This window comes from Salarias fasciatus, unplaced genomic scaffold (genome assembly GCF_902148845.1).
Source record: "Salarias fasciatus unplaced genomic scaffold, fSalaFa1.1, whole genome shotgun sequence".
In the NCBI taxonomy this organism is placed as follows: Eukaryota; Metazoa; Chordata; class Actinopteri; order Blenniiformes; family Blenniidae; genus Salarias; species Salarias fasciatus.
Genome location: NW_021941269.1, coordinates 1 through 109767, shown reverse-complemented (window position 1 = coordinate 109767; position 109767 = coordinate 1). Strand labels below are relative to the sequence as shown.

The window sequence follows — 109767 nt, the reverse complement described above, 5'->3', positions numbered from 1 at the left end:
GCAGACCCCGAGGGGTCGCACAGGGGCGTTCTCCTGTAGGAGCAACGGCTGAAACGCTGGAAACAGGCAGTGCCAGGGGAGTGGGAGGACGAGGGCGAAGGCGAGGGCGAGGGCGAGGGCGAGGGAGGGGGCGAGGGCGAGGGCGAGGGTGAGGGCGGGGGCGGGGCCGGGGGCGAGGGCGGGGCCGGGGGCGAGGGCGAGGGCGAGGGCGGGGGCGAGGGAGGGGGCGAGGGCGAGGGCGAGGGCGGGGGCGAGGGCGAGGGCGAGGGCGAGGACGAGGGCGGGGGCGAGGGCGAGGACGAGGGCGGGGGCGAGGGCGGGGGCGAGGGCGAGGGCGAGGGTGAGGGCGAAGGCGGGGGCGAGGGCGGGGGCGGGGGCGAGGGCGGGGGCGAGGGCGGGGGCGAGGGCGAGGACGAGGGCGGGGGCGAGGGCGGGGGCGAGGGCGAGGGCGAGGGCGAGGGCGAAGGCGGGGGCGAGGGCGGGGGCGGGGGCGAGGGCGGGGGCGAGGGCGAGGGGGAGGGCGAGGGCGGGGGCGGGGGCGAGGGCGAGGGCGAGGGAGGGGGCGGGGCCGGGGGCGAGGGCGAGGGTGAGGGCGGGGGCGGGGGCGAGGGCGGGGGCGAGGGAGGGGGCGAGGGCGGGGGCGGGGCCGGGGGCGAGGGCGAGGGCGGGGGCGAGGGCGAGGGCGAGGGCGGGGGCGAGGGCGAGGGCGGGGGCGAGGGCGAGGGCGAGGGCGGGGCCGGGGGCGGGGGCGAGGGCGAGGGCGGGGGCGAGGGAGGGGGCGAGGGCGAGGGCGGGGCCGAGGGAGGGGGCGAGGGCGAGGGTGAGGGCGAGGGCGAGGGCGAGGGCGAGGGCGAGGGTGAGGGAGGGGGCGAGGGCGAGGGCGAGGGCGAGGGTGAGGGCGAGGGCGAGGGCGAGGGCGAGGGTGAGGGCGAGGGCGAGGGCGAGGGTGAGGGAGGGGGCGAGGGCGAGGGCGAGGGTGAGGGAGGGGGCGAGGGTGAGGGCGGGGGCGGGGCGGGGGCGAGGGCGAAGGCGGGGGCGAGGGAGGGGGCGAGGGCGAGGGCGAGGGTGAGGGTGAGGGCGAGGGCGGGGGCGAGGGTGAGGGAGGGGGCGAGGGCGAGGGCGAGGGCGGGGGCGAGGGTGAGGGAGGGGGCGAGGGCGAGGGCGAGGGCGAGGGCGGGGGCGAGGTGAGGGAGGGGGCGAGGGCGAGGGCGAGGGTGAGGGCGAGGGTGAGGAGGGGGCGAGGGAGGGGGCGAGGGCGAGGGCGAGGGCGGGGCCGGGGGCGAGGGCGAGGGCGAGGGTGAGGGCGAGGGCGAGGGCGGGGGCGAGGGCGAGGGCGAGGGCGGGGGCGAGGGAGGGGGCGAGGGCGAGGGCGAGGGCGGGGGCGAGGGAGGGGGCGAGGGCGAGGGCGAGGGTGAGGGCGAGGGCGAGGGCGAGGGCGGGGGCGAGGGCGAGGGCGGGGGCGAGGGCGAGGGCGAGGGCGGGGGCGAGGGCGAGGGCGAGGGCGGGGGCGAGGGCGAGGGCGGGGGCGAGGGCGAGGGCGAGGGCGAGGGCGGGGGCGAGGGCGAGGGCGAGGGCGGGGGCGGGGGCGAAGGCGGGGGCGAGGACGAGGGCGAGGGCGGGGGGGAGGGCGGGGGCGGGGGCACACCCACTGTGTGTGTGTGTTATTCTGGATTTGTGTGTGGCGTTCTGAGACTAGGAGGCATACATACAACATGTGTGTAAACCATCGGAAGACACTGCAATAATTTAAAAGACTTTACATTAGAATACTGATTTATGTAAAAAGCTGCAGGAGCAGAATGTTTTTGGCGCTCTGCTCTGTTCCTGTATCGTGCAGCGCAGTGTTCTCGGTGACGGTGTGAGTGCTGTGGATGAGCGAGTGTCTGCTGGTGAGAGAGGAGCGGCTGCAGGGATGAGACTATCTGATCAGCTGAGCTGTGTTCAGCTCCGGTGTGGTTAAACTCCCCGTGACAACATGAACGCTGGAGTGAGAGATGATGACATGATGGGGAAGATGCAGCCTGGCTGCAGTGTGTGTGTGTGTGTGTGTGTGTGTGTGTGTGTGTGTGTAAGACGGCCGTCCTCACGGGGCTGCATTAGAACATCTCATTGTTCCAGGTAATCTTGTGGAAAGGTCAGTGTGTGAGCAGAGCCAGCAGCTACACCCGGCTACACCCGGCTACACCCAGCATTATGTGGACGTCTCTGTGGCGTCTTCTCAGGTTTTCACGTGTCTGACATTTACCGTGACATACAGTAAGTCCTCCTTCCTGGTCCCCAGGTCCTGGCAGGGTCCAGATGTCTGACCTGGCGTCTCCATGTCCAGAGGACCCGGATCTGACCCGTCCTGGAGACTGGACTGTGAGGTGTAGTGTGTTTGTGTGTGACCATGTGAGATGGTCTGTAAGAAACTCTAAGCTGTGAAAAACAGGAGAGAGACTCCAGAAACACTCCAAAGAACCTGTCCTCATGAAGTCCACAGCTGAGGACTTCCTGTCAGTGTCTCTGAGTGACCTCAGCTTCACACTCCCTTTGAAAACAGAGACGTCCACAATCAAGACAGACTCTTTCAACCATACTGCTGAACTCTCATAACTCATCATGAACTCACCCCGCTTGTTGAAAGACCCGGAGACGAGGTGGATTTTCCATCCTGATGGAGGGCTGCCATGAATCATGTGTGTCTTCACTCAGCCTGGACTCCACAGCACCTCTTCTGGTGGTCCTGAGCAGTCTGGACTGGTCCTGAGCAGTCTGGACTGGTCCTGAGCAGTCTGGACTGGTCCTGAGCAGTCTGGACTGGTCCTGAACAGTCTGGGCTGGTCCTGGTTGGTTTGTGGAAAGTGTTTTTCCAGAGGGAGTATTTTTCCCAGCTCAACCTGTGGCTCGCTCCCCCTCAGCCTGCCGGCAGCCCAGCCGGGACTCCTCCACCTCCATCCTCCACCTTGCAAAATGGTGTCCTTCAAAGAGTTGGAGATGCCGGATCAGCTTGAACATCTAATAAAACCTCCTTAAAGATCACACTGCTGCCTGATGGTGCGTCCAACACCTGGTCCTCCACCCTGTCGGTGGCTCCTCAGCAGCTCTGCTCAGCCCAGAGTGAAGCGTGAGCCTCGGTTCTCTGTGATCCAGCCTGGAGAACGTTCTCCTCCTGAACACGCCATCCAAACGACTCCTCTGCTGCAGAGCAGCGTCTGAACGCCGCCAGCAGACCGGCGGTAAAACTACCAGTGACTGAAACCAACCAGAGTGTGCAGAGCGGCACATGCAGCTTCTCCTCTGATGAACTGTTGAAACTCGGCGGTTTGTCCAGAGTGACGGGTGTTTCTACCAATCAGCAGACGGCGGAGGTGAGAGCTCCTCCCTGTGGAACCCTACCGGAGCGCATGGAACCTCAACGGAGGAGAACCCAGAAGTGGTCCAGGCTGAGTACGGGTCTTTGGTACTATCCATCACTTTATCCATAACCCGACCTGCACCGTGAAGAACCACCAGAGGAGGCGCTGTGGAAACCAGGCTTTAGGCTCAGTCCTCATCTGTCCTGTTAGCAGCTTGGCTTCCATAAGTATGAATATCGAGCTCACACCCATTCCATACCCAGAGCCCAAAGTTTAGTAGGTCAGGCTGTGTTTTGATGAAATTACTTTTTTTTTTTTCCCAGGAAATTGCTCACACACTTAAGTGCTTTCTCACATGAGTGTCTTTGTGGAACTGCACCACAGGGTCAGCATGAGGAGGACATCTGTCAGGCAGTGACTCCGACCTGACAAAGGCCATCAGAGTATGGTTTACTGTCTGCAGGGATGTTACACTGCAGTAAGTGTTGGGATAAAAGTGAATCCATCTTTCAAAGACAGAGAGCGGCGGCCATTGTCTGTCTCCCTATAGAGACCGCCGTGTGTAGAGTTTCACTAATGATGGTGAGGGGTGGTCCATGGAACTGTTAGTACAGAACAATTGTTACCATACACTGGTGTTCAGGTGGGGATGCCAAACACACTGACCTGGTTTCTGTCCAATCCTCAGAGAGACTCAAGCTATATAAGGACCTCCTGCAGCTAGAGCCATCATTCAAGACCAGCAGACCAGCAGAGACTGACAGGTGTGGCAGGCTGAAGGTGGGCATCAGGCAGCGCCACCTCTCTAGCTGCTCCACAGTCTGATCCATGCCTACTCTTTGTTTTCCGTTCCAGGTATGTCCAAACCAAGGATGTCGGGAGTGCAGCTTGTTCGGATCGTCTTGTTGATGTGCATGATGGCTACAAGCAGTCCGCTGGTATGCCAAAATGACCTTCGACGTCCAGGTAAACTCCGTCTCTCACGTTACTCCTCAGCCTTCATGCTGCGGTCCAGCGGGATGCGATGTTCTGACTGAGGAAATGAACCTGCAGTTCCAGCTGACTGCTCTGTTTTTCCTGCAGAATACACAGACATCTCAGTGGAATGTGGCACCTCCTCCATTAGCCTGGCCATCCTGATTTGCCCTGTGGTGTACACCGGCTACAACGAGTCCCTCCTCATCCTCAATCACATGTCGGAGCATCCGGGGTGCCAGGGAGCGCTGGACGAGTCAGTAGCACCTCCCGTGGTGCGGTTCACCTTTCCCATCAACATGACCAGCGGCTGTGGAAGCAGCTTTGTGGTGAGCTGACGTTCCAGCAGGTCATGGAGCAGACCCCCTGATGCAGTCCCGGTGAGTTCTCTGTGCTTGACCGTGGCATGAATGTTCCCTGCAGACCACCAGTGCGCCGGGCACCGGGATCTTTGCTGACTTCTCCAACATCCAGACGGTCAATATCAGTGGGATGGTGCACTCCCATGATCCCACCACTGGAGTGGTCACCTACAACACGGAGCTGAAGTATTACTACTCCTGTGCTTATCCTCTGGAGTACCTCATCAACAACACCAGGGTGGATGTGTAAGATGTCTCCGTGTTTCCCTGGTGTCCACTTTGGACAGTCCCGGGCCTCTGGAGGGTCAGGGTTGTCTTCTGAAGGGGTATTTTGGTCTGATACTGGACTGAGTTTTAGAGTGAAGAAACATCTGGGCACCACTTCTGTTTGAATGTGATCTGAGAATGAGGTCCATTGTTTGAGGAACCACTTCTTTCAGCGTATTGCTGAATATTTGGTAACTTCAGTTTGTCTTTGAGTTTGAATTGATGGTAAAATTAAGGACATAATAGTTTACAAGAACCATTAAAACAACTGTCTCCCCTTTAATTGTTTTTGTATACATGTTAAAAATGTGTGTGTGTGTGTGTGTGTGTGTGTGTGTGTGTGTGTGTGTGTGTGTGTGTGTGTGTGTGTGTGTGTGTGTGTGTGTGTGTTTCGGGGGGGGTTAATCTGTGGACGACAGAAATCTACTGAAGCTGACAGTGTTCATTTTAAAATAACTCAGTGGGTCTACTGAGATCCATATACTGTTTTATTTAACCGGTGTTTTTGGTATAAAAGTCACACTGTACTGTAGAATATAGTCCTAAATGATGTGATGCAACAACGGTGCTTCTTGAAAGTACTAATCTTTAGTTTCCAGAATTTCCCAGTTTGGGAATAATAAAGTAACACTACTCTACTCTTAGTTACTTGATGGTCTCTTGCTGATCTTTTGACAGGCACCTTGACAGTCTCCCCCTCTTGACAGTACCTTGACGATACAATGACGATTTGTCGATGCTACCTTGACAGAATCTTGATGGTACCTTGATGGTCTGTTGATGGTGCATTGATGGTACCTTGACAATATATTTGTGGTTTGTTGATGGTACCTTGACAGTGTCTTGACGGTACCTTGACGATACATTGATGGTTTGTTGATGGTACATTGCTGATCCCTTTCAGTTTGTTTAATGAGCTCTCTTGATCTCTGGGCTGGTCTCCTGATCTCTGAAGTCTCCTGTCCATCGTCTACTGCTCAGTAAAATGAGGCAGGATGACTCTTTCATGAGGCCTCCATCTTTCCCATCCAGGTCAGCTTCGTCCATCGCAGTGAGGGACAACAATGGGAGCTTCATCAGTACTCTGAGCATGGAGCTCTTCAGTGTAAGGACAACATGATGCAGAGTTGATCTACTTTCTTCTGTGTGTTGTACTCCAGTGGCTTTAATCCCCTCTTATCCAGACAGATAAATTCAATAAGTAAACTTCTGAACTCATACCCGCAAACAGCCGGACTTTCTCCTGACAAACCAAAGCGGATGAGCACCTGTGTTTCTCCTGTAACAGGATGTGAACTACACCACGCCCCTGGTGATCCCCCCGCTGGGCCTGGAGCTGAGGACCAACGTGTATGTGCAGGTTCAGGCAGCCAACCTCACTGACCAGTAAGAGCATTCCCAGCTCACTGCGAGCTGGAGGTGAACTGATTCTCAGATTAACTCCAGCCAATTCTCATTGTTCCTCATTTGCTGGCCTTGCTGCCAGGTACCACGTCCTCATGGACCGATGCTACGCCTCCATCTCTGCTCATCCCACCAACTCCACCTTCTTCAACCTGTTTGTGCCGTGAGTCTTTGGATGGGATCCTGAGGGGCAGGGGAGCTTCTTCTCCTGCTGATGCTCTTTTTTTCGCTTGGTTGAACCAGGTGCTCAAAGGACCAGATGACCACAATGCATGAGAACGGCGAGAGCCACCACGCTCGCTTCTCCTTCCCAGCGTTCAGGTTTGTGGAGCAGCAGAACCAGACGGTGTCCACGTACTACCTGCACTGCATCACCAGACTGTGCGAGGTCAGCACCTGCAGCAACTTCAAGGTAATTGAAGCTCCGCCCACTTCCAGCGGCTCTCTACCAGGAACTCGGCAGTTATTACAGACATTCAGCCATTTTCACAGCAATGCAGCAGCAGAAGAAGAAGAGACGTCGGCTCTACTGGGATTTCTGAATCTGCCACTCTGTCCTCATCGCTCCCGATCGTCACCAGGAATGAGAACTGTGAGTGTGACTGGGATGTAAAGACCTTGGATAAAAGCAGTGTGTGTTGGGGAAGTGAGGCTAGGTTGAAACTCATGCTGAAGCGAGAGAGCCTGTCTGGGCTCCATCAGAGACTGTCCTGCTCCAGCACCGTGACCACCGGGGCCTGACCAGAGGGAGGTCTGCTGCAGGACAGGGTCCTCCAGGACCAGCACTCAGCTGCACTGCCCTCCAATCAGAGCAGGGTTGACGGCGCTGTGCTGGTCTGGAGGCTGGAGAAGTGACGATATGCTGGGAAGCTGTCACTGCTGAGCTCCTGCTGCCTCCACAATTCATTCTGACCATTCTCACAGTGTTGATGTAATCCAGTTATCGTACCGGCAACTTCTGGCCAACAAACATTCACATTTTTTTTTCCGTTTTAGTGCACAAAGTTCCATAATCCCTGACTTTGCCTTTTCTGCTCTTTTTCAGCGATTTCATCGAAGGAGGAAGGTAAGCTGGAGCCGCCTTCTGAAAGACTGAGAGTAGAGGAACACTCTGAACTGCAGACTGAGTTTAGGAGGAAGTCACAGCTCTGCAGTCCAAACAGAACGCTTTTCCCACGCTGCACCGCAGAAGCTTCACCTGGAGTCTGAGCATGTTGAAGAGACTCGGCTCATGCAGTCATTTACATCGTTTGTTTAGGATGATGAACTTTCATTTCACTGGATTGTGGTTTTAGTTATATTTCTTTTTTCAACTGTTGACTGTTTTTCCATCGTCTCCTGCACTTTAAATGATGTTATCTGAAATCTGAGCTGCTGCTTTTCTATGCTTGTTCAGTGAAAGTGAAACTGGACTTACTCTTAAATTTCTTGTCCAGTGGAGACTTTGGAAACTCAGCATTTATCGGTTGAAGTGAAAAGAGACTCAGCCTCTCCTTGACCAACGGTTCAGCCTTTCTTTACTTTTTAAAATGGTTTACTTCTTTTGCTCTACTAACTGAAGCCACTGCGGAGGGTTCTGGAGCCCCAGACTCTTCGGGCCTCTGGTGGAGGCACTTCAACACTTACAACATCCAAACAAGTATTCAGGACCAGAGTGGGAGTGTGGGAGACTCCGGGAGGACATGTGTCCTCCTGGCGGAGACGTAGTGATGCTGCTGGAGGTCCTGAGCCTGTGTCTGTGTCTCTGGTTGCAGTGCTGCCCGGTCCAGACTCCGACTCCCAGTCCAGGATGGGTCTGGGGATCACGGTGGGCGTCCTCACCCTGGCGGTGGTCCTGGTCTCTGGAGCAGCGCTCATCCTCTACAGGAGACTCCCACCTTTTTAAACACGAGCAGACACCTGAAACACCCTGCAGCACCCTGTAACACCCTGCTATGCCCTGTAACACCCTGTAACACACTGTAACACCCTGTTATACCCTGTATTACCCTGTAACACCCTGGAGCACCCTGTTATGACCTGCTATACCCTGTAACACCCTGCTATACCCTGTAACACCTTGTAACACCCTGTTATATCCTGCTATACTCTGTAACACCCCGTAACTCCCTGTAACACCCTGCTACACCCTGTTATACCCTGTAATACCCGTTAACACCTTGCAACACCCAGTAACACCCTGTAACACACCGTAACACCCTGTTATACCCTGTAACACCCTGCTATACCCTGTAACACCCTGTAAAACCCTGTTATACCCTGCTATACCCTCTGCCAGCCTGTAACGCCCTGGAACACCCTGCTATACCCTGTAACACCCTGTACAACCCTTTATACCCTGTACCAGCCTGTAACACCATTATACCCTGTTATACCCTACCATATGAGCCACACAATGCATTTTAATACAACCTGTGAGTGTTGGATCGTTAGAACATGAGCTCTACTCTGCAGAACACGTCTCAACAGAACACGACTCTGCAGAACTCGTCTCAGCGGAACGTGGGTCATCAGTGAGCTCCCTCCTGCTGCAGCAGCAGCTGTTTTAGAACTGAAGAGAAAGAAGAAAACTTTTTTGCACGTTAGAAAACTTTGTGTTTTTGAGTTAAAGTGTTCTGAACCGCTGTGCTTTAGCTTTGGCTGAGGCTGTGTATTTGTAGAGAATATGTCTGAAATCTTCCAGTAGCATCATGTTAGCTTAGTGTTAGCCGCTAATCATCACCCAGAGTTGAATCTCATGGTCTTGAATGTTTTTGAGCCGTCTTTCCACAGCTGCTGTAGATGTAGTAGATGTACACAAACCACAATAAAAGCTCATGTCAACGGCTTCTCGTCTCTCGTCTTCTTCACGTGTTCATTTCGTTTGCTTTATGATGTCTTCTCATATCTTCACCAGCCAGTCCTCATGTCTTTAAAGGTTGTATAGAATATCTTTATTACTAACAAAAATGAATTAAAGCTAAACAATGGCGCTACTAAGCTGTAGCAGCCTTGTTTTTATCGTTTATTTTTTATCAAAAAAAGAAAATAAAAATTAATGAACTCTGGACGTTGTAAAACCAACATTACTTTAGCCAATCAATAACAAGGTAGGCTCATTATCTATTGGTTTTCTAACATGTCAATCAACCTCTCTACATTTTAGATTTGTCATGCTCCTACACCGTTTTCGTCCCCCCTCCCCCCTGCAGCCACACAGATCAGCTGTGAGCTCCAGCATCGGCTCCAGTCCTGCAGCTCCACACAAACCTCCCCGTCCTCCTCTGATCCACCGAGACCAGGGACGGCTCAGGGACAGGGTTTTATTGCATTGGTTTTTTTTTTATACAGCGCTTTTCAGGACACTCAAAGACGCTTTACATTGCATTCTTCATTCTCTCCATACTGGGTGGTGGTAAGCTGCTGCTGTAGCCACAGCTGCCCTGGGGCAGACTGACGATCTGTGCCATCAGCCCCTCCGACCACCAACCATTCACTCTCACAACTTTCATACTAGGCAATGTGGGTGAAGTGTCTTGCCCAAGGACACAACGACAGTTTTACGCCTGCGGGAGCGGGGATCGAACCGCCAACGTTCCGGTTATAAGACGACCTGCTCTCCCAACTGAGCTACTGTCGCCGTGTTTTGTGTTGCTCAAAAGGACACGTTGGTAGCTATGTGTTAGCGCTATGATGCTAAGTTGCTACATGCTACTTTCTGCGTAAGGAGGAGGCGTTCCTCCGGAGAGAGCAGGGGAGGAGGGGTGTGGGTCACGCATGCGCAGCATTTCAAAAAGGACTAACAGTCACTGGATTTCTCTCTCCGTGGAAAATCCTCGATACAACCTTTAACGTGAAGGCCCGGCAGTCTGGACTCCGTTCTGAATACCTTCAGTCTTCACTAAGTGGAGGTTCAGACATGGCTGAAACTGAAGCGTGTGAACAGGGCTGGACTGAGTGCCGGTGGTCTCTCCAGAGCTGGACCCACAGTTAGGACACCTCCGTCCATCCAGAGACAGCAGACTGGAGCAGGAAGGACAGACCCTGCTGAGAAGAACCGTGCCTCACATGGAAAAGAGTCTCAGCAGTTTATGTAGCACCCAGGATGTTCAGAGTGATGACAGGTCAACCTGTCCTCACCTGTCCTCACCAGGTGAACCTGTCCTCACCTGTCCACACCAATTGAACTTGTCCTCACCAGGTGAACCTGTCCATACCAGGTGAACCTGGACAGGTGGGGCAGGATTGGGTTTCCAGGCTGGAGCTCTGTGCTGAGTCCAGGCTAATGAAGACATGGTGAAAATGTCTCCTGGTCCCTCCTTAAAGTCCAGTCATGCCAGGTGTCTTTAACGTCTCTGCTGATGTTGAGTCCAGAATCTGCTCCGTCTGTCCTGGTCCTGGCTGAGCTCTGCTCTGACTGTGGACGAGGACAGGCTGCTGAAGTGTCTTCGCTTTAATGAGGACAAATACAGCCAGGATGGAAAGACACTTTAAAGAGAGAGAGAGAGAGAGAGAGAGAGAGAGAGAGAGAGATGGAGAGTGAGTGAATCTCACCCTGAGCTCCATGAAAGACGAGAAAAGAGAGGTGTCCTTCATTGTGAAGCTCGTCCTGCAGGCATCTTCAGAGTCTGTCATCTGAATCGTTCCAGTGTTCACGGTCAGATGCCTCTGTGGAACACCAACAAATAATACTGTAGCGTTACGACACTGAAGCAAATACTGGGAACTACTTTTTCTTGTGAAATCACTACGCCCAGACGCCATGTTTAGTAAGTAGTTCCGTCTTAGCAATCTTCACATAAACAACTCAATCTGGTAATTTTGCATTAATATTTCACAGCGTAGTGAATGTGTGAATTATAACGTGTCCACCAAAGTGTTTTGGGGTTGTTGGATTGTGTATTTGATGAGTTTGACGAGGGGGAACAAAAATATCATCCACTTCCATTGTGTCCGTCCCGAAAACCTTCCCTGACTCGCCTCTGGATAAACAACAGCTCGCCCTCACAGAAACAGTAAGTATGCTGTTTGAAATGACTAAGGAATTGCGGTAAATGGGCCAATTTGCCAAAATGTTGAAGTATCCCTTTAAGACTCTTCCTCTCCTTTAGACTCTTCTTCTCCTTTAAAGGGGCTGTGTCATGCTTTTTTAGCTAGTCCAAACCCTAGAAATGGCATTAACATGGTAATAGTTTATTTCTGCCGCTAAGGAAAAGTCATTTTGTGTGAAATAAAAGATTTTCTGGGGCTAATTCTGAAACCCAGAAGAGAAAACGCTCTGTTTCACTGAAAGTCCCGCCTCTCCCCCTGTGGACTTTGACTGACAGCTACTTCAACCAATCAGTCCTTCAAAACAAATACGCTGGCTAGCTTTAGCTCTTTAGCTCTAGCTTCTCTACACACAAAGACACGCCAAAACGTCTTTTCCTGTTAGAAACTCACCAAGCGCAGACCCTTCAGACCCTCCAGACCCTCCAGACCCTTCAGACTCTTGCTCTTGCTTGACTGTTGCTTTCAGATGATGGTCAAAGTTTATTTCTGTAATTGGAGTTACAAAAAGTGGCAACGCTGATTGCCGAGGGCCTGCAGGAGGGGGGCTCAGGGGAGCCATCTTCTCCGTGTGACGTCAACATGGGAAACAGAGCGTTTTCACGGTGGGAGGGGCTGCCTCTCTGAGCAGCACAAACACCAGGAAAGCTCAAACACACAGGCACGGAGGAAAAAACGCTTTGGGGTGTTTGAACTATATAACAAGGTTAAAACATACAAAAAGTGAATTTTGCATGATACAGCCCCTTCAAGACTCCCTCTCCTTCAAGACTCTCCCTCTCCTTCAAGACTCTACCTCTGTTTTCAGAACAGAAACAAGCCATGTCACAGGATACACTCCTGAAGCTCCCCGTGTGCCTGAGGCTCCTGGATCCATGTTCCTTTATGAATGAATGAAGCTACCTCTGATGCTGACATGAATCCTGACGCAGACGTTCCTCATCGCTCCGGACAGAACATTCCCTTTGAAGACCCTTCATCAGGGAGGCCTTTGAACGGAAACCGCCCCCTGGCAGTTGAAGCTCAGCAGGAGGTCGGGAGGCTGTGGTGCGGGGACCCAGTCTGGGCCCCAGGCTGGCAGAGGGAGGACCCAGTCTGGGCCCCGGGCCGGCAGAGGGAGGACCCAGTCTGGGCCCCGGGCCGGCAGAGGGAGGACCCAGTCTGGGCCCCGGGCCGGCAGAGGGAGGACCCAGTCTGGGCCCCGGGCCGGCAGAGGGAGGACCCAGTCTGGGCCCCGGGCCGGCAGAGGGAGGAACCACCCAGGTGTGATCAGCCAGTGGGGGCCTTCCTCCGCTCAGGGCCGAGACACTGAGTGGAGGTGAGGTCGGGGGTCGGGGGTCGGGGGTCGGGGGTCGGCCTGGCTCCGTGACCTGCATGGAGGCAGCCTCTGCCAGGAAGTGAGCTGAGCCTGAGCCTTCAGGGGAGGGAGTGAGGTCCAGTCTGGTTCTCCAGTGGGAGCAGAGCTCTTCCTCCAGCTCTCTGCAGGACTGCAGTCTGCTGACCCTCCTCCAGCCCGCTGGAGGTGCTCAGGGCCCACGTGGAGCTCTGGAGGTGCTGTGGGGATCCTGGTTTCCATGATCCTGCCATATCCACCCTTCATCTCTGGTTGTGGGTCAGAACTCCGGGTCAGAGGTCCTGTCTGGATGGTGTGAAGGAGGAAGAGAGTCAGAAGAGATCAGCTTCTCTGAAAACCTGAAACGCTCACTTCAAGAACCTCTTCATGGAACAGAGGAGGAACAGTCACTGCAGCCTGAGCCTCCTCCTCAGGGAAGCCCCCCTCCCCATGACCCCCCTCTGACCCCCCTCTGACCCCCCCAGTCCTTCCAGGTGGAGGTCAGGTCTTGGGTCTCTCTCCTGCATGCTGTCTCGTGCTCGCGCCTCCTGCGGGTTGAAGCGTTCTGTTCCGGTGGATGAGTGCAGGTCTCCCTGCAGCCCGCAGGGGGCGCCGTGGCCCAGGGGCCCTGCTGTTGGAGCAGTGAGGCTGCAGAGGAAGGAAGGAATGTCCGCGTCATCAGTGACTGCTATTTATTTATCTCAGACTTTTTAGACACCAACGGGCGCACGCGTCTTTGCGTGTGTGCACGTGCTTTGGTTTTGTGCGTGCGTGCGTGCGTGCGTGCGTGTGTGTGTGTGTGTGTGTGTGTGTGTGTGTGCCATGACTAAGTAGTTTTTATTGTCAGACTGTTGAACAGAGCAGGTTTCACTCTGCTCCTCCTCTCCCTCACGGCTCACCTGCGCTCCTCCTCTCTCTCTTTCCCTGCCCCTCCTCCCTCCCTCCCTCCCTCCCTCTCTCTCTCTCCCTCCCTCTCTCTCTCTCCCTCCCTCTCTCTCTCTGTCGCTCTCTCTCTGTCTCAGTCGGACTCGGAGCAGCTGAGCGTCAGGACCCCCTCTCTCCTCCTCCTCCTCGCCCTGCTGTCTCAGAGCTGGTATCCGGGGTTGTCGGTCAGATTCCTGTGGCTCGGCAGCTTCTCCTCCTCAGGATGGGTCCAGCTGGAGTTCTGCTGGCGGCTCTGAGCGCAGCGGAGCTTCTCCTCCACGGTGAGTCCGGCCGCGCGCCGCGCCGCGCCGCTCCCCCTGTCCCCTCCTCTCCTCCTCTCTTCCTCTCCTCTCCTCCTCTCCTCCTCTCCTCCTCTCCTCTCCTCCTCTCCTCTCCTCCTGTTGGGGTCCTGGTGAAGGAGTTGAGCAGTCTCTTCTTCCCGTGTTTGTAGTTTTTCCCGTGTTGCTCATGGGTCGTGGTCTGGACGGGGGTTGATCGCGTGACCTGTACCTGGTCGTGGGGGGGTTTCCTCCAGCTGCGTGTTTCCCGGACTGATGAAGGTCAGGTGACTCCTGCAGGAAGCTGAGTTGGCAGGTGCTTTCTGAGTCAGCTGAACTGCCCCCCCCCGCCGGGCTTTCCCCCTGGTGGTGTGTGTGTCTGTTGTTTGGTTGTTTGTTGGATGTTGTGGGAAGAACACACTCTGACACTGGTCCTGCTGGCTCAGACTGCTGGGTCTCTAGAGGTCTCTGGAGTCTGGACTCACCGGAGGTCCTGGGGGGTCCGGGCTCACACACCTCTATTCTGGGAGGGGGTCTGGAGGGGGTCTGGGTGTGTGTTATCTCCCAGCTGATAGGTCTGACTCTCCTCTTATCTATGACGCGATCCTGAGTGTGTGTGTGTGTGTGTGTGTGTGTGTGTGTGTGTGTGTGTGTGTGTGTGTGTGTGTGTGTGTGTGTTCTTGTATTTCTATCCTTGTCGGGGCCAAATGTCCCCACAAGGATAGCAAAACGTGGAACGACGTGCCTTGTGGGACCTTTTTCCGGTCCTAAGTAGGAGAAACAGTGTTTTCTTGACCATGTTGTTGTTACTGAAAAAAGTAAAAGTGCAAAAACATTTCTTTAGGGTTAGGCTTTGTTGTGGTGTGGGTTAGGGTTAGGGTAAGGGTCAGGGTTAGGGGCTAGACATGAATGGGAGTCAATGGAAGGTCCCCACAAGGATAGAAATACAAGACTGTGTGTGTGTGTGTGTGTGTGTGTGTGTGTGTGTGTGTGTGTGTGTCCCTCTCCCCTGCTGTCCTCTGCTGTCCTCTGCTGTCCTCTGTCCGGGGTGTCCAGGCTGAGGCTGGAGCTGCAGACATGTCCCGGTCCGTCCGTCTGCCGGTTATTCATTAACGAGCGGTTAATGAAACACTGAGCTCCTCCAGTCAGCCTCACAGGAAGACAGACGTTCTCCAAACGTCCCGCTGTCTTGTCTTCTTCTTCCCCTGTGACGGAGCTCCGCCCTCTTCCCACGATCTGCTGGCTCTCCAGCTTCAGCCCCGTCTCCTTTATGGTCCTCACTGCTGAAGACAGCTGGACACACCGTCCTCTGAGACTGAGACGGGACTCCACGCCGTCCTCTGAGACTGAGACGGGACTCCACGCCGTCCTCTGAGACTGAGACGGGACTCCACGCCGTCCTCTGAGACTGAGACGGGCGTCCACACGGTGTCAGGGTGGAGCAGCTCTGTTCCTGTAGCTCCAGGCTCTGGTTCTGCCCCGACATGTAAACACTGCAGGGGAAATACCTGTGTGTGTGTGTGTGTGTGTGTGTGTGTGTGTGTGTGTGTGTGTGTGTGTGTGAGGGGCCAACCTGACATCTGCAGTTGCATCTTTGAAGAGAGAGACAGCTCTGACCCCCCACCCCCAACAGTGTGGTCCAGGTCCAGGTCCAGGTCCAGGTCCAGGTCCAGGCATTGTGACTCACGGGGCTGTGAAAGTGAAAGTACATGCGCTGAGCCCGTTCTCCGGAGAGCCAGGTTCTTTCCACCCACTCAGATGAGGTCATAGGTCAAAGGTCAGACCGTGACACACACTGACAAGAGAACAGAAAGCATGGTTCCACTGCTCTCAGGAGAATTACCCGCCATACATCCATCTGCTACACCTCTCTATCTGTCTGAGAGCCTCACACACACACACACACACACACACACACACACACACACACACACACACACACAACACACACACACACACACACACACACACACACACACACACACACAGGTTGGTTTCCCATTCTTGTGGGGACCTTCCATTAACTCCCATTCATGTCCAACTCCTAACCCAGACCCAAACACAGCCTAACCCTAACCCCCCCCCCCCCCCCACACACACACACACACACACACACACACACAGGCTCCACACAGGTCAGACTGGGCTCAAACCATGTTGGAGTGAGGTGGACCACTGCTCCACTGTCAGTAAACAGGGATGGGGGGGGGTATTGGATTACCTCTGTCTGTCCCTCTCTCTCTCTCTCTCTCTCTCTCTCTCTCTCTCTCTCTCTCTCTCTCCCTCTTTCTCTCTCTCTCTGTCTGTCTCTCTCTCTGTCTCTCTCTGTCTCTCGGTCTCTCTCTGTCTCTCCCTCGCCCTCTCTCTGTCTCTCTCTCTCTCTCTCTCCCTCTCTCTGTCTGTCTCTCTCTCTGTCTCTCTCTCTCTCTCTCCCTCGCCCTCTCTCTCTCTCTCTCTGAATGAGGCCCTTGTGGTTCTCAGCAGAAGGTCTTTAGCTTTAAAAGCTATTTTTCGAGCGGTGGTTTTCATTTCGGTCTGAAACGTCAGTGAGCTGCAGCTCGATATATCCAGAGAAGAAGACAAGACTTCAGCAGCTGTGTCCTCTCGAGGTCCTCCTCGTCCAACGGCTGGACGGCTCCTCTCAGTGAGTCCTGGAGGAGCTGCAGAACTGGTCCTCCTCCGGATAGACCCCCTGCTGTGAGACAGAGGACTTCAGAGTCTGCAGGGTGAAAGCAGAGCAGGCCATGAGACAGACTCCTCTGGACCATGAAGACACCGTCCTCCTGTCTCTGCCGGTGGGACGCTCCGCCTCAGACTCCATATCTGAAAGAACAGAGGCCTGATATCTGAGCTGCTTGTTTGACCTGCATTCCTGAGAAGTTCAGGTCGGCCCGACTCTGCTGGGCTAAAAATGAAGTCCTGACAGCCCCGTCCCCGTCCCCGTCCCGTCCCGTCCCCGTATCGTCCCCATCCCCGTCCTGTCCCCGTCCTGTCCCCGTCCCTGACTGATGAACCCTTATCTCTGAGAGTCCAGCTTTTCCAGTGATCCGCAGCATGAACAGCACGGGCGGCCAGCCAGGATCTGATCCCTTTGGCCTTTTAACCAGAGGCTCCAGGACGGGTTCTCTTCAGGACCAGCAGGACTCAGCTGGAGGCCTGCTCTGGGAATTCTCCTCCATGAATCACCAGGCTGTCGGTGATGGTCTGCCTGAAAGCAGCCGGATCTACCCGGAAGCAGCCGGATCTGCCTGGAGCCGGATCTGGGTGGAGCCGGATCTGCCCGGAAGCAGCCGGATCTACCTGGAAGCAGCTGGATCTACCTGGAGCCGGATCTGCCCGGAAGAAGCCAGATCTGCCTGGAGCTGGATCTGGGTGCAGCCAGATCTGCCCGGAAGCACCCCAATCTGCCTGGAACCGGATCTGCCCGGAAGCAGCTGATCTGTCAGGGGGGCTTCGGGCTGCATGCCAGAGCTTGTGGGTTACACTGTGTGCATGTAGGACAGGAACCTGCCTGGGTGAGGTGTGGTGTGGTGAGGTGAGGTGTGGTGCATTGCTGTGAGGTGCGGTGTGGTGAGGTGTGGTGCGTTACGGTGAGGTGCGGTGTGGTGAGGTGTGGTGCGTTACGGTGAGGTGTGGTGCGTTGCTGTGAGGTGTGGTGCGGTGAGGTGCGGTGTGGTGAGGTGTGGTGTGGTGAGGTGTGGTGCGTTACGGTGAGGTGTGGTGTGGTGCGGCGAGGTGCGTTACGGTGAGGTGTGGTGCGTTGCTGTGAGGTGAGGTGTGGTGCGTTACGGTGAGGTGTGGTGCGTTACGGTGAGGTGTGGTGCGTTACGGTGAGGTGAGGCGCGGTGCGGTGAGGTGCTGTGAGGTGAGGTGTGGTGCGTTACGGTGAGGTGTGGTGCGTTACGGTGAGGTGTGGTGTGGTGCGGCGAGGTGCGGTGTGGTGAGGTGTGGTGCGGTGCGGTGAGGTGCTGTGAGGTGAGGTGTGGTGCGGTGCGGTGAGGTGCTGTGAGGTGAGGTGTGGTGCGTTACGGTGAGGTGTGGTGCGGTGCGGTGAGGTGCTGTGAGGTGAGGTGTGGTGCGGTGCGGTGAGGTGTGGTGTGGTGCGGTGAGGTGCTGTGAGGTGAGGTGTGGTGCGGTGCGGTGAGGTGTGGTGCGGTGCGGTGAGGTGCTGTGAGGTGAGGCGCGGTGCGGTGCGGTGAGGTGCTGTGAGGTGAGGTGTGGTGCGGTGCCCACATGCAGCGCGAGGGGGCGTGTGCAGTGCTCACATGTAGCTTCAGAGTGGAGACTGCAGCCGCTGCCTCGCATGCGCCCCCTCCTATCCGCTGCGATCCAGGCGGCTGCCTGGTTCGCCCTGCTTTCCCATTTGTGCTGCCAATGCGGCGGCGCTGGCGCCCCCTAATGGCCGGCGCCCTTAGCATCTGCGTATACTGCCTATGCCACGGGCCGGCTCTGTTCAGGGCAATCGGTCGGGGACAGATGGATTTGGATCAGAAGCCTGGATCACAGGATCCAGGTTAGAGGGTCTGGTTCAGAAGGGTCTAAGATAGACCAGTCAGGGTCAGAGGATCAGGATCAGAGGGTCTGGGACAGGGGATGGGGCTGGCCTTGGCGGTGGACGCCACGGAGACGGCTGCTCAGTGTTTGTGGTCCCTGTCTTGCTGACAGAGCAGAGACAGGAAAGTGGTCCATGTGGACGTTGTTTGCTCCTTTAATTGGTGCGTCTCAGTGTCCTCACAAAGCCCACATTCATCCTGTCCCTGCAGCGTCCTCAGGCGTCCTCAGTCCAACACTCCCGCCTCTGGAGTCTTTGTAAAGAGAAGTCTCTGTCCGTCCCTGGGAGAGGGATCCCTCCATACTGTGGTTCTCCCCAAGATTTCTTCTTTTCCCACTGGGTTTTTGGAGTTTTTTCTTGCCGGATGTGAGGGTCGAAGGCGGTGGTTGCTTCGTTCTGTCTCGTTACTGTAAATATTGACATATTACCATTATGCTTATTCACTGTTTTTACTTTTACCGACCAATGTAACATCTTGAAGCCCTCTGAGGCAACTGTTGTTGTGATACTGGGCTATACAAAAATAAATTGATTGATTGATTGATTGAAGGTTAGAGAGGCAACGTCTGGCCTCAGCGGAGAGGACCTGAACCAGGTCCCCCTCCAGACCCATCCTGGTCAGTACCTGGAGCACTGAGCAGGCCAGACGGACACAGAGAGGACCTTCCGTCTCCAGAGCATCTGTTCAGGACTCTACCGCTGAGCTGCAGGGTCTGCTGGGGCCCGGGACCTGGTCCACTGTGGTCCCACAGACATCTACAGCTGCACTGACCTCCTGAAGGACTGAGCAGATCCATGAGTCCCATCAGATGGTGGTGTCCATCGTGGACATGACTGCTGCTGGTCTTCACTGGACGTGGTGTCAAATCAGCGTCCACTTTCAGCTGCTGTGTCCTTCCTCGCTGGAGGGACCGTCCCGTCCAGGTCCAGAGGTTCCTGGCTGGAAGCCAGCAGGTGTTGAGAGACTCCTGGAGTCTTCCTGAGGATGTTTCCTCGCTACTGAACCAGCTGCTCTCTGGTGGACTCATGTTGAGGACGGAGCCCCTCTGTCCCGCTCTGTAGTGCAGAGACGTCCTCAGAGGCTGGGGCTGAGGACAGGGCCAGCCGGGCTGCTCTGGCTTCCAGACAGCTCGTCTTTTGTATGGCTGCCGCTCTGACCCGCTGTCCGTCCTGCTGAACACCAGGACCAGCTGCAGGCCCACTCCTCACAGGAACTGGTCTGAGGATCGGCCCAGTCACAACCCTGAAGAATAGTCAGTTTATCAACGTCTTCCTCAATTTCATGGCATTCAAAAACATTTTCCAACCAAACTCTCCCAGTGTGAGAGACACCGGGAAGCAGAGAGCAACTCTGATGTTGGCATGGAGACAGAAAAAAACCCTGGAATGTTTGGACGTTCCAAAAGAACCGAATAGGGTTCAAACTCCAAATGATGTCTGGAAAAAAATCTAGGCAGCTCTATACAGCACTATACAGCTCTATGTAGCTCTATACAGCTTTATACAGCTCTATACAGCTCTCTGCAGCTCTATGTAACTCTGTACAGCTTTATACAGCTCTATACCGCTCTATGCCACTCTATATAGCTTTATACAGCTCTATGTAGCTCTATACAGCTCTATACAGCTCTATGTAGTTCTATACAGCTTTTTACAGCTCTCTGTAGCTCTATGTAACTCTGTACAGCTTTATACAGCTCTATACCGCTCTATGCCACTCTATACAGCTCTATACAGCTCTATGTAGCTCTATACAGCTCTATACAGCTCTATGTAGTTCTATACAGCTTTTTACAGCTCTCTGTAGCTCTATACAGCTCTGTGCCGCTCTATACAGCTCTATACAGCTCTATGTAGCTCTATACAGCTCTATATAGCTCTATACAGCTCTATACAGCTCTATGTAGCTCTATACAGCTCTATACCGCTCTATGCCGCTCTATACAGCTCTATACAGCTCTATGTAGCTCTATACAGCTCTATACAGCTCTATGTAGCTCTATACAGCTCTATACCGCTCTATGCCGCTCTATACAGCTCTATATAGCTCTATGTAGCTCTATACCGCTCTATACAGCTCTATAGCTCTATGTAGCTCTATACCGCTCTATACAGCTCTATATAGCTCTATGTAGCTCTATACAGCTCTATGTAGCTCTATACCGCTCTATACAGCTCTATGGACTCTATGCACAATCTCACCACTTCCTGAACTTCAGGAGGCTCCTTGTTTCCTGTCTTTCATGATAGGATGAGCTGGTTAATGCAGGTGTGTCTGTTGTGGTTACAGAGGTCAGACACACCTGCATTAATCGGCTCATCCTATCATGAAAGACAGGAAACAAGGAGCCTCCTCAATTTCAGGAAGTGGTTGAGTTGTGCATAGAGCCCATACAGCTCTATGTAGTTCTATACAGCTCTCTGCAGATCTGTATAGTCTTTAATGTGAGTCCAGTGAAAGGGTGACCCTCACCTCACCCTGTCACAGAGCAGGGTCCAGTGCAGGAGGGCTGAGAGGAAGAGGAGCTGTCGGTGTGGGTTGAACCTTCATCAGTTCATCGCTGGCAGATGTTTGACAGACGAGAAGTTTTGCTGTGACGTGTTGCTGTTCTGGGATCAGAAAGAGAGTTTCTGACAACAAACGAGGAATGTCGCACTCTGAACTCTCACTGAAACCGCCGCATGCCTGGACCTGGACCTGGACCTGGACATTGACCTGGACATGGACCTGGACCTGGACCTGGACCTGGACCTGGACATTGACCTGGACATGGACCTGGACCTGGACCTGGACTGGGACCGGGACCTGGACCTGCTGCAGGGGGCATTAAGACTAATGGTACCCTGGGTGGACAGACCACTGCAGTCTGTCTTCTGGCCTTATTGAGGAAATACCAGGGGGATCTGGACCAGCAGGAGGCCTTCAGTCCGCTCAGAGCAGACAGTCCTCTCTCTCCACCGCACGGAACACAGTGAGGACTGTCTCCGTCCACCGCACATGAACACTGTCCACTGCATGGCCAGAGAGCAGTGACTCTGGCTGCTGGTAGTGTGTGTGGGAGGAGAAGGGGAGTCCGGACTCGGCCTCAGAAGCTCAGAAAGCTGACCTGAGGCTCCTTCACTGACCCTGACCCTGACCCTGACCCTGGACCTGGACCTGGACTTGGACTTGGACCCGGATCTGGGCCTGGTCAAACAACCAGATAGCTAAAATACCATTTCAGGTTTAAACCTCTTGAAGTTTTAGAAGGAAAATAAAAACAGCGAGAGCAGCTGAAAATGGCCAAAGCTGCTGTGTTTCAGTGCCACGGCTCAAGCTGCTGCAGCGTCGGTTTGGAACCAGCGGTGTGGATCAGTTTGCTCGTGGGTTCCTCTCCGCCGCTCCACCCTTCAGGACTCCGAGCTTCTTTCCCGTTCTGGTCTGTTCGCAGCGTTCCTGCCTCAGAACCGCCGGCAGCGCTGCGCTGAGCCGGGGTGACGCCTGCTGGGATCCAGGAGATCCTCTCTGGGGACTCCAGCAGCGACTCAGGTGTCCTGGTAGTCTGTCCCGTCTGGCTGGAGCAGGTCTGTGTGGACGGAACAGCATGTTCTCCCCGCTGGAGGAGTCCTGATAGATGTGTTTTGGTCAAGTTAAAACCTGCAGAGTCCTCCAGGAGGCGGTGATTCAAAAACACAAAGAGGCGCTTCAGGGCAGCATTCCAGCTTTCTGCAGCACACACACACACACACACACACACACACACAGGGCAGACAGAGCGTTAGCAGCAGGACCTGAGCCTGACGCTGCACAGACAGCAGTCTGGCTGTCGGACAGGAAGGAGGGATCCGGTATCAAGTCCAGCTGGTGGTCAGATCACCTACAGTGGATCTGGGTGATCCAGTGATGGGATTGTGTCTAGAGAATCTGGATGATCTGGTCATCAAATCTTTTTCAGGTGATCTGGGTGATCCGGTGATCAGATCCTGTCCGGGGAATCTGGGTGACCCTGTGATGGGATCTTGTCCAGATGATCTGCTTGATCCTTTGATGGGATCTTGTCCATATGATCTGCTTGATCCTTTGATGGGATCTTGTCCAGAGGATCTGCTTGATCCTGAAGACCTGAAGACCTGACGGTGATGGAGACAGCTGGGTGTGTGGAGCGGTGGACCCACTGGAGCTCAGTGGACTCTGACGTCTGCCTGAAGCCAGCTGTGTCTTCACTGAGCTGTGAGACGAGCCGTCCCACAGAGACAGAGTGTCTCAGAGCTTCCCCTCCAGGACGCTCCTGTTTGCAGAGCGGTCACTGCTTTACTCTCGACTCCAGACGAACCGGAACAACCTGCCCTGCAGCATGTCTGCACCAGACCGGCGCCGCGGGCGGGGCCCCAGAAGTCTGTCTGCAGCTGAACGCCATGGACCAGAGCGCTGCAGGACAGACCAGCTGCACTCCCCTCTGCAGGCCAGCTTCACTCCACTACACAGGCCAGCTTCACCCCACTGGACAGACCAGCTGCACTCCCCTCTGCAGGCCAGCTTCGCTGGGCTGGCCTGTGTTGGTGGTTGTGTTTGGCGGCCGTCTCGTCAGCTGATGGGTCATTAGCAGGTAGCGCTGGACAGGAAGCTGCTGAGGGGAAATGTTGTCGTCTGGGCTGCTGGTCCTGGTCCTGGTCCTGGTCCTGGTGTGGTCCTGGTCCTGGTCCTGGTCCTTGCTGAGAGGAGCAGTGTGTGTTGTTAGCTTGGTGTTTGTCAGCTGTTTGGTGACAGAGCCTCCGGTTGTTTGACGGGAGGAAGTAATGTGGCTGTGCAGACAGACCGGTGCCTCCACGCTGTTTACCACGGTCCTCCTCATCTGCACACACACACACACACACACACACACACACACACGGAGCAGGCGTGGGGAACATGGCGGGGTGAAACCCGGTTCTCGTTGCAGAGGCCGCTGGTCACGGGGCTGCTGTGCGGCGTCTCATGAGAACAGGCTGGTTACCGTGGTAACTGCGGACAGCCTTCACAGCGGTCAAAGCCAGAGGAAACCTGCTGAAGTGTGTGTGTGACAGGAAGTTACTGTTCCCACGATGGACGTGTGTGTGTGTGTGTGTGTGTGTGTGTGTGTGTGTGTGTGTGTGTGTGTGTGTGTGTGTGTGTGTGTGTGTGTGTGTGTGTGTGTGTGTGTGTGTGTGTGTGTGTGTGTGTGTACTTGATCAATATTGTGAAATGAGCACAGGGGAGTGGAGACACTGGAGGGCCTGGTGGAGCAGAGGGTGGAGCAGGGTGGAGCAGGGTGCAGCAGGGTGGAGTAGGCCCAGCGGGGTGGAGCAGAGGGTGCAGCAGGGTGGAGTAGGGTGCAGCAGGGTGGAGCAGGGTGGAGCAGGGTGGAGTAGGCCCAGCGGGGTGGAGCAGGGTGGAGTAGGGTGGAGCAGGGTGGAGTAGGCCCAGCGGGGTGGAGCAGGGTGGAGTAGGGTGGAGCAGGGTGGAGTAGGCCCAGCGGGGTGGAGCAGAGGGTGCAGCAGGGTGGAGTAGGGTGCAGCAGGGTGCAGCAGGGTGGAGCAGGGTGCAGCAGGGTGGAGCAGGGTGGAGCAGAGGGTGGAGCAGGGTGCAGCAGGGTGGAGTAGGCCCAGCGGGGTGGAGCAGCATGCTGGGAAGCAGCAGGGTCCTCTTCCTGTCTCGGGGACTCGGCGCCAGCCCGGGTCTGGTGGTTCTCCAGTGTGACGAGGCTGTCCTCACGCTGCAGCAGGTGTTGGTGGGAATGAAGGGAATCTGACAGGGAACCCCAGGAGGGGCGCCGTCCTCCACCCGCCTCACACTGCCGCCCCGCTCCGTCAGGATGATTGATCCTGGACGAGCCGCTGGCAGCCCTGCTCCTGACCCTCGGTTCAAGGCCCAGCGCTCCCTGGCATTCCTGCAGGACACACACTCACACACACACACACGCACAGTCTCGTATTTCTATCCTTGTGGGGACCTTCCATTGACTCCCATTCATGTCTAGCCCCTAACCCTGACCCTTACCCTAACCCTAACCCACACCACAACAAAGCCTAACCCTAAAGAAATGTTTTTGCACTTTTACTTTTTTCAGTAACAACAACATGGTCAAGAAAACACTGTTTCTCCTACTTAGGACCGGAAAAAGGTCCCCACAAGGCACGTCGTTCCACGTTTTGCTATCCTTGTGGGGACATTTGGCCCCAACAAGGATAGAAATACGAGAACACACACACACACACACACACACACGGTGGTCATGTGTTCCATGGTCATTCCACTGGAGATCTTTGGTCTGTTCAGGGCTTCACTGTTTACTGAAACGATTCCATTGCCCTGTCGCCTTTGACCCTCCTCATCCCGTCACCCTCACCCCCTCACCTGAGTCCATATAGAGCTGACCGGTGAGAGGGTGAACTAGAAACTGGACTACACTTTTAAACCTCTTCTTTACCCTGCAGTAACAGAGCCCTCAGCGCTTCACACTGCGTGATCACACTCGGGTTGCCAGCCGTCCCGTATCAGCCGGACGCCACGTATCTGAGCCAACAGAGGTGCGTCCCGTACGGGACGTTGTTTGTCCCGTACGGGACGTTGTTTGTCCCGTACAGGACGATGTTTGCCCCGGCTGCATAGGTAAAGGCAAGATGCATATATGTTTTCTCTGCTCTGAAGGCTGTATGGCACACCATGTAATTGCAGGGCTCAGCCACTAGGGGCGCTAGAACCAGAGCAGCAGCGCACCAAGCAGAGTGAAGTAGAGACTGACTGTAGAGCTGCTCCGTTTGGCTCAGAAGAAGAAGGAAGCTGACGGTGTAGCTGTGTGGAGTTTGATCCGGAGTGTCTGTCTGCTCGTTCAAGTTCAAGTTTCTGTTTTCATCTGTTGATCTGCCGCCCGTGTCCAGAGACATGTCAGCTGTGCCGCTTCCATACCGGATATATGATGTTTAGTTCACTGATATGTGTCTGCTGCTGCAGACCGTGGTGTGTGTCAGAGTGACCACCGCCTGGGTCAGGGTGACCACCGCCCCCGGTCAGAGTGACCACCGCCTGGGTCAGGGTGACCACCGCCTGGGTCAGGGTGACCACCGCCTGGGTCAGGGTGACCACCGCCCCCGGTCAGAGTGACCACCACCTGGGTCAGGGTGACCACCCGCCCCCGGTCAGAGTGACCACCACCTGGGTCAGGGTGACCACCGCCCCTGGTCAGAGTGACCACCGCCCCCGGTCAGAGTGACCACCGCCTGGGTCAGAGTGACCACCGCCCGGGTCAGAGTGACCACCGCCTGGGTCAGAGTGACCACCGCCCCCGGTCAGAGTGACCACCGCCCCCAGTCAGAGTGACCACCGCCTGGGTCAGAGTGACCACCGCCTGGGTCAGAGTGACCACCGCCCCTGGTCAGAGTGACCACCGCCTGGGTCAGAGTGACCACCGCCCCCGGTCAGAGTGACCACCGCCTGGGTCAGAGTGACAGGGTGTAGGACGCTGTAACTTGGTTGTAATTTGAGCCGTCCTGCAGTCCTGGAGCTCCACCCATTGTTAGTGTTGCTTCATGTGGGTGGAGCCGGGTGGAGAGAAGAGACATGTCTTCATCTCACACAGGAAGCGTCCTGCAGTAGGGAGGATGAACCCCTGCAGCTCCACCTGGTGGAGGGAGGATGAACCCCTGCAGCTCCACCTGGTGGAGGGAGTCAGTTCTCTCCAAGCAAACAGAACAAACAAAAAGACAGCAGAAGCTTCCAGCCTTCCTCCACATGCTTTCTCTACGGGGTGGAGGTGGAGGCGGGGCGGAGGTGGGCGGAGGTGGAGGCAGGTCGGAGGAGGGGTGGAGGTGGGGTGGAGGCAGGGTGGACCTCCAGACCTCCAGACAGCGTGACGCTCAGCCTCATTTATTCAGCCGATATGTCATTCAACCCATTTCAAGAAAGCATCTGAACGATGGAGGAGCGGGTGGAGGAGGGCAGGGGTTTGGCGGATGGGGGCGGGGTTTAGAGGAGGGGCGGGGTTTTAGATGAGTAGGGCAGCTCATCTTACCCCGTCCAGAGAGGCTCAGATTAAAGGTGAAGAGCAGCACTGAAGCCGGTCTTCGTCTGACCCGGGGGTCGCGCTGCAGGAGCCATCTGCTCATCACACTTCCCACTGGGAATCGAACCGCTTCTCACTGCCCCTCTTCCTAGAAATCATTTGATGGCTCGTCTCGTTACCGAGCAGCAGCTGAGCTGTAGACTCCGAGTCAACGGGTTCATACTGAGACTGAGGCAGTCGGCCTGAAACGGACTGAAACTGACTGGACCTGACTGGAACCGAGCGAAGAGCTTGACGCTCCTTGAAGCAGAACCGTCCCTTCAACAGGGTTCCTGCTGTTGTGAACTCGACGTCATCTGTTTAACACGTTCCGTCTCAATCACGTCAGCCCAGACAGAACGGTTCCTCATTCATCACTGATCTGTCAGTCTTTACTTTCAGGAAGTACCTCGACTGAAACACTGCCGACATGAAGTACAGCAGCTAGTGCAGTAAACCAGTCTGGAGTATAGACCAGGGTAGAGGGCTCCACCAGGACTGTGGCCCCGCAGTGCACCATGGGAGTTTGGGATGGGATTTTCAGGATTCAGACGGTGTTTTTGTGGTGATGCTGATGCTGTGGAGTGGCCAGTGTTGCTGCTCGTTGTGTGTTTTGTGTTGCTGTGGTTCAAAGACCTGCTGCGCTGGGCCAGCTCACTCCTCTTCCTCTGGCTCTGGATTGGTAACCTGGAATATTCAATCCAACCAGCTCACCCACCAGTGTTGTTGGGATTACTCCATAAAAGTCATATTACTTGTGATTACTCTTAAAAAAAGTAATAAATTACTTCTTTAATTTAGTTTAATAAGTAATTGATTCCTAAACTAATTCCTTTAGTTTGAAAAGATAAATGAACGGCTGCTGAGTGCCTTGTTGTCCCTGACCTCCTGTTGGATTGAGAGCAGTGAACTGAACGTTCTGTGTTCGTTTCATGACCTGAACCTAACGAGACGAAACCCCAACAGCAGCTTTTTATTCAGATGAGACTAAAGTGGTGAAGACGGAGCAAAGCGGCCGGACTGATACCCGCTGCCTTCAGATAATGCAGCCGTCATGTTTCTCTGTGCTCCATCAGCATCGGAACCATCTGCTCACTCTTCTTCTGTGGTGTCTAATGTCAGCTGTAGCCGGGATGACAGAGAATGATCACCGTCTACTGTTGGAGTGTCAAGTCCTCCTTTGGACTGAGGACTCCTGAAGGAAAAGCATCCCGATGCCAATAAATATCAGCTTCAGAATGTCCACAAACACTGACTTTCCTCTGGAAACCCTGGCGGACTGTCCCTGTCCCTGTCTGCGTCGGCGGGGAGCTGGGAGGAACCGGCGGAGGAACCCGGCCCTGTGGACCTCCTGACACTGTCTCCACTGCAGGACACCCAGCCAGGCGGCGTCTGTCCTGGTCGCTGTGGTCTCCTGGTGTTTTCAATCAGAACTGGTTTGAACTGAGCAATCCTGAGTTCTGTTCCTGACCCTGGTGTTTCCAGTGGGAAAGGAAGATTAGATCCTCTTCAAGTCTGGGGGCCGTGCGGCGTTCTGATTGGACGGGACGGCCGGGACGTAGTGCCGTCTCCAGGAAGTAAACAAAGCGTTTCCGTGGCGATTTTTCTCTGTCTTTCTGGATGAACTTTGACGCTGCAGCTTTGAAATCGTCCTCGTTGCTCTGCTCTTTTCATTACATCCATTTCTTCTGAAGCTCCGCTGAATAAACCGTCTCTGGACGAGTCCATCCGCCGGCCGCCATCTTGGAACATTGTGTCATGGCGACGGGCGAGCAGAGGACCCGGAATGAAGTCACGACTAATTTACACATGATTCTGCTGCTGAAGGAGAAGAAAACAGTCTGTTCAGATTTAAACTTAATCCTGAACAGTTTTGAGGCGTTTCCATGGTGATTTCAGAGCAGCAGAAACTGTTCTTCAGATTGAAACGGGAACCAAAAGTCTCATGTAAGCCTCAGGTCTCCCAGCAGCACGAGGAGGACTCTGGTGGAGGAGGCTCCGTCAGCCCCACGCTGCAGACTCACTTCCTGAAAGCCACGTCACCTCACCGCTCCAGTGGAATCCCCATATGACTGACTGCAGCAGCCTTCTGAGGAACTCTGGGTGATGAGATGACAGCAGCTCTGAGGGCGGAGGGGGTGTGTGTGTGTGTGTGTTTGACAGGAAGCTGTTTATTTCCTGGTGCGTTGCTTCCTCATTTCTCTCAGTCAGATGATTGATACTGAGATTGATTCCCTGATTGATTGATTTCCTGTTTCCCTGATGGTCTGTAAGCAGTGCTGATGGACGACAGACCCTCCTCCACACATCCACGTCCTCTTTATTTCAGACTGGAAGCTCAGATAGCCACTACAGAGGAGCTGTAGAGTCACTACAGATGTGTGTATTTTGTGATCATTCATAGTGATGCGTTGTTGTGTTGTGTCGCTGCAGTGTGTTGTGCCCAGAGTGTGACTGCCGTGTACAACCAGACCATCGCTGTACCCTGCAACAAAGGAGCTCCTCCGCCCAGCGATCTGATGTTCGTCAAGTGGAAATATGTGAGTGGAGTGTGCTCACACACACACACACACACACACACACACACACACACACACACACACACACAGAAGAAATGAATCATTTCATTGAAATTCCATTCCTCCTTTTTGAGGATATTTAACAGCCTAAACCTTCTTAATCCTTGTTATTCTTCTGTTTCGTCTTATTTTTAAAGCTCATCTGAATCAAACTAAAGCTTGAATAACTGAACATGGTACCCCAGGTTTTGTTTAGGCTTCTTTTTTGTTTTTTCCAGTTTCTCTCCACTGGTTTGGCTCATTTCTTGAAACAGAAAGTACATTTTCAGAACTCTGAGATCTTTAGTGGAAACAGTGTCCAGTCCAGCTCGGCGCCGTCGATCAGCTGCTGAAGCTGACACCTCTGACGGAGCGGTTCTCTCAGGTTCCGCAGCGAAGCGTCAGGGAGTCAGAGCTTTTCTCAGAGACGGTTTTAGGAGAGGCGATGGAAGCTGTCTGATTCCTTCCCCCTCGCCGCCTTCGTCAGTGTGTGTGGGCTTCACGCTGTGTGTTCTGCAGGAGAAAGACGACGGCAGTGCGGGGGACCTGCTGGTGAAGCAGGTCCGCAGCCAGCAGACCACGGTCCTGGCCACGGACGCCTACGCCCAGCGGGTCAGCGTGGACCCCAGCCTGGGCCTGCTGATCCGCCACGCCTCGCTGCTCGACCAGAGGACCTTCACCTGCATGGTGGTCTCCGCCTCCAACATCCTGGAGTTCCCCGTGGCCGTGGCCGTCACCAGTAGGGCTCTGCACACACACTCAGAGGCACACACACTCAGTCACACACTCACGAGCCACGTTTCCATGGCCCTGTAGGCTTGTAGGCGGAGCGGATCGTACATGTGTCATGTAAACAGTGAGTGGAGCCGACTGTACGAGGTGGTCTCCACCGATCAACAAGCCGCTCCGTGTCTCGTGTACACGCCGCCTGACAGCAGAGCGGATTAAACGGGGATTATTTGTTTCACCATACGTTCCCTCGTACGTAGTGAAGTGATGACATGACAGGAAACAGGAAGCAGCACAGTCACAAAAAAGCAGAAGAACACGGCGGTGGTAGAAAGACACTTTTTTAATAAAACTCATGAGAGAACAAACACTGGAGAGGCGAGATGGAGGCAAATCGCTCAACGAGTTGTTCAGAGAGCACCGAGGCGAAGTGGAGCCTCGGTGCTATGGGCGGCCGACGTGATCAAAAATATGGCGTCATAAACGGCGTTTTAAGCGGCGTGTGGTTTGACCAGACGCCTGCATTCTAATTTCATTCTAATGTCCTCCACCCTGAAGTTCGGTCAGCCAGTAAAAGGAATTTATTTTCACCCAATCAGTGGAAACCTGGGGAGACGGAGCCATCACTGGCCTGGCTCCAGGACCTCCACACAGTACTGCATTGAATCACAACCACTGATGGATTACAAATGATTACAAATTACTGATTACAAATGTATGTGTTAATCTAACAAATGCTTTTATTTTGAATGAACTGAAAGAATTTACATAAAGTCAACAACTGCCCTTTTCCATCATCTTGCCTTTTTTGTGGTTGAGTGAACTTATTGATTTGCCTACACACACACACACACACACACACACACACACACACACACACACACAGACACACACACACACACACAGACACACACACACACACACACAGACACACACACACACACACACACACACAAACACAGCTTTCTACGGCTGCCCTTTCTATTGAAACTTTAAATGCTTCCTTACAACTGTGCCGTTTTTATTGTACTTTCAGAGTTGTTGCTTGTGAGATGAGTTCTTAATCTAATTATCAAGCACTTGTTACGTTTATATGAGCACCAAAAATCTGACCTTTCTGATTGTTGAAGTTTGTAGTTCTTTACAGTAAAGGCATAAAAACTAAATTATAGATCAGCTCAACCAAGAAAAAAGGGTACTGGACCTCTGTGGACGGAGAGAGACAGAGAGAGAGAGAGAGAGGAGAGAGAGAGAGAGAGAGAGAGAGAGAGAGAGAGAGAGAGAGAGAGAGAGAGAGAGAGAGAGAGAGAGAGAGAGAGAGAGAGAGAGAGAGAGAGAGGAGAGAGAGAGAGAGAGAGAGAGAGAGAGAGAGAGAGGAGAGAGAGAGAGAGAAGGAGAGAGAGAGAGAGAGAGAGAGAGAGAGAGAGAGAGAGAGAGAGAGAGAGAGAGAGAGAGAGAGAGAGAGAGAGACACAGACAAGCAGGTGTTTTATTTATAGAGTACGATTCATACGTCAGGTAATCCAAAGTACATCAAATCCCAAGAAATAAATAAGATCAGTCAATGAAACCTTGACCCAGAGATGAGCAGACATCTCTGTGGGTAAATGTTGTTTGCTGCCATCTAGTGTGCGTCAACAGCAATAGCAACTGGGACTGGAAGATCACCTTTGTAATCCACATTATTACATTTAGTTACTCTAATTTAGAAAAGTAATACAAATATTTTATTATAGTACATAAAGAAGCACACATTATATTATAGTTGTAAATCCAAAAAGTAGTGATGTAAAAGACAAAATACATGTTTTGTTTTTGCAAATTAAAATTATTGTTAAAAGGATTATGATTGATGAACTAACAATGTTGATCAGAAATGAACAAAGCATCCATCCATCCATCCATCCATCCATCCATCCATCCATCCATCCATCCATCCATCCATCCATCCATCCATCCATCCATCCATTTTCCACCGCTTATCCGGGACCGGGATAGCTCGTCCTGCAGAGAGAAAGACCTCCTGGAGTCTCAGGACGCTGTATAATCCACTTCACCCAGAACCCTGGAGGACCAGGCTTCACCCTGGATCCCTTTGTGTCCGTCCATGTTTACACACGCCTCGAACTCCACTGTTTTCAGTTGGACTGAAAAAACACCCTGTAAACTGGGCCAGTGAGTCACACACACACTGAGTCCGTCAGTCAAAATCAATGTGTGTGTGTGTGTGTGTGTGTGTGTGTGTATGTGTGTGAATGTGTGCATTGTGCGACCTGGATGAAGGTTTTGTTTCTGGACGTCCCGTTAGCAACAGAAAGAAGTGATTCTGTGCTGCGGTCCTGAGAGGACAGCTTCAGCGTCTTCAGCCCACAGCGAGAGACGGCTGCTCAGGACATGTCTTTCCTCTGCTTCAGGAAGTGTGTCAGGATGTGGATGTCCCTCACATGATGGACATTGCCTGCTGATGGCTTCAAACTCAGCCAGGACATACTCTATGAGGCTGCAGAGGACAGGGGACAGAGGACAGCCACTTAGACTGGCCTGCTGAAGTGTGTGTGCTGCTGAGGACCCATCTGAAGTGACTGAAGTGTGTGTGCTGCTGTGACTGAAGTGTGTGTGCTGCTGTGAGGACCGTGGACTTCATGAGGAAGACAGACTGTCTTCTCACCTCCACTGTCTCCTGTTCACAGAGGAACCTTCATCAGTCCAGGTGATGGACAAATCAGACGCACTGCAGGAGGACAAGCTGAGCACGGTGAGAGACACACACACACACACACACGAACACACACACACACACACACACACACGAACACACACACACACGAACATGAACGTCAGTCCTCACACAGCTGTTCCCAGCCTGCCTATGGTCCTTGCAGCAGTCTCTCCTCAGCCATGGGGAAGACGCTGTGTCTGTCTCATGGCGTCTCACGATGTCTCATGGTCTCATGGTCTCTCATGGTCTCTCACTGTCTCTCATGGTCTCAGGGTCTCTCACGGTGTCTCACGGTCTCTCATGGTGTCTCACAGTGTCTCATGGTGTCTAACGATCTCTCATGGTCTCTCACGGTGTCTCACGGTCTCTCATGGTCTCTCACGGTGTCTCACGGTCTCTCATGGTCTCTCACGGTGTCTCACGGTCTCTCATTGTCTCTCACGGTGTCTCACGGTCTCTCATGGTCTCTCACGGTGTCTCACGGTCTCTCAGGACTGTGAGTGTGTCCGAGGCCAGACTGGAGAACAGTGTTCTGGGTGGACGGGTCGTCCTGGAGCTTCCTGCTCCGTCAGAGGGGACGGCTGGAATAGACCTCCTGTTGGTGGAGAGCCGGTGATCCAGTCCTGGTGATCCACTGAGCGGTCCTGGTGATCCACTGAGCAGTCCTGGTGATCCACTGAGCAGTCCTGGTGATCCACTGAGCTGTCCTGGTGATCCACTGAGCGGTCCTGGTGATCCACTGAGCGGTCCTGGTGATCCACTGAGCGGTCCTGGTGATCCACTGAGCGATCCTGACGATCCACTGAGCGGTCCTGGTGATCCACTGAGCGGTCCTGGTGATCCACTGAGCGGTCCTGGTGATCCACTGAGCGATCCTGACGATCCACTGAGCGGTCCTGGTGATCCACTGAGCGGTCCTGGTGATCCACTGAGCGGTCCTGGTGATCCACTGAGCGGTCCTGGTGATCCACTGAGCGGTCCTGGTGATCCACTGAGCTTCTTTATGATCCACTGAGTGGTCCTGGTGATCCACTGAGCGGTCCTGGTGATCCACTGAGTGGTTGGAGACGGTGTCAGTTTGACCTGTAGGTCCACTGATGTTGGTGAAAACCTGGTGGGTCTCTGCAGGGTCTCAGGCCGGGTTTGGGTTCTGGGATTCAGGACTGGGAGGTGGTCTCCAGGCAGGTGGGGTGGAGTCTTCTTGCAGGACTGGCAGTGCTGGATGTGGTTGGACCGGGGGGGGGGGGGGGGGGGGGGGGGGGGGCTGGTGGCGCTCTGATGGCGTCCGCTGGGCGTCCTCTGCCTGAGGGGCTGTGGACGTCCTGCAGTGGACTCACCGTGGACTCAGCTCCTGTTTGTGTCCAGGTGGGGACGTGCGTGGCAGCAGAAGCAAACCCCGCGGCCATCATCGCCTGGATGAAGAATGGAGAGCCCCTGGTGGCTGATGGGAAAGGTGAGTACCAGGGTTACATATGACCTCGCTTCAGTGCTCTGCCAAGGAAAGTCCCATAGAAATATCTTTGAGAAGGATTTCACTGTGAGAAAATCTAATATCATGAAAAGACTGAGGCCCATCCACACGAAGACGCATCCAGGCCCAACCTCTAAAGTATTTGATCCATTCACCCTGTCATCCGCATGAATTCAGCATTCCGTGGATCTGAAACCGAATATTTTTGAAACCAGGTCCCAGGGTGAACAGATCCGAAAGCTGTTGAATCCACGCCTCCGTAGTTCCTGCTGTTCTGGAGCGTTTCCTGATTCGCTGCGTCGTCGCTCTTCGTCGTAACAAACGCGCAGAACTCTGTAAACAACAACAACAACAGTGGCGCTGTGCTGAGCAGACGTCCTGCTGAAGACTGAAGCCTTCTGCCTCTTTTACAGCAGAGCACTGCTCTCCTTCAGCACCACCGCAACAACAAGTCCGCATGGACAACGCCATGCTTCCTGTCATCTTTTTGATTGGAAATATAGACGTACATGGCAAACATGATGCCAGAGGAACAATAATCCATCAGTTTCTTTCAAACGGTTTAAATTTCTCACTGACACTGATAGTTTTTACAGCCTTTCTGTTTTCAGAGTCTTTTAACATTTTTATATAAGAGAGTACAACATCTCTGAAGTGGGTAAATGACGGCTTCTGGCCTGACGGGAGCTCAGGTAGTTCTCAAGGAGAAAGACCGTCCTCAGCCAGTTCCGGCCAGTCTGCCTTCTCAACGTTTGCCATGTTTTTCAGGGGGACAGCAGAGAGACTGTCCACATACCTGGAGACCAACGGGTTCTCAGAAGGTCTTCATTCATACAGAAGGCTGGGACTCCCGGGTTCTCTGGATTCCCGGGTTCTCTGGATCCCTGGGTTCTCTGGATTCCTGGGTTCTCTGGATCTCTAGGTTCTCTGGATTCCTGGGTTCTCTGGATCCCTGGGTTCTTGGGTTCTCTGGATCCCTGGGTTCTCTGGATCCCTGGGTTCTTGGGTTCTCTGGATCCCTGGGTTCTCTTGATTCCCGGGTTCTCTGGATCCCTGGGTTCTTGGGTTCTCTGGATCCTTGGGTTCTCTGGATTCCCGGGTTCTCTGGATCCCTGGGTTCTTGGGTTCTCTGGATCCCTGGGTTCTCTTGATTCCCGGGTTCTCTGGATCCCTGGGTTCTTGGGTTCTCTGGATCCCTGGGTTCTTGGGTTCTCTGGATCCCTGGGTTCTCTTGATTCCCGGGTTCTCTGGATCCCTGGGTTCTTGGGTTCTCTGGATCCTTGGGTTCTCTGGATTCCCGGGTTCTCTGGATCCCTGGGTTCTTGGGTTCTCTGGATCCCTGGGTTCTCTTGATTCCCGGGTTCTCTGGATCCCTGGGTTCTTGGGTTCTCTGGATTCCCGGGTTCTGTGGTTGCTTGGAGCATTCCAGTCCGGTCTGGCTTCCATGTCGCCTTTCCTGAGTTTTGCATCAGTTCCCCACACCCTCCTCCTGGAGAGTTGGTCAAGGTCTTCCACGTTCCGTCATCCATCACTCCTCTAAAAGCCTTCCCAGACCTGCAGTTGTGTTTTATATCAGCTGGATTAATGGACCCTGTCACGGTGTGGAGGTGGACATGTTGGACCACAGCCTCACGCTCGGCCGTGGCGGCCATTATCAGTGAGACCAGAAAGAGACCCACCTCCTCAGCGAACATGGATGACGAGACCACAGCCGCACTGCGACCAGGCGGTTCTGTACAGACTCCAGGAGAACATGGACTGGGCTCAGAACCAGTCAAGCCAAGCTAGTGGCCTTACCTGAGGGGACGGTCCACGGTTTGAGCCCCCCCTGGTTGTGGGGTCCTGTTGATCCCCTCCAGTCCACAGTGCGTCTCAGTATTAAAGGGACGGATAAAAACCTGATGTTCTGCGTTGTGACGACCCAAAACCAACAGCGTGAGAGGAACCTGTCCAGGGCCCGGGCCAGCCGGACCAGGTGGAGCCGCCGAGGCCGGACGTTATCAGGGGCCTGGAGATCAGGACCCCACCAGCGGGGACGCTGGAGCTATGGTGTCTTCTCCCTCAGTGTCCCCACCCACAGGCTACCAGGTCACAATAAGAACTTAATGTTCCCTTTCAGAACCTCCTCCGTCAGGTTCTAGGTCCGATCACTCTGAGAAAACGGTGAATGATCCATAACTGTTGACTGAGGTTCTTCATCTGTGTCCATCAGTCTTCTGAGAGGGACAGAAGAAGTCCAACTGTCCCCTACCAAGCTAGCCAAGGCCCTGGATTGGAAGGTCCTTGTTGAGCTCAGTCAGCTATTGATCTTTCCTCCTGAGACTGCGTCTCCTGAGACCCTGAGACCAGACCTGGAGCCCTGGTCTCGTCCACTGAGGTCTGCTAACATCCCAGAACCCACAGGTCCATGGGAGAACTCAACCGAGCAGGCCCATGAGCATCAGACACTGAACTGTCCCCCCAGAGTACAAAAGTCCTTTTCTTTCAGCTGAACTGTCTTGGTGCTCTTCTGGCCGTCCGTCTCCACGTCCCTCCTGAGCTCTGTCTCTGCGTTGTCTTCACAGCCGTCCTCATCACCCCCAGCCTGAAGGTGGACCCGGCCACCGGTCTGTCCACCACCTCGTCCACCCTGCAGGTGACGGCGGACCGACAGGACGGCGGCTCCGTCTTCTCCTGCGTGTCCACCCACCTGGGGGCCCGGCAGGTGGTGGACCTGGAGCCCTTCCCCGTCCACTGTGAGTCCAGCAGACCGGTCTCTGTCCCTGTTCACCACAGGACAGACGCCACAAAACAGGACATCGCTGAAAAAAGACACGTTGACAACATGACTGACCGGTTTGTGTCAAATCATTGAAGCAGTGGTCCAGAGGCCTGAGACGGTCCAGTCCAGCCGATGTCCCCTCTGAAGCACAGGTCGCAGTAACGTCAGGACGGCAGAGACTGACTGCTGGTGCCGGAGCATTCAGTGGACTGGACGGTTTCAGTGAGACGGACGGACGGACATCAGAGACGTCTCACTGCTCCTCACTGTGATTCATCAGCAAAGACGCTCTGAGACACTGAGACGTGGACTGAGACATGTCCAGAGAGAAGACATGCAGACTGCTCACTGCTCCTGTTGGACGGTAGAACCAGACCGGAGACGCTGGTTTCTCTCTGATCAGCTGATCCGGCTGGTCTGGCCCGTACCGGACCCGGTACCGGTCTAGACTACCGGATCAGACCGTCTCTCAGTCTGATGTCATACAACCAAAACTAGACATAGAATTCAACATGAAGTCCATCATTGTGTGTTTTTGGAAATACCTTTAATTGACTGAACGACGCCTTTAAATAATCCAGACTTCCATGGTAGAGCCACTGGAGTCCTATTCTCTGACTGACGCTTCACTTTAGAGCAGTGGTTCTGGATGAGCAGCAGTAAAACCAGCCTGTGTCCCTCCTGTCCTGCCAGACCCTCCAGAGAGACTCAGTCTCCTGGTGCTGCCCGACGGCCCCGTGGTGGAGGACAGCAACGTGACCCTGAGGTGCCAGGCGGACGGGAACCCTCCTCCCCAGTCCTTCTACTTCCACATCCAGGCGAGCCTTCTGTGTTTCTGATGTTCCAGCTGTGGTGCTGCAGCAGGTGGAGTGACTCCCTCTCCACCTGCTGCAGGTCGGTGTGGAGAAGACTGATTCCAGCCTGCTGCAGAACCAGTCCTCATTACTTACTTCTCTGGTTGAGCTGTTTTTAAATGTTCAGATCTTTACGTCCAAAGTCCAGCCACGCCCAGATTCTGTGGCCTTTCTACGTAAAGCAAAATGAAGAAATACCAGACGCCATCTTTATTTTAGCTCGTGGCAAAATGAAATGCTTCAGTGATCTTTGAATCACTAAACCTGCATTCAGCAAGAATTCCTATTATGACTGGACATGAGTCCAGTCAAAAGAGCTGAGTCAAGTCCAGGTCCACAGTCCCTGTCCACGCAGGTCCAGGTCCACAGTCCCTGCCCACGCAGGTCCAGGTCCACAGTCCCTGTCCACGCAAGTCCAGGTCCACAGTCCCTGTCCACGCAAGTCCAGGTCCACAGTCCCTGCCCACGCAAGTCCAGGTCCTCAGTCCCTGTCCACGCAAGTCCAGGTCCTCAGTCCCTGCCCACGCAGGTCCAGGTCCACAGTCCCTGTCCACGCAAGTCCAGGTCCACAGTCCCTGTCCACGCAAGTCCAGGTCCACAGTCCCTGTCCACGCAAGTCCAGGTCCACAGTCCCTGTCCACGCAGGTCCAGGTCCACAGTCCCTGTCCACGCAAGTCCAGGTCCACAGTCCCTGCCCACGCAAGTCCAGGTCCACAGTCCCTGTCCACGCAGGTCCAGGTCCACAGTCCCTGTCCACGCAAGTCCAGGTCCACAGTCACTGTCCATGCAGGTCCAGGTCCACAGTCCCTGTCCACGCAAGTCCAGGTCCACAGTCACTGTCCATGCAGGTCCAGGTCCACAGTCCCTGTCCATGCAGGTCCAGGTCCACAGTCACTGTCCACGCAGGTCCAGGTCTTTTTTGATTTCTTTAAGTCGAGTCCAAAATTGATAGAATCGCAATTCGAGTCGGAGTGGAGTCACGTCCGAGTGAAATCCAAGTTCCCATCTGGTCTGGAAAATGAGCTGGAAGCGATGCGTGGAGTGTTGAGGTTTCCTCTGCTGGCGGTGCAGGGCCAGAGGATCCTGGTGGAGGGAGCCGACAGCTACACCCTGAGCGGCGTCAGCAGGCGGGCTGCCGGAGAATACAAGTGTTCCCTGGCCGACAACCCCACAATGGAGACGTCGCAGACGCTGGCCGTCAGCTGTGAGTACTGCCAGCGGGGGGGGGGGGGGGGGGGGGAGTGGTCAGCCCCGCCTGCTCCGGTGAACCACGAGGCTGCAGGTTGCTGAGCAGGGACAGTGGCGGCTGGTGACATTTTTTTTTTTTTTTTTGGGGGGGGGGGCGCAAATTATCTTGGAGGCAAGTTGATGCTGCAAACCTAGCCACTTTAATGTCCATGCAGTTACAGAGTCAGGAGGAAAGAAAAACTGAGTGTATGTACATAATCAAACATTGTCATCTGTTTTATTTTGAAGAAATGGTGTGTCTGCATATCCACAGGGACACGGTTCACTGTACTGGTGTTTGCAACAATTACACATTGATTATAGAACCAGACAGACAGAAAAAAATAACTTTGTTTGTCCTCTTGGGGAAATCCAGCTGCCTGGTAACCAGCTTATTTGCACATACAGCAATAACAAAATTATCTGTGCAATTAATTGTCTCAGAAATTATTGCAATAAGAGATAATATTGCACTAAACAACGTTATTTTGAGACCATTTTCAACTAATATGGCCTAACAATGCAAGAACATCCTATCAAAATCAATAAACTTTCACTTCTAAAGAACATTTTATCCTGGAACTGGAAGAAAATTTCAACTACTAAACAAAAATAATGAACAGAATGTTTAGTACCTTTGTAAATGAAAAAAAAATCTAGCAACAAAAATATCCTATAAAGCAGACGCCTCAACAGATCATATGAAATATCTGTTCCTTCAGTCTGGGAGACAAATGAAACAAATGAAGCTTATTGCAGCCGTCACTTATTGCACTCATTTATTCTTACTGTGCACTTGGAGAGACTTTACAGAATTAATTTTCATTATTCCAGTTCCACCTTCACACACCATCCTTCTCTACACTCTCCTCTGCCACTGTGGACGTTCTGGAGCCGAAAATGCAGGAGTGCAGATGAGAGACAACAGCAGTGTCCACACACAACGAAACAACAGAAATAAGACGGTTCCATCTGGTTGATAATAAAAAGTGGGAGTAGCCTATGCGTGGCGCACAGAGCTGCGCCACAAACCCGATTTGTAAGGAACCAGTTAAAATACAGCCTTAAAGGTGCCTTAAGGAGTTGCACGTTTTATGCGAAACAGCGCCCCCTGCAGGCCTTGGGCGTAATGCAGCTTAGTGAAAAACTCGTCCCTGTGGCTCGCGTGCACGGAAGAGGGGGACTCCGTCTTCGCTCGTTTAGCAGCGCTCCAGTAAGATGTAAGTGTCTTCTCCCTGGTGGAGTCTGTGTGGAGCTGCAGTGCTAGAAGCCAGTCTGTTCTGACTTTCTGGAAGATCCTGCTCAGTTGTTGCTCACTAAGCATCTAGCGGAGTAATGGCGGACAAAGCGAAACTTAACCAGCCGGAGCGTGCATTACGTCATTCCTTTAAAATTCTCCCCAAAAAAACTCTGGAGCCGGACCGGCACTGTGACTTTCATGTGACAGTTTAGCCTGTTAGAGGTTCTGGTAATGAATATGTCAGGGCACATTGTACACATCATTAAAAATGTGGAACATGTTTATGGTGGAAAATAAGTATTTTTAATGTTGTAAAACTCCTTAATGCACCTTTAAGTCACATTTTAGTAAAAAGTTTGAGGCTCTCCATAGGGATCCATTTGTCTGGCACCCCCATTCTTCTTCTTCTTCTGGAATAATGGCGGCTGGCGACCAACAACTGAGGTGCATACCGCCACCTACTGTATGTCTTGGTGAATGTGTCCCGGCGCCCTCAAAACCAGGAAGTGTTATTCATACAGAAATACCATGAAAAAATATTAAAAAGAAACAATGTAATGCCTTTTAAATGCACAACAAGGCTGAAAATACAATATTTTACACATATATTATACATAGACAGGGTTTCCCTCAGTGCTTTATAGGCCTGGCGGGCCGCCAGGCTTATCTTGCCCCCCCCCCCCCCCCCCCCCCCCCCCCGCCCCCCCCCCCCCCCCCCCCCGCCAGACTAAGCATCGCTGGTTTATTTATTGTAAATGTGTTTTTTTTATGCACCAAAACAGCGATACTGGAGCTTTTAATAGCATCTGGTGATACGGTTGCAATGGCGACACCTTATGGTCGATACGTGAACACACAGGGTTGATGAGGCAGAGCCAGCGCGAGTTAGCATGGATGCTAGCATGGATGCTAGCACGTCGTCAGAGCAGCCTTCTGCGAGCCGCGATGGGAAACATCAAACCAGCGGATTTAATCCAGAATGGTTGGTGTTCTGTCCTCAGAACGATTCACTGTCCAGACGGTGGAACTGCTTCTGTTTAATGAACAACAGCTTCATCAGTCTGGAGGATCCATTCGTACACATTCTTCTTCTACTGATTCACACTGCACTGTACATCTAACAGTAACACAGCGCCCTCTGCTGGTCTGAAGGAGGTACTGCTGGACTGCTGCACTGCTGTGAACTGCTGTCCGTCCTACGGCCTGCTGTCCGTCCTACAGCTGTCCTCTGCTGTCCTCTGCTCTGCCGGGCGGATTGTTCTTCTAGAAGCTTTGCTGTGGAGCTTTTGTTCTGGAAAGCCTTGAGCTTAAGGGAGTGGACTGTCTCTGCCCTGTCCCCTCAGACCTGGACCTGAGTCTGATTCCCACTGGGAGGGTCGTGAAGAAGGTTGGAGACAGTTTTTCGGTGAAGATGGAGAAGAATTCCTCAGGCAATGCCAGCGTGGTCTGGACGAAGGTAACCTGCAGCGGCCAGATAAATCCCACTAGGTGGATTTCCTCTGGCGAGCGTGGAGACTGCGTTCCATGATCATGTTCTAGATGTCTGGGTGTTTCTGTGTGCTGAAACCTTTGAGGTGGTTGCTATTTGTGTGTTGATTCCATAATTCCAGCCCAGACCAAAGGGAGGTGGATGGGTCTGAACAGAGGAGCTTCCCCTGACCGGAGCGGTCAGGTTCCCTCAGGATCCTGACCGCTCCAGGTCAGGTTCCCTCAGGATCCTGACCGCTCCAGGTCAGGTTCCCTCAGGATCCTGACCGCTCCAGGTCAGGTTCCTGAGGGATCCTGACCGCTCCAGGTCCTCCACATGTCAGAGTTTAATTCACTCACAGTGAGTTTAAGATAGCAGGAGAAATCCCATCAAACTGGTCCTGGTCCTGGCCCTGGCCCTGGTCCTGGTCCTGCTCCTGCTCCTGCTCCTGCTCCTGGTCCTGGTCCTGGCCCTGGTCCTGGCCCTGGTCCTGATCCTGGTCCCGTTTCCTGGTCCTGGTCCTGGTCCTGGTCCTGGTCCTGGCCCTGGTCCTGACCCTGGTCCTGGCCCTGGTCCTGGTCCTGGTCCCGTTTCCTGGTCCTGGTCCTGGCCCTGGTCCTGACCCTGGTCCTGGTCCTGGTCCTGGCCCTGGTCCTGGCCCTGGTCCTGACCCTGGTCCTGGTCCTGGTCCTGGCCCTGGTCCTGACCCTGGTCCTGGCCCTGGTCCTGGTCCTGGTCCCGTTTCCTGGTCCTGGTCCTGGCCCTGGTCCTGGCCCTGGTCCTGACCCTGGTCCTGGCCCTGGTCCTGGTCCTGGTCCTGGCCCTGGTCCTGACCCTGGTCCTGGCCCTGGTCCTGGTCCTGGTCCTGGTCCTGGTCCCGTTTCCTGGTCCTGGTCCTGGTCCTGGTCCTGGCCTTGGTCCTGGTCCTGGTCCTGGCCCTGGTCCTGACCCTGGTCCTGGCCCTGGTCCTGGTCCTGGTCCTGGTCCTGGTCCCGTTTCCTGGTCCTGGTCCTGGCCCTGGTCCTGGCCCTGGTCCTGACCCTGGTCCTGGTCCTGGTCCTGGCCCTGGTCCTGACCCTGGTCCTGGCCCTGGTCCTGGTCCTGGTCCTGGTCCTGGTCCGGCAAGCTGTTTGCATGCTTTAGATGTTTCTGCTTTAACACACCTGAGGAGTCAGTTCCTACCGGTGAAGGAGCAGGAGGCCTTGGCTGGATCAGATCGGTCCCCTGAGACCTGTGGAGGATGGGTGACCCTCTGAACGCAGGGAGAGGAGGTCCATTGGCTCCAGACCAGGACCTGTACCTCCTGAACCCTGAGCAGCGGCATTAACCACGCCTGCTGGCTTCTGGACGCTGCTCAGGTGGAATGAAGAGCTGCTGTGTTTCAGGACGAACGCCCGGTGGAGGAGCCACGCCTCCCCAGCCTGCAGTTCGCCCACGCCGGGGTCTACGCATGCCTCGTGTCCATACCGGGCCTGAGCCGGAACCAGAGCTTCGAGCTGGTGGTAGAAGGTGAGTCTGGCCGACAGACCCAGGACCAGTCCGGAGTCGGTTACGGTGACCGCCTGTTGGCCAACATGTGGTCACTGTAACCGACACGGTCCACGGGCTGAGCCGCGCTGTGTTCCAGGGAAGCCCGTGATCACCGGTCTGACCAAACGGCCAGCCGAAGACGCCAAACAGGAAGTCCTGAGCTGCGAGGCGGAGGGAGTTCCGGAGCCCCGCTTCCACTGGAGCATCAGCGGCACCAACGTGAGTGCTGGACAGAGGACGTCCAAACCTGGCAGTCCAACAGTCCAGCTCCACAGCCGTGTCTCCTCAGGACGGAGGAGCCACAGCTAGCACTGTGCTGAGGACCCCCTCCAGAGTCCACCTGTCTCTTGCTGTCTGTCCAGGAGGAGCGCTCATACTCCAACGGCAGAGCCGTCCACAGGATCACCGTGGTGCCGAAGTTCAACCTGACCGTCACCTGCAGCGTGAGCAACCAGCTGGGAGGAGACGTCATGAGCATCAACGTGTCCTCCGGTGGGTCCTGGTCTCTGAACATCTGTCCTGCCAGAACATCTGCTCTCTGAGAACTTCTGAGAAAGGAAGGAGAGAGCTCAGTGTGGGTCTAATTCCAGTCGTCTGCTCTGGAGGAACAGATGATGGATTCATTTCTCAGCTTCGCTCTGTCAGTATGTTCCTGATTCTGGAAATATTACCAGATGAAAGAAGGAGGTCCTGCAGACCTGTTTAATGTGGGAGAGTTAAAGGTCAAAGGTCACTCCAGATTCCTCACAGTGTTACTGGGAGTTAAAGCAACACCATCTAGGGTCAGCATTTGATTAGATCATTTTTCTCTCAGGTGTTTTGGGCCAAATAAAATGAATTCAGTTTAATCTGAATTTAGGAGGAGAAAATTCAGACTCGTCCAGGTTTTGATGTCATTAAGACAAACTTCTAGTTTGACCAGCTGATCGGTGTCATCTGGTTTGAGGGATAGGTAGATCTGTGGATCATCTGCAGAACAGTGGAAGTTAACGGAGTGTTTCCTGATGATGTTCCTACAGGAAGCATGTATAATGTGAAGAGTATAGGTCCTAAAACAGAACCCTGTGGGACTCCATGTTTAATGTAATCAATAAGTGCCTTTACAGTGGTCATGTTGTGTGTGTTGGTTTGTCAGTAGAACTGAATTGAACGGAGATGTTCCAGAGCTCGAGAGTGAACAGCCTGTCCTCACTGTGTGACAGTCCTTCATCCTGTCCTCACTGTGTGACAGTCCGTCATCCTGTCCTCACTGTGTGACAGTCCTTCATCCTGTCCTCACTGTGTGACAGTCCTTCATCCTGTCCTCACTGTGTGACAGTCCTTCATCCTGTCCTCGTTCACCCTCTCATCTTTGGTTTCTTTTTCTTGACGTTTTGATTTTTATGAGCTCTAATTTCTGTTTGGTTTCAGTCATGACGGAGGAAAATGGAGAAAGAGGTAAGATTTGTTCTTTTTGCCTTTTGGATTTTCTCAGACTAGTTTTCCAACACATGGACTGATAGATGAGCCAGGCTTCATGTGCTTCATTCATCCGTTCACATGCAGACGTTCATTCCAGCTCCTTCATGTCATTGCTCGTCTCACTCATGACCAGTAGAGCTGAAGGGAAGGACTGAGGTACTGAGGGACTGAGGGACTGAGGGACTGAGGGACTGAGGGACAGTCCTCCTGGAGTAACAGTGGCAGATCAGGACTCAGTATTGGGCTTTAGTGATCAGAGTTACAGTGTGGGAGTCCTGCTCATTCTGGAGCTCTGTGTGTGCCTGTGTGTGCGTGTGTGCGTGTGTGTGTGTGTGTGTGTGTGTGTTTCAGGGTCTGGGGCGGACTCTGAGGACCGGGCCCGGCTGGTCTCGGGCCTGGTGGTGGGCCTGCTGCTGGCGGCCGCCGCCGTGGGGCTGGTCTACTGGCTCTACAGGAAGAACTCACGGTACGTAACGGTACCATTCTCCATCTCACCCCACAGAACAACTGTTCATCAGACTGTTGGTCAGGCTGTTGGTCAGACTGTTGGTCAGGCTGTTGGTCAGGCTGTTGGTCAGGCTGTTGGTCAGGCTGTTGGTCAGACTGTTCGTCAGGCTGTTGGTCAGGTTGTTGGTCAGGCTGTTGGTTGGTCAGACTGTTCATCAGACTGTTGGTCAGGCTGTTGGTCAGGCTGTTGGTCAGGCTGTTGTTTGGTCAGACTGTTCATCAGGCTGTTGGTCAGACTGTTGGTTGGTCAGACTGTTCATCAGGCTGTTGGTCAGACTGTTCATCAGGCTGTTGGTCAGGCTGTTGGTCAGACTGTTGGTTGGTCAGATTGTTCATCAGGCTGTTGGTCAGACTGTTGGTTGGTCAGATTATTCATCAGGCTGTTGGTCAGACTGTTCATCAGGCTGTTGGTCAGGCTGTTGGTCAGACTGTTGGTCAGACTGTTGGTCAGGCTGTTGGTCAGGCTGTTGGTCAGGCTGTTGGTCAGGCTGTTGGTTGGTCAGGCTGTTGGTCAGACTGTTGGTTGGTCAGATTGTTCATCAGGCTGTTGGTCAGACTGTTCATCAGGCTGTTGGTCAGGCTGTTCATCAGACTGTTGGTTGGTCAGACTGTTGGTCAGGCTGTTGGTCAGACTGTTGATCAGGCTGTTGGTCAGGCTGTTCATCAGGCTGTTGGTCAGGCTGTTGGTCAGACTGTTGGTTGGTCAGACTGTTGGTCAGGCTGTTGGTCAGACTGTTGGTTAGACTGTTGGTTGGTTAGACTGTTGGTCAGGCTGTTGGTCAGGCTGTTGGTTGGTCAGACTGTTGGTCAGGCTGTTGGTCAGACTGTTGGTCAGGCTGTTGGTCAGGCTGTTCATCAGACTGTTGGTCAGGCTGTTCATCAGACTGTTGGTCAGGCTGTTGGTCAGACTGTTGGTTGGTCAGGCTGTTGGTCAGACTGTTGGTTGGTCAGGCTGTTGGTCAGGCTGTTGGTCAGGCTGTTGGTCAGACTGTTGGTCAGGCTGTTGGTCAGACTGTTCATCAGGCTGTTGGTCAGACTGTTGGTCAGGCTGTTGGTCAGACTGTTGGTTGGTCAGGCTGTTGGTCAGGCTGTTGGTCAGACTGTTGGTCAGGCTGTTGGTCAGACTGTTGGTTGGTCAGGCTGTTGGTCAGACTGTTGGTCAGACTGTTGTTTGGTCAGACTGTTCATCAGGCTGTTGGTCAGACTGTTGGTTGGTCAGGCTGTTGGTCAGGCTGTTGGTCAGACTGTTGGTCAGACTGTTCATCAGGCTGTTGGTCAGGCTGTTGGTCAGACTGTTGGTTGGTCAGGCTGTTGGTCAGGCTGTTGGTCAGACTGTTGGTTGGTCAGACTGTTGGTCAGGCTGTTGGTCAGGCTGTTGGTCAGACTGTTGGTCAGGCTGTTGGTCAGACTGTTGGTCAGGCTGTTGGTCAGGCTGTTGGTCAGGCTGTTGGTTGGTCAGACTGTTGGTCAGGCTGTTGGTCAGGCTGTTGGTCAGGCTGTTGGTCAGGCTGTTGGTTGGTCAGACTGTTGGTCAGGCTGTTGGTCAGGCTGTTCATCAGACTGTTGGTCAGGCTGTTGGTCAGACTGTTGGTTGGTCAGGCTGTTGGTCAGGCTGTTGGTCAGACTGTTGGTCAGGCTGTTGGTCAGACTGTTGGTCAGACTGTTGGTCAGACTGTTGGTCAGGCTGTTGGTCAGGCTGTTGGTCAGACTGTTGTTTGGTCAGACTGTTCATCAGGCTGTTGGTCAGACTGTTCATCAGGCTGTTGGTCAGACTGTTCGTCAGGCTGTTGGTCAGACTGTTGGTCAGACTGTTGTTTGGTCAGACTGTTCATCAGGCTGTTGGTCAGACTGTTGGTTGGTCAGACTGTTCATCAGGCTGTTGGTCAGGCTGTTGCTCAGGCTGTTGGTCAGACTGTTGGTTGGTCAGACTGTTGGTCAGACTGTTGGTCAGGCTGTTGGTCAGGCTGTTGGTCAGGCTGTTGGTTGGTCAGGCTGTTGGTCAGGCTGTTGGTCAGGCTGTTGGTTGGTCAGACTGTTGGTCAGGCTGTTGGTCAGACTGTTGGTTGGTCAGGCTGTTGGTCAGGCTGTTGGTTGGTCAGGCTGTTGGTTAGTCAGACTGTTGGTCAGGCTGTTGGTTGGTCAGGCTGTTGGTCAGGCTGTTGGTCAGGCTGTTGGTCAGACTGTTGGTTGGTCAGGCTGTTGGTTGGTCAGACTGTTGGTCAGGCTGTTGGTTGGTCAGGCTGTTGGTCAGGCTGTTGGTTGGTCAGGCTGTTGGTTGGTCAGGCTGTTGGTCAGACTGTTGGTCAGGCTGTTGGTCAGACTGTTGGTTGGTCAGGCTGTTGGTTGGTCAGACTGTTGGTCAGACTGTTGGTCAGGCTGTTGGTTGGTCAGGCTGTTGGTCAGGCTGTTGGTTGGTCAGACTGTTGGTCAGGCTGTTGGTTGGTCAGGCTGTTGGTCAGGCTGTTGGTCAGGTGCTGTGACCGGTGCTGTGAAACAGCTGACATGTGTTGAAGGCGGAGATCCAATCAGATCAGCAGGATCTCCTCAGAGGAAATGGAGTTAAATCCAGCCTCACTGGGCTTCATCAGACATGTCTTCTGAGACACTGAGACGTGGACTGAGACATGTCCAGAGAGAAGACATGCAGCGGTCAGAGAGCAGGATGGAGGTTTGGAGAAGCAGCTTCTGTTTGGAGACCGACCCTCAGCCTGGGAGACGAGCTGTGTCTCTGGAGGACACGGTCTCTGCTGTCCTCACCATGTGATGTCCTCACCGCAGACAAGGCAGCTGGACAACTGAAGAGAAGGAAGCGGGGACGTCCGAGGAGAGCAGGAGGCTGGAGGAGAACCACGCCGCCTAGGAGGTGAGCCTGCTCCACCCGGCAGCCGCTCCGTCACCACGGCTCCTCCACCGCACCCTTCACTGTGAAACACCTGCAGCCTCAGGGGGCTCAGCATCCACCCTGCATCCAACCACCATCCAACCACCATCCACCCTGATCCACCCTGAAACCACCCACCATCCACCCTGCATCCAACCACCATCCAACCACCATCCACCCTGATCCACCCTGAAACCACCCAGCATCCACCCAGCATCCAACCACCATCCAACCACCATCCACCCTGACCCACCCTGAAACCACCCACCATCCACCCAGCATCCAACCACCATCCAACCACCATCCACCCTGATCCACCCTGAAACCACCCACCATCCACCCAGCATCCAACCACCATCCAACCACCATCCACCCTGATCCACCCTGAAACCACCCAGCATCCACCCAGCATCCACCATCCACCCAGCATCCGACCAGCATCCACTGGCCTGGTTCTCCACCTGCTGTCTCATGACCGCCTGTCTCTGTGGCAGATGTCTGACGACTCCATCAGCTCCAGATCCAGACCAGATCCAGATCAACTCCAGACCAGATCCAGATCCAGTTGACCATACCAGGATCCAGATGATCAGACTGGATCTACATCCAGATCAGCTCAGCTCCAGATGACCTGGCCTGTCCCTGGCCTGTCCCTGGCCTGTCCCTGGCCTGTCCCTGGCCTGTCCCTGGCCTGTCCCTGGCCTGTCCCTGGCCTGTCCCTGGCCTGTCCCTGGCCTGTCCCTGGCCTGTCCCTGGCCTGTCCCTGGCCTGTGGCTTTTACCTCTGCTGCCTCAATTCTCAATTCTTAAATTCTTGGAAGACTTCGTCCTGTCCATCAGAAGACGGGACTGAGCGTCCACTCGCTCTTCTTCTGTGGTGCCAGGAGTTCTTCCTGGTCCTCCTGGTCCTGGTCTCTCGCCTGTCCAGACTCCAGATCACTGTCCTCTCACTGTAGTCTTTCTCCAGCTGCAGACCGTGCAGGAGCCGGTCAGGGGGTTCGAACATGAGTCCCTGCTGCCGTGCCTCCCGATCAGACTCTGCACTTCCGTCTCGGTGATGTTTTTTACTGATATTGTGTGATTTTTTTTTCTTGTGTTTATTGATGTTTTGTGTGCGATGGTGTGGAGCTCTGGACTCCTGTCCCACTGTCCCTCTTTAAGCTCCTCCTCCACCCTGAGCTCTGGACCGTGGTTTAAGCTCCGCCTCCACCCGGCTCCACCCTCCTCCGCCCGCAGACTGGAAGCCTTGAGCAGCGTTCCAGCTGTCAGATTGTACAAACTTTCTCTTCTGTATTTCTTTGATGTGTGCAAATCTAACTGAGCTCCTGCGAGGTGGAAACCCTGACGTGGTTCAACTAGCCCAACATGTGGCCCGCGGTCTGAAACTGGCCGGTTGGAGGGTCCACGTCGGCCGGCAGGATGTTTCTGTTTGTTATTTATGTTTTATGAAGCGACACTGAGCTGACGATCGGCACTGAACGCTAACCGAGTGGCATTAGCGTTAGCATTAGCTAAGCTGTGAGGCTGACCATGTTAAAGCTACAAAATGCCACCAAAGACCTGCCGTTTGAGTGTTCCACAGCAGGAAAGTAATGAGTAATGATGACGTGTTTCTAATTTAAAAGCTTTTACTGTATTCAGACACTGAACTCTGACACGGTTCTGTCCGGAACCCGGTGCGTCGGTTCCGTTAGTCTGCTCTCAGCAGATCGTCGAAAGGTCAACACTGTGTGAAAAACGAGGCGCTTAGTTCTTGTTTTTTCTCTCAATCAGGTCAGCAGTGAAACCAAAGAGGGTGAACGGTAAATACTCACCTTTGTTTTTGTACGCTTGTCGACAATAAAGTGTCCGTTTTGAGAACAAGCAGGTCTGTGACGTTTCTCTGTCCTCAACATAAAGCTGACGTATTCCTTCTGCTCGACTGAACTTCTCGCCTCTTCAGCGCCTCTTCAGAATTCACTACAGCAAACGTCACAGCATCGGCTCATTTTCAGGATTTTCACTATTTTAGAGATGTTTCTGTTATTTGTTAAAAAAAAATAAAAAAAAGAGTTGTACCCAGGGATGCAGGCCGGGAGCCAGAGTTTTAGAAACGCTGAGGCCACCAGACCAACACAAAGAGCAGCCCCTGACTGAAATGGAAGCTTGTCTAGTGAGCCAAATGTCCTGCTTTTAGACAAATCTGCAGCTGTTTGATTGGATCAGACCAGGATGTGGTGGATCAGGAACTGCAGGACACACCGAGACAAAGACAACCGGGACTGTTTATTTAAACATGAAAATAAGCATCAGGGAAATGAACTCATTCCATATAAATTAAGAGCACATTACATTTGGCTTCATGGTTACTATCCACAGAATTTGTCACCGGAGCACATCAATATGAAAAATGCAATAAGAAAATAACCGCTGTCCCTTTGCAACGTAAGGCCACACACTCCCTCCAGGGGGAGCACTTCAGTCCCGAGACGTTCAAGTCGGAGAAAATTAAAGTCAAGAACGAAGCAGTGCAAAGGAAGAAAGCCTGAAGACGACGGGGAACGCCACCGGACAGCGTCTGGTTCTGATCCAGAACCCAACAGAACCAGACCAAGACACTTCAGAAGTAAGAGCACATTCTCAATGATCTGAGGAGGAGGGAGGAGACTGGAGAGAGGAGGAGAGAGGAGGAGAGAGGAGGAGGAGGGAGGAGACTGGAGAGAGGAGGAGAGAGGAGGACATGAGAGGAAGAGAGGAGGAGGAGGAGGAGAGAGGAGGACATGAGAGGAAGAGAGGAGGAGGAGGAGGAGGAGGGAGGAGAGAGGAGACTGGAGAGAGGAGGAGGAGGAGGAGAGAGGAGGACATGAGAGGAAGAGAGGAGGAGGAGGAGGAGGAGACTGGAGAGAGGAGGAAGAGAGAGGAGGAGGAGGAGAGAGGAGGACATGAGAGGAAGAGAGGAGGAGGAGGAGGAGGAGACTGGAGAGAGGAGGAGGAGGAGGAGGAGACTGGAGAGAGGAGGAAGAGAGAGGAGGAGGAGTATTCACCATCTTTCCAGTTTCCTGTCTGCTGAAGGGATCAATAAAGTTCTGTTTGTTTCCGCTGAGTTTCTCCTGCAATGAGACCAAAGACACTCTCAGTCAGTCCCCCCCGGGTCCTCCCCGGGTCCCCCCCCCCCCCACCGCCGTCCTTCCAGTGTGAGTGGTGCAGCAGTGGGGTCCAGTAAAGAGTCTCAGGATTGTCTCAGAGTCTCAGAATTCTCAGGACTGTGGACGAGACGCCGTTGGAGACGGACGGCCGGTCTCGTCCCTCTGACACATGAGGAGCTGGACTCTGTTCTGCTGTTTTCTGACGGATCAGGGATTCCCCCTGAACCGGGTTCTGGTGTTGGTCTGGTCTGGAGAGTCATGTCCCATCAAGGTCAGTGTGATGAAGGGCCTCAGGAGTCTGATGACCCGATGACCTTTCACCTCTTCACTGCCGAACACCAACAGTAAGCCCTGAAGGCGAGGGAGCTTTGTGACAGACATCTCCACTAGAGGGCGACACACCGCTGAGAGCCAGGGTTCAGACGTAGTGACAAGACCAATGTCCAACCTGGGGGTGTGGGGGGGTGTGGGGGGGTGTGGGGGGGTGTGGGGGGTGTGGGGGGGTCTGGGTGACTGAAGGCTGCAGGCTGCTCCTCTGGAACAGCCTGCTGGAAATGCTTGAGCGAATACAGGCACGGCGGTCTGGCTTCCAACATCTGGCCCCCATACCGCTTCCTCCTGGGCAGGGTCGCAGGGTCACAGGGTGCTGGAGCTCAGTCCAGCTCACCAGGACCAGGAATGACCCGGACAGGGAAGCCGGAGCGGTGAACCCAGAGGTCGGTCCAGACAGGAAGTGGCATTCAAAGGCTCAGTGGATCAGAGAGGGCACGAGACTGTCCAGCTCCCTCTACTGGTGATCAACTGAAACACACACACACACACACACACACACACACACACACACACACACACACACACACACACACACACACACACACACACACACACACACACACACACACACACACACACACACACACACACACACACACACACAGCTTCTCCCTGCTCATCCTGGATGAAGCTTTGGTTTCCGCCTCCTGCTGTGCATCCTTGTCTTTGTTCAGCAGCACAAATCAGACGTTCCTTAAGCGTCCGCCTGGTTCCGTGACCGGAGAACCCAGGAAGCCCTTGTCAGACCCCCGCCGGGCGGGGGCCTCTAGAAGTTGAGCCTGGGGGCCACGAAGGCGAACTCCCGCAGGATGCTGCGGGCCACGTCCATCTGGAACTGGGCGATGGTCAGAGCGCGCTTCACGTCGTCGAAGGAGTACCCTTCTCCCATCAGCTTGGCGATCTTGGCGTCTTCGTTGTCGTCCGGACCGTGGGGGGGCGGCGGCGGCTGGAGGTCCGGCGGGATCTTCCTGGGGAGGGGTTTGGGGGGCCGGGCTGGAGCCTCCAGGTCGGCGGGACCTTGGAGCAGAGGGAGTGAGAGGAACAGCCGCATGAGCACAGTCAGTCTCTGCATGTGGACGGAAACATGATCAGAATGAGGAAAACAGCTTTTATTGTGAAAGGAACAAAACTCAGCAGGTGGTGGAGGATGTGATACGCTGTATCCTCCAAAGACGGAATCTTTCTTTATTTTAAAAGTGGAGAAGTTGACGAAGGTTCATCAGGGTGGGACGGACAGACTGAGTCATGCTGAATGAAAAGACATAACCCAGGTGTGTGTGTGTGTGTGTGTGTGTGTGTGTGTGTGTGTGTGTGTGTGTGTGTGTCTGTGTGTGTGTGTGTGAGCGAGCTGGACGGACATCAGATCAGACGGTTTTCTTCTGCAGCAAACCGACGTCAAATCTGCAGCAGAAGTCCAGCCTGAAGCTGGCTTCACATTGGGCACCGATCACAGACCAGCTTCACGTTCATTCAGAGGAACCACGCAGCTGAGAGGACGTCCTGAGGAGCTGGTCTCAGGCGAGGACGTGTCTGCAGGCCGAGAGCTCGTTTTAAGACAGTCCAGCATGTCAGGACGTCTCAGGGTCAAAGGCCGAGCGGCGGGGCAGCAGAGGGCGTGTGCCCCGGTCCCTGGAAGAGCCGGCCTGCTTCGATCAGGCAGAGGTCCAGACGGCTGGACTCCACTGGACCAGGCCCGGCCCCGCGGTACTGGAACCGGCTGAACCGGCATGTTCACAGCCAGCACGGACATACCATACGGAGATGTGCCTACGTGCTGCCCTCTAGTGGATCTAGCTCCCATGCTGCATCGGGGGTCAGGCAGTCTTCTGAAGGGGGCGGAGCTTGGACTGAACATTATATAGAAGAAAATGGCGACTTAAGCGAAGTCTTGAGGAAATCACACTCATAACTAGTGCTGGGCAATGATTACATTTCTTAATTGTGATTAATTGCATAATTTTTCTGCAATTAATTGCAATTAATCGCAACATACAATAATGAAGTAAAAATGACCATCCTGCCCTCAGCCGGGGACAGGGACAATTTTCTTTTTTTTGTTTTTGCAAGAATTTTGCAAGAAGCATAATTTTACAATAATAATTTTATAATTCATCAAATATGATTTATTATAACTTGAAATACCAGGTCTTTACCAAGATTGCCACCCCCACCCCGTGAACACACACACACACACACACACACACACACACACACACACACACAAACACACACACAGTTTGTATTTCTATCCTTGTGAGGACACTCATTGACATAATGCATTTCCTAGCCCCTAACCCTGACCCTGACCCTGACCCTGACCCTGACCCTGACCCTGACCAGACCACAGCCGAACCCTAAAGAAATGTTTTTGACCTTTGACTTTTTTCAGTAACAACAACATGGTCAAGAAAACACTGTTTCCCTCATTAGGACCCAAGAAATGTCCCCACAAATGACATGGTGCCTGGTTTTCCTATCGAAAACCCGGACCACGCACACGCACACGCACATGCACACGCACACACACACACACCAGCAAGAGCAGAGCAGATGAAAGACGAAGTCTGTCCTGAGCCACACTTCCTCAAACTTCATTGTGTTTGACCCTCAGACAGAGCAGACAGGATGAAGTCAGTCAGGCTGAATTCTGCCTCATTAAGCCAGATTGTGTTGCGAGTTAAGCTTCACCTTCATTTCTGTCATATCTGCGCCCCTCGTTTCAGTTTGTGCCTCATGCCAGCCTTTTCCTCCTGAGCTTTCTGATAATTCGGCCGAGTTCATGATGGCAAATAATGAGGAATGGACGGTGTTTCACCGCAGAAAGCGCCGCAGCTGTGTGTGCTTTTTGACGCTCAGCTGGAGCGCTGTGTGTGTGTGTGTGTGTGTGTGTGTGTGTGTGTGTGTGTGTGTGTGTGTGTGGGGAGGAGGGAGGGTTAACGCCTGACAAAAATATTTGTCGGCGTTAAGGAAGCAGTGCGTTAACGCCTCAATAATGCGTTCACGTGCCCAGCCCCACTCATAACGTTCACAGCGTTCACGACGGCACATCCCCACGGTTCCAGGTGACTCATGCTGACAGGCGCTTGGATCCCTGGTTTGATTCCCCGGGGTGTTCTGGTGGAGCTGCTGTGCGGGGGGAGCCATGTGTTCCTGTCCTGACTCCGGTCTACCTTGGTGTGGCAGGCAGTGGTCCAGGTCCAGGCAGCCTCGGGAGCTCCTGACATTGTCCGTGTGGCGGCGGGCCGGAGGAAGCGGGACCGGGACCGGGACCGGGACCGGGACCGGGCTGTTCAGCATGTCCAGCACTGTGTCTGCAGGACAGGAAGTGGACGTCAGGTGAAGACACGCCCGCCGCACAACAGACCGCGTTTGAAGACGCGTCCTCTCACCAGGGGGCAGCAGCACGTGGTCCAGGCCGGAGGACGGGCGGTGCGCTCGAGGGACGACCGAGGACGAGGAGGACGGAGACGAGGACCCGAGGCCGTGCCGTGCTGGCGGAGGGGGTGGAGGAGGTGGAGGGGAAGGGGGAGACGCAGCGGCCATGCTGAAGACGTCCTCTAATGTCCAAACAACAGAAATCACAGTCCTGCTGGACTCCGGGACACGGAGACCAGGGGGACATACAGTACCTTGGGGGGGCAGCAGGATGTCGTAGTCCGACAGGGTCTGCCTGGAGCTGAAGGGGCAGAGGACCCTGGAGACCACGCCCCCTAGTGGCGCCGAGGGCTCTTTAGAGGGACACAGAGGAAGAGCTGCTCTGTCAGGACCGCTCTGCCGTCCACTGAGGTCCAGACCAGGACCTGGACCCACAGCCTCACCTGGATCGCAGGGCTTCCTGTCCGCCGCCTCTGCAGGGCGGTCCACCGCAGGGCGGTCCACCGCGGGGTGGTCCACTGCAGGGCGGTCCACCGCGGGGCGGTCCACTGCAGGGCGGTCCACCGCAGGGCGGTCCACTGCAGGGCGGTCCACCGCGGGGTGGTCCACTGCAGGGCGGTCCACCGCGGGGCGGTCCACTGCAGGGCGGTCCACCGCAGGGCGGTCCACCGCAGCGTGTCTGCAGCACAGGGAGACGCCGTCACTCCACCGCCACTCACACACAACGCCACACACAGCAGAACCAGTACCTGCTGGACCCCGAGCTGCAGATGGAGGCCTGGCTCCGGCACAGGCCGGACGGCGGGCTCTGGTAGTCCCCGTCCTGCTGCTCTGCTGGACCGCTGAGGGGCCTGGACGGTCTGTGGGGACAGAAGAGGTATGGCGACAAACTAAAGGCTGGCTTCTCCTCTGGACTGTCTCAAACGTCCAACAGACGAGGCCAGAGAGTCTGAGACCGCCTGGGGACATCTCCCTGTGGGGACGTCTCCCTGTAGGGACGTCTCCCTGCAGGGACGTCTCCCTGTGGGGACGTCTCCCTGTAGGGACGTCTCTCTGAGGGGACGTCTCAATGTAGGGACGTCTCCCTGTGGGGAAGTCTCCCTGGAGGGACGTCTCCCTGTGGGGACGTCTCCCTGTAGGGACGTCTCTCTGAGGGGACGTCTCCCTGTGGGGACGTCTCCCTGTAGGGACGTCTCTCTGAGGGGACGTCTCCCTGTGGGGAAGTCTCCCTGGAGGGACGTCTCCCTGTGGGGACGTCTCCCTGTGGGGACGTCTCCCTGAGGGGACGTCTCCCTGTAGGGACGTCTCTCTGAGGGGACGTCTCCCTGAGGGGACGTCTCCAGACTCCCGCAGACGTCTACACCATGGTCTTTCCCGCTGAGTCCATGAGGACTGGAGTACCAGTATAGACAGCAAAGAAGCCCCCCAACCTGGTCTGGGGGGACCGCGAGACACACCGAGACCCAACCAGAGACCTCGTCTCCCCACAGAGTCCTGGACTGGCCCCAGGGCCTCCTCCCAGTGAAGTGGTGGCGCTTTACAGTGACAGGGACATGGGGACACAGGGACGTGGGGACACAGGGACGTGGGGACACAGGGACGTGGGGACACAGGGACGTGGATCTGATCTCAATGGGTCCCTTCACAATAGAGGAACAGGTGGTTCTACGGAGGAGCCAGACTGGAACCACCTGGAGGGGAACCAGAACTGAACCAGGGACGGGGTCTTGTTGGGGGACAGCGGTGAAGTTCTCACTCCGTCCTCCCTTCAGATCTGTCCGTCTCACTCTTTGGTCATGGTACTGCTGGGGGTGGACGTCCTGGACGGCTGCTCTGCCGGGACCGATTATTATCCTCAGACAGAAACCAAACATTAAAGGGACGGTGTGAGCCAGCGAGGCCCTGAAGAGCCCCGGCTCCAGAACCCCGCAGCGCCACGTCCCAGCCTGCAGGAGGCGCTCAGCACCACACACACACACACACACACACACACACACACGCACACGCACACGCACACGCACAGTCTCGTATTTCTATCCTTGTGGGGACCGTCCATTGACTCCCATTCATGTCTAGCCCCTAACCCTGACCCTTACCCTAACCCTAACCCACACCACAACAAAGCCTAACCCTAAAGAAATGTTTTTGCACTTTTACTTTTTTCAGTAACAACAACATGGTCAAGAAAACACTGTTTCTCCTACTTAGGACCGGAAAAAGGTCCCACAAGGCACGTCGTTCCACGTTTTGCTATCCTTGTGGGGACATTTGGCCCCAACAAGGATAGAAATACGAGAACGCTCACACACACACACACACACACACACACACACACACACACACACACACACACACACACACACACACACACACACACACACACACACACACACACACACCACTGAAAACCACCCCCTTCACTCTCTCTCTACACACACACACACACACACAGCAGGTACAGACATGAAAAGGTTTCTCCAGCACATCTCAGTGGACTGCTTTACCTTCTCATTATGCTGCATAAATGTGTGTGTGTGTGTGTGTGTGTGTGTGTGTGTGTGTGTGTGTGTGTGTGTGTGTGTGTGCGCACAATACTTACTTGTTGCTTGTGGCAGGTGTGTGCTGAGCGGACTGTCGAGAGGGAAGGATGTCATAGTCGTCTGGAACACCATTACAGAGGGGCTACACACACACACACACACACACACGCGCGCACACACACAGGAGACAGAAGTGACCCTGGCTGTTAAACGCTGGAACAGCAGCAGCTGTTTGATGACAGACTGGGACGGACGGGGACAGACTGTCTCAGGCTGTCCCTGAAGGGTCTCTGTCTCTGTGACCCTGACCCTGACCCTGACCCTGACCCTGACCCTGACCCTGACCCTGACTGAGGGGGGTCAACATGCACAGCGGAGCGGACTCAGTCCAGCAGAACCTGGTCCGAGTCGGGTTCTGCTGGTTCTGTCTGCCATCCAGGATGGGTTCAGGGACGGGACAATGTGGACAGACGGACGGTCTCCATACCTTGGAGCCGTCCGGGGGTCTCGGCCCCTCCCCCCTGGGATGAGTCCCTCCGTCTCCCAGTGGACAGCTGAGCGGTCTGCCGCCCGGCTGGGGGGGCGGCACGTCTTCGTGGGGCGCCGGGGAGGACAGCCACGAGTGTCGTGTTTCGGGGGGGACGGGTGGGGGACGCTCCGGTGGGGGAGGCGGAGGGGGGTCCCTCTGGGGGGGCGGAGGGGCTGGTAGAGGCTTGTCCTGCTTCCGGGACATTCCTGGAGAGGACTGGACACACAGAGGACACAGCTGTAAATAATCATGTCTGAACCAGCAACACTTCACAGACTTATGTTACACCATGTGTCAAACTCAAGGCCCGTGGCCCAAATGTGGCCCGCCACATCACTTCATGTGGTCCAGAAGATCTTGGAAGGAAAACGAGGATCTTTAACCTGAATGAAAGGAGGACGTTTTACAGCTGGGACTGACCGTGAACCCGTCTGCAGAGCTCCTCTCAGCGTGGCGGCATCCCACCACTAGAGGGCAGCGTACCAGGATCAGCCATGAACACAGGCAGTGCTACTGAACGGCGTCTTGATTTGAAAATGACGCAAAAATGTCCAGGACAAGACAAGTGGAGCAGCTGCACGGCGGCTTCAGGAAAGAAGGGAAAACGGACATGTTTGTCCTTCAAGGAGACAAACCGGAATGTCTCCGCCTCCGGCCCGGTACACCGCAGCACTGCGATTCTTCGCCTGCGGTGTCTCTGCAGTCCGCTGGAGGAGGCTGCCAGATCTGTCGTTATCCCCCGTAGACAATATGAAACGAGTTTAACTCAATAGAAAGCAGCACAAACCGCCATCTGGGTTGAAAATGCACATTAAAACCGTATTTGTATGATAAAAACACGTTAAAAAACACAATCATTTCATCAACCCGTCCAACGTGTTCAAAAAAGACGCTTGATTTGGCTGCTCTGGGGACCTGATCTGGGGACCTGCTCTGGGGACCTGCTCTGGGGACCTGCTCTGGGGACCTGCTCTGGGGACCTGATCTGGGGCCCTGATCTGGGGACCTGCTCTGGGGACCTGATCTGGGGACCTGATCTGGGGCCCTGGGGACGGTGGTTTGCTGGTCCCAGCAGATGAAGAGCCAGCAGGACAGTGAAGCAGTGAAGCAGTGAAGGCGGTGCAGACTGACCCTGGGCGAGGCCGTGGGACTGGCGGAGGGGGAGCGCCGGGCGGCCTTGTGGATGAGGTCTCGTCTCGGGGGGACCGGGGGGAGGCCGAGGAGCGGGCCACAGTGGCTGGAGTCCGCTCCGTAGGCCTTCCTGTGCTGGCTGCCGGGCGAGGAGCTGGGAGACACCATGGGCGAGTTCTGGAGCTCGGCACAGTGCTGCAGGGACAGACAGGACATCAGGAGACGGTCTAGGTGTTGACAGAGGACATATCGCCACTCAGAGAGAAAGGGAAGCTGTTGACGTTCTCATGAGAGACGGGACGGCGCCGACCTTGATGTTTAATTTAGCTGATCAGACTCCTGAGCTTCGGCAGATGTACGCTTTGTTTTCCAGTCCTGGCTGTCAGCTCTCAGCAGCAGTGCATTAAATCCAAAAAACTTTGGTTCTCTCTTCGCGCATGCGCACTTCAAGTATGCATACAGTGTCACCTGTGACCCCCGGGTGACCCCAGGAAGGTAATACGTTTCGGCTCCTACAGAATTCTCTTGTGATCAGGAGGATTCTGAGACAGAGCGCTCTGACGGTCATGTAGCATTCACAGGACCGTAGTTACATTGGTAGGTTTCATCCCTCCTGACCACCAGAGGGCAGCGCTGGACGCACTGAATGACGTATCGCAGCTTAGTCACGAGGAACCCCAGAGACCAGCCTCACCGAGAAGCCTCTGCAGAGCCAGAACCTGACAGACCAGAACCTGACAGAGTCACTCACCAGACAGGAAGGAGCGCCGACACCAACACCCGCTAAGCTAACACCAACACCCGCTAAGCTAACACCAACACCCGCAAAGGTAACACCAACAACCGCTAAGCTAACACCAACAACCGCAAAGCTAACACCAACAACCGCTAAGCTAACACCAACACCCGCAAAGCTAACACCAACACCCGCTAAGCTAACACCAACAACCGCTAAGCTAACACCAACAACCGCAAAGCTAACACCAACAACCGCAAAGCTAACACCAACACCCGCTAAGCTAACACCAACACCCGCTAAGCTAACACCAACAACCGCTAAGCTAACACCAACAACCGCAAAGCTAACACCAACAACCGCAAAGCTAACACCAACAACCGCTAAGCTAACACCAACACCCGCTAAGCTAACACCAACACCCGCAAAGCTAACACCAACACCCGCTAAGCTAACACCAACAACCGCAAAGCTAACACCAACACCCGCTAAGCTAACACCAACACCCGCTAAGCTAACACCAACAACCGCTAAGCTAACACCAACAACCGCAAAGCTAACACCAACAACCGCAAAGCTAACACCAACACCCGCTAAGCTAACACCAACACCCGCTAAGCTAACACCAACAACCGCAAAGCTAACACCAACACCCGCTAAGCTAACACCAACAACCGCAAAGCTAACACCAACACCCACTAAGCTAACACCAACAACCGCTAAGCTAACACCAACACCCGCAAAGCTAACACCAACACCCGCAAAGCTAACACCAACACCCGCTAAGCTAACACCAACAACCGCTAAGCTAACACCAACAACCGCAAAGCTAACACCAACACCCGCTAAGCTAACACCAACAACCGCAAAGCTAACACCAACACCCGCTAAGCTAACACCAACAACCGCAAAGCTAACACCAACAACCGCAAAGCTAACACCAACACCCGCTAAGCTAACACCAACACCCGCTAAGCTAACACCAACCATGTGGCCAGCAGCCACAGCTGTCCCCAACAAGCCGGGAGAACGGTAAAACCGCGGTCTTCACCGGCAACAGCTACGACCCAACACTAATCCTGACAGGATCGGCACCAACAAGGCGCTAATCGTGTCGCTAATGGACAGGACTGCTGTCAACAAGCCTGAGGAAGGGAGCGCCAACAACGGCTAAAAGTTAACACCAGCCGTGTGGCTAGCAGCCACGGTCAGCTCCAATTAGCTGGGGGAAGAGCGCAGACACGGCTAGCGCTAACACAAACCCTGCTGCTAGACAGTCAGGCTAGGCACCAACCAGCCAGCGGCCTATCAGAAGTGTGCATGAACGGCGCTCTGCCGGTAGTGACCACCGCTAACACCGCCCGTGTCGCTAATAGCGATGACCTGACCAATAGGCCGGGGAACGGGAGCAATGGCCAGGGAACACCAATATCTACCGTCAGTACAAGCGAGCGCTGGCGCCACCGTCAGGCTACCAGGGCAGGAGAGCGCTTTCTCTAGGAACACCGGAACTTCACACCTCTCTGGGGTCACAGGTCACACCGCTGGTCAGCTAACAGTCAGAGCGTTAAGCCCCGCCCCATGGCAGTCTGGAATGGACTGGGATAACACCAGAGTTGGGAATGTCCCCCGGCGGGGACACTTGTGTGTCTCAACACGGCGTTCGGCGTGTTTCTGTCAGGCGTTCTGCATTCAGGTTCTTTAAACTCACTGCTGTCGGAGAACTCACGGCGATGCATTCAGGTGCTGTGGGAACTTTCTCGTCACCAGCTTTACCTTGCGGACGCTGGCTAATCCACTCATGACCAGGCAGTCCTCGCGGTCCTCGTCCTCGTCCAGGTCCAGCATGGGACAGCTGTGTCTGTCCAGGAAGAAGCACTTGGCGCCTTCGTTTCGAGGGTCGAAGGGATCCACGATGATGGGCTCCGTGCCTTTGATCTCACAGCGACAGAAGGGGCAGCCCTGCCCGTCCGACTCCTGGAGGAGGCAAGGCAGCGGATTACACACACACACACACACACACACACACACATCTGAGACACGGTCCTGCAGTGGACGTCGTCGTCCTGTCCAGCGCTCTGAAACTGCTCTGTGATCTGCTGACTTCCTGCCGCTGGGCTTCTTCTTCTCTGGTTTTAAAATTGTCTGATTTTAGTTTCATTGAATTTCATGTGGACAAACTTTATTGATGATCTCAACTTCATGTAAAACACGACTGAGGACACACACACACACACACACACACACACACACACTTCCTGCTGAGAGGCCAGAGCGCTCATTATCAATGTGGTTCGAATCAAAAGCTACTGCGAGCTGCTCTACTCGGCTGGAAGGTCTGTTTGCTGGAAGATGGTTAAAAAAAAAAAAAAAAAAGATCTCTTTAAAGGACAGAAAGGCTGCAGACGTCAGGGACAGGACAGAGGACAGAGACCGGCGAGGCTTCAGCTCTCACGCTCCCATTACCTGCCAGGCCGTCAGACAGGAAGTGCACATGAGGTGACCGCAGGGCTCGATCTTCACGTCCTTGTCGTTCTCGGCGCAGATCTTGCAGAGCTGGAAGGTGGAGCCCATCTCGCAGTACAGCTCGTACTGCTCCTGCAGGGGGACAGGCGGCGGCACAGCGGGAATCAGACCGCAGCACCGCTCAGACCGCTTCAGATGCTTCTGCCTCACGCTGCACAGTCCATCAAGTTTCAGGTCTGTCTGTCATGTTTGTTTTGCCCCAAAAACACTGAATTCAGTCCCAGCTGAGAACCAAACCCCAGGATCCGTCATGACGGGGGGCCCGCCTCTGGACCGCCAGCTGCTGGATCCATCTGGTCACAGAACCCAGTGGGACTCGGCAGAAGCGTCAGACAGAAGAACGGATGAGTCCGTTGCTGCCGTGCCTGCGGAGGAGCTCCTCCAGAGCAGCGTTCTAACCGAGCACGTGACTCTTCACGGTTCTGCTGCCAGTTTCACTGTTCTACCTCAGCACCGTGTGGTCCACCCGGTCAGGGCTGTGGGGGATCCACACACGTTTCTAAGGTAAGTTGAAGTTATGAAAGCCACGCTCTGGGCATGCCGGTGGTCCCGGACTCAGCCTGGTCCCGGTCCGGCTCCTCCTACCTGGGTCACCTTGATGTGGTCGTGCGGAGTCGGCTCACACAGTCCGGTCAGGTCGGGGTTGTAACTGCGACCGTCCGGGAACAAGTAGCTGTCAAGAGGAAGAGAGGTGAGCCACTCCCCTCCGCAGCCAGCGCCTCAAACCAGAGGCAGACAGGTCAGAGGTCAGAGGGCGGGGGCAGTGAGACAGTACGTACAATCCCTCCCGGTAGCCGTCGATGAGCGCCTGGAACAGCGGCTTGTTGTGGGGGATGGTCTGCAGGATGTTGCAGTCGCTGGTCACGTAGCCGATGGCCCACTGGCCCAGCCGGGTGCAGCTCAGCCGGAAGATGTAGCTGAGAGGGAGAGAGGACACACACACACACACACACACACACACACACACACACACACACACGGGGGACGTGTTTGGATGGAAACACCTGAATAAATCATGTTCCAACAGAGTCCAGAGTCCAGGTCCACTCGGCTCTCATCCCGTCTCCAGGAGCAACGCGACCTTTTCACCTCTACCTCCAGATGACCCTGAAGCCAGACGTCTGCAGCTCTGAGCGTGAACACGAGCAGCGGAGACCAGAACCACGGCCGACGCCGCCCAGCAAGGAGCCAGGCCAGCACAGACCGGGTCAGGGTTCAGGCTGGAGAGCCTCAGCCTCATCTGCCTCAAGGGAAGTCTCTGCTTCCAACATGGACCGGACACAGCAGGGGGCCAGCGGACCGGGGACTAGGGACCAGGGGCCCGGGGCCAGGGACCAGGGGCCCGGGGCCAGGGGCCAGGGACCAGGGGCCCGGGGCCAGGGACCAGGGGCCAGGGGCCAGGGACCAGGGGCCAGGGGCCAGGGGCCAGGGGCCAGCGGACCAGGGGCCAGCGGACCAGGGACCAGGGACCAGGGGCCAGGGGCCAGGGACCAGGGGCCAGGGGTCAGGGACCAGGGGCCAGGGGCCAGGGACCAGGGACCAGGGGCCAGGGGCCCGGGGCCAGGGGCCAGGGGCCAGGGGCCAGGGACCAGGGGCCAGGGACCAGGGGCCAGGGACCAGGGGCCAGGGGCCAGGGACCAGGGGCCAGGGGCCAGGGACCAGGGACCAGGGGCCAGGGACCAGGGGCCAGGGACCAGGGGCCAGGGGCCAGGGGCCAGGGACCAGGGGCCAGGGGCCAGGGGCCAGGGACCAGGGGCCAGGGACCAGGGGCCAGGGGCCAGGGGCCAGGGACCAGGGGCCAGGGGCCAGGGGCCAGGGACCAGGGGCCAGGGACCAGGGGCCAGGGACCAGGGGCCAGGGACCAGGGACCAGGGGCCAGGGGCCAGGGACCAGGGACCAGGGGTCAGGGACCAGGGGCCAGGGACCAGGGACCAGGGGCCAGGGACCAGGGGCCAGGGGCCAGGGACCAGGGGCCAGGGGCCCGGGACCAGCGGACCAGGGGCCAGCGGACCGGGGACCAGGGACCAGGGGCCAGGGGCCAGGGGCCAGGGGCCAGGGGCCAGGGACCAGGGACCAGGGACCAGGGGCCAGGGGCCAGGGGCCAGGGGCCAGGGGCCAGGGGCCAGGGACCAGGGGCCAGGGACCAGGGGCCAGGGGCCAGGGGCCAGGGACCAGGGGCCAGGGGCCAGGGGCCAGGGGCCAGGGGCCAGGGACCAGGGACCAGGGGCCAGGGGCCAGGGACCAGGGACCAGGGGTCAGGGACCAGGGGCCAGGGACCAGGGACCAGGGGCCAGGGACCAGGGGCCAGGGGCCAGGGACCAGGGGCCAGGGGCCCGGGACCAGCGGACCAGGGGCCAGCGGACCGGGGACCAGGGACCAGGGGCCAGGGGCCAGGGACCAGGGGCCAGGGGCCAGGGGCCAGGGGCCAGGGGCCAGGGACCAGGGGCCAGGGGCCAGGGGCCAGGGACCAGGGGCCAGGGACCAGGGGCCAGGGGCCAGGGGCCAGGGACCAGGGACCAGGGACCAGGGGCCAGGGGCCAGGGGCCAGGGGCCAGGGGCCAGGGGCCAGGGGCCAGGGACCAGGGGCCAGGGGCCAGGGGCCAGGGACCAGGGGCCAGGGGCCAGGGACCAGGGGCCAGGGGCCAGGGACCAGGGACCAGGGGCCAGGGGCCAGGGGCCAGGGACCAGGGGCCAGGGACCAGGGGCCAGGGACCAGGGGCCAGGGGCCAGGGGCCAGGGGCCAGGGGCCAGGGACCAGGGACCAGGGGCCAGGGGCCAGGGACCAGGGGCCAGGGACCAGGGGCCAGGGACCAGGGACCAGGGGTCAGGGACCAGGGGCCAGGGACCAGGGGCCAGGGACCAGGGGCCAGGGGCCAGGGACCAGGGGCCAGGGGCCCGGGACCAGCGGACCAGGGGCCAGCGGACCGGGGACCAGGGACCAGGGGCCAGGGGCCAGGGGCCAGGGGCCAGGGACCAGGGGCCAGGGGCCAGGGACCAGGGACCAGGGGCCAGGGGCCAGGGACCAGCGGACCAGGGGCCAGGGGCCAGGGGCCAGGGACCAGGGGCCAGGGGCCAGGGGCCAGGGACCAGGGACCAGGGACCAGGGACCAGGGGCCAGGGGCCAGGGGCCAGGGACCAGGGGCCAGGGACCAGGGACCAGGGGCCAGGGGCCAGGGGCCAGGGACCAGGGGCCAGGGACCAGGGGCCAGGGACCAGGGACCAGGGGCCAGGGGCCAGTGGATCAGTGGGCAGGTGGACCACACAGCAGAGAATGACTGGGAGAACTATCCTGTGGTGTGTGTGTGTGTGTTTTCTGGTTCTTCAGTGGACTCTGATATTAGAATGACGGTGAAGCAGTCACTAAGCAGTGTTCAAAAGCTGCAGCATCGAAGTTCATCACAGAGAGAAAGATCAAGTTCTGCAGGGTTCTGCTGCGTTCTGCAGGGTTCTGCAGGGTTCTGCAGGGTTCTGAAGGGTTGCGAAGCACCTATAGCGGGGCCGTTAACGGCGGTAACATGCCGTTACTGCGGCACTCTTATCGCGCGAGAGAAAAAATGTCGGCGTTACTCTCTGCTTCTCAGAGTTGGGTCTGGGAGCTGGTCTGACATGTCTGTGGCCCAGCCTGGCTGAACACCGCTGTGGGGGTGAACTGAACCTGTCCCGCCCCAGTCCCACAGCGCTCCAGCTGAGCCTCAAAGGCTGCTTTCACACCTACTAGTCCCAGAGTGGTTCGGTTCGGACATAAATTATTCATAAATGTTGCAGCTGTCAACGAGTTCGGTTCATTCACACCACTTGTTTTTGCAGATGAACTCTCCACTGTGACCCTCCTGCCCCTTGGTGGCGCTGTTCACACAATAGTGTGTTTTGGGAGACGGAAGTGAACCCTGATTGGCCGGCATGTGTGACGTGATGCGCCGCGCGGCTTGCTACGGAAGCCTCCGCCGACCAAAAAGCCTTCTCCACAACAGAGCGGACAGGACCGAGGCCGGTCAGCGTTCACACCAGCAGCGGACCGCACCGAGACCGCACCGAGACCGCACCGGGACCGCACCGGGACCGCACCGAGACCGCACCGGGACCGCACCGGGACCGCACCGGGACCGCACCGAGACCGCACCGAGACCGTACCGAGACCGCACCGAGACCGCACCGAGACCGCACCGAGACCGCACCGAGACCGCACCGAGACCGCACCGAGACCGCACCGAGACCGCACCGGGACCGCACCGGGACCGCACCGAGACCGCACCGGGACCGCACCGGGACCGCACCGGGACCGCACCGAGACCGCACCGAGACCGTACCGAGACCGCACCGAGACCGCACCGAGACCGCACCGAGACCGCACCGAGACCGCACCGGGACCGCACCGGGACCGCACCGGGACCGCACCGAGACCGCACCGGGACCGCACCGGGACCGCACCGAGACCGCACCGGGACCGCACCGGGACCGCACCGAGACCGCACCGGGACCGCACCGGGACCGCACCGGGACCGCACCGAGACCGCACCGGGACCGCACCGAGACCGAACCGGGACCGCACCGGGACCGCACCGGGACCGCACCGGGACCGCACCGGGACCGCACCGGGACCGCACCGGGACCGCACCGAGACCGCACCGAGACCGCACCGAGACCGCACCGGGACCGCACCGAGACCGCACCGGGACCGCACCGGGACCGCACCGAGACCGCACCGAGACCGCACCGAGACCGCACCGGGACCGCACCGAGACCGAACCGAGACCGCACCGAGACCGCACCGGGACCGCACCGAGACCGCACCGGGACCGCACCGGGACCGCACCGGGACCGCACCGAGACCGCACCGAGACCGCACCGAGACCGCACCGGGACCGCACCGAGACCGCACCGGGACCGCACCGGGACCGCACCGAGACCGCACCGGGACCGCACCGAGACCGCACCGAGACCGAACCGGGACCGCACCGGGACCGCACCGGGACCGCACCGAGACCGCACCGAGACCGCACCGGGACCGCACCGAGACCGAACCGAGACCGCACCGAGACCGCACCGGGGACCGCACCGGGACCGCACCGAGACCGCACTGGGACCGCACCGGGACCGCACCGAGACCGAACCGGGACCGCACCGGGACCGCACCGAGACCGCACCGAGACCGCACCGAGACCGAACCGGGACCGCACCGAGACCGCACCGGGACCGCACCGGGACCGCACCGAGACCGCACCGGGACCGCCTCCTCAAGGAGGTCTCGGTACGGTTCTTTGTCCCGGACCAAAACTAACTGGTCCGCTTTCACACCAGTGCATACGAACCGACCCTGCAGGAGTTGGGGACTCCAGTCCGCTTCAAGCGGACCACATGCTGCAGGTCTGAAAGCAACCAAACACACACCGTCCAGTCCTCATCATTTGCCATACTGAACTCGGCCGAATTATCAGAAAAATCAGGAGGAAAAGGCTGGTATGAGGCACAAACTGAAATCAGGAGCGCAAAGATGAAAAAAATGAAAATGAAACTTAAATCGCGTGTTTTGCTGGCAAACGTTTCGTCCCGCTGGGACGAAATCCTGCTTAATCGTGATGAACTCCAGGATTGGGGTGAATCGCGATACAAAAAATCTTTGCCCAGCTCGAGTTCTGCTGGACAGCAGCTCAGACAGACACGAGACATGACAGGGTCCAGGGACAGACAGAGGGACAGGGTCCAGAGACAGACAGAGGGACAGGGTCCAGGGACAGACAGAGGGACAGGGTCCAGAGACAGACAGAGGGACGTGGTCCAGAGACAGACAGAGGGACAGGGTCCAGAGACAGACAGAGGGACGTGGTCCAGAGACAGACAGAGGGACAGGGTCCAGGGACAGACAGAGGGACAGGGTCCAGAGACAGACAGAGGGACATGGTCCAGGGACAGACAGAGGGACGTGGTCCAGGGACAGACAGAGGGACAGGGTCCAGAGACAGACAGAGGGACGTGGTCCAGGGACAGACAGAGGGACGTGGTCCAGAGACAGACAGAGGGACGTGGTCCAGAGACAGACAGAGGGACAGGGTCCAGAGACAGACAGAGGGACGTGGTCCAGAGACAGACAGAGGGACAGGGTCCAGGGACAGACAGAGGGACAGGGTCCAGGGACAGACAGAGGGACGTGGTCCAGGGACAGACAGAGGGACGTGGTCCAGTGACAGACAGAGGGACGTGGTCCAGAGACAGACAGAGGGACAGGGTCCAGAGACAGACAGAGGGACGTGGTCCAGAGACAGACAGAGGGACAGGGTCCAGGGACAGACAGAGGGACAGGGTCCAGGGACAGACAGAGGGACAGGGTCCAGAGACAGACAGAGGGACGTGGTCCAGAGACAGACAGAGGGACGTGGTCCAGGGACAGACAGAGGGACGTGGTCCAGGGACAGACAGAGGGACGTGGCCGGTACCTGCCGGGCTTGTTGATGTACTTGTGCAGCCGGGCCTTGACCTCGTCGTAGGTCAGGAAGGCCATGTAGCCGGGGTGCGTCACCGCCAGGAAGTTCCAGTTCCTCAGGATCGACCCCCATGGCTGAAACGCAGAACCCAGCTTCAGCTTCAGCTCACATCGCACTCTCTACTGGGAGACCCACACACTCCGGACGGCGGGGGCGGGGCTCGCATCATGCCTCCATCTGATTGGCTGCAGACACCATTCAGAGAGCGTGTACTGCTGTGCTCGAGGTGAGAGCTGTGAGGACTGATCTCTGATCAGCTGGGACGTCTGTCCGCCTGCTGGTGTCCATCAGCCTGACACACCAGAGACACCCCGGGACACACCGGAGACACACCGGAGACACACCGGAGACACACCGGATGAAGGACCGCAGTGACTCAGTGAGAGCTCATCATCATCATCATCATCACCATAATCATCCTCATCATCACCAGCAGATTCATCATCATCCTCATCATCACCAGCATCATCACCATCATCATCATAATCACCATCATCATCACCATCATCACCACCATCATCATCATCATCACCATCACCATCATCACCAGCAGATTCATCATCATCCTCGTCATCAGCATCCTCATCATCACCAGCATCATCACCATCATCATCATTATCACCATCATCACCACCATCATCATCATCATCATCATCACCATCATCATCACCATCATCATCATCACCTTCCTCACCATCGTTATCATCATCAGCATCATCACCATCATCATCATCAACACCATCATCACCATCATCAACACCATCATCAACACCATCATCATCATCATCATCATCACCACCATCATCATCACCATCATCAACACCATCATCATCATCACCATCATCATCATCACCTTCCTCAGCATCATCATCAGCATCGTTATCATCATCAGCATCATCACCATCATCATCATAATCACCATCATCACCACCATCATCATCATCATCACCATCACCACCAGCAGATTCATCATCATCCTCGTCATCAGCATCATTATCATCATCATCACCATCATCATCATAATCACCATCATCACCACCATCATCATCACCATCACCATCATCATCACCATCATCACCAGCAGATTCATCATCATCCTCGTCATCAGCATCATTATCATCATCATCATCATCACCAGCATCATCACCATCATCATCACCATCATCACCACCATCATCATCATCATCACCATCACCATCACCATCATCATCACCATCATCACCACCATCATCATCATCATCACCATCACCATCATCATCACCATCATCACCAGCAGATTCATCATCATCCTCGTCATCAGCATCATTATCATCATCATCATCACCATCATCATCACCATCATCATCATCACCACCATCATCATCATCACCTTCCTCACCATCGTTATCATCATCAGCATCATCACCATCATCATCATCATCAACACCATCATCATCCTCAGCATCATCATCATCACCATCATCATAATCACCATCATCATCATCATCATCAACACCATCACCATCATCATCATCACCATCATCAACACCATCATCACCATCATCAACACCATCATCATCATCACCATCATCATCATCACCTTCCTCAGCATCATCACCATCATCATCACCATCATCATCATCATCAACACCATCATCATCATCCTCAGCATCATCATCATCACCATCATCATAATAACTATCATCATCATCATCATCACCATCATCATCACCATCATCAACACCATCATCATCATCACCATCATCACCTTCCTCAGCATCATCACCATCATCATCACCATCATCATCATCATCCTCAGCATCATCATCAGCAGCAGCATCATTATCATCATCACCTTCCTCAGCATCATCATCATCCTCACCATCATCAGCAAAATCAACATCATCAGCAGCAGCAGATTCATCATCATCCTCATCATCAGCATCATCAAAAGCATCATCATCATCATCACCAGCATCATCATCATCACCATCATCAGCAGCATCATCATCACCATCATCATCACCATCATCATCATCACCATCCTCAGCATCATCATCATCACCATCACCACCATCATCATCAGCATCATCATCATCATCACCACCATCATCATCAGCATCATCACCATCATCATCACCATCATCATCATCACCATCCTCATCAGCAGCATCATTATCATTATCACCTTCCTCAGCATCATCATCATCCTCACCATCATCATCAGCACCATCAACATCATCATCATCATTATCATCATCATAATCACCATCATCACCATCATCATCATCATCATCACCATCCTCAGCATCATCATCACCACCATCATCATGATCACCATCATCATCACCATCAACAGCATCATCATCACCATCAACAGCATCATCATCACCATCATCATCACCATCACCACCATCATCCTCAGCAGCTGCTGTGGGGACAGCGTGCCCTGCTGTGGGGACAGCGTCTCCTGCTGTGGGGACAGCGTGCCCTGCTGTGGGGACAGCGTGCCCTGCTGTGGAGACAGCGTCTCCTGCTGTGGGGACAGCGTCTCCTGCTGTGGGGACAGCGTCTCCTGCTGTGGGGACAGCGTCTCCTGCTGTGGGGACAGCGTCTCCTGCTGTGGGGACAGCGTCTCCTGCTGTGAGGACTGCGTGCCCTGCTGTGGGGACAGCGTGTCCTGCTGTGGGGACAGCGTCTCCTGCTGTGGGGACAGCGTGTCCTGCTGTGGGGACAGCGTCTCCTGCTGGACAGACTCTGGCTGTTCCGGTCCACTGTGAACAGACTCAGCTTTGAGCTTCGTCTGTTCACAGTGGACATCACTACTTTGGACATTAATCAGTCCCTTTGAGGCTCCCTGGGTTCTGTCCCATGAGCAATGCCTGGCGTCGTGCCGAAGACAGCAGTAGAAGGAGCAGAGGTGGACAGGTGGGACTGACAGGTGTCCTACCTGGAAGAGGCGGGTGAAGATGTCGAACTCGAACACGGAGATGTAGTCGTTGCAGGTGAGGTCGATGGTGGACTTGAGGGCCATGGCCTCCAGGCCCGAGCTGATGGGGTGCACGTCGTGAAGGCACTGTCGGAAGACTTTCCACGGCACGATGGTCCTGCAACAGGTCCAGACAAGGTCCTGACCAGGAGCCGCAGGACCAAGACAAACGCCACGCAGCTCACCGGGAGGGTTTACCAGTGCTGACCGCACACTTCACCTGCTCAAGGAGTCTGGGTCTGGTTCTGCAGGAGGTCTCCTCTGAGTCTGGTTCTACAGAAAGTCTCCTCTGAGTCTGGTTCTACAGAAAGTCTCCTCTGGGTCTGGTTCTGCTGGAAGTCTCCTCTGGGTCTGGTTCTGCAGAAAGTCTCCTCTGGGTCTGGTTCTGCTGGAAGTCTCCTCTGGGTCTGGTTCTACAGAAAGTCTCCTCTGAGTCTGGTTCTACAGAAAGTCTCCTCTGGGTCTGGTTCTGCTGGAAGTCTCCTCTGGGTCTGGTTCTGCTGGAAGTCTCCTCTGAGTCTGGTTCTGCAGAAAGTCTCCTCTGAGTCTGGTTCTGCAGAAAGTCTCCTCTGGGTCTGGTTCTGCTGGAAGTCTCCTCTGGGTCTGGTTCTGCAGAAAGTCTCCTCTGAGTCTGGTTCTGCAGAAAGTCTCCTCTGGGTCTGGTTCTGCTGGAAGTCTCCTCTGGGTCTGGTTCTGCAGAAAGTCTCCTCTGGGTCTGGTTCTGCAGAAAGTCTCCTCTGGGTCTGGTTCTGCTGGAAGTCTCCTCTGGGTCTGGTTCTGCAGGAATTCTCCTCTGGGTCTGGTTCTGCAGAAAGTCTCCTCTGGGTCTGGTTCTACAGAAAGTCTCCTCTGGGTCTGGTTCTGCTGGAAGTCTCCTCTGGGTCTGGTTCTGCAGGAATTCTCCTCTGGGTCTGGTTCTGCAGAAAGTCTCCTCTGGGTCTGGTTCTGCTGGAAGTCTCCTCTGGGTCTGGTTCTGCAGGAATTCTCCTCTGGGTCTGGTTCTGCAGAAAGTCTCCTCTGGGTCTGGTTCTGCTGGAAGTCTCCTCTGGGTCTGGTTCTGCAGAAAGTCTCCTCTGGGTCTGGTTCTGCTGGAAGTCTCCTCTGGGTCTGGTTCTGCAGGAATTCTCCTCTGGGTCTGGTTCTGCAGAAAGTCTCCTCTGGGTCTGGTTCTACAGAAAGTCTCCTCTGGGTCTGGTTCTACAGAAAGTCTCCTCTGGGTCTGGTTCTGCTGGAAGTCTCCTCTGGGTCTGGTTCTGCTGGAAGTCTCCTCTGAGTCTGGTTCTGCTGGAAGTCTCCTCTGGGTCTGGTTCTGCTGGAAGTCTCCTCTGGGTCTGGTTCTGCTGGAAGTCTCCTCTGATCAGCTCAGTAACGTCAGGTAGAAACAGAGCCTCAGTTTAACATCTGACGTGACGAACAGGAAGTTGATCACCAGCTAACAGGAAAACCAGTTTATGTGAAACACCAGTGTGAGTAGGAACAGCCTGGTCACATGACAAAGAGCTGCTGTGGCTCTGGAAATGTGGCTAAAAGGGAAGAAACAGGCCTGGAAGAAGAACGAAGCTCAAGCTCCACTTTGCGTGAAATTTTTTTGTTTGTTTGTTTGTTTTAACAATTAAAGTGAATCCTGTTATGACACTTTGGTGTGTTCAGTTTTGGTCAGGAATGTTTTTGAGGTATTACTCTGCTCTTTAGAACTGAAATTCAGTCTTGCAGACTTTAGGAGAAGTGGAATTTCTTGGGGTGAGAGCAGCTCCACCCTGCTGGAGCAGGGGAAGAGCAGCTCCACCCTGAAATGGGATCGATTCATTCACCTTCTCTTCAAATGGTGTCAACAAGTGGCACAAAACTCACTTTTCTCCAAAGAATCTCCTCCAGAAGTCGGCAGCGTCGGCTTTAGTGATCCTGAAGGAGTCTCCCTGGAAGTGTCCTCCAGGGAAGATGGCTTTGATTTCAGCCAGCATGTGGCTGAAGATCAGAGACAGCTTGGTCAAGTTACGTCTGTGGAAGAGAGGACAGAGAGAGACAGACGCTAAAAAACACGGGACTCACCAACTCTTTCGCAATCCAGACAGGAAGACCCCCGTCCAATCACATTCACACAGGAAGACCCCCGTCCATTCACATCCACACAGGGAGACCCCCGTCCAATCACATCCACACAGGGAGACCCCCGTCCAATCACATCCACACAGGGAGACCCCCGTCCAATCACATCCACACAGGAAGACCCCCGTCCATTCACATTCACACAGGGAGACCCCCGTCCAATCACATCCACACAGGAAGACCCCCGTCCATTCACATCCACACAGGGAGACCCCCGTCCAATCACATTCACACAGGAAGACCCCCGTCCAATCACATCCACACAGGGAGACCCCTGCTCAGTCACCCAACAGAGCGACACCCTTTCATGGAGTGATACATGTGCTTCACCAGAGCTTGTGTGCTACATCTATAACATTAGAGATGGAATCCAGAACCGGTTCTTGTTGAGAACCGGTTCCAAATGGTTCAATCCATCGACATCGTTTACATTTTATGTTAACGATTCGCTTAACGATTCCTTTCTTCCGGGTGCCGTGACAAATGCTCTTGCGAGAGCCAGAAAACGCGAACGAGAACTGACGCTCTGAGGAAAAATGTCGGACGCTACATTTTCGGCTCTTCATTTTACCAAAAAGGATGGCGATAGCGCCACCTGGTGGAAATAGCAGCAGCATGTTGAAGCATGTATCATCGGGGCGTGGCATCAGAGACGCTCTCGATGCTCTCTGCCGGCCGTCAGCCGCCACAGCCATGGACCCCAGATTCAAGTTAAAGCTCGGGTTGGCGATTTGAATGAGATACATTTTTTTAAATACTGGTTAAAATGATCTTTATGACCCGATGGGAAGCAATTCATGTTCTGTTTTTAAAGTAGTTTGGAAAATATCCGCTATCTACAGCAGGAGGAAAACGGGACAAACAGCAACCAATAGTCTTGAGGGGACACCTTCATTTAAACCAATCAAACCCCTTCGCCGTTCGACCTGCCCCGTGCGCGTACATGTACACGTGCACTGACCCTGGTTCAGTGCACGTAGAAGGACGGAGCGTCGTTGCAGAATGTTTAGGGGTTTACTTACCGCTGAGTGCGCAATACCTTGGAGTAGTGCAAATAAAGAAAAACGAAGAAACGAAGCGCTGAGGACGGTTACGCCAGGAACGCACTGGACGCGGACGTCTCCGCGTCTCCGCTCCCAACGGGAGCTCCTCCAATGGGGTGGGAGCTGGGCGGAGCTAGCTAGGCGGAGCCTTGGGGAGATGCTACATGATAACACTAGTTTTCCAAGATCGCCAACCCTAGCTTTAGAGAGAGATGCAGATTGTATCTGGGACCGTATAAGGGCAGCATCAGGTGCAGAAACTACTCCCTGCTATGTCTAAAAACAACAACAAGCGTGCTAACGTAGCCACGCTACGTCAACGTCCTCACGTAAATCACCGCGTCGACCCGGGTTTGGCTTTCACACTAAAAGCCGATTGGAGTCGAGTCGATTAAAACCCGGGTCGGTTGCAGGGTTGATCGACCCGGGTCAGAATGCCATTTAAACCATTTCCCACCGCCATGAGGAGCCGGGTATTAGAGAGTTTTAATGGGTTTTTTGGCCAGTGGGAAAGCGGTATAAAGGAACTTAAGGATCCAAAGATTTGTTGACAATAAAAGAATTGGGAAAAGAAAACTTGATCTGCTTCTTTGAGTGGAATCCTGAGTAACATCCATGCCAAGAGAACGTTCTGTCAAGTCCTCAGAGAGCGCTGTGCAGGTTGCCGTTTGGGAGAGTTTACTTGATTTGGACAGTTATGGGGCGCAGAGCACCGCGCTCCGCCGGCGTGGTGTGCACTAGGAGTGTAACGGTATTTGTATTCATCCCGTACCGTCACGGGTCGGTACACACAATCACACCACGAACACACGAGTGAGTAAAAAAAAAAAAAAAAAAAGAAAAAAAGCGAGTCCTGATTCCAACCTTAGGTGGCGGCAATGAGCCTAAAAGCTGCCGGCAACCACCATTACCACAGAAGAAGAAGAAGAAGAAGAACAAGCAGGTCCAAACATGAACAAATGAAGAAGAAAGTACAAGCGGAATGAGAGATGCAGCGTGTGGCGGAGCGGATTAAACGGGGGGAGTGCAGCCTGCACGGGCGCCGTGTCGCGCCCTGCTGGGATCACGTGCACCGAGCATGGCAGTAGCCACGGGGGAATGTTGAGGGTGTCCATATGAGCAGATTTACTCGCAAAATGCAACCGACCGCCGGTTTGGACCGCTGAGGCGCCACTGTGGCTCAACCCGGTGGAGCCACTCAGGAAACCACTGTGCTAATGGCGCTGTGGCGCTCCGCTAGCACAAGCATGGAGAATAATTTAGACCATGACAAAGTCGGACACTGCTGAACAGATATTTAGCATGGGTCGGGAAACCTGTGCAACTTTTTTTGCTCATGATTTTCTGAAATTGCCTGTGTAAATTGTGGGTGAACGGATAGCGTCCTGAAACACTGTTTTCCTGGGAGGTGAAGGAATCTCATCCTTCATAGTTGGAGCACCACCACCCCGGTCGTCCAGTCCAGAGGTTCTGTCCCCGACCGCCACGCAATGCTGCAGAGACGCGTCAACAAAGACAGTCCTGCACATCCAGAGACTGAAGGTACTCAGGGACAACCTCGTCCTCCCCCGGTGCCTTGCCACCGAGGAGCTGACCAACCACCTCGGTGACTTCAGCTTGGGTGATGGACGAGTCCACCTCTGAGACCTCAGACCTAAGTCCACCTCTGAGTCCTCAGTCCACTGCTGAGTCCTCAGTCCACACCTGAGACCTCAGTCCACACCTGAGACCTCAGACTCTGCTTCCTCCACTGAAGACGTGGTGACGGGATTGAGGAGGTCCTGGAAGTCCCAGTGGAGGTCAGCGGCTCCCCTCCTCCACGGCAAACAGTGTTGGTGGAAAATGCTTTTCCCTCCTGAGGCGGAGGATAGTTTTGTCAACATTTCTTTAAAGCTGACCAGTAGTCTTCCTCCGTGGCCTCCTGAACTCCCAGACCCAGGTTCTTGTCTCCTCAACCCCTCAGGCAGCAGTTCGCTGGGCCTGCCGGTACCAGCCAGCAATTCAGACGTTTAAAAATCATCCCTGAAATATCTTCAACAACAATGTTCAACAACTCCGTCAAATTTAAGAGTTGGTTGAAGTGGGGTGCACTTTGCTCTCTGCAGGACTCTGGAGGTTAGCATTTAGCATTTAGCATCGTCCCTGCTCCATGTATTCAGACTCAACGTCTCCCAGAAACCTCCTGGAGCCTCATAGCTGTATCAGTGAAGAGAAGCAGCTCTTCACTGTTTCCTCCTCAGACCTGCTGGATCACAGCATCTCAGGATAAATGGCATCCAGCTCCTGCAGCTGCAGCAGCTGTGGTTGACGTGAGAGAAGGGCTGCATGTGGCCCGCACAGCCATTTGGTGCAACCTGCAAATTCATTTCTGATCTCTTCATTCCAGCAGCAGTACTGTCTGCTCTAATATGGAAGTTCTATCAGGAAAACCGCATCTTTCAAGAAGACTGACAGATTCCCTCTTCACAGAGTTCCACTGCAAACCACTGAGAAAAGCAGAAGCAAAGATTTCAATTTCACTCACCACGATAACATCACCAACAAGGACAAACATGGATGATGAGCACGGTGTTCCTGTGTCCTCTGAAGTAGGACAACACGGCTACGATATGAAAAATATAGACCGGAGCCTGATCTCAAGGGGAACAGTTCACCAAACCAGCACTGCTCAGAGGCCGACAATTTTGGATATTCAAACCAATGTAGGGAAAAAGCTAAAGATGTAAAGAGTGACTGCTGCTGGATAGCAGCACAGACGTGAAGCAACTGCTCAGGTTCACAGCGGTCAATGACAGTTCATGTGACGAGCACGAGGAATTACTGAACTGGTGTGTTTGCATGATGCCAGCAGGGCCAGGGGTATACCCAACGCAGTCAAGACAGAAGGGAATGAGCACGGGCGCTTTAGCAGGCGTTCTTCTACTGTTACCGAAAGGACACCAACGTTTGGGGGTGGACCTGGAGCCTGGATGGGTCGGGGGCTTAGGCCGAGCCCCGCGCAAGTGGAGGGCAGGGACCCAGACCCTGGACTAGTAAGGGGCAGGAACCCCGACCCTGGACTGGTGGGGGGCAGGGACCCCGACCCTGGACTAGTGGGGGGCAGGACCCAGACCCTGGACTAGTGGGGGGCAGGACCCAGACCCTGGACTAGTGGGGGGCAGGACCCAGACCCTGGACTAGTAAGGGGCAGGGACCCCGACCCTGGACTGGTGGGGGGCAGGGACCCCGACCCTGGACTAGTGGGGGGCAGGACCCAGACCCTGGACTAGTGGGGGGCAGGGACCCCGACCCTGGACTAGTGGGGGGCAGGGACCCAGACCCTGGACTAGTAAGGGGCAGGGACCCCGACCCTGGACTAGTGGGGGGCAGGACCCAGACCCTGGACTAGTGGGGGGCAGGACCCAGACCCTGGACTAGTGGGGGGCAGGACCCAGACCCTGGATTTGTCTTCATGGATAGTTTCCGGCCTCTGGGTGTGACCCCGCCTGCTGCTGCAGCTGAAGCCGGGGCAGCGGTCCGTGGACACGCGGCTGTAAGGTCAGTAAATTCAAATGGAACACGGAACTCCCTGAACCACTGCAAGAAGCAGAGTGGGGGGCAGAGATCCACAGGCAGGACTAATCCACCGAGAAGGTCCAGAGAGACAGAGACCAGGGTCAGCAGCAGAACCATGGAGAGACAGAAAGTAGAGAAGCTCACTGGATGAAGACAGATGAGACCAGCTGGTCCAGAAGACCACATCTCTTTACTTTACTCCAGTACTGCTACTGGAGGAGTCTACTGCTACTGGAGGAGTCTACTGCTACTGGAGGAGTCTACTGCTACTGGAGGAGTCTACTGGAGGAGTCTACTGGAGGAGTCTACTGCTACTGGAGGAGTCTACTGGAGGAGTCTACTGCTACTGGAGGAGTCTACTGGAGGAGTCTACTGGAGGAGTCTACTGGAGGAGTCTACTGGAGGAGTCTACTGCTACTGGAGGAGTCTACTGGAGGAGTCTACTGGAGGAGTCTACTAGCAGATGGGAGGCCCTCTGCTGTCTGCTCATGCACAGTGAGCCTCTGTCATGGTTCTTGGTCAGAAGTTTTTGGTTGATGTAAAACATTCATCCCACACCGGCAGGAGCTGCTGTGAAGGAGCAGAGAGCTCTTTCACTTCGTCTAGACGCAAAGTCGGCAGGTCAGGCCGTGTCAACGCTTGTCAGACACGTCACTGGTGGACAGCACCTGCTGAATTACCTGTTTCCACGCTGCTGCCATGCTTTCTGAATAATTCAGTGAGGGTCACTGCAATCAGACACAGTGGACCGGCTCAGGAGACATGGCCATCCTTCAGCAAGCACACAGAAACGTCTGTGTACAAATCCCAAGAGGCAAAGCAATGCACATCAACAGACAACAAACCTGAGACGAACTGTCTTTCTGAAGCCATTCAAACAAAGTAGCTGCATTACTCGTTAAGATCGTCCGGCAGGACTCAGCGAAGGATTCACTGGTGTGTGGAAAAACGCTGAGTCAGTATATTCAGAAAAATCTGTCAAAACAAATGTTTTCCACTTTTAAATCTTCAACATCTGTTCTGACCAAATGCACACATGTAAGCAGTGCAGACCTGAAGAGGCTTCTGACTGTTTTTGAGGGAACTTGTTGATTTCCTGCTCCTAAAGAGCAGCAGGGCAGGAGATCACGTCTCGTCTGCCGAGGCCAGTGCTGACTGCACTCAACCACAAATAGACGAATGGAAAGCAGAAATCTCACAGAGGTGAAAAACACCGCTGCAGAGCTCAACAGAGGAAATATTTAAATATTGTGCAGTGCACGGGGTTTTCCCCTCGCTACAGCTGCACAAGACTATGATGGAGTCCTGCAGGTTCAAACTCTACACCTCCAGCTTCACTGTGAGCACGTCTCACCTCTGATAGAATGTCCCAGCAGACGGAGGACAGAGTCCACAGCTGGACACCCTTGGCTGACTGAACACCCACCGTTCAGTTTCTGCAGTTTAAACGCTGAGACCTGAAGCCTGGAATCACACTCTCCAACAAGCTGACCAGACTTTAAACGCAGGAGGTTCTTGGTTCCATGCAGAAGTCTGCAGGTTAGCATTTAGCTAAAATGCAAACCCCCATCGACTCTGGCAGCGGCTCGGGCTCCGGCTCGGGGACCGGCTCGGGCACTCCGTCAGAGAGGAGGATCAGGCTCAGGCAGCTCTGCAGCTCCAATAGTCAGATTCCTATTTTAGGAATAGGAATATTCCTGAAGCAGACGTTGTTTTCCAAACCCAGTCCACAGTCCAGGATCCTGCTGTTCCAGAGGCTTCGTGTTTCAGCATCACTGGACCACTTAGTGCCACATCCACCTCCCTCGGTCTCCACCGCCACTGAACGATCAATACCAGCGACTGTAATGCATTCAGGTCATTCTGGGAAAGCAACGATGGGCGCTTCTTTCATTCAGGCTCAAACTGAATATTCATTTGAAACACTGTCAAACATCCAGACACTGACTGCTCTCGTGCACAGGCCTGGTACATGTCATGCTCGCAGCTTTTATATCACAGGAAAAACCACAAGCAGAAAAACCACGAGTCCTGCAGAGCGGCTCTGCTCCACCTCCCACTCTGACGGTGAGTCAGTCCCGTCTCACACCGCCAGCTCCGAGCACTCAACTGCTGTAACCCTGGAAACACAGCATGTCCGCCGCCGCCGCCGACGCCACAGCGCCACCTTCAGCCCGGTGATCAGTTCTGACCGGGGTCCAGTACTGGCCCCTGGTTCTGACCTGGGTCCAGCACTGGCCCCTGGTTCTGACCGGGGTCCAGTACTGGCCAGTGTGCGCCATGGGCCAGCCCCGAACGCTCCCAAGGTAAACCCAGGACCCCGGAATGTTCCAGGGAAGCCCAGCTCTGGTGGATAAACCACACCGGTCAGGTGATGCGGTTTCACAGGATTTTAATACAGCGAAAATTATATTTTATCAAATATGGGCGTTTTGCCATTTCTGTAACCAGAAAGAAAAATATACAGCGAAAAACAAATAAATGATGGAGAGAAGCTAGAATCAGCCGAGCAGTGATTGGATCCCGGCCGTCAGTCAAGGTCAGGTCCAGGTGTGTCGGTGATTGGTCGGGGGGCGGGCCTTGTGTCTGCCAGAGTTCTGATTGGTTGAAGGAAGAGGGAGAAGCCCTTGTTTTGTTCATGGGGAGCACGGTGATCGGAGCCACGCTGTGAGGTTTTTTGTTAGTGGACTTTAGTGAACCAGGAACATTCTGAGAGTTCTGGACCTGATCCAGAGTCCCGGGTGGTGGACTGTGGTGGATTCACTGAGGACCGACTGAACAGCAGGACATTAAAAACTCTTCAATTCCAAGTCTCTCTATCTGACAATGAGGAACATTCAGAACAGTCCTTATTGTGTTCTTTCACATTAAACAGTCTACCTTGTGCCAATGCACATTTGAAAAATGATGGGGTTTTTTTTCAATTAAGTAATTAATTTTTATTGTGTTTTTGAGCTGCTTGGCTTATTATGTTCACAGCTCTCTAAAGCAGCTCTACAGAGCAGCTCTGCAGAGCAGCCTCAGTGAGGCGTCCTGAACACAGTGCTCCTCTGCCACGGGGTTGTAAATCACCGCCTTCTGCTCTCACATTTCCATTTGATAATTGCGTTCCAGCAGCTGTGACAGCAGCTCTGGTGGAGGGCCAGAGGGACAGTGTGGCGGCCGGGTCGTCCTCACCTGTCCTGAGACTGCTCCTCGTACATGGTGTCTTTCCCTTCCTTGAAGAGCCGGATGGCCTGCTTGGACTTCCTCATCAGGCTGTCGATGTAGACCTTGAAGTAGTCGTTCTCGCTGAGCTGCGCCAGTCTCTGGGTCTCCTCGTATTTGCCCAGAATGAGCCGCAGGTGCTGGTAGGCGTCGGGCAGGATGTCCAGGATGTAGGGCGGGCTGTTCTTCAGCTGCAGCCGGGGATTTTGGCAGAGTCGGACCTGAGACAAAGAAATCCATCAATGCAGCACCGGTTCTGACAGCAGGGTCCGCTTCCTGACTCCTGACGGGACAGAACCACGTCTCTCTGTAACACGCTGTTGGAGTCCATGAAGAACACACCCAACCTGAACCTCAGCAGTCCTCCCAGCAGGCCTGCTGCTCCACCGCTCAGCAGCATGCTTCACTCCAGTGACACGCTTTAGGTGAACTTTAGATCATTTTATTCATGGAGTGTTAACATTATTATTTAGCAGACCCCAGACCCTGCTATCGTTTCCTGCTGTGTGTGTGTGTGTGTGTGTGTGTGTGTGTGTGTGTGTGTGTGTGTGTGTGTGTGTGTGTGTGTGTGTGTGTGTGTGTGTGTGTCCACACTCACAACTTTGTCCATGAGCTTCCAGGTCTTCTCCACAGTCCTGCGATCAGCCACCGCCTGCTTGGGCGGCCCCACGGCGTCCTGGATGGCATCGATGAAGCCCAGGATCCGACCCTTGCCCCTGTTTGGCCCACGCCCACCTGGGTTCCTACCACTGAGGGCGGTCGCCATCTCCTACACACACACACACACACACACACACACACACACACACACACACACACACACACTTCTTAATATAAAAGCAATCCTGATGCTCAGCTTCCTGCAGCAGGACGCCACTTTGTGCCAGGGCTGGTGGTGAGATGATGACTGATGGACGGACGGATGGACAGATGGAGGGATGGATGGACGAGTGGTGCATGAGGAACACCACACACTCCAGTCTGATGTGTGTGTTGTGAATATGATGATCATTTTCAAGATGTGATGCAGCCATACTGAGGACGAGGAAGTGCTGTCCACTCATCACAGGGTGTGTGTGTGTGTGTGTGTGTGTGTGTGTGTGCGTGTGTGTGTGTGATATATGTGACCACAGCTCTGAGGCTGTAGAACACGGTGACACACTCCTCTCAGTCCACAGGACACAAACTGTCCAGTTTGGTCTTCAACCAACTCCAAATGTTTCAGACTGCTGATGGTACGAAAATAAAAATCCTCACCTGACACAAAGACTTCACAGCCTTCCCCAGCTCTGTGTGTGTGTGTGTGTGTGTGTGTGTGTGTGTGTGTGTGTGTGTGTGTGTGTGTGTGTGTGTGTGTGTGTGTGTGTGTGAGGTGTGTCCATTACACTTCAGTGAGGTTTCAGAAGTTCGACTCATGGAGGAAAGTTGCTCTGTCCAGAGGGACTCTGCCTCCGGGTTTGGAGGAGAGGTGGAGCCGCAGCTGCCGCGCCGCTCGGTCCGGAGGGTGGAGGAGTGTTCACGGGAGGTTTGTTTTTTACCTTCAAACATCAGAGTGTTTCCTGGTCTTCTGGGCCTGTGGAGCCAGCAGCGGCTCTGTCAACATCCAGCCGACCGATCGATCCGCGGCAGAACTTCCCAGAGCGGCGTCCCCGCCCGGAGCGAGCTTCCCCGGCAGCGCACAGCCAGCAGGGCCCGGGGCCGGATCACTGCTCCATACTGCTCCACACGGCTCCGCTGCGGCCCGGGACACGGAGCTGCCAGGGCAGTACGCTGCACCGCACAGCCAGGCGCGTCCGACACATAGAGCGCTGCAACCAGAGCACGGAGTGTAGACACACAACCGTAGAGCGCTGCCGCGGCGCCATCTTGGATGAGGATCCTCCTGTTGAGAACCAGTAAATGTCGTGTATGTCTACTTCTCTATAAAAGTACATGAACGTGCTTCTGTAGAGTGTGTGTGTTTCCTACCGGTCTGCGGCCTTTATGCTTACAGCCGGGGATTAATCTACCTGAAGTTCTCTGGGATTCTACTTTCACAGCTCTATGTTTGAAGCTCGCGATCCGTTTCGTCAACACGTTACATCCGGTTGAACGATTGACACTTTAGGTGTGTGTGTGTGTGTGTGTGTGTGTGTGTGTGTGTGTGTGTGTGTGTGTGTGTGTGTGTGTGTGTGTGTGTGTGTGTGTGTGTGTGTGTGTGTGTGTGTGTGTCACTCTTCCAGCACGTCTTTTCCCAGCAGCACTCTGGAAACGCGCGCCTCCTTATTTCCATACGGGTGTTGAGAAGACATGTCACGGGTGTTAGTTTGTATTTCCTCCTCGCGCTTCTTTTTGTCAATCATTTATTTACGTCAGGAATTCCACAGACGTGATTTCAGTCGACGTCACGTGACGTGGCAGCGTGGTCGCCATCTTGCTTGAGGACCCTCGGCTCTTGTCTCCAGACTGTTAAAATATCAAGGAATCATTAAATATACCAAATATCTTCATCTGGGTTGGTTTGATACAAGCAGCATGCATGTGGTGACCCAGAAATGTTTAATATGTTAATAAAATGGCTTTAAATGTTATTCTTTTATTTCATTTTATTTTATTTTATTTTATTTTATTTTATTGAGATCATGAAGTATGGAGTATTTTACATGTTCATGTCATAACAGATCTTTAATGGAACCTTCCTCAGTCTGTTGGCTCCATCAGACAGCAGCAGCAAACTTCTCAGCCAGATTCTGCCGCTGAGAGTCTGTGTGTGTGTGTGTGTGTGTGTGTGTGTGTTCTCGTATTTCTATCCTTGTCGGGGCCAAATGTCCCCACAAGGATAGCAAAACGTGGAACGACGTGCCTTGTGGGACCTTTTTCCGGTCTTAAGTAGGAGAAACAGTGTTTTCTTGACCATGTTGTTGTTACTGAAAAAAGTAAAAGTGCAAAAACATTTCTTTAGGGTTAGGCTTTGTTGTGGTGTGGGTTAGGGTTAGGGTAAGGGTCAGGGTTAGGGGCTAGACATGAATGGGAGTCAATGGACGGTCCCCACAAGGATAGAAATACAAGACTGAGCGTGTGTGTGTGTGTGTGTGTGTGTGTGTGTGTGTGCTTGCAGTGTGTGTGCGTGCGTGTGTGTGTGTATGCTTGCAGTGTGTGTGGTGCTTGCAGTGTGTGAGGTGTGAGCTGGCCTCCAGCTGAGCTGCTGATGACGGAGCGGCGCTGGTCGGAGCCGCTCCCAGTTCCTACGAAGCGGCAGCGGCGGGGAAATGACAGTGAGCAGCGTGGGCGTCAGAAACAATGAGCTGCAGTCATAACGGCCACAGAGGCGGAAAGTTTGAACAGTCTCTCTGCACAGGCTGTAATGGAACTCTGATGGGGTCGTTTTCAGAATAATGATAGAATTTCTGAAGCCAGCTTATAATGAAGATTTACTTTTGGCTGACATGAGGGAGTCCTCCTCAGACAAAGCTGTGACCCACAGCCCACCAGAGGGTCACTGAAAAGTTCACTTTTAAGGGACTTAAGGCAAGATTTGTGAAAAACTACACATGCATTTCCAGTTTATTCAATGCTAATGGGCCGTGAAGCATTAAAAACCTAAATAACAGGCCAATCCTGTTGCCTTATACAGGCTGTGTGCCACATAATTGGCTGCAGTTCGGCGTGCGAATTTCCCACGCAATCGTGGGGATGTGACGTAAATTGACGCTGTATGCGCATTGCCGACAGCTGCCATAACACGACACGAAGAAGAAAAAGAAGAAGTTGCAGACAGCTCTTGAACAGGAAGAACATGGCTGCCGTCGCTTGACATGGTGCTTGTTTATATATAATCTGCACTGTGGTCTTGCAGTAAACCGCGATGTAGTAAACAGCATTAGCATCCCTGGTGCAGCGCTGTGAAGACGGACAGTCTGTGAAGTGTTTGTGCGCGCTCCCGTGCCGCCTTGGCTGGTGGCTGCAGTTCCACGCAGCGCCTATCGCAGCAGCACTGAGGTACATTTTGTAAAGTTGCCTTAAGTCCCTTTAATGTTCTCTGTTCGAAGTAACCATGTCATAAAAACCATGTACGGCGTAGACCCTGTGTAGGGTGCAGTTACTGAGAGTAATCTGGTTTGATTCTTTTTTTTTTTTAAATTCAACTGAAAATGTTTCTGTACTGATATTACATTTGTCCTCTGAGCAGCACTGTTGTCTAACCTGTTGCAGCCTGATTAAAGTTGTGTTATCAAAATGGCATCATCGTGTAAGTGCAGTCAATACATGGTACCAGGAGTACATGTAGAAATATGTCGAATATTCGTCAACCAGAGGAGCTGAGACTCTCCAGGAATTAGGGCTGTCGCGGTAAACCGGTATTGACGATAGTCGTGGTATTAAAAAATGAAATTTCAATATCATGTTCAAAACGCGCACAAGATAATATCGCATAAAGGATCTAGAGCCACTTGAAACGTATTGAAGTGTATTTTAAAAATCCGCTCCTGTTCTTCCGCCCTGCTTCGTCTCCCTCCTGCAGCCCCCCCCCCCCCCCCCCCCCCCCCCCCCCCCCCCCCCCCCAACATATAAACACAGCAGAGCAGCGGTAGCCGCACGGCTCCCAGCTAGCGTGGCTCCCAGTTAGCGAGTGTCACAAGTGAAATAAACATGTCGGCGGTGGCCGACAACGACAGCGAGACGCTCTATCCTAACCCGAAGAAAGTGAAGTCAGTGGTGTGGGAGTTTTTTGGGTTCCTAAAGGTGGAAGCGGACTAGTTTGACAACACGCCAATTTGCAAGAAATGCTGAGCTGAAGCTTGAAACCTGATAAACTGAACATGCTTGTTTTCCTTCATAAAAATCTGCCATAAGCAGAGAATGGAAACAGAAAAAGAAAAATATCCCAGGGATTGTTCAGTAGACATATCAGTTGTCCTTCTGTCCCTGCTATCCACAAATCATTTTGTTAATCTTGTAGTTATAGCAGATTTCCCACCCTGTGGATCCTCTGTAATCACTTCATCAGATTTTAATTAGTGGAGTGTAACTACACTGTTGGTATGCAGCTGTACAGTTACTGTTCTCATATTGTTTCAACACCTCATTTGACAGGTATTCTGAATGTAATTCATCTGGGAAAAGAGAGAAAACAAACAAAAATAAAATTAAAGATGAATCTGAATGTTTGTACCATTATTAGTTACATTTTTGCTGATATCGTGATAATATCGTTATCGTGACATTCTTTGCCCATGATAATTGTGAGAGAAAATTCCCTACCGGGAATGTAAATGAAAACTGGAGATCCTTCATGCAAAGTTTTGAGCTGTATTTGTTAGCAGCTGGTCTGAGTGAAGAGGACGAGCCCGTGGTGCGCTGGATGTCCTCTTCCCACTCCTACCCTCGGGGAGGCGTTTCAGGGCAAAAACAAACAGACTCAAAAACAGCTTCTATCCAAGAGCTGTCATTGCCCTGAATACTGCACCATAACCAGTCCCTGAACAAGAACAAAATGTGACCACCAACTGTGTAATATATTTATATTTATTTTTATATTTATTTTACAAGACACGCAAACTTTTAGTCTATTTATTTTATACAGTTTTTGCACTATTTTTGTCTTGCACTATTTTGTCCTTTTGTCTGTTTTGTTTATCTGCACTGCCCACGACAGCTGCTGTTCTCAGTTTCATTGCATTCTTCTGAACAATGACAATAAAGGAATTCTGATTCTGATTCTGATTCTGATGTGTACAACACATTTGAATTCGACGATGAAGACCATGGACTTGCGGACGTTTTGCAAAAGTTTGAGGACTACCGCACACCTATAGAGCTTGCAGGCGCACAAAACGAGCCCCAAACTCTGCGCCAAAGCAGGTACCTATACAAATTTTGCGAAGGGAAAAAATGCGCGTGACTTTGCGGTCCTCACCACCAACAAAACAGCTGCCGTACGGGACCGCACAATTCAGAAAAACTAGGTGGAGACGAAAAAGCAGAAGGAAACGGAATTGAAAGTCCTTTATTTGTCCCGCATGGGGAAACTGCAGGGTCGCAGCAGAAAAAAACGTAGAAAGAAAAGTAGAAAAATACAAAGCTCAACCATACAAGGAAAAACAGATGTAAAATTAAAGTGTAAAATTACATAACAGAAACACAGTGACCGACACAACTAATTAGTACATTTAAATTAAATATAACAGAGATACAAATCGAAGACACATATAATTAAGTAATAGATATAAGCTGACAGATATAAATTAAATATAATAATAATAATATAATAAACTTTATTTGTATAGCACCTTTCGCAGATAAAATCACAAAGTGCTTCACAGTGCAAAAAACAAAAATAAAAACAATAAAAACAATATCAAATAAATGTGATAAGAACAGACAGCCAATCAATCGCATCAGAAACGTCCAGTCAACTAAAAGCCCGATTAAATAAAAGTGTCTTCAGCTGCTTTTTAAAGGAGTCAATGGTATCAGCCACACGGAGGGACAGAGGCAGGGCGTTCCATAGTTTTGGAGCCACGGCCTGAAAGGACACATCTCCTCTAGTTTTAAAACGCGTTTTTGGTACCATGAGGAGGTTCTGGTCTGAGGAGCGGAGCGAGCGGCCAGGTGAGTACGTTTGAAGCAGTTCACAAAGATACTTAGGAGCCTGATCATGCAAGGCTCTGAAAGTCAATACTAGGATTTTAAAATCGATCCGAAATTTAATAGGGAGCCAGTGAAGAGAAGACAGGACTGGCGTAATGTGTGACCATCTGCTGGACCCCGTTAAAAGTCTTGCTGCGGCATTTTGAACCAGCTGAAGACGGTTAAGAACATTTTTGTTAAAACATGAGAAGAGAGAGTTGCAATAATCTAAACGAGAAGAAATAAAAGCATGAATCACCAACTCCAGATCAGTGCCGGATAGAACTGGCTTCAGCTTTGCAATATTTCTCAAATGATAAAAGCAATTTTTGACCAAAAGTCTTGAATGGTTGTCCAGAGACAGGGACTGGTCAAACCAGACACCGAGGTTTCTGATGCTCGACTGGACAGAGGGGCCCAGAGAACCAAGGTGACTCTTAATAAAAGGGATTTTCTGCTCAGGGGCAATTATCAAAGATTCAGTCTTTTCTGAGTTTAACTGGAGACAGTTTTCAGAAAGCCAAGTCTTTATACTTGAGATACAGTCCATTAACTCAGACAATTTGTGCAACTCACTCTCTTTAAAAGAAATGTACAATTGAATGTCATCAGCATAGAGATGATAAGACACATGTTTAAAATGGCGAATGATTTTGCCAATGGGGCTGATGTACAATAAAAACAGAATTGGACCCAAGACTGACCCCTGAGGAACACCATACACCAAAGGAGTGGCTTCAGACAAAATGTTATTGGCACACACTGAGAATGTCCGATTGGTCAGGTACGAAGAGAACCACTCTAGAACCATTCCAGAGATTCCAAAGTCAGTGTTCAGCCTTTGTAACAGGAGTTTATGGTCCACTGTGTCAAAAGCTGCAGATAAATCCAGTAGAACCAGAACTGAATACTGACCAGAGTCTGCAGCCATCTGAATATCACTGGACACTTTTAGCAGAGCAGTCTCAGTGGAGTGCATCTTGCGAAAACCAGACTGAAATTTGTCCAACATTTCATTTAGATCCAGATAAGCAATGAGTTTCTCTGCAACAACTTTCTCTAAAACTTTGGAGAGAAAGGGCAATTTTGATATAGGCCGGTAATTTCCAGGCTCTGCTGGATCCAAATTTGGTTTCTTTAAAATAGGACTTATCGCAGCCTGTTTTAAAAAGTTTGGAACCAAACCAGTAGAAAGGGAGACATTTATGAGGTTCACAACATGTGGAGCAACAACGTCAATAACTTTGTAAAGCAAAGATGTCGGTAACACATCAAAAGGGCAGGAGGAGGGCTTCATTTTCCTCAGGATTTCCATGAAATCTTCCATTGACACATCAGGAAACAAGGACCAGGAGCAAGTGATAGAAGACATAGAAGTCATGTTCACATTTGACGGACTCACATTTTGTCTGATGTCTTCCACTTTTGCCACAAAGTATTTCAGAAACTTGTTGCAGTCATCAGTGGTGGAGATAGGCACAGTTGGAGATGAAGGTGATACAATTTTCTGAATTGTATCAAAAACAACCTTGGGGTTTCTCTTATTCGAATTCACAAGGTTAGCGAAATAGGTAGACCTAGCTTGTTTAATCATTTCATTTAGTGATAGAATCATCTCTTTTAAGTGTAATCTGTGAACCTCAAGATTTGTGGCTTTAAACAGCCGTTCTACCTTTCGACAAGATCTCCTGAATGAAGCTATCTCCTCATTTAGCCATGGCTGGGAATTTTTTGAAGACACAATTTTGCGCTTTACCGGCGCAACCATGTCCAGCACTGATTCACAGTGGACATTAAAACAATTCATGTAAGATTCTGCATCATCACACACATCATCAAAACAAGGCTGAAACATTTCAGAAAATCGATTAACAACAGATTGGTTTATGCAGCGCTTTTGACAAACCCTCTCTAGGGTGCACAACTCCACATTAATGGAAAGATTGAAATAGACACAAAAATGGTCAGACACAAGAACATCCACCACATTCAGACAGTCAATGTCCAAACCAAAGGAGAACACAAGATCCAACGTGTGGCCTTTGTTATGCGTTTGACCAAGAACATGTTGCTTAAAATGAAAAGAGTCAGTGAGTGCTAAGAACTCCGATGCAACAGGACAGCAGGAGTCATTTACATGGAGATTAAAATCCCCCAGAATCAGCACTCTGTCAAATTTGATTAACGAGGATAAAAAATCTGAAAATTCATTTAGAAACTCATGTGCAGGACCAGGGGGTCTGTAGATTACAACACAATAAAAACAGTTTAAATGACCAACCTTTGTCATCTGAAGCTCGAACGAATTGTAAATCCCCGGCTTCATTTGCCTGCACGGAAAGTAATCCTTGTGGATCAGCGCAAGACCGCCTCCTCGCCGAGCAATCCGCGGAGTCCCAAACACGGAGCAGTTTGGAGGACAAACTTCATTCAAATAGGCAAATTCCCGCTCTTTCTGCCAAGTCTCAGTCAGGGCCATGAAATCCAGGTCTTTGTCTGAGAATAAATCACTCAGAAAGTGCGTCTTGTTCGCAATGGAGCGTGCGTTTAGGAGAGCAAAGCGTATCGGCTGCGCGCGCTCAGCTGGAGATGTGCGCAGACCCGCACGGCTCTTCGAGGCAACCCGGGCGGTATCCTCCACAGTGACTGCCCGCAGGACTCGCTCACGCCGGTGCAGGAGCGGGTGCCGGGCGGGTTGAGCTGGAAAGGTACGATTAGTCTGCAGCCACAGAAGCGGGGAGCAAGATGCCGGTGGCGCGAGGGCCGCGTCCACACCGGGTTCGTGGACAGGGATCCTGCGTAAACAACGCAGATCACCAGCGGATCCGGACCAGGTGACCCAGGACATGCAACCCCTCAGCTTCCTCCGCCTGGACTGTACTCCAGCCCGCGAGCCCCTCTTCCTTCTCCTGGCACGACGCTTGGTTACCAGTAGGCACTCCAAAGATGACGCCTCACACTCAACAGGTGGAGGAAAGCGCTCCTCATATGCGGCCCAGGTAACACACGCTGTATTCATGTGCTCTTGAATGGCTAAAAGTGCTTGACGATCATAGCGGATGACGGCTGTGACACATATTATGGTTGACTGGCTTGATATAGCAATATATAATGCAGTATATGATGAAATCCAATAATCCATAATTTACATAAAGATCCAAGACAGATTTAATGAAATAAATAACAGATAGAAAGATATACATTAGCAGATACAAAGAGATAATTACGTGTTCAGGACGGACAGATATGAAAACTATACTAATAACAGATATAAGTTCGATACAATTTAAATCTACATGTAAGACAGAGTGAGTGGTGATGAGCACATGAGGGGAGACACTGTGAGGAAGTCACATTCAGAGGCTTTGGAGTGTTTCCATCCTGAACCCTCACCTTTCTACATCTTCTACAATAAACACTACATCAATGGTTCAAAGGGAGCAGTCAGACACACCACGGAATAAAAACACTACAACGTCTTTGTCTCTGCTCTACAAACACCCACTGTCACTATGACATAATAATACTTCTCATGATACACACTTCAAATTGTTTTCAATTAAATGACAAATTGACACAAAAAATGTTTGCTATGTAGCCATGGCCATGTCTGACCTCTGAACCCGAATCCTCCAGGCTCAGAGCTCTATGTGCTGCAGCGCGTTAAAACCCTGTTGACTCAAGAGGAAAACTGTTCTGATAAAGCCTGGACACACAATTGTATTGTGCAACCAATTTACTACATTTTTATGTTAAGTTTTTTTTTAAGGTGTTTCTGCCATGTTGAGACTCTATGAATTATGAATTACTGGTAAGGCCCCTGGTGAGTTAGTCTGGAAGCAGCTCATTTAAACAGACCTGCTGCTCTGTTAGTAGAAAAGCTGCTTCAAACCTTAAAGCTACACTAAGGAACTTTTCAACCTTAATAAAACATTTTAATATCTTTTGTGATGATACATCGACTTACAACTAGTTGAATGACCCTCTGTCACGACCTGAGGGCGTCTGACCCCTAAATTCCACTGCATGTGTTTGCGCTGCGCTCCGGACCGCTGCTCTCAGCTCCGCTCCGCTCCGCTCCGTTTTGTCAGAACCCTCCGCTCCGCTCTGCTCCGCTGCGTCTCTGTTCCGCCGGCCGGAGAAGCAGAGCAGCGCAGCGCTGTTTAGCATCGACCTCCAGAAGCTGAGCAGTCTGGGCCACACTTGCATTTTTCTCTGTACATCCGGGTAGAAAGGATGACTGGGGTCATATAAAATTTTATGATTCTCCACTTCCAAAATCAGCGTCTCTTCATCCTGGTTGTTGTGCTTCAACACGCTGAATTTCGTGCGACAGGATGTTGACATTCGGGCCTTTCAGAATAAAATGCATACATGGTCCTGAATATGTATTTTGTAGAAAACACGAAATTTATGGACAATAGCCTGCAAATGGGCCATATATGCAGCTGTGTAAACATTCAGAAACGTTCAACTACAGCTTGATTACAGACAAAACAGAAGTTTGTCATATAAAACTTGAAAGTGTGTTTTATTTTTTGTTTGCCTGCTTTTTAAAGTGTACATTCTAATCAGTATGGTATGTCTATTCGTGATATATCTGAAAACTAATGTGAGGACAAATAAAACGTCTTTAAACAGTTTAAAGTTTTTAATAAAGAAAAAAATGATTTTATTTTGTAAAAAGCCGGAGGCTGTTGGAGTTCTCTTTCCTGTTTGGTGCATCTGAACTGTGGACATTTATGCGTGCGGAGACCTTGGCTCTATTTTGGACTGACGGAGCGGAGCGGGGCGGACCCAGACGGAGTCGATCGCAGGCTGTAGAATCACCTACAGTCATTAAAATAGCAACGTATTTGCTGCGGCGGTCGGAGCGGAGCGGAGCGCAGCTGAGCGGACCGCACGCAGTGGAATTTAGGGGTGAGCAGCTGTGAGGATGGTGGTAGGAACCCTGCACACTAAAAAGCTCCAGATGTGCGGACTGTTTTACAGCATGCGTCACATCATGATAGAACATTGTTTATCCATTAGATTCATGACCTCGTCGCTATCCGTCCTTCTCACAGCCACTGGAAACTAATGTAGGCGAGTTCAGTCCAACAGCACGCCACCGGGAGCAGCATTTTACCATGCGCTAGGCCTCATGGGAACTGTAGTATTCCTTCAGGCAAAACACTACCGCTTTGTCCACTGGCGCCGCCAAAATCAACGAAAACTGAAAGTTCCTCAGTGTTGCTTTAAAGCTCGTGTCCGGAGTTTTGAAAGAGAGAGGTTTTTTTCATCCAATGTCTCAGGTTCCCCCTCCCTCTGCTTTCATGAGCGACCAAGCCACACCCCCTTAATTGTGCACGCTGTTATCCGTCGGGTGAAAATGAGAGCCTCCGAGTCCTGCAGCATCCTCCATGTTCAGCTGTTTACGGTGGATGTTCAGCAGACAGTGGATATATCTGCTGCAGAGCTAACTCTCCTCTGCTGGGCGAGCGGCCGTGCTCTCTGGCTGCTCCAGTTGAGGGACAGCAGGACAAGGCGGAAGCTCGAAATCTATTGGCTGAAGCTGACCGGCGCTTTTTCCGATAACATGGGGGTCTATGAGACGAAGGCGGGGCTCATAAATAAATGTTTATATTGCTTTATGCTGATATTATATTGTAGTATGGAACCAGACTGACACATTGAAGCTCTGTTACAAAATGATTCATACGTTGGAAACGAATGGAAACTCCAGACACCAGCTTTAAAGTCCTCCATCTAAAAAAACAGCCAGTGATGAGAAACCTTTGTCTAGTGCGACCTGTGTGTGTGTGTGTGTGTGGACAGACTTCAGCCCTCTGTGAGAAACGCTGTGTGTTCAGCACCTGCCTTCAGATGGAAAACACCCGGGTTGGATGAGTCATATCGCAGCTTCTGAATTATACATGACAAATGTTGAAAACAATGGTATTAAAAGCATCTGTGTTTGAAGCGATCCAGGTTCAGTCCTTCCAGGTGAAGCAGATTATTCAGTATCTGTGACATGAGCTGAAGATCTCCCTCCACTTTACAGCTTCTGATGTTTAGCAGTGTTCTGCCCCGAGCAGTGTTTTATCTGCTCACATCTGACGGCTGGGAAAAGAGCCTAAAATATGTAAAAGCTAAAACTGGGCACCCCCAAATCGTTTAAAATATCTCTACTGCTATGAGTAATCTTTACTTTTCAGTTTGTACTTTCAGTTGTTTTTCAATGTTTCTTTTTGACAGTAGGTGTCGCTGTTGAGCCAGACGCAGTGGGGAATGCAGCTCAAGCCACCTCTACTAGCAACTGACTTCATAGACATCTTATAGAACACTAGACGCCTCGTCACGCTGCTGGCCAAAGAAGCCGGACGTCCGCAGAGGTCGGCCATCTTTGTACGGGAATCTGGCTCGCTCATTACATTGTGTTGATGACACTTGAACTGTTTGCTCAAATTTCAACCGATTTTCAAACAGTTTGGTTTGTAACAAACATCAAATCTCTGTTAATGACATGACAGACGTTTGATGAGCATGGCATGCCCTAAATATATATAATATATATATTTCATATCCTGAATGTTCATAATATTCTTCATATTAGACTCCATGTTCAAATCCTGACACTGAGATATATTTATAGCACTTATGAATAATTTAGACAAACCATACATGTCCATATTTTTACTTTTGTATGAAAATATTTTAAGATGTGGCAGGGCTGCAGTGCAGGCTGAAGATAAACTATTTACCCACCTGAAACTTCAGAAATACTTAAATCTCATGAACCTCATTATATTGCATATATTATATCTATTGATATAAAACATTAAACAGTAACCTTCCACATTATTAGGGATGTGCGAGTACCGATACCAGGTATCGGTATCGGGCCGATACTGGCCTTATTTCAAGGTATCGGGTACTCGTGAAGGCTACCGATGCCAGCCGCCGATACTCACGGCAAGAAAACCCCACACGTAGTAAGCCCTCCTCACCAGCAGGTGGCGGTAGTGCAACCGAATGGGATGCAAGCTGCCGACAAACATGAAAGAGGAAGAAGCTCCTCTCTGGAGCTGACAGGCGCAGGGCTACACTGCAGCGGGTTGATTCTCCATGAGTCTCATCCAGAGCAGAGACAACAGGATGAATCCAGAACGGCTGCTCGTCTCACCAGAACCGCCGGTGTGGAAATTCTTTTATATAAGTGAAAACGAGCCGAGCTTTACAGAATGCTAACTCTGCAATGCTAAAATTGCTAAAGGAGGTGCGCGATGTTGTTCATTTACCACTAGTAATTTGTTTAAACACCTCAGAGTGAAGCTTGTGGACGAGAGTCTGACGCTGTTGTGCTGGAAAAAAAGAAAACTCTGGCAGCAACTCGACGGCAAACTCTGCAGAAGACCGAGAAACTGAAGAGCAGAGATCCGAGAGCAGCACAAATAACACGAGCAGCTCTTTAAACCCGGGGGTTGTTCTATCTTTGACTTTAGTTCATAAAAAAATCATTAAAATTAGTACATTTAAAAACCTTAGTTTATGTAAAGTGTAAAACTCAGAGAAACTGTTTTATCTTGCACTTAATTTCATTTAAATAAGTGTAAACTGAGAGTTGTTTGTTTTATTTTTCAGACTGTTATTTTGGACTTAAACATAGTGGCTGGGCTGCCTTTTTATTAGAAATAAAATTCATTTTCAAAAATAATCTGTCATTGCATTATTTAAAATTGTATATATATAAAGTATCGGTATGCAAGTATCGGTATCGGTGAGTACTGAAGATGAAGTATTCGTACTTGGTATCGGTCTGAAAAAAAGTGGTATCGCACATCCCTACACATTATTACATCTATTGTGAATATATAATGTCCCCCATAGATTATTTCAACATGAAATAGTTCACCAGAAAACACACTTTAGATAAAATGTATTCATTTCATGATTGAGGTTTTGGTTCCCTGCGCTCTGCTCACCTGTCAGTGAAATTAGCAGAGCGGTGCAGACCGCCTGCAGAGGACAGACGTGGTTGGAGATGGGAGCTTTCAGCGCCTTGTGCTCCTGTTTTGGCACTAAGTTGTCACCACACTAAGCTGAACCTGTCAACACCTCAGCCTGGTGGAGGCCACACCCAACTTGGCCCACCGCAGCAGACCGGCCAGCATCCCGTGTTGCGCCTGTTGAAAATAACAGTGCTACGCTGCACCGTCCAAATAGAGGCCTAAATGGTAGCAATGGGAATTTCATACCAGCAATGCGACCATATGCATGTCTGTACAAGAAAAAAAAAGTTGGTTTATTATTTTTATTTTTAATTGAAGAAAGTTTTATTCAACAAGGAATTTGATCTTTTTCACATCAAGCATTGAATTGCATGGACTCTTCTATTTTTTGCACACAATTTCTAATCTGCTTCTGCAAAAACTAAAATTAACAAGTAATATACTTCAAAACTAGCTCATAATTAGTCAGTCAGCAACAATACAGATAAAGAGCTTGGCAGAGTTTATTCTGAAACGTATATATAATGAACACAAAGGAGGTTATTACTTCAAATATGAAAATTCAACTGTAAACTAAAAATAAATCATGGTGGGATATAGACTAGGCAAGCTGAAAATATTTACAAGCAGTTAGAGTTTAGGAAAAACAAAAATGTTTGTATATTCTGTCTAATATTTGTCCCAAACATCACAGTTCATCAGAACAGTTATCAAAGCTCCTGGCCTGATGATGAGGCTGCTGTCAAATTACAAGCCCTTCATGCTGCGTGCCGGTCAGAAGAAGAGTTGGAATTCAAAAGCATCAGTTTGTGTCAGGCTGAGGGTGAACTGGAGGAAATAAGTCTTCTGGAGAACTTCCAGGACACAAAAACATCACAGTTGTACGAGTTGAAGTTAAATGTGGGCATGAGAGTGGAAACAACCAAAACGCCAGGCGTCACTTCTTCAGGTGTCGTTGCTTGCAGCAGGTAGAGCAGCAGTAATTGCAGAGCTGACAGAGGAAACCAGCAGCTGTCCCTTCAGCACTGTCTTCTGCCCTGATCTCCTCTCTGCTGATGGGGTCAGAGGTCAAGCTCTGGGCTTGCTCTGCTCTTGTACTTGTCATGCTGATATCACCCAGCACAGTTTGATTAGCTTGGTCGCATGTTGTTATTGTCCGAGACAGTTTTTCCCTGATGTGGAGTTTCTCGATGTCACTGAGCAAAATGAGTTTGAGCTGCTGGAGCTCACTGTATTTTTCACTGGGTTGCTTGTGACCTTGTTCTATGTCTTTGTGTGGAATTTCGTCCAGGCTTGATTTTCCCCCGACTGTATTTTCTTTATGTAATAAGGTTCTCCGAACAGAATGATTGATCACCTTCAGTCGTTCCTCCAAGTTGTTTCTCATTTCCAGGCCTCTGCTCTTCATCTGGTTGATCTCCTGTCGCTCCATGTTGGTGTTCTTCCACATTTTGCGTAAGAGATGCCTCTTCGACATGTCTTGATCTGAAGCTTCATCTTCTGCTGATGTCTGGGATGCTTGAAATTTCAGTGCATCTTCCAATTTTTTATTTTCTGATACTAAAAGAAGACTCTGCTGTTGACGATCAAAAAACTGAAGCTTGCGTTCCAGACGATCTGAACTGTGTTTTTCAACACCTGGACTGGGAAACAAGTCTGTCACCACAACATCAGTCTGTATGGCTTTGTCACATTGTCTTCTCTCAATATCACTCTTTTGTTGTTTGATGACATCATGACAACAATTTATTTCAAATGTTAGCTTTTCCATTAGATTGAGCACCGACGCAAACCTTGACATGAGGTGAGACATTGATTCACTTCTCTCTTTGACAATGTCCTCACTTACATTGAGGATTTGATTTATTTTTTGATGTAACTGTTTCACATTAGATGTAAAACAACCAAGGAAGTTTATCATAGTTGGCTGCAGGTCATGTGTAGGTGTCAAGGGATGGGGCTGTATTTCCATCCTCCCAGTTTTGGAGGACAAAACTTTGCGCTCATCATCAGGAGCGTTGTCATTTTCAAAACATGGCTCATTTTCTTCGATGGCAGAAACAGAATGTTGACGAATGTCATCGCTCAGGACAACATCCATTGTTAAAAGATTTTCAGACTCATTGTTTTCCTCAACAAGGATGACCGTTTGCTTGTGGATGTCATCCACCAGTACCTCCATGTCCTGTTTGTCTTTCTTCATCCTGTCAGCCATTTGATCCAGATTTAGTTTGTCTTGTTCAAGCTGTACTCTTTGCATCTCAAGATCTTGCTTTTCCAAGTCAACCTGTTGTGTCCTTTGACTGGTTGCATCGTCTCCTTCGGTCAAAATCCTTGAGGAGACATTTGCCAAATCTTCCCAGAGGCTCTTTATGATTTCATTGTAGTTCTCCACAAGTATTTTCTTGCCATCAGCATCTGCGATCTGTTGTTCCAATTCATTCTGCAAACGTAAAGTTTTGTCCATGTCCTGGTTCAAATTGTCCATTTTCTTCTTCACATCCTCCAATGTCTTCTTGCCCAGACGCTGAAGTGTCAATATCATCGTCTGGACTGACTGCATTTCATTCCTGACTTGATTCTCTCTCCTCTGGAGCTCAGCTCCTTGTTCTTCCAGTTGGTCTCTGTCATTCAGAAGCTTTTGTATTTCTTGATCAATGTCAGATTTCTTCTGGCTCAGCTCTTCTTTCTCTTCATTGATGGCTTTCTGGGCAGCTTCCGCCTCTTGGTTCTTCCAGGCAACATTGTTCCTCAGAGTTTGGAGTTCATCTCTTTCTGCAAGCATCTTGTTCTTCATGGTTTGCAGCTCTTGGGTCTGTCTGCTGGCCTCCCTGAGCTGATCATCCAGCGCTTTTTCTTTCAAGAAAATCTCCTTCACCACAGCATCAAGTCTTTGTCGTTCTGATTGAACCTGGAGGGACAGCTCCTTGAGGGTAGCTTTCTCCCTGTTGATCTCATCCAACAAACTGTTGACATGTTCTGTCTTTGTTGGAGCTCACTTCTTGTCTTTTCCATCTGGTCCTTTTGATCTTTGATCTCTTCTTTCTCTTGTTCCATCAAGACAGTTTGCTTGTGGATGTCATCCATCAGTACCTCCATGTCCTGTTTGTCTTTCTTCATCCTGTCAGCCATTTGATCCAGATTTAGTCTGTCTTGTTCAAGCTGTACTCTTTGCATCTCTAGATCTTGCTTTTCCAAGTCAACCTGTTGTGTCCTTTGACTGGTTGCATCGTCTCCTTCGGTCAAAATCCTTGAGGAGACATTTGCCAAATCTTCCCAGAGGCTCTTTATGATTTCATTGTAGTTCTCCACAAGTATTTTCTTGCCATCAGCATCTGCGATCTGTTGTTCCAATTCATTCTGCAAACGTAAAGTTTTGTCCATGTCCTGGTTCAAATTGTCCATTTTCTTCTTCACATCCTCCAATGTCTTCTTGCCCAGACGCTGAAGTGTCAATATCATCGTCTGGACTGACTGCATTTCATTCCTGACTTGATTCTCTCTCCTCTGGAGCTCAGCTCCTTGTTCTTCCAGTTGGTCTCTGTCATTCAGAAGCTTTTGTATTTCTTGATCAATGTCAGATTTCTTCTGGCTCAGCTCTTCTTTCTCTTCATTGATGGCTTTCTGGGCAGCTTCCGCCTCTTGGTTCTTCCAGGCAACATTGTTCCTCAGAGTTTGGAGTTCATCTCTTTCTGCAAGCATCTTGTTCTTCATGGTTTGCAGCTCTTGGGTCTGTCTGCTGGCCTCCCTGAGCTGATCATCCAGCGCTTTTTCTTTCAAGAAAATCTCCTTCACCACAGCATCAAGTCTTTGTCGTTCTGATTGAACCTGGAGGGACAGCTCCTTGAGGGTAGCTTTCTCCCTGTTGATCTCATCCAACAAACTGTTGACATGTTCTGTCTTTGTTTGGAGCTCACTTCTTGTCTTTTCCATCTGGTCCTTTTCCTCTTTGATCTCTTCTTTCTCTTGTTCCATCAAGACAGTTTGCTTGTGGATGTCATCCATCAGTACCTCCATGTCCTGTTTGTCTTTCTTCATCCTGTCAGCCATTTGATCCAGATTTAGTCTGTCTTGTTCAAGCTGTACTCTTTGCATCTCTAGATCTTGCTTTTCCAAGTCAACCTGTTGTGTCCTTTGACTGGTTGCATCGTCTCCTTCGGTCAAAATCCTTGAGGAGACATTTGCCAAATCTTCCCAGAGGCTCTTTATGATTTCATTGTAGTTCTCCACAAGTATTTTCTTGCCATCAGCATCTGCGATCTGTTGTTCCAATTCATTCTGCAAACGTAAAGTTTTGTCCATGTCCTGGTTCAAATTGTCCATTTTCTTCTTCACATCCTCCAATGTCTTCTTGCCCAGACGCTGAAGTGTCAATATCATCGTCTGGACTGACTGCATTTCATTCCTGACTTGATTCTCTCTCCTCTGGAGCTCAGCTCCTTGTTCTTCCAGTTGGTCTCTGTCATTCAGAAGCTTTTGTATTTCTTGATCAATGTCAGATTTCTTCTGGCTCAGCTCTTCTTTCTCTTCATTGATGGCTTTCTGGGCAGCTTCCGCCTCTTGGTTCTTCCAGGCAACATTGTTCCTCAGAGTTTGGAGTTCATCTCTTTCTGCAAGCATCTTGTTCTTCATGGTTTGCAGCTCTTGGGTCTGTCTGCTGGCCTCCCTGAGCTGATCATCCAGCGCTTTTTCTTTCAAGAAAATCTCCTTCACCACAGCATCAAGTCTTTGTCGTTCTGATTGAACCTGGAGGGACAGCTCCTTGAGGGTAGCTTTCTCCCTGTTGATCTCATCCAACAAACTGTTGACATGTTCTGTCTTTGTTTGGAGCTCACTTCTTGTCTTTTCCATCTGGTCCTTTTGATCTTTGATCTCTTCTTTCTCTTGTTCCATCAAGACAGTTTGCTTGTGGATGTCATCCATCAGTACCTCCATGTCCTGTTTGTCTTTCTTCATCCTGTCAGCCATTTGATCCAGATTTAGTCTGTCTTGTTCAAGCTGTACTCTTTGCATCTCTAGATCTTGCTTTTCCAAGTCAACCTGTTGTGTCCTTTGACTGGTTGCATCGTCTCCTTCGGTCAAAATCCTTGAGGAGACATTTGCCAAATCTTCCCAGAGGCTCTTTATGATTTCATTGTAGTTCTCCACAAGTATTTTCTTGCCATCAGCATCTGCGATCTGTTGTTCCAATTCATTCTGCAAACGTAAAGTTTTGTCCATGTCCTGGTTCAAATTGTCCATTTTCTTCTTCACATCCTCCAATGTCTTCTTGCCCAGACGCTGAAGTGTCAATATCATCGTCTGGACTGACTGCATTTCATTCCTGACTTGATTCTCTCTCCTCTGGAGCTCAGCTCCTTGTTCTTCCAGTTGGTCTCTGTCATTCCGAAGCTTTTGTATTTCTTGATCAATGTCAGATTTCTTCTGGCTCAGCTCTTCTTTCTCTTCATTGATGGCTTTCTGGGCAGCTTCCGCCTCTTGGTTCTTCCAGGCAACATTGTTCCTCAGAGTTTGGAGTTCATCTCTTTCTGCAAGCATCTTGTTCTTCATGGTTTGCAGCTCTTGGGTCTGTCTGCTGGCCTCCCTGAGCTGATCATCCAGCGCTTTTTCTTTCAAGAAAATCTCCTTCACCACAGCATCAAGTCTTTGTCGTTCTGATTGAACCTGGAGGGACAGCTCCTTGAGGGTAGCTTTCTCCCTGTTGATCTCATCCAACAAACTGTTGACATGTTCTGTCTTTGTTTGGAGCTCACTTCTTGTCTTTTCCATCTGGTCCTTTTGATCTTTGATCTCTTCTTTCTCTTGTTCCATCAAGACAGTTTGCTTGTGGATGTCATCCATCAGTACCTCCATGTCCTGTTTGTCTTTCTTCATCCTGTCAGCCATTTGATCCAGATTTAGTCTGTCTTGTTCAAGCTGTACTCTTTGCATCTCTAGATCTTGCTTTCCAAGTCAACCTGTTGTGTCCTTTGACTGGTTGCATCGTCTCCTTCGGTCAAAATCCTTGAGGAGACATTTGCCAAATCTTCCCAGAGGCTCTTTATGATTTCATTGTAGTTCTCCACAAGTATTTTCTTGCCATCAGCATCTGCGATCTGTTGTTCCAATTCATTCTGCAAACGTAAAGTTTTGTCCATGTCCTGGTTCAAATTGTCCATTTTCTTCTTCACATCCTCCAATGTCTTCTTGCCCAGACGCTGAAGTGTCAATATCATCGTCTGGACTGACTGCATTTCATTCCTGACTTGATTCTCTCTCCTCTGGAGCTCAGCTCCTTGTTCTTCCAGTTGGTCTCTGTCATTCAGAAGCTTTTGTATTTCTTGATCAATGTCAGATTTCTTCTGGCTCAGCTCTTCTTTCTCTTCATTGATGGCTTTCTGGGCAGCTTCCGCCTCTTGGTTCTTCCAGGCAACATTGTTCCTCAGAGTTTGGAGTTCATCTCTTTCTGCAAGCACCTTGTTCTTCATGGTTTGCAGCTCTTGGGTCTGTCTGCTGGCCTCCCTGAGCTGATCATCCAGCGCTTTTTCTTTCAAGAAAATCTCCTTCACCACAGCATCAAGTCTTTGTCGTTCTGATTGAACCTGGAGGGACAGCTCCTTGAGGGTAGCTTTCTCCCTGTTGATCTCATCCAACAAACTGTTGACATGTTCTGTCTTTGTTTGGAGCTCACTTCTTGTCTTTTCCATCTGGTCCTTTTCCTCTTTGATCTCTTCTTTCTCTTGTTCCATCAAGACAGTTTGCTTGTGGATGTCATCCATCAGTACCTCCATGTCCTGTTTGTCTTTCTTCATCCTGTCAGCCATTTGATCCAGATTTAGTCTGTCTTGTTCAAGCTGTACTCTTTGCATCTCTAGATCTTGCTTTTCCAAGTCAACCTGTTGTGTCCTTTGACTGGTTGCATCGTCTCCTTCGGTCAAATCCTTGAGGAGACATTTGCCAAATCTTCCCAGAGGCTCTTTATGATTTCATTGTAGTTCTCCACAAGTATTTTCTTGCCATCAGCATCTGCGATCTGTTGTTCCAATTCATTCTGCAAACGTAAAGTTTTGTCCATGTCCTGGTTCAAATTGTCCATTTTCTTCTTCACATCCTCCATGTCTTCTTGCCCAGACGCTGAAGTGTCAATATCATCGTCTGGACTGACTGCATTTCATTCCTGACTTGATTCTCTCTCCTCTGGAGCTCAGCTCCTTGTTCTTCCAGTTGGTCTCTGTCATTCAGAAGCTTTTGTATTTCTTGATCAATGTCAGATTTCTTCTGGCTCAGCTCTTCTTTCTCTTCATTGATGGCTTTCTGGGCAGCTTCCGCCTCTTGGTTCTTCCAGGCAACATTGTTCCTCAGAGTTTGGAGTTCATCTCTTTCTGCAAGCACCTTGTTCTTCATGGTTTGCAGCTCTTGGGTCTGTCTGCTGGCCTCCCTGAGCTGATCATCCAGCGCTTTTTCTTTCAAGAAAATCTCCTTCACCACAGCATCAAGTCTTTGTCGTTCTGATTGAACCTGGAGGGACAGCTCCTTGAGGGTAGCTTTCTCCCTGTTGATCTCATCCAACAAACTGTTGACATGTTCTGTCTTTGTTTGGAGCTCACTTCTTGTCTTTTCCATCTGGTCCTTTTCCTCTTTGATCTCTTCTTTCTCTTGTTCCATCAAGACAGTTTGCTTGTGGATGTCATCCATCAGTACCTCCATGTCCTGTTTGTCTTTCTTCATCCTGTCAGCCATTTGATCCAGATTTAGTCTGTCTTGTTCAAGCTGTACTCTTTGCATCTCTAGATCTTGCTTTTCCAAGTCAACCTGTTGTGTCCTTTGACTGGTTGCATCGTCTCCTTCGGTCAAAATCCTTGAGGAGACATTTGCCAAATCTTCCCAGAGGCTCTTTATGATTTCATTGTAGTTCTCCACAAGTATTTTCTTGCCATCAGCATCTGCGATCTGTTGTTCCAATTCATTCTGCAAACGTAAAGTTTTGTCCATGTCCTGGTTCAAATTGTCCATTTTCTTCTTCACATCCTCCAATGTCTTCTTGCCCAGACGCTGAAGTGTCAATATCATCGTCTGGACTGACTGCATTTCATTCCTGACTTGATTCTCTCTCCTCTGGAGCTCAGCTCCTTGTTCTTCCAGTTGGTCTCTGTCATTCAGAAGCTTTTGTATTTCTTGATCAATGTCAGATTTCTTCTGGCTCAGCTCTTCTTTCTCTTCATTGATGGCTTTCTGGGCAGCTTCCGCCTCTTGGTTCTTCCAGGCAACATTGTTCCTCAGAGTTTGGAGTTCATCTCTTTCTGCAAGCACCTTGTTCTTCATGGTTTGCAGCTCTTGGGTCTGTCTGCTGGCCTCCCTGAGCTGATCATCCAGCGCTTTTTTCTTTCAAGAAAATCTCCTTCACCACAGCATCAAGTCTTTGTCGTTCTGATTGAACCTGGAGGGACAGCTCCTTGAGGGTAGCTTTCTCCCTGTTGATCTCATCCAACAAACTGTTGACATGTTCTGTCTTTGTTTGGAGCTCACTTCTTGTCTTTTCCATCTGGTCCTTTTGATCTTTGATCTCTTCTTTCTCTTGTTCCATCAAGACAGTTTGCTTGTGGATGTCATCCATCAGTACCTCCATGTCCTGTTTGTCTTTCTTCATCCTGTCAGCCATTTGATCCAGATTTAGTCTGTCTTGTTCAAGCTGTACTCTTTGCATCTCTAGATCTTGCTTTTCCAAGTCAACCTGTTGTGTCCTTTGACTGGTTGCATCGTCTCCTTCGGTCAAAATCCTTGAGGAGACATTTGCCAAATCTTCCCAGAGGCTCTTTATGATTTCATTGTAGTTCTCCACAAGTATTTTCTTGCCATCAGCATCTGCGATCTGTTGTTCCAATTCATTCTGCAAACGTAAAGTTTTGTCCATGTCCTGGTTCAAATTGTCCATTTTCTTCTTCACATCCTCCAATGTCTTCTTGCCCAGACGCTGAAGTGTCAATATCATCGTCTGGACTGACTGCATTTCATTCCTGACTTGATTCTCTCTCCTCTGGAGCTCAGCTCCTTGTTCTTCCAGTTGGTCTCTGTCATTCAGAAGCTTTTGTATTTCTTGATCAATGTCAGATTTCTTCTGGCTCAGCTCTTCTTTCTCTTCATTGATGGCTTTCTGGGCAGCTTCCGCCTCTTGGTTCTTCCAGGCAACATTGTTCCTCAGAGTTTGGAGTTCATCTCTTTCTGCAAGCACCTTGTTCTTCATGGTTTGCAGCTCTTGGGTCTGTCTGCTGGCCTCCCTGAGCTGATCATCCAGCGCTTTTTCTTTCAAGAAAATCTCCTTCACCACAGCATCAAGTCTTTGTCGTTCTGATTGAACCTGGAGGGACAGCTCCTTGAGGTAGCTTTCTCCCTGTTGATCTCATCCAACAAACTGTTGACATGTTCTGTCTTTGTTTGGAGCTCACTTCTTGTCTTTTCCATCTGGTCCTTTTCCTCTTTGATCTCTTCTTTCTCTTGTTCCATCAAGACAGTTTGCTTGTGGATGTCATCCATCAGTACCTCCATGTCCTGTTTGTCTTTCTTCATCCTGTCAGCCATTTGATCCAGATTTAGTCTGTCTTGTTCAAGCTGTACTCTTTGCATCTCTAGATCTTGCTTTTCCAAGTCAACCTGTTGTGTCCTTTGACTGGTTGCATCGTCTCCTTCGGTCAAAATCCTTGAGGAGACATTTGCCAAATCTTCCCAGAGGCTCTTTATGATTTCATTGTAGTTCTCCACAAGTATTTTCTTGCCATCAGCATCTGCGATCTGTTGTTCCAATTCATTCTGCAAACGTAAAGTTTTGTCCATGTCCTGGTTCAAATTGTCCATTTTCTTCTTCACATCCTCCAATGTCTTCTGCCCAGACGCTGAAGTGTCAATATCATCGTCTGGACTGACTGCATTTCATTCCTGACTTGATTCTCTCTCCTCTGGAGCTCAGCTCCTTGTTCTTCCAGTTGGTCTCTGTCATTCAGAAGCTTTTGTATTTCTTGATCAATGTCAGATTTCTTCTGGCTCAGCTCTTCTTTCTCTTCATTGATGGCTTTCTGGGCAGCTTCCGCCTCTTGGTTCTTCCAGGCAACATTGTTCCTCAGAGTTTGGAGTTCATCTCTTTCTGCAAGCACCTTGTTCTTCATGGTTTGCAGCTCTTGGGTCTGTCTGCTGGCCTCCCTGAGCTGATCATCCAGCGCTTTTTCTTTCAAGAAAATCTCCTTCACCACAGCATCAAGTCTTTGTCGTTCTGATTGAACCTGGAGGGACAGCTCCTTGAGGGTAGCTTTCTCCCTGTTGATCTCATCCAACAAACTGTTGACATGTTCTGTCTTTGTTTGGAGCTCACTTCTTGTCTTTTCCATCTGGTCCTTTTCCTCTTTGATCTCTTCTTTCTCTTGTTCCATCAAGACAGTTTGCTTGTGGATGTCATCCATCAGTACCTCCATGTCCTGTTTGTCTTTCTTCATCCTGTCAGCCATTTGATCCAGATTTAGTCTGTCTTGTTCAAGCTGTACTCTTTGCATCTCTAGATCTTGCTTTTCCAAGTCAACCTGTTGTGTCCTTTGACTGGTTGCATCGTCTCCTTCGGTCAAAATCCTTGAGGAGACATTTGCCAAATCTTCCCAGAGGCTCTTTATGATTTCATTGTAGTTCTCCACAAGTATTTTCTTGCCATCAGCATCTGCGATCTGTTGTTCCAATTCATTCTGCAAACGTAAAGTTTTGTCCATGTCCTGGTTCAAATTGTCCATTTTCTTCTTCACATCCTCCAATGTCTTCTTGCCCAGACGCTGAAGTGTCAATATCATCGTCTGGACTGACTGCATTTCATTCCTGACTTGATTCTCTCTCCTCTGGAGCTCAGCTCCTTGTTCTTCCAGTTGGTCTCTGTCATTCAGAAGCTTTTGTATTTCTTGATCAATGTCAGATTTCTTCTGGCTCAGCTCTTCTTTCTCTTCATTGATGGCTTTCTGGGCAGCTTCCGCCTCTTGGTTCTTCCAGGCAACATTGTTCCTCAGAGTTTGGAGTTCATCTCTTTCTGCAAGCATCTTGTTCTTCATGGTTTGCAGCTCTTGGGTCTGTCTGCTGGCCTCCCTGAGCTGATCATCCAGCGCTTTTTCTTTCAAGAAAATCTCCTTCACCACAGCATCAAGTCTTTGTCGTTCTGATTGAACCTGGAGGGACAGCTCCTTGAGGGTAGCTTTCTCCCCTGTTGATCTCATCCAACAAACTGTTGACATGTTCTGTCTTTGTTTGGAGCTCACTTCTTGTCTTTTCCATCTGGTCCTTTTGATCTTGATCTCTTCTTTCTCTTGTTCCATCAAGACAGTTTGCTTGTGGATGTCATCCATCAGTACCTCCATGTCCTGTTTGTCTTTCTTCATCCTGTCAGCCATTTGATCCAGATTTAGTCTGTCTTGTTCAAGCTGTACTCTTTGCATCTCTAGATCTTGCTTTTCCAAGTCAACCTGTTGTGTCCTTTGACTGGTTGCATCGTCTCCTTCGGTCAAAATCCTTGAGGAGACATTTGCCAAATCTTCCCAGAGGCTCTTTATGATTTCATTGTAGTTCTCCACAAGTATTTTCTTGCCATCAGCATCTGCGATCTGTTGTTCCAATTCATTCTGCAAACGTAAAGTTTTGTCCATGTCCTGGTTCAAATTGTCCATTTTCTTCTTCACATCCTCCAATGTCTTCTTGCCCAGACGCTGAAGTGTCAATATCATCGTCTGGACTGACTGCATTTCATTCCTGACTTGATTCTCTCTCCTCTGGAGCTCAGCTCCTTGTTCTTCCAGTTGGTCTCTGTCATTCAGAAGCTTTTGTATTTCTTGATCAATGTCAGATTTCTTCTGGCTCAGCTCTTCTTTCTCTTCATTGATGGCTTTCTGGGCAGCTTCCGCCTCTTGGTTCTTCCAGGCAACATTGTTCCTCAGAGTTTGGAGTTCATCTCTTTCTGCAAGCACCTTGTTCTTCATGGTTTGCAGCTCTTGGGTCTGTCTGCTGGCCTCCCTGAGCTGATCATCCAGCGCTTTTTCTTTCAAGAAAATCTCCTTCACCACAGCATCAAGTCTTTGTCGTTCTGATTGAACCTGGAGGGACAGCTCCTTGAGGGTAGCTTTCTCCCTGTTGATCTCATCCAACAAACTGTTGACATGTTCTGTCTTTGTTTGGAGCTCACTTCTTGTCTTTTCCATCTGGTCCTTTTCCTCTTTGATCTCTTCTTTTTCTTGTTCCATCAAGACAGTTTGCTTGTGGATGTCATCCATCAGTACCTCCATGTCCTGTTTGTCTTTCTTCATCCTGTCAGCCATTTGATCCAGATTTAGTCTGTCTTGTTCAAGCTGTACTCTTTGCATCTCTAGATCTTGCTTTTCCAAGTCAACCTGTTGTGTCCTTTGACTGGTTGCATCGTCTCCTTCGGTCAAATCCTTGAGGAGACATTTGCCAAATCTTCCCAGAGGCTCTTTATGATTCATTGTAGTTCTCCACAAGTATTTTCTTGCCATCAGCATCTGCGATCTGTTGTTCCAATTCATTCTGCAAACATAAAGTTTGTCCATGTCCTGGTTCAAATTGTCCATTTTCTTCTTCACATCCTCCAATGTCTTCTTGCCCAGACGCTGAAGTGTCAATATCATCGTCTGGACTGACTGCATTTCATTCCTGACTTGATTCTCTCTCCTCTGGAGCTCAGCTCCTTGTTCTTCCAGTTGGTCTCTGTCATTCCGAAGCTTTTGTATTTCTTGATCAATGTCAGATTTCTTCTGGCTCAGCTCTTCTTTCTCTTCATTGATGGCTTTCTGGGCAGCTTCCGCCTCTTGGTTCTTCCAGGCAACATTGTTCCTCAGAGTTTGGAGTTCATCTCTTTCTGCAAGCACCTTGTTCTTCATGGTTTGCAGCTCTTGGGTCTGTCTGCTGGCCTCCCTGAGCTGATCATCCAGCGCTTTTTCTTTCAAGAAAATCTCCTTCACCACAGCATCAAGTCTTTGTCGTTCTGATTGAACCTGGAGGGACAGCTCCTTGAGGGTAGCTTTCTCCCTGTTGATCTCATCCAACAAACTGTTGACATGTTCTGTCTTTGTTTGGAGCTCACTTCTTGTCTTTTCCATCTGGTCCTTTTCCTCTTTGATCTCTTCTTTTCTCTTTGTTCCATCAAGACAGTTTGCTTGTGGATGTCATCCATCAGTACCTCCATGTCCTGTTTGTCTTTCTTCATCCTGTCAGCCATTTGATCCAGATTTAGTCTGTCTTGTTCAAGCTGTACTCTTTGCATCTCTAGATCTTCTTTTCCAAGTCAACCTGTTGTGTCCTTTGACTGGTTGCATCGTCTCCTTCGGTCAAAATCCTTGAGGACATTTGCCAAATCTTCCCAGAGGCTCTTTATGATTTCATTGTATTCTCCACAAGTATTTCTTGCCATCAGCATCCGCGATCTGTTGTTCCATTCATTCTGCAAACGTAAAGTTTTGTCCATGTCCTGGTTCAATTGTCCATTTTCCTTCTTCACATCCTCCAATGTCCTTCTTGCCCAGACGCTGAAGTGTCAATACAATCGCTGGACTGACTGCATTTCATTCCTGACTTGATTTCTCTCTCCTCTGGAGCTCAGCTCCTTG

The 109767-nt window shown here is 52.3% G+C and overlaps 7 protein-coding genes across 7 annotated transcripts; 2 read left to right on the top strand and 5 right to left on the bottom strand.

Annotated features, from left to right (window-relative positions):
* Positions 1 to 4421: 4421 nt before the first annotated feature.
* LOC115384647 (zona pellucida-like domain-containing protein 1) lies at positions 4422 to 8231 on the top strand (the record flags this gene model as incomplete). The annotated part of the gene is made up of 8 exons (XM_030086885.1): positions 4422 to 4642; positions 4737 to 4921; positions 5975 to 6047; positions 6231 to 6328; positions 6429 to 6509; positions 6590 to 6758; positions 6839 to 6938; positions 8101 to 8231. Coding segments are annotated over 8 exons (1058 nt in total), but the record flags the coding sequence as incomplete, so codon positions are not given.
* Positions 8232 to 13740: 5509 nt separating this feature from the next.
* LOC115384649 (CD166 antigen homolog A-like) lies at positions 13741 to 49758 on the top strand. Its single transcript, XM_030086887.1, has 16 exons — positions 13741 to 13912; positions 28931 to 29037; positions 29575 to 29794; positions 32474 to 32538; positions 33868 to 33955; positions 36538 to 36708; positions 37428 to 37552; positions 38660 to 38792; positions 41399 to 41511; positions 42909 to 43032; positions 43151 to 43272; positions 43416 to 43545; positions 44464 to 44490; positions 44866 to 44980; positions 47800 to 47884; positions 48397 to 49758. Exons 1-15 carry the CDS (start codon positions 13855 to 13857, stop codon positions 47879 to 47881), a joined length of 1680 nt encoding a protein of 559 aa, XP_029942747.1. The 5' UTR covers positions 13741 to 13854; the 3' UTR covers positions 47882 to 47884; positions 48397 to 49758.
* Positions 49759 to 50792: 1034 nt separating this feature from the next.
* On the bottom strand, positions 50793 to 83376 carry LOC115384648 (E3 ubiquitin-protein ligase CBL-B-B-like). Its single transcript, XM_030086886.1, has 19 exons — positions 83093 to 83376; positions 82153 to 82323; positions 81525 to 81775; positions 73495 to 73641; positions 71605 to 71761; positions 68628 to 68749; positions 62976 to 63113; positions 62782 to 62869; positions 62137 to 62268; positions 61447 to 61647; positions 58935 to 59129; positions 57762 to 58019; positions 57334 to 57416; positions 55484 to 55594; positions 55178 to 55413; positions 54989 to 55087; positions 54749 to 54916; positions 54530 to 54670; positions 50793 to 52376 (listed from the first exon to the last, which is right to left on the bottom strand). Exons 2-19 carry the CDS (start codon positions 82318 to 82320, stop codon positions 52126 to 52128), a joined length of 2946 nt encoding a protein of 981 aa, XP_029942746.1. The 5' UTR covers positions 82321 to 82323; positions 83093 to 83376; the 3' UTR covers positions 50793 to 52125.
* Positions 83377 to 96442: 13066 nt separating this feature from the next.
* LOC115384645 (interaptin-like) lies at positions 96443 to 99124 on the bottom strand. Its single transcript, XM_030086882.1, has one exon. It carries the CDS (start codon positions 98949 to 98951, stop codon positions 97092 to 97094), a length of 1860 nt encoding a protein of 619 aa, XP_029942742.1. The 5' UTR covers positions 98952 to 99124; the 3' UTR covers positions 96443 to 97091.
* On the bottom strand, positions 99027 to 102123 carry LOC115384644 (interaptin-like). The gene has a single exon (XM_030086881.1). The coding sequence runs from the start codon at positions 102083 to 102085 to the stop codon at positions 99029 to 99031; it is 3057 nt and encodes a 1018-aa protein (XP_029942741.1). The 5' UTR covers positions 102086 to 102123; the 3' UTR covers positions 99027 to 99028.
* A 573-nt stretch (positions 102124 to 102696) lies between these two features.
* On the bottom strand, positions 102697 to 106005 carry LOC115384646 (golgin subfamily A member 6-like protein 7). Its single transcript, XM_030086884.1, has one exon. The coding sequence runs from the start codon at positions 104453 to 104455 to the stop codon at positions 103238 to 103240; it is 1218 nt and encodes a 405-aa protein (XP_029942744.1). The 5' UTR covers positions 104456 to 106005; the 3' UTR covers positions 102697 to 103237.
* On the bottom strand, positions 105991 to 108598 carry LOC115384643 (interaptin-like). Its single transcript, XM_030086880.1, has one exon. It carries the CDS (start codon positions 108505 to 108507, stop codon positions 105991 to 105993), a length of 2517 nt encoding a protein of 838 aa, XP_029942740.1. The 5' UTR covers positions 108508 to 108598.
* Positions 108599 to 109767: the final 1169 nt, after the last annotated feature.

Bases quoted from the DNA above. Each gene is read 5' to 3' on its own strand.
- LOC115384649 (XM_030086887.1), top strand. From the start codon at position 13,855: ATGGGTCCAGCTGGAGTTCTGCTGGCGGCTCTGAGCGCAGCGGAGCTT. The intron at 32,539-33,867 runs GTGAGAGACACA...GTTTGTGTCCAG, and splicing joins AGGAGGACAAGCTGAGCACG to GTGGGGACGTGCGTGGCAGC. The intron at 44,491-44,865 runs GTAAGATTTGTT...TGTGTGTTTCAG, and splicing joins GGAGGAAAATGGAGAAAGAG to GGTCTGGGGCGGACTCTGAG.
- LOC115384648 (XM_030086886.1), bottom strand. From the start codon at position 82,320: ATGGCGACCGCCCTCAGTGGTAGGAACCCAGGTGGGCGTGGGCCAAAC. The intron at 62,870-62,975 runs GTACGTACTGTC...TCCTCTTGACAG, and splicing joins GACGGCTACCGGGAGGGATT to CTACTTGTTCCCGGACGGTC. The intron at 57,417-57,761 runs GTATGGAGACCG...GTGTGTGTGTAG, and splicing joins GACCCCCGGACGGCTCCAAG to CCCCTCTGTAATGGTGTTCC.
- LOC115384645 (XM_030086882.1), bottom strand. From the start codon at position 98,951: ATGAAGAACAAGATGCTTGCAGAAAGAGATGAACTCCAAACTCTGAGG.
- LOC115384644 (XM_030086881.1), bottom strand. From the start codon at position 102,085: ATGCAAAGAGTACAGCTTGAACAAGACAGACTAAATCTGGATCAAATG.
- LOC115384646 (XM_030086884.1), bottom strand. From the start codon at position 104,455: ATGAAGAACAAGGTGCTTGCAGAAAGAGATGAACTCCAAACTCTGAGG.
- LOC115384643 (XM_030086880.1), bottom strand. From the start codon at position 108,507: ATGCAAAGAGTACAGCTTGAACAAGACAGACTAAATCTGGATCAAATG.